Below are 133,558 nucleotides of genomic sequence, written 5' to 3'. Positions count from 1 at the left end.
TTCCTATGACATCCATAAAGACCAAATCCAGGAAGACTTGATGCTGAAAAATCAAATTAACATAACATTGTAATGTTTGAAATGTTCCAACGTCCTTCTCTACAATTAGACAAAGTGCTGGAGTAACTCAGTGGGTCGGAAAGTCCTGGGTGAGAAGATTCTAGTCCTCAAGCTAAAAACACTTGGACATGTGGACAATGCCTGGAGATGTATCTCCAACCAGGACCATTGTGTCTCTGCAGTCAGGACTCCTACAGGTTGGACCAATATTAATGTAGTCGAATATATTTAGACTAAAATTCTTAAAGGTCTGAAGAGTCCCAACCCAGAATTGCCAATCCATATTCTCCAGCGATGTTGCTGCACCCATCGAGTTGCTCCAGCACTGACTTGCAATTTACAAGCACAGCAACACCCCAGTTACATCAAATACACATTAAATTTCACAAGTGTTCTCCCAACCTTGTTACCCGATGCCTTACTCTGCACGTGGACATTGAAAGTTCTATATAAACAAACATTCAGTGGTGCCCAGGTGGTTAAAAATACCTTGAAAACCCCAACCTCCCCCCAGATCTTCAGTCAAAAATTGCAGAGTCAGGGTGGAAAGTCCAAGAGCAGAGCTAAGGAGCAGCAAGGACAAGAGTAGAACCGAGATTACTGAAGAAATAGATTGTAACAATGTAGATGCAGCCAAATGTATGGTGAGACAACGAGCTGGAGTAACTCAGCAGGTCAGGCAGCATCTCTGGTGTGAAGGAACAGGTGACGTTTCAGGACGAGACCATCATTCAGACCCCGTAACGTTCAACGCATTTGCTAATCAAGAATCCATCTCCACCTTCTAAATATCCATCGGCAGCCTCCACAGCCATCTGTAGCAGTGAATTCTACAGATTCACCACCCTCCGACTAAAGAAATTCCCCACTGTGCAGTATGCGGTGCAATGCACTAAGTGTGTGGACAAAAAGATCTGTCTACGTTCTACAGAGATGCTGCCTGACCAGAGTCTAACTAGAACTTTGTCCACATGTCAGATGGACCTGCAGTGCGGCGGAGCACCACACGGTGGGAGTGTTGACCACAACTTGGATGGACCTGCAATGCAGCGGATCACCACACGGTGGGAGTGTTGACCACAAATTAGATGGACCTGCAATGCAGCGGATCACCACACGGTGGGAGTGTTGACCACAAATTCACTGCACATTGGGAGTGCTGTTTACAAATTAGATTTAATTGTTCTACTGCAAAATGGTTCTTTGTTGCTTTGTGACCCGTTTCCTTTCCCCATAATGCACCCATTGCCCAGATGCCAACGTTTGTAAAAGCCCTGAAACCAGGGAAGATTTGGGATGAAAATCAAGGAACTGCAGATGCTGGTTTACAAAAAAAAATAAAGACAGAGTGCTGGAGTAACTCAGCGGGTCAGGCAGCATCTGTGGAGAACATTTATAGGTGACGTTTCAGAACAGGACCCTTCTTCACATTGTACTAAAATAAATACATTAAGACCAACTAAAGTGTGGAAACAGGCCCTCTGGTCCACTAAGTCAGTACAATCCAGCAATCAGCCCATACGCTAGCACTATCCTACACACTAGGGACAGTTTACTGAAACCAATTAACCTGCAAATCTGAATGTCTTTGGTGTTGGAAGCCAGAACACCTGGAGAAAACCCACATGGTCACAGGCAGAACATGCAAACTATACAGACAACACGTGTTGTCAGGATTGAACCCTGGTCTCTGGCGCTGTGAGGCAGCAACTCTACCACTGTGCTGCCCAATCTTTTCCCAAACACTGAAACCCAAGAGAGTTTTGAAAAAGGGGCCTTACCTTAAAGTAAACTCCAGAAAGACCAGATCCCGAGAACTGACAAAGATGTACAAAACAGTCAAATTAATACACCACAAATATTAAACTCTACTTTCCCTGTAACAGGAGCCAACTACAACCAGGGAACATGGCTCTGTCCAAAGACAAAGTATTGGAGGCATTCAGCAGTTCAGGCACAATCTGCCTGACCGCAAGTGGAATGGACAGATGACACCTCAGATCAGCAACCTTCCTCAGACTGATGAAAGAGAGTGAAAAGAGGCAGAGGCACGCAGGACAAAGCCAGCAAGGAAATAGGTGGTACATGTGAGGCGTGATGAGCATATGGATGGAGTAAGTGCCAAAGGCTCAAGGTGAAAGGGACAAAATGCCAAATAAGGAGAGAACGGAAATATGAAACTAGGAGAGATGGGTGGAAGGGATAGAGGGAATATGGGACTGTTTGAGAGATGAGCATACAAGGACTAGTTAATTGTTATTACTTAGTTATTCCTATTTGGTGGTATTTAGTTATGGTTATTTAGTTATGGTTATTTAGTTATGGTTATTTAGTTATGGTTATTTAGTTATGGTTATTTAGTTATGGTTATTTAGTCAATGAAGGGAAGTATGCTCATCTCTCAACTGTCCCATATTTCCCTTTTACCTTCCAACCCCACCTCACCCTGGTTTTACATTTCACAGTTCTTGTCCTTATCCAACATGTTTGATCGCTTTCACCTTCAGCCTTTGGCACTTACTCCATCCATTTGCCCATCACCCACTCACCTGTAATCCACCCATCACTTGTCAGGCAGTGCCCAACCCCCACCTCATTTCCAGCTCTCCCCCGTGTTTCAGACTGAGAGCTCCCGACCCGATTAGTCATCTGTCCAATCCTTCAGAGGTTGTCAAACCCACCAAGTTCCTCCAGCACTGTATTTACTCACAATTCAATCATGGGGTGGCTAGTGTTGCAAAAAAAGTATGTTTGCAACACGAGGAATTTCATTTACCAGACACTCATACCAATAAAAAGCAACAGAACACAAAGTTCAAACTCTTCCCTTCTTTGGTCTCCCGTGGTCTGGGGCCTCGAGCCTTCCATTGATGGGACGATCTTGACTCCCGTAGCCGGCGGTCCGGCCGTCCGTGTCGGGTGTCCTGCATCGGGGGGGGTTGAATCCCAGCTCACTCGGGGTCTAGTTGAACCTTTTGCGTTCTTTGGGGCTTCCCGACACCGGTCTCTACCAGAGACTGCGAGCTCCTCGATGTTGAAGAAACAAATTTTGAAAAGCCATCAATAATTGAACACATTTATCCCATTAAACTGAAGAGGGTTAGAAATACGTACCTTATCTCCTATGACATCCATAAAGACCAAATCCAGGTAGACCTGATGCTGAAAAATCAATTTAACATAACATTTTAATGTTTGAACTGTTCCAACGTCCTTCTCTACAATTAGACAAAGTGCTGGAGTAACTCAGTGGGTCGGACAGTCCCGGGTGAGAAGATTCTAGTCCTTAAGGTAAAAACACTGGGACATGTGGACAATGCCTGGAGATGCATCTCCAACCAGGACCATTGTGTCTCTGCAGTCAGGACTCCCACAGGTTGGACCAATATTAAGGTAGTCGAATACATTTAGACTACCTTAAGAGATTAAGGTCTGAAGAGTCCCAACCCAGAATTACCAATCCATGTTCTCCAGCGATGTTGCTGCACCCATCGAGTTGCTCCAGCACTGACACAATCTACAAGCACAGTAACACCACAGTTACATCAAACACCCATTATATTTCACATGTGTTCTCCCAACCATGTTGCCCGATGTCTTACTCTCCACGTGGACATTTAAACGTTAGATATAAACAAACATTCAGTGGTGTCCAGATGGTTACAAAATACTTGGAAAAACCCAACCCCCCAGAGCTTCAGTCAAAAATATTAAACTCTACGTTCCCTGTAACAGGAGCCAACTACAACCGGGGAACATGGCTCTGTCCAAAGACAAAGTGCTGGAGGCATTCAGCAGTTCAGGCACAATCTGCCTGACTGCAAGTGGAATGGACAGATGACATCTCAGGTCAGCAACCTTCCTCAGACTAATGAAAGCGAGTGAAAAGAGTCAGAGGCACGCAGGACAAAGCCAGCAAGGAAATGGGTGGTACACGTGAGGAGTGATGAGCATATGGATGGAGTGAGTGCCAAAGGCTCAAGGTGAAAGGGACAAAATGCCAAATAAGGAGAGAACGGAAATATGAAACTAGGAGAGATAAGAGTGGAAGGGATAGAGGGAATATGGAACTGTTTGAGAAAAGAGCGTACAAGGACTAGTTAGATGTCATTACTATTTAGTTGTATATAGTTATTATTTAGTTATTACTATTTAGTTATGGTTATTTAGTTATGGTTATTTAGTTATGGTTATTTAGTTATTACTCAGTTAATGAAGGGAAGTATGCTCATCTCTCAACTGTCCCATATTTCCCTTTTACCTTCCAACCCCACCTCACCCTGGTTTTACATTTCACAGTTCTTGTCCTTATCCAACATGTTTGATCACTTTCACCTTCAGCCTTTGGCACTTACTCCATCCATTTGCCCATCACCCACTCACCTGTAATCCACCCATCACTTGTCAGGCAGTGCCCAACCCCCACCTCATTTCCAGCTCTCCCCCGTATTTCAGACTGAGAGCTCCCGACCCGATTAGTCATCTGTCCAATCCTTCAGAGGTTGTCAAACCCACCAAGTTCCTCCAGCACTGTGTATTTACTCACAATTCAATCATGGGGTGGCTAGTGTTGCAAAAAAAGTATGTTTGCAACACGAGGAATTTCATTTACCAGACACTCATACCAATAAAAAGCAACAGAACACAAAGTTCAAACTCTTCCCTTCTTTGGTCTCCCGTGGTCTGGGGCCTCGAGCCTTCCATTGATGGGACGATCTTGACTCCCGTAGCCGGCGGTCGGGCCGTCCGTGTCGGGTGTCCTGCATCGGGGGGGTTGAATCCCAGCTCACTCGGGGTCTAGTTGAACCTTTTGCGTTCTTTGGGGCTTCCCGACACCGGTCTCTACCAGAGACTGCGAGCTCCTCGATGTTGAAGAAACAAATTTAGAAAAGCCATCAATAATTGAACACATTTATCCCATTAAACTGAAGAGGGTTAGAAATACGTACCTTATCTCCTATGACATCCATAAAGACCAAATCCAGGTAGACCTGATGCTGAAAAATCAATTTAACATAACATTTTAATGTTTGAACTGTTCCAACGTCCTTCTCTACAATTAGACAAAGTGCTGGAGTAACTCAGTGGGTCGGACAGTCCCGGGTGAGAAGATTCTAGTCCTTAAGGTAAAAACACTGGGACATGTGGACAATGCCTGGAGATGCATCTCCAACCAGGACCATTGTGTCTCTGCAGTCAGGACTCCCACAGGTTGGACCAATATTAAGGTAGTCTAATACATTTAGACTACCTTAAGAGATTAAGGTCTGAAGAGTCCCAACCCAGAATTACCAATCCATGTTCTCCAGCGATGTTGCTGCACCCATCGAGTTGCTCCAGCACTGACACAATCTACAAGCACAGCAACACCACAGTTACATCAAACACCCATTATATTTCACATGTGTTCTCCCAACCTTGTTGCCCGATGTCATACTCTCCACGTGGACATTTAAACGTTAGATATAAACAAACATTCAGTGGTGTCCAGATGGTTAAAAAATACCTGGAAAACCCCAACCCCCCAGAGCTTCCGTCAAAAATATTAAACTCTACGTTCCCTGTAACAGGAGCCAACTACAACCGGGGATCATGGCTCTGTTCAAAGACAAAGTGCTGGAGGCATTGAGCAGTTCAGGCACAATCTGCCTGACTGCAAGTGGAATGGACAGATGACATCTCAGGTCAGCAACCTTCCTCAGACTGATGAAAGAGAGTGAAAAGAGGCAGAGGCACGCAGGACAAAGCCAGCAAGGAAATCGGTGGTACACGTGAGGAGTGATGAGCATATGGATGGAGTGAGTGCCAAAGGCTCACGGTGAAAGGGACAAAATGCCAAATAAGGAGAGAACGGAAATATGAAACTAGGAGAGATGGGTGGGAGGGATAGAGGGAATATGGGACTGTTTGAGAAAAGAGCGTACAAGGACTAGTTAGATGTCATTACTATTTAGTTGTATATAGTTATTATTTAGTTATTACTATTAGTTATGGTTATTTAGTTAGTTATTTAGTTATGGTTATTTAGTTATTACTCAGTTAATGAAGGGAAGTATGCTCATCTCTCAACTGTCCCATATTTCCCTTTTACCTTCCAACCCCACCTCACCCTGGTTTTACATTTCACAGTTCTTGTCCTTATCCAACATGTTTGATCACTTTCACCTTCAGCCTTTGGCACTTACTCCATCCATTTGCCCATCACCCACTCACCTGTAATCCACCCATCACTTGTCAGGCAGTGCCCAACCCCCACCTCATTTCCAGCTCTCCCCCGTATTTCAGACTGAGAGCTCCCGACCCGATTAGTCATCTGGCCAATCCTTCAGGGGTTGTCAAACCCACCAAGTTCCTCCAGCACTGTATATTTACTCACGATTCAAACATGGGGTGGCTCGTGTTGCAAAAAAAGTATGCTTTGCAACACGAGGAATTTCATTTACCAGACACTCATACCAATAAAAAGCAACAGAACACAAAGTTCAAACTCTTCCCTTCTTTGGTCTCCCGTGGTCTGGGGCCTCGAGCCTTCCAGTTGATGGGACGATCTTGACTCCCGTAGCCGGCGGTCGGGCCGTCCGTGTCGGGTGTCCTGCATCGGGGGGGGTGAATCCCAGCTCACTCGGGGTCTAGTTGAACCTTTTGCGTTCTTTGGGGCTTCCCGACACCGGTCTCTACCAGAGACTGCGAGCTCCTCGATGTTGAAGAAACAAATTTTGAAAAGCCATCAATAATTGAACACATTTATCCCATTAAACTGAAGAGGGTTAGAAATACGTACCTTATCTCCTATGACATCCATAAAGACCAAATCCAGGTAGACGTGATGCTGAAAAATCAATTTAACATAACATTTTAATGTTTGAACTGTTCCAACGTCCTTCTCTACAATTAGACAAAGTGCTGGAGTAACTCAGTGGGTCGGACAGTCCCGGGTGAGAAGATTCTAGTCCTCAAGGTAAAAACACTTGGACATGTGGACAATGCCTGGAGATGCATCTCCAACCAGGACCATTGTGTCTCTGCAGTCAGGACTCCCACAGGTTGGACCAATATTAAGGTAGTCTAATACATTTAGACTACCTTAAGAGATTAAGGTCTGAAGAGACCCAACCCAGAATTACCAATCCATGTTCTCCAGCGATGTTGCTGCACCCATCGAGTTGCTCCAGCACTGACACAATCTACAAGCACAGCAACACCACAGTTACATCAAACACCCATTATATTTCACATGTGTTCTCCCAACCTTGTTGCCCGATGTCTTACTCTCCACGTGGACATTTAAACGTTAGATATAAACAAACATTCAGTGGTGTCCAGATGGTTAAAAAACACCAGGAAAAACCCAACCCCCCAGAGCTTCTGTCAAAAATATTAAACTCTACTTTCCCTGTAACAGGAGCCAACTACAACTGGGGAACATGGCTCTGTCCAAAGACAAAGTGCTGGAGGCATTCAGTAGTTCAGGCACAATCTGCCTGACTGCAAGTGGAATGGACAGATGACACCTCAGGTCAGCAACCTTCCTCAGACTGATGAAAGAGAGTGAAAAGAGACAGAGGCACGCAGGACAAAGCCAGCAAGGAAATAGGTGGTACATGTGAGGCGTGATGAGCATATGGATGGAGTAAGTGCCAAAGACTCAAGTTGAAAGGGACAAAATGCCAAATAAGGAGAGAACGGAAATATGAAACTAGGAGAGATGGGTGGAAGGGATAGAGGGAATATGGGAACTGTTTGAGAGAAGAGCGTACAAGGACTAGTTAGATGTCATTACTATTTAGTTGTATATAGTTATTATTTAGTTATTACTATTTAGTTATGGTTATTTAGTTATGGTTATTTAGTTATGGTTATTTAGTTATTACTCAGTTAATGAAGGGAAGTATGCTCATCTCTCAACTGTCCCATATTTCCCTTTTACCTTCCAACCCCACCTCACCCTGGTTTTACATTTCACAGTTCTTGTCCTTATCCAACATGTTTGATCGCTTTCACCTTCAGCCTTTGGCACTTACTCCATCCATTTGCCCATCACCCACTCACCTGTAATCCACCCATCACTTGTCAGGCAGTGCCCAACCCCCACCTCATTTCCAGCTCTCCCCCGTATTTCAGACTGAGAGCTCCCGACCCGATTAGTCATCTGTCCAATCCTTCAGAGGTTGTCAAACCCACCAAGTTCCTCCAGCACTGTGTATTTACTCACAATTCAATCATGGGGTGGCTAGTGTTGCAAAAAAAGTATGTTTGCAACACGAGGAATTTCATTTACCAGACACTCATACCAATAAAAAGCAACAGAACACAAAGTTCAAACTCTTCCCTTCTTTGGTCTCCCGTGGTCTGGGGCCTCGAGCCTTCCATTGATGGGACGATCTTGACTCCCGTAGCCGGCGGTCGGGCCGTCCGTGTCGGGTGTCCTGCATCGGGGGGGGTTGAATCCCAGCTCACTCGGGGTCTAGTTGAACCTTTTGCGTTCTTTGGGGCTTCCCGACACCGGTCTCTACCAGAGACTGCGAGCTCCTCGATGTTGAAGAAACAAATTTTGAAAAGCCATCAATAATTGAACACATTTATCCCATTAAACTGAAGAGGGTTAGAAATACGTACCTTATCTCCTATGACATCCATAAAGACCAAATCCAGGTAGACGTGATGCTGAAAAATCAATTTAACATAACATTTTAATATTTGAACTGTTCCAACGTCCTTCTCTACAATTAGACAAAGTGCTGGAGTAACTCAGTGGGTCGGACAGTCCCGGGTGAGAAGATTCTAGTCCTCAAGGTAAAAACACTTGGACATGTGGACAATGCCTGGAGATGCATCTCCAACCAGGACCATTGTGTCTCTGCAGTCAGGACTCCTACAGGTTGGACCAATATTAAGGTAGTCTAATACATTTAGACTACCTTAAGAGTTTAAGGTCTGAAGAGTCCCAACCCAGAATTACCAATCCATGTTCTCCAGCGATGTTGCTGCACCCATCGAGTTGCTCCAGCACTGACACAATCTACAAGCACAGTAACACCACAGTTACATCAAACACCCATTATATTTCACATGTGTTCTCCCAACCATGTTGCCCGATGTCTTACTCTCCACGTGGACATTTAAACGTTAGATATAAACAAACATTCAGTGGTGTCCAGATGGTTACAAAATACTTGGAAAAACCCAACCCCCCAGAGCTTCAGTCAAAAATATTAAACTCTACGTTCCCTGTAACAGGAGCCAACTACAACCGGGGAACATGGCTCTGTCCAAAGACAAAGTGCTGGAGGCATTCAGCAGTTCAGGCACAATCTGCCTGACTGCAAGTGGAATGGACAGATGACATCTCAGGTCAGCAACCTTCCTCAGACTAATGAAAGCGAGTGAAAAGAGTCAGAGGCACGCAGGACAAAGCCAGCAAGGAAATGGGTGGTACACGTGAGGAGTGATGAGCATATGGATGGAGTGAGTGCCAAAGGCTCAAGGTGAAAGGGACAAAATGCCAAATAAGGAGAGAACGGAAATATGAAACTAGGAGAGATAAGAGTGGAAGGGAATATGGGACTGTTTGAGAGATGAGCGTACAAGGACTAGTTAGATGTTATTACTATTTAGTTGTATATAGTTATTATTTAGTTATTACCATTTAGTTATTACTATTTAGTTATAGTTATTTAGTTATGGTTATTTAGTTATTACTCAGTTAATGAAGGGAAGTATGCTCATCTCTCAACTGTCCCATATTTCCCTTTTACCTTCCAACCCCACCTCACCCTGGTTTGACATTTCACAGTTCTTGTCCTTATCCAACATGTTTGATCACCTTCACCTTCAGCCTTTGGCACTTACTCCATCCATTTGCCCATCACCCACTCACCTGTAATCCACCCATCACTTGTCAGGCAGTGCCCAACCCCCACCTCATTTCCAGCTCTCCCCCGTATTTCAGACTGAGAGCTCCCGACCCGATTAGTCATCTGTCCAATCCTTCAGAGGTTGTCAAACCCACCAAGTTCCTCCAGCACTGTGTATTTACTCACGATTCAATCATGGGGTGGCTAGTGTTGCAAAAAAAGTATGTTTGCAACACGAGGAATTTCATTTACCAGACACTCATACCAATAAAAAGCAACAGAACACAAAGTTCAAACTCTTCCCTTCTTTGGTCTCCCGTGGTCTGGGGCCTCGAGCCTTCCATTGATGGGACGATCTTGACTCCCGTAGCCGGCGGTCGGGCCGTCCGTGTCGGGGGTCCTGCATCGGGGGGGGTTGAATCCCAGCTCACTCGGGGTCTAGTAGAACCTTTTGCGTTCTTTGGGGCTTCCCGACACCGGTCTCTACCAGAGACTGCGAGCTCCTCGATGTTGAAGAAACAAATTTTGAAAAGCCATCAATAATTGAACACATTTATCCCATTGAACTGAAGAGGGTTAGAAATACGTACCTTATCTCCTATGACATCCATAAAGACCAAATCCAGGTAGACTTGATGCTGAAAAATCAATTTAACATAACATTTTAATGTTTGAAATGTTCCAACATCCTTCTCTACAATTAGACAAAGTGCGGGAGTAACTCAGTGGGTCGGACAGTCCCGGGTGAGAAGATTCTAGTCCTCAAGGTAAAAACACTTGGATATGTGGACAATGCCTGGAGATGTATCTCCAACCAGGACCATCGTGTTTCTGCAGTCAGGACTCCTACAGGTTGGACCAATATTAAGGTAGTCTAATACATTTAGACTACCTTAAGAGATTAAGGTCTAAAGTGTCCCAACCCGGAATTACCAATCCATGTTCTCCAGCGATGTTGCTGCACCCATCGAGTTGCTCTAGCACTGACACAATCTACAAGCACAGCAACACCACAGTTACATCAAACACCCATTATATTTCACATGTGTTCTCCCAACCTTGTTGCCCGATGTCTTACTCTCCACGTGGACATTTAAACGTTAGATATAAACAAACATTCAGTGGTGTCCAGATGGTTAAAAAATACCTGGAAAACCCCAACCCCCCAGAGCTTCCGTTAAAAATATTAAACTCTACGTTCCCTGTAACAGGAGCCAACTACAACCGGGGAACATGGCTCTGTCCAAAGACAAAGTGCTGGAGGCATTCAGCAGTTCAGGCACAATCTGCCTGACTGCAAGTGGAATGGACAGATGACACCTCAGGTCAGCAACCTTCCTCAGACTAATGAAAGCGAGTGAAAAGAGTCAGAGGCACGCAGGACAAAGCCAGCAAGGAAATGGGTGGTACACGTGAGGAGTGATGAGCATATGGATGGAGTGAGTGCCAAAGGCTCAAGGTGAAAGGGACAAAATGCCAAATAAGGAGAGAACGGAAATATGAAACTAGGAGAGATAAGAGTGGAAGGGATAGAGGGAATATGGAACTGTTTGAGAAAAGAGCGTACAAGGACTAGTTAGATGTCATTACTATTTAGTTGTATATAGTTATTATTTAGTTATTACTATTTAGTTATGGTTATTTAGTTATGGTTATTTAGTTATGGTTATTTAGTTATTACTCAGTTAATGAAGGGAAGTATGCTCATCTCTCAACTGTCCCATATTTCCCTTTTACCTTCCAACCCCACCTCACCCTGGTTTTACATTTCACAGTTCTTGTCCTTATCCAACACGTTTGATCGCTTTCACCTTCAGCCTTTGGCACTTACTCCATCCATTTGCCCATCACCCACTCACCTGTAATCCACCCATCACTTGTCAGGCAGTGCCCAACCCCCACCTCATTTCCAGCTGTCCCCCGTATTTCAGACTGAGAGCTCCCGACCCGATTAGTCATCTGTCCAATCCTTCAGGGGTTGTCAAACCCACCAAGTTCCTCCAGCACTGTATATATACACACTCACGAGTCAAACATGGGGTGGCTCGTGTTGCAAAAAAAAGTATTCTTTGCAACACGAGGAATTTCATTTACCAGACACTCATACCAATAAAAAGCAACAGAACACAAAGTTCAAACTCTTCCCTTCTTTGGTCGCCCGCGGTCTGGGACATTGAGTCTTCCGTTGATGGGACGATCTTGACTCCCGTAGCCGGTGGTCGGGCCGTCCGTGTCGGGGGTCCTGCATTGGAGGTTGAATCCCAGCTCACTCGGGGTCTAGTTGAACCTTTTGCGTTCTTTCGGGCTTCCCGACATCGGTCTCTACCAGAGACTGCGAGCTCCTCGATGTTGAAGAAACAAATTTTGAAAAGCCATCAATAATTGAACACATTTATCCCATTAAACTGAAGAGGGTTAGAAATACGTACCTTATCTTCCTATGACATCCATAAAGACCAAATCCAGGTAGACTTGATGCTGAAAAATCAAATTAACATAACATTTTAATGTTTGAAATGTTCCAACGTCCTTCTCTACAATTAGACAAAGTGCTGGAGTAACTCAGTGGGTCGGACAGTCCCGGGTGAGAAGATTCTAGTCCTTAAGGTAAAAACACTGGGACATGTGGACAATGCCTGGAGATGCATCTCCAACCAGGACCATTGTGTCTCTGCAGTCAGGACTCCCACAGGTTGGACCAATATTAAGGTAGTCTAATACATTTAGACTACCTTAAGAGATTAAGGTCTGAAGAGTCCCAACCCAGAATTACCAATCCATGTTCTCCAGCGATGTTGCTGCACCCATCGAGTTGCTCCAGCACTGACACAATCTACAAGCACAGTAACACCACAGTTACATCAAACACCCATTATATTTCACATGTGTTCTCCCAACCATGTTGCCCGATGTCTTACTCTCCACGTGGACATTTAAACGTTAGATATAAACAAACATTCAGTGGTGTCCAGATGGTTACAAAATACTTGGAAAAACCCAACCCCCCAGAGCTTCAGTCAAAAATATTAAACTCTACGTTCCCTGTAACAGGAGCCAACTACAACCGGGGAACATGGCTCTGTCCAAAGACAAAGTGCTGGAGGCATTCAGCAGTTCAGGCACAATCTGCCTGACTGCAAGTGGAATGGACAGATGACATCTCAGGTCAGCAACCTTCCTCAGACTGATGAAAGAGAGTGAAAAGAGGCAGAGGCACGCAGGACAAAGCCAGCAAGGAAATGGGTGGTACACGTGAGGAGTGATGAGCATATGGATGGAGTGAGTGCCAAAGGCTCAAGGTGAAAGGGACAAAATGCCAAATAAGGAGAGAACGGAAATATGAAACTAGGAGAGATAAGAGTGGAAGGGATAGAGGGAATATGGAACTGTTTGAGAAAAGAGCGTACAAGGACTAGTTAGATGTTATTACTATTTAGTTGTATATAGTTATTATTTAGTTATTACTATTTAGTTATGATTATTTAGTTATGGTTATTTAGTTATGGTTATTTAGTTATTACTCAGTTAATGAAGGGAAGTATGCTCATCTCTCAACTGTCCCATATTTCCCTTTTACCTTCCAACCCCACCTCACCCTGGTTTTACATTTCACAGTTCTTGTCCTTATCCAACATGTTTGATCACTTTCACCTTCAGCCTTTGGCACTTACTCCATCCATTTGCCCATCACCCACTCACCTGTAATCCACCCATCACTTGTCAGGCAGTGCCCAACCCCCACCTCATTTCCAGCTCTCCCCCGTATTTCAGACTGAGAGCTCCCGACCCGATTAGTCATCTGTCCAATCCTTCAGAGGTTGTCAAACCCACCAAGTTCCTCCAGCACTGTGTATTTACTCACAATTCAATCACGGGGTGCCTCGTGTTGCAAAAAAAGTATGCTTTGCAACACGAGGAATTTCATTTACCAGACACTCATACCAATAAAAAGCAACAGAACACAAAGTTCAAACTCTTCCCTTCTTTGGTCTCCCGTGGTCTGGGCCTCGAGCCTTCCGTTGATGGGACGATCTTGACTCCCGTAGCCGGCGGTCGGGCCGTCCGTGTCGGGGGTCCTTCATCGGGGGGTTGAATCCCAGCTCACTCGGGGTCTATTCGAACCTTTTGCGTTCTTTGGAGCTTCCCGACATCGGTCTCTACCAGAGACTGCGAGCTCCTCGATGTTGAAGAAACAAATTTGGAAAAGCCATCAATAATTGAACACATTTATCCCATTAAACTGAAGAGGGTTAGAAATACGTACCTTATCTCCTATGACATCCATAAAGACCAAATCCAGGTAGACTTGATGCTGAAAAATCAATTTAACATAACATTTTAATGTTTGAAATGTTCCAACATCCTTCTCTACAATTAGACAAAGTGCTGGAGTAACTCAGTGGGTCGGACAGTCCCGGGTGAGAAGATTCTAGTCCTTAAGGTAAAAACATGTACACATGTGGACAATGCCTGGAGATGTATCTCCAACCAGCACCATTGTGTCTCTGCAGTCAGGACTCCCACAGGTTGGACCAATATTAAGGTAGTCGAATACATTTAGACTACCTTAAGAGATTAAGGTCTGTAGAGTCCCAACCCGGAATTACCAATCCATGTTCTCCAGCGATGTTGCTGCACCCATCGAGTTGCTCCAGCACTGACACAATCTACAAGCACAGCAAGACCCCAGTTACATCAAATACCCATTATATTTCACAAGTGTTCTCCCAACCTTGTTGCCCAATGTCTTACTCTCCACGTGGACATTTAAACGTTAGATATAAACAAACATTCAGTGGTGTCCAGATGGTTAAAAAATACCTGGAAAAATCCAACCCCCCCAGAGCTTCAGTCAAAAATATTAAACTCTACGTTCCCTGTAACAGGAGCCAACTACAACCGGGGAACATGGCTCTGTCCAAAGACAAAGTGCTGGAGGCATTCAGCAGTTCAGGCACAATCTGCCCGGCTGCATGTGGAATGGACAGATGACATCTCAGGTCAGAAACCTTCCTCAGACTGATGAAAGAGAGTGAAAAGGGGCAGAGGCACGCAGGACAAAGCCAGCAAGTAAATAGGTGGTACACGTGAGGCGTGATTAGCATATGGATGGAGTGAATGCCAAAAGCTCAAGGTGAAAGGTACAAAATGCCAAATAAGGAGAGAACTGAAATATGAAACTAGGAGATATGGGTGGAAGGGAAAGAGGGAATATGGGACTGTGAGAGATGAGCGCACAACAAAGGACTAGTTAGTTATTATGTAGCTGTTGTTATTTAGTTATTATTTAGTTTATTTAATTATTATTTAGTTGTTATTACTACTTGGTTATTACTATTTATTTATTATTATTTAGTTATTACTTAGTTAATGAAGGGAAGTATGCTCATCTCTCAACTTGTCCATATTTCCCTTTTATCTTCCAACCCCATCTCACTGGTTTTACATTTCACAGTTCTTGTCCTTATCCAACATAGTTTATCACTTTCACCTTCAGCCTTTGGCACTTACTCCATCCATTTGCCCATCACCCACTCACCTGTAATCCACCTGTCAGGCAGTGCCCAACCCCGAACTCTTTCCCGTATTTCAGAATGAAAACTCCCGACCCGATTAGTCATCTGTCCATTTCTTCAGAGGTTGTCAAATCCACCAAGTTCCGCCAGCACTGTGTATTTACTCACGATTCAAGCATGCGGTGGCTCGTGTTGCAAAAAAAGTATGCTTTGCAACACGAGGAATTTCATTTACCATACACTCATACCAATAAAGAGCAACATAACAAAGTTCAAACTCTTCCCTTCTTTGGCCTCCCGCGGTCTGGGGCCTCGAGCCTTCCGTTGACGGCACGATCTCGACTCCCGTAGCCGGCGGTCGGGCCGTCGTGTCGGCGGTCCTGCATCGGTGGTGTAGAATCCCAGCTCACTCGGGGTCTAGTCGAACCTTTTGCGTTCTTTGGAGCTTCCCGACATCGGTCGCTAACAGAGACTGCGAGCTCCTCGATGTTGAAGAAACAAATTTGGAAAAGCCATCTACAATTGAACACAGTTATCCTATTAAACTGAAGAGGGTTAGGAATATGTACCTTATCTCCTATGACATCCGTAAAGACCAAATCCAGGAAGACTTGATGATGAAAAATCTAATTAACATAACATTTTAATTTTTGAAATGTTCCAACATCCTTCTCTACAATTAGACAAAGTGCTGGAGTAACTCAGTGGATCGGACAGTCCTGGATGAGAAGATTCTAATCCTCAAGGTAAAAACACTTGGACATGTGGACAATGCCTGAAAATGTATCTCTAACCAGGACCACTGTGTCTCTCAGTCAGGACTCCTACAGGTTGGACCAATATCAAGGTAGTCGAATATATTTACATTAGTTTAAGAGTTTAAGGTCTGAAGAGTCCCAACCCAGAATTACCGATCCATGTTCTCCAGCGATGCAGCCTAACTCCTGCTGAGTTACTCCAGCACTCTGTGAAACATTACCTAGCCATGTTCTCCAGAGATGCTGACTTCGACCCGCTGAGTTACTCCAGCACTCTACAACAGTCTGTCCAGTACAAAGACCAACGAATGACCACTCCATACAGATTCCTTTCACCTGAAAGTCCTTCATAAGAATTCATATTAAACAAGCTTTGATTACGGTAGTTAACATTAACCATTTCACACAAGTGGTTAACAATTAGTTCACATTAACTTTCCTCAACCAAGTACAATGTAGATACACTTTCAATTCCTTGCTGTCTTCTTAATCATAACAATTAGTCAACTGAAAACCAGCCTTCATAAAGTGAATGCCCCAATTAAAACACAATTGGACAGCTATCCAGGAGACGAATTAATTATTGCAACTGCCTTCATGAGGTAAATGGAACCTCAACAACAATTATTGGCAATATCCTCATAAATCTTGACTGCACCCTTTCCAAGGGTCTCCAAACATTGGAGACCGATCAGATCGGGGAATTTTATACATCCTTACTCCAATCCACAGTAGACCAATTGTTCCAAGTCACTGGGCTCACAGTAAGAATGCCCCTCAGTCCTCTTCAGCCCAATATTCTACATTATCCCTGCATTTGCTCCACATTGTGCATCAATCAATAAAAGTTATAACCATATAACCATATAACAATTACAGCACGGAAACAGGCCATCTCGACCCTTCTAGTCCGTGCCGAACACATAATCTCCCCTAGTCCCATATACCTGCGCTCAGACCATAACCCTCCATTCCTTTCCCATCCATATAACTATCCAATTTATTTTTAAATGATAAAAACGAACCTGCCTCCACCACCTTCACTGGAAGCTCATTCCACACAGCTACCTCTCTCTGAGTAAAGAAGTTCCCCCTCATGTTACCCCTAAACTTCAGTCCTTAATTCTCAAGTCATGTCCCCTTGTTTGAATCTTCCCTACTCTCAGTGGGAAAAGCTTTTCCACGTCAACTCTGTCTATCCCTCTCATCATTTTAAAAACCTCTATCAAGTCCCCCCTTAACCTTCTGCGCTCCAAAGAATAAAGCCCTAACTTGTTCAACCTTTCTCTGTAACTTAGTTGCTGAAACCCAGGCAACATTATCACTGATCAACATAGAACATAAAAATGTAGAAATATTGAACTGCAGATGCTAGTTATATATATATTATTCCAGCGCACGCCATACGCAAGAAGAAGAAGAAGAAGAAGCATTGAGTATTTTCATAATCAAACTGGCACAGCAACATGCCAGCTATATCAAAGACAACAGTTCACACAAACAGTGAACTCCCTGACCGAGTTGCCCAATGCTGTGACTTACTATGGGCATCAAACTCTGCACACAAACAGTGAACTCCCTCAGAGTTGCCCACCAAACCTGTACTCTTTACTATGGACATCCTGCCTGACCCGCTGAGTTACTCCAGCACTTTATGACTTTTTGTTTGTAAACCAGCATCTACAGTTCCTTGATTTTCATCCCAAACCTTCTCTGGTTTCAAGGCTTTTACAAACTTTGGCATCTGTACAATGGGTGCATTACAGGGAACGGAAACAGGTCACAGACCAATAAGGAACTATTTTGCAGTAAAGAGAACAATTATATTTAATTTGTGACAGCGCTCCCAATGTGCAGTAAATTCATATAACAGGTCACTCCAATTTGTGGTCAACACTCCCATCGTCTGGTGATCCGCCGCACTGCACGTTCGTCCAGTTTGCGGTCAACACTCCCACCGTGTGGTGATCCGCTGCACTGCAGGCCCATCTGATAGGTGGACAAAGTACTGGTTTGACTTGACGGCAACAACAATTCTTGGCAATATCCTCCTAAATCTCGTCTTCACACCTTCAAAGGGTCTCCAAACATTGGAGACAGATTGGATCAGCTATTTAGGGAATTTTACACATCCTTACTCCAATCCACAGTCACTGGGTTCACAGTAAGAATGCCCCTCGGGTCCCTTCAACCCAATATTCTATATTATCTCTGCATCTGTTCTAGCTCCTTGTTTCACATTGTGCTTCAATCATTAACAATGATCACTGATCAACATTGTATTGCAAATAGACAAAGTGCTTGAGTAACTCAGCGGGTCAGGCAACATCGCTGGAGGCAAAGGATGTGATATTTTGGGAAGAACCCTTTGTTCCATCCCAAAGTCTCTTGTTTCTCCAGAGAGTGCTGCCTGGCCCACTGAGTTACTCCAGCAATATGTCTATGTTTGGTATAAACCAGCATCTGCAGTTCCTTGTTTCTACATCACCCAGATTTAATTCCAGTTGTGATAAGGTTAGGGCATCATCACTTTAGTAAAGATACATCCTTTTATTCTGACACTGTGCCCTCTGGTCCAAGACTCTCCCACTAGTGGAAACATCTATTTAGTTCTGAGGTACAGCACAGAAACATCACAATTCCAATTTCACCAGAAAAAAATAATAATTAAAAACCCTGCACACAAAGACAGATTCACGGTCTCAACGCTGAGCACGACTCCCATCCACAGCCCAGGACCACTGCTCCCATCCACAGCTCAGGACCACTGCTCCCATCCACAGCTCAGGACCACTGCTCCCATCCACAGCTCAGGACCACAGCTCCCATCCACAGCTCAGGACCACTGCTCCTATCCACAGCTCAGGACCACTGCTCCCATCCACAGCTCAGGACCACTGCTCCCATCCACAGCTCAGGACCACTGCTCCCATCCACAGCTCAGGACCACTGCACTCAGACACTCCCACAACTCTGCCTTTTATACACAGCAGCTGACAATTTTCTAACCAGCTCCAATCAAGCCAATTACCACATTAACCCTTCGCCCACCAGTGGCCAATCAATGTTTGTTGCGCACATCATGATATCCACCTGGGGGCAGTAGTTGTCTGCGGGACAATAATTGCCCTCCGACTTGTTGCTCTTTGCATAAAGTGGCTGCTTGCATTTCCTTAAGTCAGAGACGACTATAACACACAGTTATGGACACAGACCATAACACACATCAGAATTAGGCCATTCGGCCCATCGAATCTACACCACCATTCAATCATGGCTGATCTATCTCTCCCTCCTAATCCCATTCTCCTGCCCATTACCCCTGACACCCCCACTAATCAACAATTTATCTATCTCTGCCTCTCACCCCATAACCTCCACGAACTCATTTAAGTTTTTAGGCACCTATATCTCCAATAATCTAAAATGGTACATCAATGCAGACCACGTCATCAAGAAAGGTCAACAATGCCTATATTTCCTCAGACAGCTCAAAAAGTTCAGAGTCGATAAACACCTCCTGGTCCGTTTCTATCAATCAATCATTGAAAGCATCATCACCTCCTCAATCACAGTCTGGTACGGTAACACCGATAGTCACTCACTACACAGAATACAACGCATTGTCTCCAAGGCCTCCAGGATCATCAACTTCCCCCTCCCCTCAATCCATTCCAGTTATCTCCAACGTACCTCAAAACGGGCAAAAAAGATCATCTCGGACCACTCCCATCCAGCAAATCACCTTTTTCAGTCTCTCCCTTCGGGGAGGCGCCTCAGGTCACTTGCTACTAAAACCACCCGCTTTAAAAACAGTTTCTTCCCCTCAGCAATAAGAACTCTCAATTCCGTCCAATAATCAGACAATAATATGACTTTTGATGTATACAGTGTCTTGTCTATGGTCTTTGTTTGTTCTTTTGCACTATGTATTGTTGGTGAGATTTGTGATTTGTGATGTGGTATGGATGCACTTTATTACGGTGATCTGTGTTATTAGTGGTATGTAACAAAAGCAGTGTACCATCATGTACCGAACCCAAATACCACCAACCCTGGTTGCGTGGCAATTAAAGATTCTATTCTATTCTATTCTATTCTAAATACTGACATGTGGCCTCCACCGATCTCACAGATTCACCACCCTCTGGTGAAAGAAATTCCTCCTCATCTCCTTCCTAAATGAATGTCCTTTAATTCTGAGGCTGTGCCCTCTGGTCCTAGACTCTCCCACTAGTGGAAACATATTTTTAGTGTAGTTTAGAGATACAGCACGGAAACAGGCCCTTCAGCCCACAGAGTCTGTACCGACCAGTGATCACCCTGTACACTCGCACTATCCCACACACTAGGGACAGTTTTACATTTACCGAATTACCAAAGGCAATTAACCGACAAACCTGCACGTCTTTGGAGTGCGGGATGAAACCGGAGCGCCCGGAGAAAACCCACGCAGGTCATGGAGAGAATGTGCAAACTCTGTACAGACAGCACCCGTAGTCAGGATGGAACCCGGGTCTGGCGCTGTGAGGCAGCAACACCACCGTGCCGACCCATTTTTTGTTATTTTTCTATCCATGATTCCATTTTTTATTCCACACCAGCTCGTTGGTTCACAAATTGTTCACATTGAGAATGTCAAGCTGAGGGGAAACTTTTCCACATAGGTGGGTGTGCAGAACGAACTCCCAGAAGGGAGGAAGTTGAGGCTGAGACTCTCACACATGGACAGGTACATGGATAGGGCAGGTTTGGAGGGATGTGGGCCAAACACAGGCAGGTGGGACTAGTGTAAATGGGGCATGTTGGCCGGTGTGGGCAAGTTGGGCTGAAGGGTCTATTTCCATGACTGGGACTAGTGTAGATGGGGCATGTTGGTCGGTGTGGGTAAGGTGGGCTGAAGGGCCTGATTCTGTGCTGGGTGACTCTGTGACTATTGTAGATGGGACATGTTGGCCGGTGTGGGCAAGTTGAGCCGAAGAGCCTGTTTCCGTAACTCTGTAATTAGTGTATATGGGACATGTTGGTGGGCATGGGGCAAGTTGGGCTGAAGGGCCTGTTTCCGTGACTCTGTGACTAGTGTAGATGGGACATGTTGGTGGGCATGGGGCAAGTTGGGCTGAAGGGCCTGTTTCCGTGCTGGGTTACAACCATTCTGAACTACCAAGAGTAACACTCCCCTTTCTCTGCATCACTTATTGTTAATTAAGAAAGTTTACATTTGCTGTTTAGAAACATAGAAGAATAAAGGTGCAGGAGTAGGCCAATTATTCACACACCATTCATCACGTACTTGCTTTGGATTGGCTCTATAAACTTTAACAATGCCTTTAGAGTCGTTCAATAAAGAGACACAAAAGTGTATTTGTTCATTAAAACATCTGCCAGCAGCATGTGACTCTAACCATGCTTAAAGCTTCTAATATATATATAAATATAATATCATTGGCTATGTTTAAGAGGGAGTTAGATGTGGCCCTTGTGGCTAAAGGGATCAGGGGGTATGGAGAGAAGGCATTACAGGATACTGAGTTGGGTGATCAGCCATGATCATATTGAATGGCGGTGCAGGCTCGAAGGGCCGAATGGCCTACTCCTGCACCTATTTTCTATGTTTCTATAAAACACCAGTCAGCCTACCAAAGCTCCAACAAAATCATCCTCTCCATTCTATGGCCGTCTAAATCCTCGAAAGATGTAGCAACAAAATGTGGACTCTTATACATCGGCGAGACCAAACGTAGACTGGCCGATCGTTTCACGGAACACCTTCATTCAGCCCGCCTGAACCTGCCTGATCTCCCAGTTGTTGGACACAATTCATTCTCCTTCCCATTCCCACACAGACCTTTCTGTCCTCGGTCTCCTCCACTGTCAGAGTGAGGCCCAGCACAAATTGGAGGAACAACATCTCGTATTTCGCTTGGGCAGCTTACAGCCCAGTGGTAAGAATCTTGATTTCTCTAACATCAAGTAACCCCGGCATTCCCTCTCTCACCATCTCTCCCTCACCCGTCACACCCAACAAACAGCTAACAATGGCCTGTTCCCTTAATTTTCATTTGTTCTTTATCTCTCTACATCCATTGTCTACATCTCTCTTTTCTCTTTCCCGTGACTTTCAGTCTGAAGAAGGGTCTCGAACTGAAACGTCACCATTCTTTCTCTCCAGAGATGCTGCCTGTCCCGCTGAGTTACTCCAGCACTCTGTGAAACATCACCTATCCATGTTCTCCACAGATGCTGCCTGACCCGCTGAGTTACTCCAGCACTGAGTGTTTGTCTTTTATGAAAACATTATGTTCTCTTGCTCTGTAAATGCACCTTAACCCCCCTCCTGTTTAAATTGACGAGTTCTCCAAATCCACCCTTTCCAGGCCTTTCATTATTCTGTAGGTTTCAGTGAGATCCACCTAAATTTTTCTAAACTCCATGAGTACAGGCCCAGAGCCTTCGAATGCTCCTCATACATTAGCCCAATCACCCCGGGAATCACTCGTAAACCTTTACTGGACCCTGCACTAGTCAGAGTGATACAGCACGGAAACAGGCCCTTCCTTCAGCCCAACTTGCCCTACACCGCCCAACATGCCCCATCTACACTAGTCACAGAGTGATACATTGTGGAAATAGGCCCTTCAGCCCAACTTGCCCACACCCACCAACATGTCTCATCTACACTAGTCACAGAGTGCTACATTGTGGAAACAGGCCTTTCAGCCCAACTTGCCCATATCACCCAACATGCCCCAGCTACACTGGTCCCACCTGCCTGCATTTGGCCCATATCTCTCCAAACCTCTCCTATACATGTACCTGTCTGTTTATTAAATGTTGGGATAGTCCCAGCCTCAACTACCTCCCCCGGCAGCTCGTTCCATACACCCACCACCCTCTGTGTGGAAATGTTACCACTCAGATTCCTATTAAATCTTTTCCTCACCTTGATGAATGAAACTTTAAATCTCCTTGGATCCTCTCCACTTTCCCACCATGTCCTCGGATATATCCGATCAGGCTTCAGATTTGTCCACCTTCATACACGATAGTACCTGCAGTACTTCTTCGATGGTAACATTGTCAGCTCTCATGACACTTCCATTGACTGCCCCAAGTTCCTCTGTCCATGGTAAAACCTTGCCCATCTCCTGTGGCTCCACACAGAGGTGAGAGGTCCCAGTCTCGAGGGGATCTATCTATCGCAGTCACTGCCTCAAAAAGTCTGCCAGCATCATCAAGGACCCACACGATCCTGGCCACTCATTTATCTCTCCGCTGCCTTCAGGTAGAAGGTACAGGAGCCTGAAATCTGCAACATCCAGGTTCAGGAAAAGCCACTTCCCCACAGCCAATAGACAATAGACAATAGGGGCAGGAGTAGAGGCCATTCGGCCCTTCGAGCCAGCACCGCCATTCAATGCGATCATGGCTGGTCATCCCCAATCAGTACCCCATTCCTGCCTTCTCCCCATATCTCCTGACTCCGCTATCTTTAAGACCCCTATCTAGCTCTCTTGAAAGTATCCAGAGAACCAGCTTCCACCGCATTCTGAGGTAGAGAATTCCACAGACTCACACCGCTCTGGGTGAACAAGGAAGTAAGTAAGTAAGTTTTATTTATATAGCACTGTGGGGAAAAGCACCAGAAAGTCAAGTCCTCTTCCTTTGTGAAACACCCGAGGTCGGGGCCCATTTGTGGCCTTGCAGCCAGTCCAATAATTTGCAGGGCCCTCTTGCCGTGAAGATGGAACTCCGGCGTTGGGTGAAGTGTTTCCTCGTCTCCGTTCTAAATGGCCGACCCCTTATTCTTAAACTGTGGCCCCTGGTTCTGGACTCCCCCAATATCGGGAACATGCTTTCTGCCTCTAGCGTGTCCAAACCCTTAACAATCTTCTATGATTCAATAAGATCCCCTCTAATTTCATTGTCCTATTTTTGACACATGACAATAAACTCTCTTGACTTAACTTGACTCTCTCTGGCTACCCTTTATACAATCTCTTGAGATTGCCCTTTGTACATCTGCCAAAGCTATAGAGCTATATGTGATCTCCTTATTTCCTTTTTTAGCTAGCACATTAGTTCCCAAAACTCCTCCAGGGATGCACCTGATCCCGGCTGTCCGAACTCTTACTCTTGGCCAAAGCCTCAATTTCCCTCGCCAGCCAAGCTTGCTTTACCCCTCACTCTAACAAGGACATGTATGTCCTGAACTCTTGTCAGCACTTTTAAAAACATCCCACTTCCCTGACGTTCCTTTTCCTTCCAACAACCTGCTCCAGTCAACGAGTGAGTTTCTGTCTCATCCCCTCAAAGTTGGCCTTGGGGGTGGGAGGTTGCAACCTTCACGTGGTCCGCCCTGTTTCAACGAATGCAATCAACCTGCCGTGCACAATCGAATAGAACAAGTGTCCTACAACTTTAAGCTGTGCACGCCATACACAAGAAAGTTGGCCTTGTCCCAATTTAGAATTTGAACACATGGGCCTTGTCCAGAACTATCTTAAACCTAATCAAACAGTGGTTATTGCTCCATGAACACTTCATCCGCTTGCCCTTCCCAATGTCCCATCAAGTTTTAGTTTTAGAGTTTTAGTTTAGAGATATAGCTGGGAAACAGGCCCTTCGGCCCACTGTGTCCGCGCTGACCAGCGATCCCCACACATTAACACTATCCTACACACACTAGGGACAATTTTTACATTTACACCAAGCCAATTAACCTACAAACCTGTACGTTTCATGGGGAGAACGTACAAACTCCACCGTAGACAGCACCCGTAGTCAGGATCGAGGCAGCAACTCTACCGCTGTGCCACCCTGACCAGCCACTCACATGTCAGGCTCTGACTGCTGAACACATTTGACAATTTCCACCCCATCTAAACCATTCACACTATGACTATCAGTCAATATTAGGAACGTCGACATCCCCATCTACAACAACTTTTCACCTGCAAATCTGCTCTAATTCCCATTGACTATACGGGGGTCTGTAGTACACCCCCAACAAGGTAATCATCCCTTTCTTGTTCCTCAGCTCCACACATAGAGCCTCTCTAGACAAACCGTCTGTAATGTCACCTCTGAACACAGCTGTGACATCCCCCTTAACCAACAATGCAACCCCCACCGTTTCCCTCACTCTGGTCTCTCCTGAAGCTCCTGTAGCCCAGAACATTGAGGTGCCAGACCTGCTCCTCCCTGAACCAGGTACAATGTACCTATCCATGCCCCAAGCTGCCAGCCTCCACTCCCTGAACCAGGTACAATGTACCTATCCATGCCCCAAGCTGCCAGTCTCAACTCACTGAACCAGGTACAATGTACCTATCCATGCCCCAAGCTCATCTGCTTTACCCGTCATTAAAGTACGTCCAAGTTAAACCAACGTTCCTTCTTCAGAAGGGTCTCGGCCCAAAACATCACCTGGTCGTTTACTCCAGAAATGCTGCCAGACCCACTAAGTTACTCCAGCTTTTTGTGTCTGTCTCCAGTTTAAGCAGCACCTGCAGTTCTGCCTTCCTCACTGCCTGTTCTGTCCCCGATACTTTCCCTCATCACCCTCCATTCTTGAGTCTCACAGCACCGTCTCATTCTCTACCTCGAGGAACCACCTTCTCTCTTGCTGGGCATCCACGTGACAACCTCTCTCTACGTCCTGTCCAAGAGGTTCTGTCTCCAGGATGGTCCTGAGGTCAACCAGCTGCACCTCGTTCCCTAACGTGGGCTTTAACGAGCTGCTGATGGTCACACGGGTACCTTCAGTCTCCCCCCCCCCCCCCCCACCCACTGCCCCTCCACTCCCCCCTCTAACCCCCACAGACCTGTGGTGGGGTCCACACACAGCAGAGAACATCAACACCAGGCTCGAGTATGTTTAATAATTTATTAAAAACTAATAATTTTTTATTAGTTTTAATTAACAAAATGGTCTTTGCCTTCATTCCTGCGACCAGCATGCACGACTCCACACTTTGCTGCACGATGTTCCACCTGCCACTTCTTTGGGGCGGAGAGAGGAAGGGAGGGGGGAAGGGAGGGAGTGTGTGAGGGGACAGGGCAGAGGGGGGGAGGAATGTGTGAGGGGGAGGGGGGGGGGAGTGGGGGGTCACTGGACGTGTCCATGAGGCTGTGACTGGAATATCGATCCGATGGTCAAGTCTGCACAGACCTTCACCTCACTGTCGTACAGCACAGAAATCTGGCCCTTTGGCCACTGCAGGCATCGCACTGGTCACTGATCACTGGATCCAGGCTATTTCTGCAGAGGCGAGGATTTGAATCCCACCACTGCCCACTGTGTGTGGGTCAACCATAGAAAATAGGTGCAGGAGGAAGCCATTCAGCCCTTCGAGCCAGCACCGCCATTCATTGTGATCATGGCTGATCGTCCCCAATCAATAACCCGTGCCTGCCTTCTCCCCATATCCCTTGACTCCACTATCCCCTAGAGCTCTATCAAACTCTCTCTTAAATCCATCCAGTGATTTGGCCTCCACTGCCCTCTGTGGCAGGGAATTCCACAAATTCATAACTCTCTGGGTGAAAAAGTTTTTTCTCACCTCAGTCTTAAATGGCCTCCCTTTTATTCTAAAGCCTGGTTCTGGATTCGCCCAACATTGGGAACATTTTGCCTGCATCTAGCTTGTCCTGTCCTTTTATAATTTTATATGTTTCTATAAGATACCCCCTCATCCTTCTATGGAAAGGAACGAAGATTAAAAACAGTAAAATTCATGAATGGAGGATTGAATTATCTGCATATAATTATTCAATCCTCCATTCATGAATTTTGTGAGGAAAATAAAACTTTTACACTACTCGTAATTTACTTAAACTTTATTTAAGCTTTAAGCAACTCATTTGTGTAGTAAATAACTTCAAAGCGTCTGGAAAATATAGCTGATTCTGCAGGCCTCGCCGGCACCAGACCCCACACATACGCACACTCTGGAAAAGCCCCACATACGCACACTTCATCTTTGCATTAACATTTTTAACCATATTTCGGTGGAAATACATGCCTTTTTATGCCTATCAACACAAGGCTTGTATTTGTTTAATAATTTATTAAAAACCGAGAGGGAGAGTTGGCGGACAGATAGACGGGAGAGAGAGAGGGCGGGGAGAGAGGGGGAAATGTGAGAGGGGATGCAAGAGATGGGGGAAGAAAGAGGGGGAGAGAGGAAAGAGGGGCAGAGAGATGGGCAATGGAGAAGGGGAGAGAGAGGGAGGAGGCAGAGGGTGGAGAGAGAAAGGAGAGGGAGGAGTGTGAGGGAGGTGGGGAGGGGGTGGTGAGGGGAGGGGGGAGTGGGAAGGAAGAGGGGGGAGTGTTGTGTTTGATAAATCACTGGATTCAGATAACAATGATTCCCTCAGTAATTTATAAGACACATACACTCATGTATCGCCGAATATCCCCAAACAACTCACAAACTCCAAGTACACAGCAGAGCACGCCCCAGGGTGTTTCTACATACACTAACATAAACCTGTACGCACTGGCAAACTCATCACAGCACGCCGCAGGATATCTCTTTCAAGATCACCTGGCACCATTCCCGACACGGTCTGAGGTTGCGGTTCTCACCAAAAAGGTGACCAGAATCATCCTTTATGGCATTTTTTTTATCAGAGCAGACCACGCCACTGTTCCCTCCCCGAGCCAAACATAAGTCCCCCCCGTTTTACACTTTATTGATATCATGGAACCCACATTAGCACTCAGTTGCCTTCCTACAGGTTTTTTGAAGTGCTTTCCTTGCTACACCTTCACACGGATTCCCCAGTGGTTGCAGCTTGTGCAGCAGACTGGGCCATGCTCATGATCGCCGATCTCGAAGGGTTGGAGCATGAGGGGGCCTAACTGCAGACTGTAGTAATTGTGCGGTCTGTCGGGCCTGGAAGTCAGGGCATGGCAAAGAGCCAGCTATTCTGTTGTTACGAGAAGCAGCAGCATATGTCTCTCCCAATGCAGCAGAACCACAGGTCTGGGAGTCAACATTCCCACTCACATGTGGGAAGGCAGACTGTAGGAGTACTGTTACATGATTAAAACCTCTATCAATACATCCCCCCAACCTCTCTAAGCCAGAGGAAATAGTGCAAGCCAAAGCCTGAATGGCATCAGTCTGAGCCTCAATCAATGTTGTTATTGCAGGGCCCACAGACTCTTGAACATGAGGCTTCACTGCAGCATCTAATGTGTTGGCCACATTGTCCATGGTAGCTTGCAGAGTAGCAAAGCCTTGTGGCAGAACACCACACAGTATAGAAGCAGACTCCTCTACACTCTCTGACAGGGTCAGACAGCTCCTGGACAGACTGTCCAAAGCTTCGAGTAACTGATGATGAACATGGAATATTTTTCTTTTAAATGCTGGACCACTCAAATTCAGATCTCTGTGTTCCTCCGAGTAGCTCGATTCAGAGCTTGCCCTTCGGCCATCTGTCTCCTGCACTGTCCTTTCCATTATGGTCAGGTCTTGCTCACTATTACCAAATAATTCGCCCCGAACTGATCCATCTGTCCCATCTCTCCCACTGGAAACATTGAGTTCAGTGGTGTATTGGAAGGATGCAGCCACTGACAATGTATCTTCAGTCAAGTGATCCACCACCATCTCCTGCCCAGAAAGGCCCAAATAATGGGATACATCTGGGGAAGAAAAGGCAACAGTCAGCGAGTATTGAGAAGAGCAGACAACACTGGTAAATATGAATCCACAGCAATCACAACATCTAAATCCTTTGGGTGCTGGAAATCCAACATAAAAATAGAAAATGTTAGAAATAATCAGACAGTCAGATGGCATCTGTGGATGGAGAAAAAGAATGCTTGAAATCAATGATCTTTCATCAAAATGGCAAAGCTGATATGTTTTAAGATAATAAGGCAAGAGGAGCAAATAACAAGTTAGGCTAGTTAGCAGAGTGATTAACAAAAGATGACAGCATAAGGCAGTAATGGGATAAATTAAAAAAATCTTTCTACAGGAGACTCAAATGCCAAATAGTGACATTATCCGAAATTATAAAACTGAAAGTGCTCGACATCTGAAATAAAAATCAGAGAATGCTGGAAATGTTCATTCTTTGAAATTGTAGGTTTCAAAGAGAAGAGAAAACTGGTTCGAAATTGGATTTCCCCCTGTACAATGCACTGAAATACAACATGCACAATTCCCAATGTCACAGCTGCAGCTTCATTCAGAAGCCTGCCTCTGGTGCAAGTCCTCAGAGAGAAAGGCATGATCTTCAACTAGCAGTTCGGCAATCAAGCAGGCATAGCAGGAGTGATGAAGCACAGCGACACACCCTTCAGTCCATCAAATCTACACAAATCATTTTCGTCTATCCTACATTTTCTTTCATTCTCACCATTCGCATCAACCCCCCCCCCCCCCCCCCCCCCCCCCCCCCACACACAGATTAAATCACTATTCCAAGCATTAGGGACTATTTACAGTAACAAATTAGCCCACAACCCACATATTTTGGGGATGTATGGGGGAAACCAATGTGGTTACAGAGAGAACATGCAAACTCCACACTGAAAGCATCAATGATGAGAAAGCGAATGGTATGTTAGCATTCATAGCAAAAGGATTTGAGTATAGGAGCAGGGAGGTTCTACTGCAGTTGTACAGGGTCTTGGTGAGACCACACCTGGAGTATTGCATACAGTTTTGGTCTCCTAATCTGAGGAAAGACATTTTTGCCATAGAGGGAGTACATATGAAGAAAGACTGGATAGACTCGGCTTGTACTCGCTAGAATTTAGAAGATTGAGGGGGGATCTTACAGAAACTTACAAAATTCTTAAGGGGTTGGACAGGCTAGATGCAGGAAGATTGTTCCCGATTTTAGGGAAGTTCAGAACAAGGGGTCACAGTTTAAGGATAAGGGGGAAATCTTTTAGGACCGAGATGAGAAAAACATTTTTCACACAGAGAGTGGTGAATCTCTGGAATTCTCTGCCACAGAAGGTAGTTGAGGCCAGTTCATTGGCTATATTTAAGAGGGAGTTAGATGTGGCCCTTGTGGCTAAAGGGATCAGGGGGTATGGAGAGAAGGCAGGTACAGGATACTGAGTTGGATGATCAGCCATGATCATATTGAATGGCGGTGCAGGCTCGAAGGGCCGAATGGCCTACTCCTGCACCTATTTTCTATGTTTCCATGATTAGGATTGAACCCATGCATCTAGCGCAGTGATACAGAATGTCTAGTTGCTGCACCAGCGTACTGCCCACAGAGCAATATATCAGCTACTGAACAGAGGTACACTTGAACTCAAGTCTGACTGGCATGTAGTCTGGCTTTCATTCCTTATAAATTGTAAGCTGCACATCTGAGCTCCACTTTCACATAGTCATAGAGTGATAGTGTTGAAACAGGCCCTTTGGCCCAACTTGCCGACCAAAATGTCCCAGCTACACTAGTCCCACCTGCCAGCATTTGGTCCATATCCCTCCAAACCTGTCCTTTCCATGTACCTGTCTAACTGCTTCTTAAATGTTGGGATAGTCCCAGCCTCAACTACCTCTTCTGGCAGCTTGTTCCATAAACCCACCACCCTTTGTGTGAGAAGGTTACCCCTCAGATTCCTATTAAATCTTTTTCCTCTTCACCTTAAACCTATGTCCTCTGGTCCTCGATTTACCTACTCTGGGCAAGAGACTCTGCATCTAATGAATGTTCATTGTTTATATTACTAGAGTGCTTACATTGAATTTGAGAGGGGGAATATTTAAATGAGATCCAAGGGGCAAGAGGTTCCACACGGTAGATGGTGGACAAAGTGAACAAGCTCCCATTATTGGTGGGAGCAGAAGGTACAATCACAGCATTCAAAAACCACGTGGATAGGAAAGGAATGGAGGGACATGAGCCAAATGTGATTAACATAAATAGATAGTCAGTTTGCATGGAAGAGTAAGGTTCAAGAGCCTATTTCTGATATGGAACAAGTTGCCAGAGGAACATGTAATGACAACATTTAAAATGCAGTTGGTTGCTGATGCGTGGATAGACAAGCAGCAGATGGAACTAGCTTATTACAGGCAAATGGGATTGGTATGGAAGGGCAACACAGCAGCATGGACAGGTTGGGTCAAAGGACCCATTACTGTGCAGAGACAACAACCTGGCTGCTCAACACCCAGCTTGAGATCTAACTATTCCTTTTTCCACTCTCAAATCCCCTCAGTAATTCGATGGCAAGCTGCTCACTTTTATTAAATCACTCAGTAATAAATGCTGATTTTATTAGCAAAACTAATACCCCATAAAGGAATATAAAACTAGAAAGAAGTAATGGGCTTAGGAACAGCATAATATTGGGTTTTTTGTCCAGTTCCAATCAAAGATGACTATACTGAAACGTCAACCAATTTCTATCTCTCTCTCACTTCACTAGGATGCTGTCTGCCATCTGAATGTTTCCAGCATGTTCTGGTTTTATTCCAGGGTGATCACACTGCCTGAGTAATGCTCAAGAACAGAGTAGATGAGGGAAATAGGCAGACACCCTGTGGTCCTTGGCCTCCAGCCTCGCCATTCTCAATGCTTCTGCTGCTGTATATCTCAACGATGTCCAGAGCTTCCTGCTCCATCTGTGTGGTGGCTTGAATGGAGGGTGGCCGTTCCCCAGTACAAGTCAGATTCCTTGCTTTGTGTGCCAACTTGTCCTGTGGAAACAGTGGCAATGAGTTAGCATCTGGTTACTGTAATAATTATGGTGGTGTGAGGCAGCTTCACGTCATATGTATGGAAGGAGTTGCACAAGGTAGCCAAGGTGTTTGCTTGCAGACAGGTGAAAACATTTAACTAATGAATGGGAATTGTAGTTACCAGGTCGAAGCTGAATTATACCTGTGGTGAAAATGTTTGGTGAGCTTACAATTAGACTGAGCAGAAGGTAAATCTGTGATTGTAAAAAAGACGTGGATGTAGGGAGAAAAGCGCAGGAGCATGTCTATTCAATTAAATCATCACTGATCTGAATCTTAACTCCATCTTGCACTCACATTCAAAAGGCTAAGAATTTCAGTTTTTAAATTATTAATTCAAAGAGGGATGTGCACTTAAAGCACCTTTCATGAGATCAGGTCTTACCAAGGCACATGACAATCAATTACATTTCTTTTGAAGTGGAGTCACTGCCCTAACATTAGAAATAATACACCTTAAATGCACACAATTCCCCAAAACAGCAAACATTAGCAGATCACCTATTGAGAAGTAGATATTGAGCCAAATAGAAATGCCTGTTGCCTAGACTCACTGTCAATGAACCTGGCTAACATCTGTAACTGATCCAGGGGGCCAAAGAAGCTTAATGTCAACCACTGAGTTGGGCAGTAGAGGATATTAAAGAGCCCACAGTGATAAAGCCTCACTCAGCCAGTATATTGCTGGACCCCTTCCATCAGAACTCCTGGCACTGACTGGAGAGGAGCACCTTACCTCCTGTTAGAGCTGGAATGTATTTTTAAACTGTTTTAAATGGCATCTGATACATTTTCTAAAAGTGCGGTGGGTAAAACTAAATTAAAAAAAACACCGTAACATTTAAACAATGAAAACCTATAAAAAAGTACAACATAACAAATATTTTGTTCGCCTAATCTCTAGGGGCGAACTACCAACAAATGAATAAGGTATGTGAAGAAAGGAACTGCAGATGCTGGTTTACACTGAAGATCACCACAAAGTGCTGGAGTAACTCAGCAGGTCAGGCAGCATCTTTGGAGAAAAAAGATTGGTGACGTTTTCATTTGGGATCCTTCCTCAGACTCAGGGGAGGGAACTGGTCGTAAGTAAAGGTCAGAACAAAGCAGGGTCGGCAACAGACGACCAAGGAAGGTTGGAGCCCATAATGGCCCATTTTTGGCTGAGGAAGAGGTCATAACACAGGGGTACAAGGATGTGAACAATGGAACTAGGAGGACGGGAAGGAGAGGGAATGCAGGGGTTACTTGAAATTAGAGCAATTCTCTAAGTGAGCTTTGAGAAAATAGAGAAGTTCACAAAGGCATATTCCTCAGTTCATTGGGCAAGTTCAAGAAGTCTCGCACATTTTTTTTCATCTCTGACCTGTATCCAACCATCTGCCTCCCCTAGCCAATTCATTTATTACCTGCCTCAATTTGTCCTGCCCCTCCTCTCTTTCTGCTTTCTCCTCTTCCCCCCCACCTCTCTAAGATCAATCTGAAGAAGGGTCCCGACCTGAAACATCACCTATCCATGTTCTCCAGGGATGCTGCCTGACCCGCTGAGTTACTCCAGCACTTTGCGTCTTTTTTTCCCCAGGATGTAATTACTTGCAATATGCAGACTGCCAGAGGCCCCCTTCAGACATGTCAGCAATTTAGCTCAATAATTTTTTGATGTATTACTTTATGTGATGCCATTTGCTAACGTGTGTGACATTTTGGTTCACTTTCCAAAGAATGGCCCAGATGCTGCCTGACCTGCTGAGTGTTAAGCAAAAAAGAAGTTGCTACCACTGACAGGCACTTCTGTATCAATTCAGATGATTAAACAGAAATCTCTGAACCCACAATCTCAAGTCACAAATTACTGCTGAATTTTCAGGATGATTAAAGGCCTAGCTCTCATTACATGGATGCACCTGCTTGTTGTGTGCTTTCCCATTAAAAAAGGTTTTCCAAGTGAAAATCAAATCTTTTTCAATATCTCAATTAGATAATGCCTCAATTTTTGTACACAATAATTTATTTAAGCAATCCATCATTTTACTTTTGTTGTATTTATCAAGTTTGCGAAACTGTAGTACACTCTCTCCAAGGACAGAGTACTTGAATGCTTGCAGTCGCTTGGTTTCTCCCCAAGCCTGGGCTGCTCCATTTAGAAAGCATTCTGTTTTCTCATTGAGGTCCATGCGACTATCTAATTTGGAACTACACCCTTTATCTTAGCCCATTTATTTACTCTGCTAACCTCCCTTTGTAGAGCAGAGGGATCTAGGAGTGTAGGTACATAGTTCGTTGAAAGTAGCGGCACAGAGAGATAGGGTGTTGACGGTGGCTTTTGGCACATTGGCCTTCATCAGTCAAAGCATTGAGTATAGAAGTTGGAATGTTATGTACAAGTAGTTCGTGAGGCCACATTTAGAGTTCAGCTATTTATAGGAAGGATGTTGTTAAGCTGGAAATAGTGCAGAGAAGATTTATGAGGATGTTGCCAGGACTTGAAACCTGAACTATATGGAGAGGTAGAGCAAGCTAGGTCTTTATTCTTTAGATGAGGAGTGATCTTAGAGGTTTACAAGATCATGAATACAAGATGTGTAAGAAAGAACTGCAGATGCTGGTTTAAACCGAAGATAGACACAAAAAGCTGGAGTAACTCAATGGGACAGGCAGCATCTTCAGACTGAAGAAGGGTCTCGGCCCGAAACGTCACCCATTACTTCTCTCCAGAGAAGCTGTCTGTCCCGCTGAGTTACTCCAGCTTTTTGTGTCTATCTTTGGGTGAATGTACAGTCTTTTACCCAGTCTAGGGGAAATCACAAACTAGGGAACACAAGTTTAAGGTGAAAGGGGAAAGATTCAACAGGAACCCAAGGGGCAACTTTTTCCTCACAGAGGGTGGTGGGTATATGGAACGAGCTGCCAGAGGTGGTGGATATTCTAACAACATTTAAAAGAAATTTGGAACGGTACATGGATAGGAAAGGCTTGGAACATTATGGGCCAATGCAGGCAGGTGGGACTATTGTAGATGGAGCATCTCATTTGGCATGGCCAAGTTGGGTCGAAAGGCCAAGGGGGAAAATAAGAAATATTATGGCTAGGTTTAAGATGAGATAGGGAAGTTTAAAAAGAGATTTGCAAGGTTTATTTTAATTAAAGAGTGGTAGGTGCTTGGAGTGCCTGCCAGGGGAGGTGGTACATGTGGACACTACATCAACATTTATGAGACATTTAGACCAACAAATGAACAGAAAAGGACAGAGGGATACATATCATGTGCAATCAGATAGGATTAGTTAGATTGGCATCATGGCTAGTACAAACATCGTGGGCAAAACGGCCCGTTCCTGTGTTACGTTCTACCTCCCACACAAAGCAATGCTTGGCACTCTGCAATAACAATTTATTTGTCCATTTTGTAGCCACAAAGTCATGAAATATTAAGATAGATTGTGCAAACAAATCAAGCCATCCTTCCAAACACCAGTAACACATTTATTGGAGTGTTTGAATGTGTACTGTGTTTGGATTGATGGTTTTGAAATAGCAAATGAAACACTTTGGCCTCAATGTTGTATGGTTTGGTTAGATTTATTTTTCTGCAGGCAGTAAATAATTGTATTTGGTTCAGAATGTTTTGTAATCTGTTCCTGTCCACAGAACTTGATTAAGTCCTCAGCAAACATGAATACATATTTCTATTGATTTACTCAAAATATTTCTAGATGATTCGAAAGGCCGAAACAAAGTGCACACCTGTGTTGTGGTGAGGCTGTAGTTGGAAAGGGGTGGATCATTAGAAGTCTCTAACTCCAATTCATACTTACTTTCTGCTGCTTTTGAACTCATTTATTAATGCAAACACTAAAATATACAGTACAGAAAAAGGCCATTTGACTCACTGTGCCTATATTGGCCAAACGTAGTGTCTAATTATTCAAATTCTACATGTCTCTTTTGGTGTCAATGTTTCTTGTGACTAAATTTCATTAAATCCTTCTGGAGGGCCATGAAAGTAAAACTAACATATCCAACATATTAAGCTAACACTGTTAGTTCAGTAAAATAATATTATAAAGTAAAGAAGAGCAGAGCAAACGCATTGAACATGGTTTGCCAACATTTGCTCATCATATTATGCAAAGGACATATGGTCACTGGAGGTGCTCAAATCAATTACAAGTACCAGAACAACGTTATATTCAACAAAATAGAATGAATTAATGTTCATCTGTGTATTATTTCACGTGTGAGGAAGAGCAACATCAATACAAAGTAGACAAGAAAAAGTCAGCATGGGATTTAAGGAAAAGTTATTTTATCCGAAGTTTGGGAGAATACCAGGAGAATCTGATGAAAGTTCATCAACTTCATACACCAACTCCACAGATGCTGCTCGACCTGCGAAGTGACCATTTCCAACATGTTCTGTCCTCAAGAGCATATTTTGGCAATGCTCAAACACATGGGTGGGACAATTGACAGATTAGTTATAATGAGCGTTGGCGTTGCTGGAGAATGCAGACCAGCACGATGTGTATGGGCCAGATGGCCGGCGTTTGTATTGGCGATGTGAGCGAGTACTCACCCTGGCCGTGCGGGTCAGGTCGTTGAACTTCTTGCGGCACTGAAGCCATGATCGTGGGGTTCCGCTCTGTAAGTTGACGCCGATCGCCACCTCCCTCCACGCCTGGCGCAGCGTCTGTCGCGGCATCTTCCTGCCGTCTGCGGGGAACAGCAGCTCCTTGTGGGCCCGCACCTGCTCCACCAACACCCGCAACGCAGCGTCACTGAAGCGAGGGGCCCGCGGCTCCGCCATCCCGCCGGGACAGACAGACAGGGCGGCTAGACAGGACCCGGGGCGGCTAGACAGGCTGGGCCCGAGACTCCGCCATCCCGCCGGGACAGACAGACAGACAGACAGACAGGGGCGGCTAGACAGGACCCGGACCGGGGCGGCTAGACTAGACAGGACAGGACAGGACAAACCCGGACAGGACCGGACCAGGCGGCTAGACTGGACTAGACTAGACTGGACTAGACGGGACGGGACCGGGCGGCTAGACTAGACGGGACCGGGCGGCTAGACTAGACTGGACTAGACGGGACGGGACCGGGCGGCTAGACTAGACGGGACCGGGCGGCTAGACTAGACGGGACTAGACGGGACCGGGCGGCTAGACTAGACTAGACGGGACTAGACGGGACCGGGCGGGACCGGGCGGCTAGACTAGACGGGACCGGGCGGCTAGACTAGACGGGACTAGACGGGACCGGGCGGCTAGACTAGACGGGACCGGGCGGCTAGACTAGACTAGACGGGACTAGACGGGACCGGGCGGGAACGGACAAAATGGGCGCCAGATTTTCCTTCAAACTGGCGTTCGCTGCGCCGGAAGTCTCGGCTGGGCGGTGGGGCTTGCACCGGAAGTCCTGCACTCCAACGCCGCGGACCAATGAGAGCCCGGCCTCCAGTGCGCCGGGCCAATCAGGGCCGCGTTCCCGGGTCCCGCCCCCGAACCCTTGACCCTCAGTCTGGTCCAAATGTGGTATTTGGTCCAAATATGGTCCATTGTGTGTCCACCCAGTCCTGCTCCACAGATGCTGCCTGGCCCACTGTTACTCCAGCCTTGATCACATTGAATGGCGGTTCAGTAAGTTCAAAAGTTTAGTATATATACTGAACTTTTGAACTTACTGAACCGCCATTCAATGTGATCAAGGCTGGAGTAACAGTGGGCCATATATATACTGAACTTTTGTTTATTATATTGTTCACCGAGTGCTTTGTTTATACATTCTGTCGTGCTGCTGCAAGTAAGAATTTAATTGTTCTATCAGGGACATACGAATATAAAATACTCTTGACTCTTGAGTGTCTTTAACTGTGTCTGGGGCTCAATAGACAATAGGTGCAAGACCATTTGGCCCTTCGAGCCAGCACCGCCATTCAATGTGATCATGGCTGATCATCCCCAATCAGTACCCCGTTCCTGCCTTCTCCCCATATGCCCTGACTCTGCTATTTTTAAGAGCCCTATCTAGCTCTCTCTTGAAAGCATCCAGAAAACCTTCCTCCACCGCCCCCAGACTCACCACCTGTGAGAAAAAGTGTTTCCTCGTCTACATTCTAAATGGCTTACTCCTTATTCTTAAACTGTGGCCCCTGGTTCTGGACTCCCCCAACATCGGGAACATGTTTCCTGCCTCTAGTGTGTCCTAACCCTTAACAATCTTATATGTCTCAATGAGGTTCCCTGTCATCCTTCTAAACTCCAGAGTGTACAAGCCCAGCTGCTGCATTATCGCAGCATATGACAGTCCAGCCATCCCGGGAATTAACCTTGTAAACCTATGCTGCACTCCCTCAATAGCAAGAATGTCCTTCCTCAAATTAGGGGACCAAAACTGCACATATTACTCCAGGTGTGGTCTCACTAGGGCTCTGTACACTGCAGAAGGACCTCTTTGCTCCTATATTCGATTCCTCTTGTTATAAAGGCCAACATGCCATTCGCTCTCTTCTGGTGAACAGATATTCCTCAGCCAATAGATAATCAAATCTTTTAGGTCATTGTTCTTTCTGGCATCTACACAATTTTATACTGTGATTCTTTTGATTAAAACAGTTTCCATTTCAAAAGCACCTGATCAGTAATGAAACACTTCATCAATTTTTCTGAAAGGTGCCAGATAAATACAGCTGGTTCTTTAATGAAATGAAGAACCAAAGAACATTAAACCTCAGTTTGTCAATCTGCCTTCAGTATCTATAAAATCAGATTTAAGTAAATACATTTCTGAAGCATTGTGGTCTACTACATAATGAAATATAAGAGACAGACATTTTTTTATGGGAAATATATTTAATTTGCATCTAAACATTCATTCAGAAATGAAGAAGCACCCAATCTAACAGTAATAGCAGCCTTAGAAACAACCCAGGCCCTATATAAAATAACAGCCTTGCTCTATTGCATTAGCAATCAAAATAAATAAATGTTAATATATTACAGTGCTGCCTAAAGACATTTCATAATTTGCGATGCGTGGCTCAAATCTATTGCACAATTTGCAGCTAGTTTGTGTTGTTACTCCATGCCCAGTTTGAGAATATTCTCCTTGTCTGGGATGTAATAATGTATTGCTTTTAAAGAGGTGATGCAGTTGCTGTGGTTTAAATATAGCATTTTATTTTAGGAAGGAAATGTTATTTTGTGGAATAATTTACCATTGGTAGTGAAATATTACAAATACATTGATTTAAAAAACATCATTCTGTTTTATTACATCTATTCACATGAGGTTGATTTATAAAACACAAAATAATTAGCTTATTAAAGTAGTTATTTGTACAGAAATTCTCAGTAGTTTGAGTTACACCCAGATTTCAGGAAATAAGCTTAATGTTTACAACACCCTATCCAAAACCAGCATATTTTAGGAAAGCAAGGCATAGCGAACACAGAAAATCTTAAATCAAAATAAAAAGTTGGATAAACTCAGTCGGTCAGTCGGGCTCTGTAGAGAGAAACAGAGCTCACATTTCAAGTGGATGACTTTTGTATGCAACTTGATCAGCAGGTTACTACCAATATCCCAAAAGCAAATTACTGCAGATGCTGAAATTCTGGAAGAAAATCAGTGAATACTGGAAACCCTCAGTTGGTTAGGCAGCACCTGTTCAGAAAGAAAAGTCATTAACTTGAAGCATCACTCGTTCTCTCTCCAGTTTTTGTCTGACCTGCTGAGTACTCCCGGCATTATACTCAGTCAACGGGGATGTGGGAAGAAGAGGGGGAAAGCAAAAACGTGATGGACAGAAGATGGGTGACAGCTGAGGACTAGGTATCTCCATCTACAGTCACAGTGCTTCAATGCATGCTTACAGTATAGCATCATCTCAGGCCATTATATCATTACTGATACTAGAAATCAGCACCTTAATAGCATCCACTGTCTGGGAGAAAGGGAGCAGTCTGAGTTGAGAAGACACCACCCATTTTAAAACTGAGTTGTCTACAGCTGAGATTAGATGGTCACATCAGGACTGTATTTCTAATAGATACATCATTAATCCACAGAAATCATTGCAATTCATCGAATATAAAATGCTTTAATTACCATCTTGTTTCTTAAGTTTATGTCAAAACAGGACATTCAATACAACTTTTGGAGGAGGATTGTTAGTTTAAAGATGATTCATTCGGTGATGAATTATGGATAGATTTGACACGACACAATATAGCACTGCTCAGCAACTCCACAAATTATTGTTGAACTGTTGGTCAGATTGCGTGGATAGTAACAAATTACCCACAGAGCTGAAGAGGCCCAAACTAGAGGACATAGGTTTAGGGTGGGGACGAGGGTTTGGAGGGAATCTGAGGAGGAATGTTCTCTCCCAAGGGATGGTTGGGATGTGGAATATAATGCCTGCATGTGTGAGGGAGGCAGAGACTTAATGTGTTCAAAAGTAAACCAAACAAGCACTTGAAACACCAAGGCATTACAAGTCTATGGACCAGATTCTAGTAATTAGGATTAGTATAGATGGTTGCCAGATAGTCAGCATGTACATGATGAACCAAGGGAATATCATGTCTCTGTTTCCATGATCAGTCATTTTTTAATTTAATCATATTCTTTAAACCACTGTGGATTATATCTTTTTGTTGCTCTGAATGTTGTACTGAGAAATGGAATTGTCTCACTTTACACCCATTCACTTCTTTATTGAGACCAATCACATGTTAGAAGCAGGAGTGAATTTCATATTAAAAAATAACAACACCTTTCAGCCATTTCCATTTCTAATGCTGGTTGTACAAATCACAACTGCCATAGCTAATTAGTTCCTGAGAGGCCATTTATAAAATAATTCCATGCCCCAACATCTCAGAATAAGGAGCCAGAAGAAATGCCAAAACAGTGTAAGCAACAATTTTAATTTCAATGTTATTAAATTTAATGTCAGGAAATAATTTCACCAGATTTAATGCACTGAAAATACTGTTTTTTACAAATATGGGCATTGCTGGCAAGGTCAGCATTTATTGTCCACTCCTGATTGCCCTCAAGGAGGTGTTGAGCTATCTACAATTGAGTAATTTAGAGTCAAACAAATTGGATGAATTTGAAATCACATATAGGCCAGACCAGGTAAGGATTGCTGATTTTATAAACTATATAGGACTTTACAATGTATCAATTGTTTTTAATTGCCTAACCCTAAACACCTAATTGGCCAACAATAAGTGGTTGCAATTTTCAGTTTCATCCAGCATTGCTTAGAAAATAATTTTTCCGAGTTAAAATATTACTTTCAACATGCGATCTAAAGTTAAATATAATTGTTTTTCTACACTTCAAATGAACACCAACACAATTCATTGGCTCTTGTCTGTAAATTTCTGACCACCATTTGAAGTAGTTGTTAGCGTTTGGTGTTGATAAGAGGTCTATATATGGGACTGTTATAAGAAAAACAAACCCCAGATGCATTTTATAAAGTAATACAAAACAAAGAAGATATGTTCCTTCACCAGCGATATCACAGTAATGTTTTGATCGCATATGTGAACTGTGAAGAGGATGTTAGGAGGTTGCAGAGTGACCTGGACAGGTTGAGTGAGTGGGCAGATGCGTGGCAGATGCAGTATAATATAGATAAATGTGAGGTTATCCACTTTGGCGGCAAAAACAAGGGCGCAGATTATTATCTCAATGGGGTTAGGTTAGGTATGGGGGAGGTGTAGCGAAACCTGGGCGTCCTTGTACACCAGTCACTGAAAGTTGGCGTTCAGGTACAGCAGTAAAGAAAGCTAATAAAATATAGGCCTTCATAACAAGAGGATTTCAGTACAGGAGTAAAGAGGTTCTTCTGCAGTTATATAGGACTCTGGTGAGACCACACCTGGAGTATTGTGTACAGTTTTGGTCTCCTAATTTGAGGAAGGACATCCTTGTGATTGAGGCAGTGCAGCATAGGTTCACAAGATTGATCCCTGGGATGGTGGGACTGTAATATGAGGAAAGATTGAAAAGACTAGGCTTGCATTCACTGGAGTTTAGAAGGATTAGGGGGAATCTTATAGAAACATATAAAATTATAAAAGGACTGGACAAGCTAGATGCAGGAAAAATGTTCCCAATGTTGGGCGAGTCCAGAACCAGGGGCCACAGTCTTAGAATAAAGGGGAAGCCATTTAAGACTGAGGTGAGAAAAACTTTTTCACCCAGAGAGTTGTGAATTTGTGGAGTTCCCTGCCACAGAGGGCAGTGGAGGCCAAGTCACTGGATGGATTTAAGAGAGAGTTAGATAGAGCTCTATGAGCTAGTGGAATCTAGGGATATGGGGAGAAGGCAGGCACAGGTTATTGATTGGGGACGACCAGCTATGATCACAATGAATGGCTGTACTGGCTCGAAGGGCCGAATGACCTCCTCCTCCTGCACCTATTTTCTATGTTTCTATAATGGCTCAATGACTTCAAGTAAAAAAAATTCTTAGGTAGACAAAAATGCTGGAGAAACTCAGCAGGTGCAGCAGCATCTATGGAGCGAAGGAAATAGGCAACGTATCGGGCCGAAACAAGGGTTTCAAAGTAACATTAGCAAATTTGCAGATGACACAAAGCTGCGTGGCAGTGTGAACTGTGAGGAGGATGCTATGTGAAAACAGGGTGACTTGGACAGGTTGGGTGAGTGGGCAGATGCAGTTTAATGTGGATAAATGTGGTTATCCACTTTCGTAGCAAAAACAGGAAGGCAGATTACTATCTAAATGGTGTCAAGTTGGGAAAAGGGGAAGTACAACGAGATCTGGGGGTCCTTGTTCATCAGTCAATGAAAGTAAGAATGCAGGTACAGCAGGCTGTGAAGAAAGCGAATGGCATGTTGGCCTTCATAACAAGAGTTGAGCAAAGAGGTCCTTCTGTAGTTGTACATGGCTCTAGTGAGACCACCTCTGGAGTATTGTGTGCAGTTTTGGTACCCTTATTTGAGGAAGGACATTCTTGCTATTGAGGGAGTGCAGCATAGGATTACAAGGTTAATTCCCAGGATGGCGGGACTGCCATATGCTGAGAGAATGGATCGGCTGGGCTTGTTTATTCTGAAATGTAGAAGGATGAGAGGGAATCTCATTGAAGCATATAAGTTTATTTAGGGTTTGGACATGCTTGAGGCAGGAAACATGTTCCTGATGTTGGGGGAGTCCAGAACCAGGGGCCACGGTTTAAGAATAAGGGGTAAGCCATTTAGAACGGATATGAAGAAACACTTTTCACACAGAGAGTTTTGAGTCTGTGGTATTCTCTGCCTCAGAGGGCGGTGGAGGCCGGTTCTCATGATACTTTCAAGAGAGAATTAGATAGGACTATTAAAGATAGCCGAGTCAGAGGATATGGGGAGAAGGCAGGAACGAGGTACTGATTGTGGATGATCAGCCATGATCACATTGAATGGCAGTGCTGGCTCAAAGGGCCGAATGGCCTACTCCTGCACCTATTGTCTACTAGGAATCAATTTGATGAGCTCCCTTTACGTCAGAATATTTCTGTTTGGGTAACCAACCCATGCATAGTATTCCAGATGCAATTTCACCCATGCCCAACATACTTGGAACCAGACAACTCTGCCCTGGCAATCAAATACTCTTGCAAAAACGAGCAAGAAACTGTTTTAATCTGTAATTACTTGTTACTACTACAATCCCCCCCCCCCCTCTTTTCTCACTGAATAATGTATTACTAAATTTGACAATTTTGGCATCCACTGGTTTCAAGATCTTTTTTATTTCTGCATTAATTATGTGCCCCTGCATTCGACATTATTCTAACGGTGGTTAGAGATGCAATCAAAACAACACTACTGCCAATGCATTCAAAAGATATATCATGGCACTGAAAACCTCCCTCCCCACTCCCACTGTCATATTCCTGTGACACGATACCAGCACAGATTCTAAAGAGATGATTTTTTATCCTTCTTTAGAATCCAACAGATATAACCAGAGAATGTGGCAGTTTTATCTCAATCAAAAAATAACAAAATAAAAGATTCCAAGTTATCCACAAAGCAACCATTGGAAATCAATGAAAAGATTCTTGGAACAAAATAATACAAAAAAGTTGAAACCACCTGAAGATGAACTTAAGGGGGTGTCATTGTACAAATGTACATGCATTTTCTTTGATACGGTTCACTTGTCGACTGTATATCGTGTTGTTACTTGTGAGCAAAGCACCAAGGCAAATTCCTTGTATGCATACCTACTTGGCAAATAAAATTTATTCAATTTAATTCAATTCATTCTTTCAAACAATCTCTGTTTTGAAGAATTTGAAATAGTGGTACTTTCTTTGGGCATAGATTGCTGACCAGCAGCAGGTCAGAAAGAAAAGCAAAGTGGCTGTGGGTGGAAGGAACGTTTCATCTCCAATAACATTTTCTGTACAATCGAGTTAATGTTTAGAATTCACTGACAACATCTGAATGGGCACTCTTTATACAGATGGGAATATGTACCTTGGCATCACCTTCTGCACACAAGCACAATCTGCAACCCTCGGCTACAATTGCATTGTAATTTAATGTAGTTGTGTAGATCCATTTATACAGAGAAGCTTAAGAGAATTTTGACAATGATAGGTTCCTTGATTGCTACTGACAGATTCTTGTCCATATTGTATTGTAGAAATATCCTTTATATGGTAAATAAATATACCAGGGTTTTCAAACTGACAAGGATTGAATCATTATCTGTTCAACTTGCCTCAGTTGCCTGCACTTGTTTTACATCCACAGCCAGCACCAGACAAAATACAACATCTATTTTGGAATTATTAACACGTTTTTAAATGGACTAATGGATTGCCTCTTTCCCATGTGGGTAGTATTATTTGTGCCAAGTTGCCACATAGAAACAGGATTTACTTAAACAACAATGTACAAACTTTACATGAGTTTTCAGCGATTGCTGGCTACAGTGGTAATATTTCGATAACATACCTCATACAGGTTCATGAAGGAATTAACAATGATTTTTGCATTGGTACAAAAATACATGTATTCGTTTTTCTCCCTTTTGTAAATCGTCCTTGAAATTCAAAACTGCCTTCAATACATCAACAAAAATCAAAAACTGGTTGATCATAATGTGTAGCTGAGACATCCTTTGGATTTAGATACAATGCACTAGAATTGTAAATGTGCAATGCTCAAACTCAAGTGAGTCAGTAATAACTCACTGCATACACAAGCGCAATTGAAGTTCCATTGCATCAGTTACAATCACATGAAAATATACTGTGGGTATAAGAGAAAGTTGTGCCTAGCTGAGGATGATTCCACACATTTGTTCTGCACTTATTGAACATATAATAAGCAATACTTTTAAAGATATTAACATCTGAATCGCCTTTCTTTGCAGATTTTCACCAAATTTGTCAAATATCCCAGCAGTAAATGGCAAGGTGACACAGAAAAGTAGTTTGTCCCCACAATTTCTTATGTGGGTGGCATATTCAAAGATTTGTGAATCAATCATTTTATAAACATAGATGGCCTTTGAGATGACTCTGTGTGCTATTAAATCACTCCACTGTCAACAATATAAACTCCCTCATTTGCCAGTGTGAAGTAAAAGCCTCAAAGTTGCCCCATACACAACCAGCTGATATAATCTGACCTTGGCTTCCAATCTTGACACCAACGCTGTAATGATCTTTGGAACTAACCTATTCAAGACAATAGGTTGTTAATGTAAACAAGTAAGAATGGGAGATTAATTAACATTCGACTTCGATTAGCCATCAATGTTTGACGCAACATCGTGGAAGATAGAATTTAATTTGAGAGTCTATCCAAGAAAGTCCCTCATCTTCTGAACCTGCCGATTACACTATTTATGTTCAGAACCAATGTGCATCATCAGGAACTAAAATACAATTTCATACCTTACAAACAAATTATTTTCAAAAAGATTACCTTAAACTCCTGAGTTGCCTTATGCAGAACATGGTCTTATGAGCACACTTCCCACTATCACTGTTCCCTCACCCACCACTTTCCCATTCATAACAAGTGTAGATCTGAAATATTTATAACTTATTACCCTAAACCAGTTCTGTTTAGCTAAAAGTAGTGACTGCAAAGTCCCAATCATGTTTAGCTCGTCACCACAAAGAGAAGGGCAAGATGGAATTGGTATTGACTTGATGAAGGAGGCTGAGATCTGGGTGGAGAGGGAGAGCAGTTTCTAGTCAGCATCCCTCATTGGCCAAGTGTTGACGCATTAGAGAATGACAGCAGCAATCGTAATTCCATTCTGACATACAGTACAAACTGCACACCTCAACTGCGCTCAGTAATATTTTTAAGAGACATGGTTTGGAAAAAAGGAGGGGATGTTCCTAGTGCAGATGGAGCAGAAACATCTAGTTTACGTTTAGTGTTGGCCGGCCTCCCGGAGGCGACAGGCAACAGCAGTGATTAGAGCTGCTCCCTTGCCACTGCCATCTTCTGACTGCACGAACAACACCTTACACTTAGGGGACATGCGTTGGACTGTCTCTTGCATTATTGTAGAGAAGCTGCAAACAAGGAAGAGAAAAATACATTAGTTAAACAAGAATCTGCAAGATGAATGTTAAAACTAAATGGGCTCAGGTATTTCAAGCCTATATCCCTTTTATGGATGAATTAAATGGATGTTCAATTTGTTCCCAACCTACAGCATGCAACCCACAGAAACAGCTACTATTGTAATCTGTTTTGTATACTAAGAAATAACATAACAATTTAAGTTACATTCTTATCTCAAATGTTTTCTTTTAGGGAAATGAATAAGTGAGAACAGCTGTGATTTTGAACATCAATTAAATCATTAAGCCAGGATGTGGGTGATATTAGTTTAAGATCAAGTATTAGTGTCACAAATTGATTTGAAACATACCACATGGAAACAGGACTTTCAGTCCATTGAGTCCATGCCGACGATCAACCACCCGTTCATACTAGCTCAATGTTATCCCACTTTTGCATCTATTCCCTACACAATTAACCTACAAACCCACATGTCTTTCAGGTGTGGCAGGAAACCTGAGCCCCTATACAATCACAGGGAGAATGTGCAAACTTCAAGTAAACAGCACTCAAGTTCAGGATCGTAAATGGGTGTCTGGTGCTGTCAGACAATCGCAGATTGACCTATCAATGAACCTTGTAATTAGCAATCTCAGATTGACCGATCAAGGAATCTGCACACAGAACCCCTTTTCCAGTATGACTTACTGCGGATGCAGTTTGTACAACGTTCCATCAATTCCGACAGTGACCTTGAGGTTGTCCAAGTTACGGTTTACTCTGATCTTGTCGACGATTGCCGCCAATCCAATACCACAGAGTTGAGCCGCTCTACGTGAGACTACCCCACACACCTCCTTGACGATGATGCTGTCGTCACAGGTGCTCTCAAGTCCCAACTGTTGCAGAATGGCTCGGACCTGAAGCAATGCCAGTCGATCGCTGGAAAAGCAGGAAGGCAGAGTGAAGGCGTTACTATACAAAAATACAAATACTATCATGTCCAGTCTAGGTAATATAAAGAACAATGAATCCAGAACAAGAGCATGACCAGAATAAAGCAACAAAGGAAGCCAGACAGCACCAAAAGTGACTGTAGCTTCAGAAGAGAGAGAAACTAAATTGGACATGGAAGGTATAGACTTGGGAATACTAGCTTGGAGGCACTGAGAAAAGAAAACAAAGTTTTATAATGGGCCTTAATTATTTGTAGGTTAATATATAGTCCAGCAAATGTTCTAAGGACACAATGTCATTGTTGAGGGAAGGCTTGATGATGAGATCCTTGATTACAATGCTTACATGATCAATAGATAAAACCATACAAACAGAATTAGGGAACACAAATGTAAGCAATCACATTGTTATATTATTGCTATACCACTGGTTCCCTGACCATCAACCAGTTTTGACGAGCAAATATGCAACTAGGTTTCCAAGAAAGTTGGGGATTTGAACCACAACTCATTTCTGCACACCCCACTTTAAATACTTTTAATGATCCAACTCCCACCACCCACCAAGGCAGAGAATTCCAGAGATTTGCCACACTCTCTACGAGAAGAGAAGACCTTTCATTCAGCCCTTCGAGCCTGATGTGTCGTTCAATAAAATCATAGCTGATCCAAATTTGTTCAAGTCCACTTTTCTGCATTATCTCCAACCCTCAATATGCCTACTGAATAAAATTTTACCCTGAATACATTCAAGGATTCAGTCTCCACAGCTTGGTGGCACAAATAAATATAAAAAGAGAAGAAATGTTTCCTTATCTCAGTGCCAAATAGGCACCCCATTATTCTGTGATTATTCCCTTTAGTTTTATACTCCTCCACAAAAGGAAATATACCCAGCATTTATTTTGTCCAAGGTACACAAAAATGCTGGAGAAACTCAGCGGGTGCAGCAGCATCTATGGAGCGAAGGAGATAGGTAACGTTTCGGGCCGAAACCCTTCTTCATACTGAATACATTCATTTATTTTGTCCAGTTTGTTCAGAATGTTCTAAATATAAATAAGAGCTTTTGCTATTTTGTGAGAAAATATACGTAAAACAAGATAACACATTTGGGAAGAGTAAACAAGGAACAATAAATGGTCAAGCTTGCAAGATCTGCAGAGGGGCCTTGGAGCACATGTCCACACATTGTTTGAAGTGGCAGGTCTGACAGAAAAGGATCAAGTGTAAAACAAGCAGGAGTTGTGCACGTTCTGTATAAAGCACTAGTTAGGCCACAGCTAAAGCAGTGGATATATTCTGGTCAAGCTTCAGGAAGGAGTTATTAGAGATACAAAAAGTACAAGGGAATCTTACACAGGTGTACCAGGGTAGGACAATTACAGTTATGACGAGAGATAAGCTTATTCTAGGTGTAAACACCAGTCTCAGACTGGGAGTGGGGTGTAGGGGGACAGGGTGTAAGGATTGATATCGGGATTTGGGAAGAGTCGGGTGGCTAACTGTTAAAAGTCCAACCGGGTTACCATCCACTTGTCCATTCTGCTGCCCCTCATCTAGTTACTTCAACGCACCATCTGCTATGCATAGACAGTGTCTTCATGATTGGGTTCTAGGAATTGAACAACTCATGGTGAATTGGCAACGGTACATTTATTGACAATGATACAACTGTTCACATATAACATACCTCTCAATCTGAGACAAGAATTTAGTTTCAAAAATGCCTTGTGTCTTGAGCCTTTCTGAGATCTTCCCTCGAAACAGCAGACCTTGCTTTGTGAATTTGATTAGGATGTTACGGACAATCTCTCCCAAATACATCCCACTGATCATCTTTTCAAATCTGGAGAACAATCAAAATCAGATATCTCCATGAAAGAGAATTTACACAAATACCATTGAAAAAGTGCAGTACATTGCCTATAACAAGAATCTTCTAACCCCTGCCTGTCGACTAACATCCAACTTCTGTAAACCAAGGGTCAACTTGCCAAACAACACCAGCATCACCCTTGTCAGCAAGTCAGCTTCATCAGCATTGCTCTGTCTGAAGAAGGGTCACGACCCGAAACGTCATCCATTCCTTCACTCCAGAGATGCTGCCTATCCCACTGAGTTGCTCAAACATTTTGTGTCTACCTAGGTCTGATGACAGTCCTTAGTGTGAGGATTGCCTCAAGTTTAGAGCAGGGGACAGAAATGGAGTGAATAACGACAATGAAGATTGAGATAGACAATGTCACACAGTAAGTAAGAAGAGAATAGATCTGGAGAGCATGGGGCCAGAGGAGAAGAATGTGAAGACAGGAGCAATAATCCATAGTCAGGAGTGAGGATAGCAATGGAAGAAATGCTCACCCTCATCTCAAATTGAGAAGTTAAGCCCAGTTATACTGCAATCTGTGAATTCACAAATGACTTTCAAACATAAGTGTAACCAAACTGAACTAGAATGGACAGAGGTCATATTCGACTCAAAAACCCAATGTTGTACTTTACATTAATTCACCTCTCTAGAGGACAACAATTGCATATTGGTTTCAATATCTATGAGGCAGCTCTCAGTTTGCCATTTTTTAATATTTTCCCATTTTCCTTTCTTCCAGTGATCTTGCAACACTACACCACAAGTAACAATTCTTCATGGAGTAGCACCATGTGTACAGGACGGGACGACAGATGGCACAATGGGCTAAGTGTTCAGCTGGCGACCGGAAGGTGGCCGGTTCGAATCCCGCTTGGAGTGCATACTGTCGTTGTGTCCTTGGGCAAGACACTTCACCCACCTTTGCCTGTGTGTGAATGTGTGTGAATGTGTGTGAGTGATTGGTGGTGGTCGGAGGGGCCGTAGGCGCAGAATGGCAGCCACGCTTCCGTCAGTCTGCCCCAGGGCAGCTGTGGCTACAGAAGTAGCTTACCACCACCGAGTGTGACTGAGGAGTGAATGAATAATGCGATGTAAAGCGCCTTGAGTATTAGAAAGGCGCTATATAAATCCCATCCATTATTATTATTATTATTACACAGGTAACTGAACCCAGCTATGTGTATACACATAGTCCATGCTTTTCAACAGCAATTGGATGCAAATAAGAATCCTGAACTCATGTATCTGAACTCCCTGGCAACTGGTGTCCCTGGTCTCATAGTGCTACAGTTTATCTGATGTCCCACCACCAACAGTCAGTTACAGAGGTTTGAGTGCCTGGAAAATACCTCTGCTTCCCAGCGTAGAGTGAATTTTCATCCACTTCCAGATCAAATTCAGTTCTGATGTCATCCAAGCAGCCATTGTCACCAAATGCTCCCCACTCCATGTTAACACACATCCTTCCTTCATCTCCATCAACCATTTCCACATTCTTCATTTCCTCCATGTAGCAGGCATTACTCCCAGTTCCTGCAGGAAAGAATAATCACATGAGGTGAACCAAGCTAAGATGGAAGGCAGCATGCGGGCGATGGAGTTTGGAATGACCTGAAGTTTATAGATGAGGAAATTATCAATTCTGGCATTTTTATAATGGAGACTATAGATCACAAATGCTCAGATGATAACAAAGCCAAAGATGACAGCTTTCCCGAGCTAAAATATGAGCTGGGATTTTTACCACATGTTGGTAGTTTCATAGCCACCATTATTGCTGCAAACTTTAATGCTCTGTGTATATATTTCCCTGGGTTGTGATTGCCCACTCTCCAAGTGCAGTTTAAAATCCTGCCTTTGTCGCATCGATCAGAGCATTTGGAATCAAGGTCCAGCTTTAGAGTTACAGTAAAACTGATCACAATTCCTGATTTAAAGTACAAAATGTTGTTGATCAGTGAATCCTAATCTTCCATTTATTGAATCTTTTCCTTGGATTCAGTCACCTCCTTGATATACAGAGCAGATGGGCTGCAAATTACTCCCATAAACTATTCATCATTTAAAATCATAGAGACATAGTGATACTGGGTGGAAACAGGACCTTCGGCCCACGTGTCCATACTGACCAACATGTCCCAGCTATACTAGTCCCATCTGCCCACATTTGGTCCATATCCCACCAAGCCTGTCCTATCCATGTACCTGTCTACCTATTCCTTAAATGTTGGGATAGTTCCTGCCTCAACTACCTCCTTTGACAACTTACTCCGTACACCCGCCACCCTTTGAGTGAAAAGGTTATCCCTCAAATTCCTGTTAAATCTTTTCCCCTTCACCTTAAAGCTATGTCACCTGGTCCTCGATTCACCTACTCTGGGCAAGATACTCTGTGCATCTACCCGATCTATTCCTCTCACGTTTTGATATACCTCTATAAGATCACCCCTCATCCTGTTGTGCTCCAAGGAATAGAGACCCAGTCTACAAAAACCTCTCCCAAAGATCAGACCCTCTAGTCCTGGCAACATCCTCGTAAATCTTCTCTGTACTCTTTCCAGCTTGACAACATCTTTCCTATAACATGTTGCCCAGAACTGAACACCATACTCTAAATGCGGACTCACCAACATCTTATACAACTGCCACACGACCTCCCAACTTTTAGACTCAATACTCTGACTGATGATGACCAATGTGCCTAAAGCCTTTTGACCACTCTATCTACCTGCGACTCCACCTTCAGAACCATGCACCTGCACCCCTAGATCCCTCTGCGCTACAAAAATCCCAGACCCTACCATTCATTGTGTAGGTCGTTCCCTCGTTAGACTTCCCAAATGCAACACCTCACATTTCTGTGTATTAAATTCCATCAACCATTCCTCAGCCCACCCGACCAATCAATTAAGGTCCTGCTGCAATTTTTCACAACCATCTTCACCATCTGCAAAACCACCCACCTTTGTATTATCTGCAAACTTGCTAATCTTGCCGTTTATGTTCTCATCCAAATCATTGATATACAATGCCCTCCATAATGTTTGCAATAAAGACCCTTGACACCCTAGAACAATGTATAAACACTGCTGTAATTTCTACATGGTGAAACCAAAATGTATAAAAATGGCCTTTATTAACATCTGACAATGTGCACACATGTTTAACCACATGTGATTTTTTTTCTATTACATATCTCAAATTGTGGAGTACAGAGGCAAATAAATAAATGATGGGTCATTGTCCCAAACATTTTGGAGGGCACTGTAAATGACAAACAACAATGGGCCTCGCACCGAACCCTGAGGCACACCACTTGTCACAGGCCTCCAGTCCGAGAAGCAACCTTCACTCTCTGCTTCCTTCCATCAGCCAATTTTCTATCCATACAACTATCTCACCTTGGATCTCCCCCATGCGATCTAACCTTCCAGAGCAGCCTAACATGTGAAACCTTATTGAACGCTTTGCTGAAGTCTATATATACATCTACAGCTCTGTCCTCATCAACCTTTTGGTCACGTCTTCAAAAACTCAGATTTGTGAGGCACGACCTCACACATACAAAACCATGCCAACTATCACTAATCAGCGTTTGTCTGTCTAAATGCCTGTATATCTATCCATCAGAATACCCTCTAGTAACCTTCCAACTACAGATGTTAAGATCACTGGCCTATAGTTCCCAGCATTTCCCCTGCAGCCCATCTTAAATAGAGGCACAACATTTCCCAGACATTTATTAACAGAACACTGGACAGATAATTGGTGAAAGCACAAGATACAAACTAACTTCTTTAAATAGCTCAGCGTTCGCTAGTCCTTGCTGGCTCGAAGGACCGAATGGCCTACTCCTACACCTATTGTCTATTGTCTATTGGCTGACGTTTCTTCAACGGCGGCAACTGGAAGCTTTGTTCCTGTCCAGTACTCACCTACAATGAGGCCAACTTCACAGAGGGGATCATCATAGCCACAGGACATCATTGTTCCCACTGTGTCATTAACGATGGCCACAACATCCAAATCAAACTCCTGGATGGGATCATGAAACAAACTTATTTACACTTCAACTTGCAGCCATTAGGTGAATGTGTAAAAACACAGAAAGAAACAGAAAATCAGTGAGGAGATTGGGATTCCTTTTCAACCTTTTATATATTTATTAAGTTAAAAATTACACAGATCTTTGCCAATCATCCATCCAGCCAATGAAACAAGAATTAAAACTGTTACTTGGATCTTTTAGTTAAATTGTGAATTTTAACAATGACTGAGTGATTGAAAGACACAACGTGGAAATATGCTCTTTGCCCAAACGAGTCCATGCTGATTGTACTTGACTGGTTATCAGGGGATAAGGAGAGAAGGCAGGAGAATGCGATTGAGAGGGAAACATACATCAGCCGCGATTGAATGGCGGAGTAGACGATGGAACGAATGACCTAATTCTGCTGCTACAACTTATCAACTTATGATTAACCTTGAGCTGAACAAATGGCAAAACTCAGCTTCTAAGGAGTGAAATGTCTTCCCCTCCCCCTATTTATGGCAATGTATTTAAATTAATTTATTTCTTGGGTCTTCAGACTATGACAATCAAAGGAGCAGCCAAAAACAACAGGTTCTAACTTCTTCCTTACCTCTCTTCTCTTGATGGCTTCTCGAAGGAGGTTTACGACATCTTTACCTTCACAGCCAGTAGCTTTAAATCCTTTTGTCCAATTTAAAAGAATTCCCTGCAAAATGTAAACATACGAACATTAGTGCAGATAGCCATTAATTCTAGAGGACTAGAGACGGAAATTAGCTACTGATTGGCTACAATCTCGCATATTTACATGCAAATGTTCATTAATATGCACTGTCCCTATAAACAAATTATTATTATTATTATTATTATTATTCACAGAATACACTGCTACGCACAAACATGTTTTTCATCTGGATAAATCCATGCCCTCCCCCATCTTCCCTCATCTCCTATAATTCTGCAGATTAGAAACAAAGTTATTGCCTTCAAATAATTTTGAATTAAATCATCAGCTCTAAGTGTATTCTGACATTGGCCATAATTCAAAACGAGTTAATAGTGGTATTATCTGGCCATCACATTCATATCAACTTTGGATCAGAAGCAGAGAAAAACTCTAGCCTCTCTCAAGCAGAAACACAAATTTTCATCAAAATATAGAGGGGAGAAAGTTTAATTTTGTTTTCAATGAGATTTTGTGTTTTTGTTTGAGGGACATTTTAATCTGCAAAACAATATTATCAGAGTACCACAGTTAGTGATCTCACTCAAAATGGAGAACTGAAGCAGTCACTAACTGCACAACATTGATAATATTTTTTACAGACTACTTTTAACTAGGCTGCGATTTCTCAGATTAATTTCACTTAGGATCTTTATGCCAATAGGACATTTTCATTTATAAGTTTGAATTTAAACCAAAATGTATAGATTAATAAAGTCAGGAAAGTATTTGGTGCACAGGACTCTTGTGCTATCTGGTTCGTTTGCAGCTGATAGGACCAAAGGCAGTTGTTTTGCCCATTTGGTCTTGGTCTACAATATTCTGCTGTACAGTCATGTCTGGCTGCACCGCCCACAGTACTGACCTGATCCAAGGTTCTTTGCTCGCACGGGAAAGAGAAGGTGAAGCCAAGTGGAAGCCTGGAGCCCTGAATCCCCATATACTTCAGGAAATCAGCAATACACTGAACAATGTGATCAAAGAGCTATTAAACAAAACAATAGCCAAAAGTATTACAATTTGTATGCACTTATGATCAATTCCCTAATAAACATTCTACATTTATATACTTACTAGACCAAGCCCGTTCCCCCAACGCAATATTCCACCTCTCACCCATAGCCCCCAACTCTGCAGGGGCGACTGACAGGTTCCCATTGTGACACCAGAGATCTCCGTTGCCACGGCAACCCTCACCTAACAACGCAGCTGCAGCCGGCAAGTGGGAGCGCGACTGGGATGTTTTTAAAGTTTAAAATGGCAATAGTTTGAAAAATATGAGATCAATGTGAATGCATCTCACTCTACCTCTTCAGTCCCTTATTCCCCTCCACCACCCTCCACCAACACTGCTCTGCTTCCTCCCCACACTTCTCCCTCCCCTTTTCCACTCCCTCCCTCTCCTTTCCCCTACCATCAGTCACTCCCTCCCTCCCTCCTTAACCCCTCTCCCCTCCCTACCTCCCTGCTCCCACATTCACCACCCCCCTATCCCACCCCCAACTCTCCCTCTATCCCCCTCATTCCCCCCATTCTCCCTCCTCACCTCCTCACCTCCCCAACTTTCCCCTCCCTCTCCCTCCCTCTATCCCCCTACTCCCCCACTCCTAACCTCCCCCATCCCACCCCTCCCTCTATCCCTCCCCACTCTCCCTCCCTACCCCCTTCCCTTCCCTCTATCCCTCCCCCCCACTCTCCCTCCCTACCCCCTTCCCCTCCCTCTATCCCTCCCCCCTCCTCCCCACTCTCCCTCCCTACCCCCTTCCCCTCCCTCTATCCCTCCCCCCCCTCCCCACTCTCCCTCCCTACCCCCTTCCCTTCCCTCTATCCCTCCCCCCCACTCTCCCTCCCTACCCCCTTCCCCTCCCTCTATCCCTCCACCCTCCTCCCCACTCTCCCACCCTACCCCCTTCCCCTCCCTCTATCCCTCCTCCAGGATTTCGATGTAAACCACCACCGTTTGCTCCACCACGTCGGCTGGAGTTGATGCAGGGGCTGTCAGGGGGGGGCGGGCCGAATGGCCTGGAGCCACGGAAGGGGGAGGGAGAGGCTGAGGCTGCGGCCTAGTCGTTGCCCCAGATCCCGCTCCTCTCCCGCCAGGGCCCAGAGCCACGTTCAGGGCCCAGTCCGGGTCTGTGTTTGCCCCTCAGCGCCCAAAGCCCGGACCCGGCTACAGCCCCGGAGCTCGGCCCATGCCTGGCCTCTTCACCTTCTTTGCCCTCTTCCTCCCCCCTCCCCCACTCCCTCCCTCTCCTTTCCCCCACCCTCAGTCACTCTCTCCCTCCCTCCATAACCCCTATCCCTCCCTACCCCCTCCTCTCCCTTTATCCTCCTGCTCCTCCACTTGCCCCAATCCCATCATTCATTAAGATCATGGGAGATCCCCCACTCAGCACCATTTTCCAGCATTATCTCAATGGGATTGTTCTGCAGGAAGCTGGCATGGACTCAATGGGCTAAATCAGGGGTGGGGAACCTGCGGCCTTAAGGCATTAAGTGCGGCCTTTTGAATGAATCCAAATTTTGTAGAACAAATTCTTTTATTTTAATTAATATGTTTTAGTTTGTCTTTTATTATTTTTATTTTAATCTTAAAATGAACGTATTTAAAATACCAAAGTAAAAGAAGATTCAACAAAATAATCCTCCCCGACTGACGGCCACAATTAAAACATTAGTAAGTGATGAAGGCTATTTTATTGCCACAAAGAGTTACTTGCTTTGGGCACTCTTACAGGTAGAACACGAGGAATAGATTTCTTCAACAACTTTCAAGATAAATGTCGTGAAGTATATCTAATTGAAGTTTCTTGGATACGGCCTTATTAGATTACAGCTAACTTAATGTGGCATTCCAACATGAAAAGGTTCCCCACCCCTGGTATCCATGTTAATCTCTGTGTTGTAATACATATGTTATAACCCTTAATATCCTTGGTATCCAGAAATACATCAATCTCTGTTTTGAATGAACACACTGAACCTCCAATCTCTCTGGAGTTAGAGATACTAAAGTTTTACAATCTGGAACGGACATTTCTTCTTATTTCAGTCGTAAATGGATGATCTCTGATTCAGAAACTGCGCCCCTTTTCCTAGATTCCTCAATCACTCTCCATGTTCAGCCTGTCAAACCCACAAGAATTGCATACTGTAAGAGAATATAGTCTGTCCACTCAATCTCCCCTCACACAGCAAATCCACCATCCACATAGTACCTTTTACACACAGTGGCCTTTTGATTTGCTCACCTCCTCCCCTGTTCCTTCTATTGCATGCTTAGGAATAGTGTAGATCTTGTTGTGCAATTCCACAGCTCGACGGTTCCCATCACGAATCTTCACAAGCAGCACACGGAAATTTGTACCCCCAAGGTCCAGTGCCAAGTAGTCACCCTTTTCTGGAAAGAGAGGAAAGAGATGAGAAGGAATTTATTTGATCAGAGAGGGGTGAATATGTGAATTCATAGCCACAGATGGTGGTGGAGGACATCATCAGGTATTTTTAAAGGAGAGATTGATGGGTTCTTGATTAGTAAGAGAGTCAAAGCTTATGGGGAAAAGGCAGGAGGGAAAAATGGATGCCATGATTGAATGGCAGAGCAGACTCGAAGGGTTGAATGGCCTAATTCTGATCACATGTTTTATAGCAGGGGACAAGAAACTTTCTCCTAAGCATGTATGCAAAATCAGAGGGCGTAGGTTTAACGTGAGGAGTAAAAGGTTTAGAAAGGATCTGAATTTGTTTTTTTCACCCAGAGGATGGTTGGAATATACTGCCTGACAAGTGGTGGAATCAACTACTCTCACAATGTTTCATGAGTTTCTAGACATTGGTTGCAATCTTCCAAAAATCCTTAGAGATTTTGGAGAAGAGAATTGGAACACTGCCAATGTAACAACTGTTCTTCTAGTTTAGTTTATTTACTTTTAGAGATACAGTGCAGAAACAGGCCCTTCGGCCCATTGAATCCGCCCCGGCCAGCGATCTCCACACACTTACACTATCCTACGCACACCAAGCCATTTAACCTACAAACCTTGCGGAACAAGTAAACTGAAGTGATTCCAATTATGACAATTACAGTCCACAGAAAGATGGGAAAATATTGGACTTTGGTTAAATCCTGAAGACAGTACACTTGACCATTATAGAATTCAGGCTTTTCAAACTGTGTACCTGTTCCATCCGGTGTTGCCCGCACATAAGTTGCCAACATTTTTACAGTTGCAATAGAGTGTGTTGCTTTCTTCAGGCCCCGTTCCATTTCCAACCTCATCCTACTCTTCACCTCCAGTAGTTGCTTCTCACTCAGTTTGAATGTGGACAGACACTCGTCCCTCATCTTTTGTTGCTTATCAAGCCTGTGGGCCACTGCCGTTACCATGGCAGCACCCTTTCCACTGCCATCTTCAGAGAGCAAGAAACGAACTTCACAGGAGGGGACCAATCTTTTCACTGTCTTGTTTAACCGTCTGGCAAACCTGTTGAAAAGGGATGAAAATTACGATCAGCCCTGTACCCTCACTGCATAATCGAGCATCATGCTCATGATGTTGTAAGAGCTGAAATTCGATCCATTCCTTTCAACCATTTTTAACGTTTGTAGTGTTGCATAAAGTAAGCACAAACTATTCTCACTGGGGGTGCATCTTGTACACAGACCCATCCACACCAATCGTGGTCTGCATTCTCTGGAGTCCTTTGTTTTCTTGGATGCGCCTCAGCACAGCGGCAAGTGCGGCAGCACAGAGGTCGGACGACCTGGTCGATACTATGCTACAAATCCGGCGTAATGATATACAGTCATCTGATGTTGGCTCCAGACCCAGTTTGGTTAGAACACCATGTGCCCTCTGCAGTCCATCAGAGTCCCTGAAATGAGAGGCAGAGAGGAAGTTGGTAAATATTAATAACTCCCAAGATTTTACTTTTTAATTCCATAAATTCAACTTCCACTTAAGAATTTTTGAGAATGGTGCATTTGTTTCTTGAGCAAAAGCAAAGTGCTTGAAGAACTGAGCAGATCAAACAACATCTGTGGAGGGAATGGACTTTTCAAGTTGGAACCCCATCAGTCTGAACAAGAGCGACAATCCAAAACGCTGTCTGTCCATTCCCTCCCCAGATTCTGCCGAATCCACTGTTCCTCCAGCACATTGTTTCTCACTGCATTTGCAGTGTCTTGTGTCTTCCCTTATCATTAGAATTTGATGTGGCAATATATTAGTCTGTGATTCAGATTTAAATCTTAATTGATAACATGTCCGGAAGTGATAACTTGTCCGGAAGTGGCAACGCTGGGAACGGCTGCGGCTCGCCTGCAGTCCGTTTGTTTTTACTTTTTTGTGCTGTTTTTTTTCGTTTTGTCTAGTTGTGTTTTTGGTTTTTAGGTTGTGTTTATGTGGGTGGGGGGTTGAAACGGGGTTTGCTGTCTGTCCCTTGGGGGGAATACGACTTTTTCATCGTATCCCCCCTCTCTGCCTCCGTCTGCGCTGAGGCCTAATGGCGGAGCTGGCGACCTCGAGACTCCGGAGGCAGCCTGTCAGGACTTGCCCTGGGTTCGCTCCCATGAGGGCGGCCCAGCTCGGGGCTGGAACTGCGCTCCCGTGAGGACGGCCTGGCGAGGGGTCGAGACTCTCCCGTGAGGGGTTGTGGCACTCCCGTCGGAGTGGCCCAGCCCGAGGGAGGAACGGCACTCCCATCGGAGTGGCCCAGCCCGAGGTGGAACGGCACTCACGTGAGGGCGATCCGGCTCGGGGCTGGAACGGTGCTCTGGCGGCGGTGACCTGAGTCCTGGGTTCAGCTGCGGGCCAGTGGCTGCGTCCGCTGGACTGGAGGGCGGCAGCTTCGACCACCCCCGGGCCGCGGTGTTTGAGCCGGCCCGTTGTGGGGTTCGGTGAGCCGCGGGACTGATTTACCATCGCCCGTTGGGGTATCGCTTCAGCGCAGAGGGAGAAGAGGAGGGGAGCGACTGCAGCCCTAAGAATTTTGCCTCCACCACAGTGAGGTGCTTGGAGGACTCACTGTGGTGGTGTTAATTTGTGTTTATTGTTGTTATTATTGTATGATTGTATGTATGACTGCAGGCACGAAATTTCGTTCAGACCATAAGGTCTGAATGCCAATAAAGGCATTCAATTCAATTCAATTCAATCAGATGGATAACATTGAAATAAGAATGTGAACTCGATATTTTGAATTTGCATAACTCACTTGGTTCACGATAACTTTTGAAAGAAATAAGCCTGTCACCTCTACCTGGTCTGGCATATGTCCCAACATGGTTGACTACCATGTTCTGTGAAGTGCCAATAGGAGCTAGCAATGGGCAATAAATGCTGGACCTCCCAGTGACACACACAACTGCCAGAGTTTCTTCAAATGTGTCTAGCTGCAAGATATTTCTTATTCTATGGTTTTCTGTGATGACTTTTCTACAAATTAGTTTGACATGGATTAACAAATATTCTCCCGTTGTTCTCTTTAAATTCCCAATAATGTTGTTTTTGAGATACAAGAGACTGCAGTTGCTGGAATCTCGAACACAAAACAAACTGCTGGAAAAACCATTTTGTTTTGTTTCTTGATCAGTCTTGTTTGATGTGCTTAGTTATTTGATCCGCTTCCATTGGTAAAAAAATGTTTGTTAATTTTGTTAATTCCTTCCTCAATTCCCCAAATCAATATATAAAAATAATCTGTGAATCATCTGGCAGGTAGTTCCTCACCCTCACAAACTGACAGCTGTTTACAAGAAAGGTTTTGCTTACTTCTCTATTGCTGAGACATATTGGGTTTCAAAGTTGTCTTTGACGAGCAGTTGTGGTGTGAGCTTTCCCCTAAACAGCAGACCATCCTTTGTCATCTTCACTAAGATAAGTCGAACAAGTTCGCCCATATACATTCCACTAATCATCTTCTCAAACCTGCAGAAATAAGACAGTTTGAAAGCACATGTTTGTTCTGGCCATACAGTATTGGATTCTTTGTTTAAGCTAGAGCCACATTTTTATACTTGCAATTAATATCAGCAGAAAAATGGCAGGTAGGAAAAGACTAGGTGTCCCAATAAGCCCGTCCATTCTCATCAATACTTACATAGTGATAATAGCAACATCCTTCCTATGCCACAACCTCACTTTACCTGCTGCCTCATGAGACAGGAAATAAATCCTAAACCAACATGGAAAATGGCCAGGGTGATTTAGCATTTGAGTTCTGAGCTTTATGCACTTTCTTTCAAATATTCCATTATGAATCAGAACATTAAAACAAGTGCTTCATCCTTTGTGCAACCATTTGGCAAGAATCAGTTCTGAGTTTAAACTTACAGTTTATTTAACTTCTGCAGACTCAGCCTTGTTGTCCCGGGTGCTGAGGTAAATTTTGAAATGCACCAGCATCACTAATACGTATCACTTCAGCTAACGTTCATGCACTAATCTAAACATTGGATGTTAATAGATTGTACCATTATAGAGGTTGGGCAATAAAGCCACCGACCTATCGACATGTCCCTGATGGCATGACACCTTCAGAGATACACAGAGGATAACCATATCACCATGACTGATATTATGACCTCACAGATTTCATTCAGTTTCTTATGAATTCTTGTGGTGATCAAGATAATGGAATGGAGAGAGCCGCTCAATAGAACTACAGACATTATTGCTGGTACCAAGGCTGGCTTCTAAGTCACACCAATCAGAGTTGGATCACATTCCCCATGATTGTCCCGGTGTCAAAATGCTATTCCCCAATTAGCACCAAAAGTGAGATCCATGTTCATCGCATGGACTTCACTGACATGAAGCAAAACACAGATGCAATGGGTAACAAATGTTTCCTTCCCTGCATCTTAAGAGGAACTATGTTTATGACTTACAGCTGTTTTCCTGGATTGATGGACCCACTGTCAATCTCTGTGTCAAATTCTGTTCTAACATCAGCCAGTTCTCCCTGATCACCAAATGCGCCCCACTCCATATTGATGCACATCCTCCCTTCGTCTCCTTCTACCAAGTCAATGTGCCGCATCTCTTCCATGTAACAAGCATTTGTGCCAGTACCTGTAGAAATACAAGCAAAATGTTACACAGAAAATACCACAATGCACATTATAAACACAACACAGTAACATAAGATCCTGAGCTACAGTGATTAAATTACCAGGATAGTATCCTAGAACCCTGGACTATCAATTCAGATAAATGATTTTAAATCCCAAGTCTATTCGCAGAATTTGAATTGTCAAAAATCTGGGATTCAAAAAATTAAATTTTTTTTTTTTTAATGGAGGCGCAAAGTTCAAGACCTTAAACATTATAATAAGGATAAGCCATTAACCCTTGAGCCTGTTGCACCATTCCACAGGGTCAATGTAGATATAGCTGACCATAATTTCCCTGCATTGTCTCCATAAAAGTCATTCTTGCAATTCATATAATCAGGAGAATGCTGGGGAGGAAACATAGAAACATAGAAATTAGGTGCAGGAGTAGGCCATTCGGCCCTTCGAGCCTGCACCGCCATTCAATATGATCATGGCTGATCATCCAACTCAGTATCCCGTACCTGCCTTCTCTCCATACCCTCTGATCCCCTTAGCCACAAGGGCCACATCTAACTCCCTCTTAAATATAGCCAATGAACTGGCCTCGACTACCCTCTGTGGCAGAGAGTTCCAGAGATTCACCACTCTCTGTGTGAAAAAAGTTCTTCTCATCTCGGTTTTAAAGGATTTCCCCCTTATCCTTAAGCTGTGACCCCTTGTCCTGGACTTCCCCAACATCGGGAACAATCTTCCTGCATCTAGCCTGTCCAACCCCTTAAGAATTTTGTAAGTTTCTATAAGATCCCCTCTCAATCTCCTAAATTCTAGAGAGTATAAACCAAGTCTATCCAGTCTTTCTTCATAAGACAGTCCTGACATCCCAGGAATCAGTCTGGTGAACCTTCTCTGCACTCCCTCTATGGCAATAATGTCCTTCCTCAGATTTGGAGACCAAAACTGTACGCAATACTCCAGGTATGGTCTCACCAAGACCCTGTACAACTGCAGTGGAACCTCCCTGCTCCTATACTCAAATCCTTTTGCTATGAAAGCTAACATACCATTCGCTTTCTTCACTGCCTGCTGCACCTGCATGCCTACTTTCAATGACTGGTGTACCAAGACACCCAGGTCTCGCTGCATCTCCCCTTTTCCTAATCGACCACCATTTAGATAATAGTCTGCTTTCCTGTTTTTGCCACCAAAATGGATAACCTCACATTTATCCACATTATACTGCATCTGCCAAACATTTGCCCACTCACCCAGCCTATCCAAGTCACCTTGCAGTCTCCTAGCATCCTCCTCACAGCTAACACTGCCCCCCAGCTTAGTGTCATCCGCAAACTTGGAGATATTGCCTTCAATTCCCTCATCCAGATCATTAATATATATTGTAAATAGCTGGGGTCCCTGCACTGAGCCTTGCGGTACCCCACTAGTCACTGCCTGCCATTGTGAAAAGGACCCCTTTACTCCTACTCTTTGCTTCCTGTTTGCCAGCCAGTTCTCTATCCACATCAATACTGAACCCCCAATGCCGTGTGCTTTAAGTTTGTATACTAATCTCTTATGTGGGACCTTGTCAAAAGCCTTCTGGAAGTCCAGATACACCACATCCACTGGTTCTCCCCTATCCACGCTACTAGTTACATCCTCGAAAAATTCTATAAGGTTCGTCAGACATGATTTAACTTTCGTAAATCCATGCTGACTTTGTCCAATGATTTCACCACTTTCCAAATGTGCTGCTATCCCATCTTTAATAACTGACTCTAGCAGTTTCCCCACTACCGATGTTAGACTAACTGGTCTGTAATTCCCCGTTTTCTCTCTCCCTCCCTTCTTAAAAAGTGGGGTTACGTTTGCTACCCGCCAATCCTCAGGAACTACTCCAGAATCTAAAGAGTTTTGAAAGATTATTACTAATGCATCCACTATTTCTGGAGCTACTTCCTTAAGTACTCTGGGATGCAGCCTATCTGGCCCTGGGGATTTATCGGCCTTTAATCCATTCAATTTACCCAACACCACTTCCCGACTAACCTGGATTTCACTCAATTCCTCCAACTCCCCTGCTATTTCCGGCAGATTATTTATGTCTTCCTTAGTGAAGACGGAACCAAAGTAGTTATTCAATTGGTCCGCCATATCCTTGTTCCCCATGATCAACTCACCTGTTTCTGACTGCAAGGGACCTACATTTGTTTTAACTAATCTCTTTCTTTTCACATATCTATAAAAACTTTTGCAGTCAGTTTTTATGTTCCCTGCCAGTTTTCTTTCATAATCTATTTTTCCTTTCCTAATTAAGCCCTTTGTCCTCCTCTGCTGGTCTCTGAATTTCTCCCAGTCCTCTGGTATGCTGCTTTTTCTGGCTAATTTGTACGCATCATCCTTCGCTTTGATACTATCCCTGATTTCCCTTGTTATCCACGGATGCACTACCTTCCCTGATTTATTCTTTTGCCAAACTGGGATGAACAATTTTTGTAGTTCATCCATGCAGTCTTTAAATGTCTTCCATTGCATATCCACCGTCAACCCTTATAGAATTAATTGCCAGTCAATCTTGGCCAATTCACGTCTCATACCCTCAAAGTTACCTTTCTTTAAGTTCAGAACCATTGTTTCTGAATTAACAATGTCACTCTCCATCCTAATGAAGAACTCAACCATATTATGGTCACTCTTGCCCAAGGAGGCACGTACAACAAGACTGCTAACTAACCCTTCCTCATTACTCAATACCCAGTCTAAAATAGCCTGCTCTCTCGTTGGTTCCTCTACATGTTGACTTAGATAACTATCCCGCATACATTCCAAGAAATCCTCTTCCTCAGCACCCCTGCCAATTTGATTCACCCAATCTATATGTAGATTGAAGTCACCCATTATAACTGTTTTGCCTTTGTCGCACGCATTTCTAATTTCCTGTTTGATACCATCTCCAACTTCACTACTACTGTTAGGTGGCCTGTACACAACACCCACCGGCGTTTTCTGCCCCTTAGTGTTTCGCAGCTCTACCCATACCGATTCCACATCCTCCAAACTAATGTCCTTCCTTTCCATTGCGTTAATCTCCTCTCTAATCAGCAACGCTACCCCACCTCCTTTTCCTTTCTCTCTATCCCTCCTGAATATTGAATATCCCTGGATGTTCAGCTCCCAGCCTTGGTCACCCTGGAGCCATGTCTCCGTGATCCCAACTATATCATAATCATTAATGGCTATCTGCACGTTCAACTCATCCACCTTATTACGAATACTCCTTGCATTGAGACACAAAGCCTTCAGGCTTGTTTTTACAACTCTCTTACCCCTTATACAATTATGTTGAAAAGTGGCCCTTTTTTATTTTTGCCCTGGTTTTGTCTGACCAGCTCTTCCCAAAGAGTCAAGATGTGGAAACTGTCATATTCATGAACATATATATCATGGTTATCACTGTACCACTTTAAACTGCTTCCCCATGTCTTCTACTGAAACCCAGAGGCAATAAGTTCTATAATATCCAGAAATGTATTGGTCTGTTTTAAACACTGAGACAGAGTTCCACAGCCCTTGGCATTGTTGTAAATATCAAGCTCACATGCCCTTCTTCAGAGGAAGATAGTACGGCCGATACATGACTCTGGATTACAGGACTTTTGGGAAGGGAATTCCAGTGTTTTGGTTTAGCAATGACAAAGGCTCGGTAAGGCAAGGTGGAGTGTGAGGTGGAGCAGACCTAGCAGGAAGTGGTGTCTAATTTGAGACAATTACCTCAACAGCTTGATACAGCTGTGCTCATAGAGTTATACCTTTACTCAATGTGCCAGCTCATCACAAGACTGCATACAGATGGGAGTGAGCAGTGTTGATGCTAGATCCATGAAATCTCATGTCACCTGGTCAAATGTGAGTATGGACAGCTTAATCTGATTACCACCTCCTATGTTCACTCAAATGATGAATTAGTGCTCCTCTATGTTGTGAGAACACACTGTCAGTAATAAATCTATAATGCTATGGCCCAGCACACCCCTAACTCTACTATAGGTAGTAACCTTGTGAATTAATGTAAGGAAATGCAGATGTTGGAATCTGTAGCAAAAAATGGAAGAGCAGCTGGAGGAATTCAGTGGGTCAGGCAGCATCTGTGGAGGGAAGTGAACAGTTGCTGTTTCAAATCGCAATCCTTCATCTCGACAAGGATTGCAGGGGAAGTTACCAGAATGAAGTGGGGGGAGGTTGGCTGGTGGGTAACAATCATGGGGGGAAAGGAAAGGTGGAGATAGCAAGAGGTTAGGAGCTGATGTGGAGCTTGTGGGTTAAGGCTGGAGCATTGAGCTCAGAGGATATGACAGGAGCAACATCAGCTGTACCTAAAATAAACAAGCAGAGACTGTAATGGACAAAATAAAGCCATCTCCCAACCAACACATCAGATCAGATCCAGATTTATGGATAGGACAGGTTTGGAGGGATCTTCTTCTTCTTGCGTATGGGGTGCACAGCCTAAAGTTGTAGGACAACTTGTTCTATTTGATCTTACATGATTGTGCATGCCAGGTTGATTGCATTCATCGAAACAGGGCGGACCACGTGAAGGTTGCAGTCTCCCACCCCGTTTGGAGGGATATGGATCAAGCACAGGCAGGTGGGATTAGTTTAGCTGCGACATGTTGGCCAGTGTGGGCAAGTTAGGCCGAAGGCCCTGTTTCCACGTTGTATCTCTCTATGACTCTGACTCTATCAAAGATCTGCAGTCTTGCCACATCTACTCAATTAGCTCATGGGAGGAGGAAGCTATAAGAACATGATAGTTTGGTTGAGGTACTGAAGATTTGCTGAGGTATAAAACAAAATGTCTCTAAAATTAAACAAGAATTCCATTTGGTGTACAAGTCCAAGGTTGTGTGAAAGTGGCAGTACAGGTAGTAAGGAACGTGATCTTTGCCTTCATTAGACAGGGCATAAAATATGATAGCATGGAGACCATGATAAACTTTATAAAATGTCTGGTAGGCCAGAGATGGAGTACTGTGTACAGTTCTGGTCACCACATAATGGGAATGATGTGATAACAATGGGGAGAATAGTGCCTGGGTGGAGAGACTGGATAGATGGTGTTTCCTTGGAGCCGAGCAGGCTGAGCAGCAACATTATATAGGTTATAGGAAGAACTATTTCACCCAGAGAACATTTAGAATCTGGAACACACTGCTTGAATGGATGTAACTGGACAAGCACTGGAATGGTCAAGGCAATGATCAAATATTGATAAATGGCATGGTATGGATAGGTACTTGATGGTCAGCATGATTATGATGGGCCGAAGGGCTTGTATCTGCATGACCCGATCACAACCTAACAGTCAAGTGAGAAACAGGTTAATACTGGAGAAACTCAGCGGGTGAGGCAGCATCTATGGAGCAAAAGAAATAGGCGACGTTCGCTCCATAGATGCTGCCTCACCCGCTGAGTTTCTCCAGCATTTTTGTCTACCTTTGATTTTCCAGCATCTGCAGTTCCTTCTTAAAAAGGTTAATACTGACACTTCCTATGTGACGTTTCGGTCTGATGAAGGGTCTCGACCCGAAACATTGCCTATTCCTTTTCTTTAGAGATGCTGACCCACTGAGTTACTCTGGCATTTTGTGTCTATCTTCAGTGTGAATCAGCATCCTTCGTACACATTTCCTGTGCACCAACTCACTAGCATGAAGAACATTTGTGGAGGAATGATAAAAGATCAAAGCAAGCTGAGGAGAGTTGGGAAGCAATTAGGCAATTGGCATTAATGATCATGAAGGCTGCCAATACATTTAAAAAAATGAAATCAATAAATCTGTGAAGGAGATAAACTTGCAAGTTCTATATTGCAGAGGAATGTGGCAAATAAAACAGCCCTTGCAGTGAGCTATAAACGCATGGTCTCCTCCAGCCTTCCCATTCAAGATGAAGGACAAATTGACTGAACTGTGTCCTGCCAGACTGCAAGTGCAAAGCCACATTCAACCACAAACAACAAGAAACATGTCCACCTACCAACAATGAGTCCAATCTCACAGTTGTGGTCTTCATAGCCACAAGACATCATGGTGCCCACTGTGTCATTCACCACAGCAACAATATCGATATCAAAATCCTGTCCAAAAAACAAAAAGACAACAAACAGTTCAACGCTTTCCCTGGAAGAACGGCTCACTGATATGTACATTTCTCCATGTTTCAGGAAAACCGCTTGGTCAAGTCGTCAAGTCACTTTTAGATTAGATTATTCCTTTAATAATCCTTTTCAGGAAATTACAGTGCCACGACAGCTTCAAGACAAACATAACACCACGCTTTCATACATAACAAGTTAAAATACGTTAAAATACAAGTTAAAATACAATTAATTTTAAAAAAGTGCAGTTATTTATGCTCATTAAAAAGTCTTATAGCAGCTGGTAAACAGGACTTCCTGTATCTCTCCGTTTTGCACATTGGTGCAATCAGCCTCTGGCTGAAGATGCTGCTCTTGATCACCTTCAGGGCATGGAGTGGGTGAGTGGGGTTTGTCATTATGGAACCTAGTTTATTTAGAGTTCTGGCCTCTGCCACCTGCTGGACCGTTCGTTGCTCAGCCCCGACCACTGAGCCGGCCTTCCTGATTAGTTTGTCCAATCTGTTTTTATCCGCTATACGGGCGCCATCTCCCCAACAGGCCACAGCAAAGAACAGAGCACTGGCCACCACTGAATGGTAGACACTGCACAGTAGGGGTTGGCAGATATTAAAAGACCTCAGCCTCCTTAAAAAATACAGTCGGCTTTGTCCCCTCCTGTACACCGCCTCCATATGACACTTCCAGTTCAGCTCACTGTCAAGCTGCACCCCAAGGTACCTGTGATTAGCAACCACCTCCACCTCAGTGCCCTTAATGGTGATCGGCGTTGCTTGAGTCCTCCTCCTCCCCCTCCTAAAGTCCACCACTATCTCCTTTGTTTTTTTGGTGTTGAGATGGAGATTATTGTGTGCGCTCCACTCCACAAAGTTACTTATAATGTCTCTGTATTCCTCCTCATTGCCCCCTTTAATGAGGCCGACAACAGCTGTATCATCCGAATACTTCTGCAAAAAGCAGCTGTTGGTGTTCCATTGGAGATCCGCTGTGTAGATGGTAAACAGGAACGGAGCCAGCACAGTTCCTTGTGGAGCCCCTGTGCTGCTCAAGATGGTGCCCGAGACACTGTTCTGTAGGCGCACGTACTGTGGTCTGAGGGAAAGGTAATCCAAACACCACAGTACCAGTGATGGATCCACTTTCATCTTCTCCATCTTCTCCCCTAGCAGTCGGGGCTGAATAGTGTTGAAGGCGCTTGAAAAGTCAAAAAAAGTAATCCTTACAGATGCATCAGCAGTGTCCAAATGTGTGTACACCCTCTGCAGCATGTAAATGAGGGCATCATCGACACTGATGTTAGGCTGATATGCAAACTGCAAAGGATCCATGTGATTTGACACACTAGTCCTGATGTAGGAAAGGACAAGTCTCTCAAATGTCTTCATTATGTGAGAAGTGAGCGCTACTGGTCTGTAGTCATTGTAGAGAGTGGGATGGGTCTTCTTTGGGACAGGTACCAGGCAAGATGTTTTCCACAGCCTTGGAACCCTCTGTAGACGTAAGCTCAGGTTGAACAGGTGTGTTAAAATACCACACAGCTCTGAAGAGCAAGTCTTCAGTAGCCTTGGGCTGGTGTCATCAGGCCCCACTGCCTTCCCTGGCTTCAGTCTGTCCAGCATCACCTTGACGTGAGCAGTATAAAGAGTCATGGGTGGGGCTGCCGGTGGAGTGGGAGGTGGAAAGAGGGGACTCCGTACAGGTGACATCTCAGGAGTGATGGAGAGAGGGATGGGAGGTGGAGAGGAAGCAGCAATGGTCAGCAGACCAGGTGGGGGAGGCTGGGGTGGTGTGGAGCCGTCGAATCTGTTGAAGAATCTATTCAGATCATCAGCCAGACCCTGTTCACCATCAGGCAGTGTACCACCGTTCTGCTTCATGCCCGTGATCTTTCGCATTCCAGCCCATACCTGCTTCACACCATCTTGCTGCAGCTGTCGTTCTAATTTGAACCTATAGGCTTCTTTCCCCTCCTTAATCCTCACCTTCAGTTCCTTTTGAAGTTCTTTGATTTTATTCCTGTCGCCCTCCCTGAAAGCCTTTTTCTTCTCATTTAGTAAGGCCTTCAGGCTGCTGGTAATCCAGGGTTTGTTATTGGGGTAGCAACGAATTACCCTGGGTGGCATGATGTCATCATAACAGAAATTGATGTAATGGGTAATGCATTCTGTTAGGCCGTCAATGTCTTCCCCATACTCCTCACAGAACGCATCCCAATCTGTTGTCTCAAAACAATACCTCAGGGCTTCATCTGCCTCAGGATACCAGTCTCTTGATGTTCTGATGGTGACAGGCAACCTCTTGGCAGCTGGTGTGTAGGAGGGAGAGAGATGTAGCATGTCGTGGTCTGATCGACCAAGAGGGGGCAGTGCAGTACATTTGTATGCATTTTTGACATTTGCATACAAGAGATCCAGCGTTTTATCACCTCTGGTTGTACAGTCAATATACTGTTTAAAGGTGGGCAAAGTCTTAGAGAGACAGACATGGTTATAATCTCCCGATACAACAATGAACGCCTCTGGGTACTTGGACTGGAGTCCCGCTATAGTGGTGTGCAGCACGTCACACGCGACTTCCGCCTTGGCAGATGGAGGAATATAAACAACAATGGCTACCACCACAGTGAACTCCCTGGGTAGGTAATAAGGTCTTAAACTAACCGCTAAGAGTTCAATGTCCTTGTTGCATATCCGTTCTTTGATAGTAGCGTGATTAGGGTTACACCACTTGTTATTGACGAGCAGTAAAAGCCCCCCACCTTTCTGCTTACCGCTCGCTCCGGTGTCCCTGTCCGCACGTATCGACCTGAAGCCGGTGAAACTGATCAAAGAATCGGGCGTGTGTTCCGTCAGCCACGTCTCTGTCAGGCTAACAATGCTGCTCTCCCGGTACACTTTCTGGTACCTGACCAGGGTTTCTAATTCGTCTAGTTTGTTCGTTAGACAGCGAACATTTCCCATGGTGATAGATGGAAGGGCTGGTTTAAAAGTCTCTCTCCATGTTCTCGTCAACCTCCTCTTGTTTCTCTTCACTCCCGCACGCGTTCCCCGATGTCTCCTCCGTAAGAGTTCCCTCGATATGTCATGTCGAGTCCCGAATATTGAGCCATGTACCAGGCTTAGCAGTTCCTGACGGGTATATATCACGGCAGTTTGCTCCGCCCGTCTGGCCGATATCAGGCACATATTTCCACTCCACTCCCGTTCCTCCAGAAAGTATGGTTAAGTCTTGATTACGAACTCAACAACACGCAATAGTTGTAGCTATAACACTTATATGTAGTCTACTAAAATACTAACTAAGCATACACACTAATAATCCTATATAATACTAAATAAATAAACACTACACACAGCTGCTCGCGACAGGCTGCCGTCTCACCGGCGCCATTTTCCTCATTTATCCTCATTTATATAGCACATTTAAAAAGCATCTCTCGTTTGCCAAAATGCTTTACATTGGTGGAGGTACTAACGTTATACAACAGTGGTTCATAGATTAGATACAAACATCACTACATACATCTAGTCCTCGCTCAGAGGATGTCAAGAAAGGCTTGGGAGTAGAGGTGAGTTTTAAGTCTCGACTTAAAGGAGTCGATGGAGGGGGCAGTTCTGATGGGAAGAGGGATGCTGTTCCACAGTCTAGGAGCTGCAACCGCAAAGGAGCGGTCGCCCCTGAGCTTATGCCTAGACCGCGGGATGTTCAGTAACCCCAAGTCGGCCGATCTGAGGGACCTGGTTGTGGTGTGGTGGGTGAGAAGACTTTTGATGTAGGTGGGGGCAAGCCCATTAAGGGCTTTGTAGATATAAAGGAGGATCTTGAAATTTATTCGGAACCGCACAGGGAGCCGGTGCAGAGAGGCCAGGATCGGGGTGATGTGGTCCCTTTTTCGGGTGCCCGTCAGGAGTCTTGCTGCGGCGTTTTGGACCAGTTGCAGGCGGGACAGGGAAGATTGACTGATGCCAGTGTAGAGGGAGTTGCAGTAATCTAGGCAGGAGGAGATAAATGTGTGGATGATCTTTTCGAGGTCATCAAAGTGGAGGAATTGTTTTATTTTAGCTATCGTCCGAAGCTGGAAGAAGCTAGCTTTTACCACAGCATTGACTTGTTTGTCAAATTTAAATGCTGAGTCAAATATCACGCCAAGGTTTTTGACGTGATGTTTGAGTAGTGGGGTAAGGCTTCCAAGGCTGCCTGCTATCATTTTGATTGAGTCCGAGGGGCCGAGAAGGATGACCTCAGACTTACTCTCGTTTAGTTGGAGGAAGTTCTGGGCCATCCAACACTTTATATCCTCGAGGCAGCGGATAAGGTTAAGCTTGGTGGTTGTCTCAATACTGATACATACCCCTCGCCTATCGATAGCTTTATGCAATAGGCCGACTACGTCTTGTCCTTCAACACCGCTTGCCTTAAATCCTTTGGTCCAAGTAAGCAAAATACTCTGCAGCAGAAAATAAGAAAAGAAAATTGGATAATATAAAACATACCAGACCAATGGACCAAGATTTAAATAATAAAGTTAGATCCAAAACAAAACCTCCACCAACAGAATGATGCTACATATTCAAAGTCTTTATTTTTTTGTTCATATATTTTACTCTTCTGTTCCTTCACTGAAAAAAAAGCAGGGAAATTGTTCCAATTGCTCCATCTATATTCAGATGAACTATGATGCAAACATCTCTGTTGATTTAATGACTGATGCTGCTTCAACAAACCACCACCAACTTGTATTTAATGAATACGTTATAAATACAGGTAGATATGGGATGTGGGTCAAAAAATGAAACGAAAAAGCACCTCGGCCCACAGTCTATTGTCCCTCCAGCTAGGAGATAAACGGGATGGGAAATAGGGATGAACAGGAATCCTGGCTCTATGTGAGTGTGTGTAAAACTGGGAATAATACTATTTGTAGATTTCTATGCTTTACTTGCAAGATACATAACAATCAGTATAACTGGACTATTCCAAATTCAAGGTGCAGTAGAGGACCGATTACAGAATTGTACCAGTAATATAAAGGCCTCAATATAGATGAAGGAATTCAAGAGAACTTAATTACATTAACAGCATCAAAAGGCTAAAACTGGTAACCATAAACATTCTTCTATTTACTGATGTTGCTTAGGAAATGATATTTGCTGACATATATATAATTGCATACACACAACTATGTGATTGTGTCAACTACCCTCTGAGGTGGTCTGACCCATTCACTTCAAAGGTAGTGAGGATGAGTAGTAGCTTCTGGTCTTGCCCATCCATGATGCCTGCAACCATGCAGGAAAATTAGCAAAAGGACCCAAAGTGCTGGAGTAACTCAGCAGGTCATGCAGCATCGCTGGAGAATATGGATTAGTGGCATTTCAGGTTGAGAGCCTTCTTCAGACGGATTGTAGGTGGGAGACGAATACCAGAAGAGGGGACATAGCGTGGCAAGTAATAGGTGGACACAGGCAAGGGGTTTTCTTTGATCGGCAGATGGTTTGAACAAAGGCCAGAGATAAAAGCAGAATGTGTGAGAGTGTTGAAGAGTTGTGAATTGCAAAGCTAGATGGAGGAAAGTAACATAAGGAGGGGGGGGGGGGGAGAAAGAGGGCAGAAATAGGTGGGGCACAGGAGAGGGAGAGAGAACAGGGGAGGTTGTGGGGGAAAAAGGGGGCTTGTGTGGTGTTTAGTAGGAGGTTACCTAAAATTGGAGAATTCAATGTTCAACGTGAGCTGCTGACCACTTGGAGACTCTCAGTCTCAGTGGAAGCCTGTTGTCAAATGGTGAAATGAGACCTTCATGCAAATGCTAAAATTGTGAGCTCACCTCATCAAGCTTGGACTGTTGGCAGGGAAAGGAAAATGTGAAGCCCAGAGGAAGCTTTGTATCCTTGATGTCCAGTTCTCGCATGACATCCGCTAGGCACTTTGCAATGTGATCAAACAGCTAAACAGAAAATAATTGTTAATAACATTGCATCATGTGGCAAGCAATAGAAATGATACAATGTTTGGCCACTGCAAATGCTAATAACAAAATGCCAGAACACCTAGCTGGTCAAGCAGCATCTATGGAAAGAGAAACCGTTAACACTCAGCAGTTAACAGGTCTGGTTCATGGACCTGAAATGTTCTTTTTTTCCCACAAATTCTGCCTGCCATTAGGAAACTGGGGTTCCCCTCTGCCATTATACATGAGGCCCTCATCAGGGTCTCCTTGATATCACGCAGTTCCGCTCTCACTCCCCCTCCCCTCGTACCAAGGACAAAGTCCCCCTTGTCCTCACCTTCCACCCCATCAGGCTGAAAACTCTGTCGCATACAGCATATAATCCTCCAACATTTTCACCACCTCCAATGGGATCCCACTACAGGCCACATCTTCCCATCTCCACCCCTTTCTGCTTTCCACATAGACTGTTCCCTCCAAAACTCCCTGGTCAACCATTCCAACCTAAACCACCCCCTCCACAGGTACTTTCGCCTGCAACCGCAGGAGATGCAACACCTGTCCTTTTAACACCCCCCCCCCCCCGCAACTCCATCCAAGGACCCAAAAAGTATTTCCAGGTGAGGCAGAGGTTCACCTGCACTTCCTCCAACCTCATCTACTGTATCCGTTGTTCCAGGTGTCAAGTTCTCTACATCGGCGAGACCAAGCGCAGGCTCGGCGATTGTTTCACTGAACACCTCTGTTCAGTCCCTTAACCTACCTGATCTCCCGGTGGCCCAGCACTTCAACTCCCCCTCCCATTCCCAATCTGATCTTTCTGTCGTGGGCCTCCTCCATTGTCAGAGTGAGGCCCAGCGCAAATTGGAGGAACAGCGCCTCATATTTCGCTTGGGTAGTTTACACCCCAGCGGTATGAATATTGACTTCTCTAACTTCAGGTAGCCCTTGCTTTCCCTCTCCATCCCCTTCCCCTTCCCAGTTCTCCCACTAGTCTTACTGTCTCCGCCTACATTCTATCTTTGTCCTGCCCCCTCCCCTGACATCAGTCTGGACCCGAAACGTTGCCCATTCCTTCTCTCCAGAGATGCTGCCTCACCGGCTGAGTTACTCCAGCATTTTGTGTCTACCTTTGATTTAAACCAGCATCTGCAGTTCTTTCTTACATGTACCTGTCTAACCGTTTTTAAACGATGGAATAATCCCAGCCTCAACTACCTACTCTGGCAGCTTGTTCCATACACCCACCACCCTTTGTCTGAAAAAGTTACCCCTCAGATTCTTATTAAATCTTTTCCCCTTCACCTTGAACCTATGTCCTCTGGTCCTCAATTTCCCTACTCTGGGCAAGACACCCTGTGCATCTACCCGATCTATTCCTCTCATGATTTTGTACACCTCTATAAGATCACCCCTCATCCTCCTGCACTCCATGGAACAGAAACCCAGTCTACTCAACCTCTCCCTATAGCTCACACCCTCTAGTTCCTGGCAACATCCTCATAAATATTTCCTGAACCCTTTCAAGCTTGACAATATCTTCCTATAACATGGTGACCAGAAGTGAACACAATAGTCTAAACGCGGACTCACCAACGTCATATACAACTGCAACATGACCTCCCAACCTCTATACTCAATCCTCTGACTGATGAAGGCCAAAGTGTCAAAAGCCTTTTTGACCACCTTATTCACCTGCGACTTGACCTTCAAGGAACCATGCACCTGTATCCCTAAATCCTCAGCTCTCCAACACTACCCAGAGACCTACCATTCACTGTATAGGTCTTGCCCTTGTTCGACATCCCAAAATGCAACACCTCACACTTCTCTGTATTAAATTCCATCAACCATTCCTCCCACCTGGCCAATCGATCCAGGTCCTGCTGCAATCTTTCACAACTATCTTCACTATCTGCAAAACCACTCACTTTTGTATCATCAACAAACTTGCTAATCTTGCCCTGTGTGTTCTCATCCAAATCATTGATGTAGATGACAAACAGCTGTGGAGTAATTATATCTGTGTAAATAGTTGACGTGACAGCAGGTGTAATGACATCATCATGTGATTAACATCTTGTCGCTGTTAGACCAGAATAAAATACATATTTCTCATATTAGAATATATTAATCTTGTTGTGAAGTTCTCAGTATTTCACCATGCTGACCAATAAAATGTGATGCCCGAGTGTGAACATAATTAGTAGCCAGATCCTGCATTTTAATTGAGGCAAAGAGGCAAAACCACACTCTAATAAATTGAGATAGACAAGACTGTAAATGCTGGAAACTAGAACAAAAGATAATATTCTGGAGGAAATCAACAGGTCAGGCAGTGTCTGTGGAGGAAAATGGACGATCAATGTTTTGGGTCGAGCCGTTCCTCTGAATGAGTGGAGGAGAGATAAAATATTTATTGAGGGGGCAGGCACTAGCACTGGGTAGATTGGTGGATGGAGTTAGGGGAGAGAGGAGCCAGAGTAACGGGTGCAGAAGTCATCGATGTAGCAGATAAAAGTGATCTGCAGCAGTTATTACATAAATCAATCCTGCAATTTTTAGGTGCAGAGAGACAGCAGGCATCAGATTTTAAATATAATATACTTTTTGGAGTTTGAAGTACAAAAAATAGATAGAATAATAGGTAATAAGTTATTCCAGGGCCTGATAGGATGCGAGGAGAGGTGGCTTCCTCTGACTGGAGAATGAGGACCCAGGGACCATTATATTGGGATTGGGATTGGATGTATAGGAGTGGCAATTGACCACTCATGCTGTTGTCAATCTTTGGAGTTTTCCATGGCAGAATCATGTGTATATTCAGTAATTGAGTTTATTCTTCAGCACTAAGCGATTCAAGAGACTTGAGATGGAGAACAAATTGTTGTTGAGGTCCTTCAGTCATTCAGCCTTTACTGTCAGGACACCAAATTCCCTACTCCTGATTCAATTTCTAAGATTCCCCTTATTGATCACCTTCCAAACTAGGAAAATGAATCTAGTTTTCTTAAATTAACTCACTTTCTATGGCAACCCCTTTCAAAGTCAGTTTTGTCTTACACTTCAAATCATCAACCTTTTCCTACCCTTCTCAACTTTAAAAAAAACTTTTAGTAATGATGTGTTATTCATAGAAGAGTGGCATTGGGGATGATCAGCCATGATCACATTGAATGGCGGTTCTGGCTCGAAGGGCCGAATGGCTTACTCCTGCACCTATTTACATATAGCATCCCCATCATACTTAAGAGTTCCCAATGGCAAAATATTGACAGCTGAACCTTATGGTGACTCTTTCTGCACAAAACAATAGTGTATGTCAAAGATAGACACAAACAGCTGGAGTAATTCAGAGGGACAGGCAGCATCTCTGGAGTGAAGGAATGGGTGATGTTTTGGTTCGAGACCCTTCTTATGTCACTCACTGTAGGTTATCAATGCTAATGAGAGTTGCAGAAAACGTGTAGAAGAGAAATTACATTGAATATATTTTTACTACAGAATTCTGTCTCTCTCTGTTCCTGAATATCCTCAGTGTTGAGAGTGGATGCGGACAATATGAGATTTGCAGGCGCTGCCAGCAGGGGGCAGGCAGTGTATGTGTTTCCATGTGCTTTGGTCCTAAACATTTGGACAGCTACATGGACGGAACGATTATAGGGGCAAAGGCCAAATGTGGGCAGGTGCAACTTATGTAGATGGCGCATTTAGGTCAGCAAGATGGGCCAAAGGGCCTGCTTATGTGCTGAATAACTATAACTCTGCGACTCGCTATGACTTTATGATAATACTATGAACAAAGACGAGATTAGTCGCAACTTCCCATATCCTCCTATGTAGCACCATTAAAGCCCATAAATGCTTTCAATATAGTGCTGTTGGAGTGCATAGGATTCTGAAGATGATCGGAACATCATAAACATGTGTTGGATTCATATTAAGTGTCTTGAAGCAATTAGATAATTTGTTCTCTTTTAATTGATAACAATAATTGATATGCCAGGTTTGTCAATTTAAAGTGTCTTTTATTTAGGTGTTTCTTATATGTATAATCTAATGAAAATGAACATAAAAACAGATGAAATTAAGAGGTGATCAAAACCTTGGTCAATGACAAAAGGCTTCACAGGCGAATGCAAATGAGTGGGTGTGATTTAGGGGTTGACAAAGGAGAACTGTTCTGAGAAAGAATGCAGACTCAATGGGTGAGCGAGGTAGGAGGGGTATAAAACTGATGATTAAAGTTAGAGGCTATGTTTGGTTGACACAAAATGCAGGAGTAACTCAGTGGGCCAGGCAGCATCTGGAGAAGAATGGGTGATGTTTGGGGTCGAGACCCTTCAGACCTAGAGACTTTGTTGGGTTGGCTCAGGGTCAGAGGTACATGCCAGAGATGTGGTGCCAAAGATTGTCAGTATCGCAAAGGGACTTAAATAAAGGCCTAACAATTTAACATCAATGTTGTAGGGACACCAGAGATTTATATTGCTAAGGATGTTAGAGTGATGAATAAATAGGACTTGGTGCAAAGCTGGGAATCACTCAAATAAGCTGAATTTATGGAAGATGGGAAACTTGCCAGGACTTTAAACGAGCAGCATCGAGAGCTCCCACCTGTGTGCCCGTGCCGTGCATGACTTCCTCTGGAATGGAACAAATCCGATTCTCAATCACCACCTTTTGCTTGCCATTATCCGAAACTTTCACTCTCAGCACACGGAAGTTAGTGCCACCCAGGTCTAGTGCTAGGAAATCTCCACTCTCTGCCAAGATTAATGAACATGGTGTCAGTCAAACAGCTTAGACCATTTTGAGTGTGTGTGTAAATGTGTGTGTGTGTAAAAATATGTGTGTGTGTGTGTATAAATGTGTATACATGTGCGTGAGTGTGTGTGTGTGTATACGTGTGTGTGTGTGTGTACGTGTGTGTGTGTGTGTATACGCGTGTGTGCGTGTGTGTGTGTGTGTGCGTGTGTATGTGTGTGTGTGTACGTGTGTGTGTGTGTGTGTGTGTGTGTGTACGTGTGTGTGTGTGTGTGTGTGTGTATACGTGTGTGTGTGTGTGTGTATACGTGTGTGTGTGTGTGTGTATAAATGTGTATACATGTGCGTGAGTGTGTGTGTGTATACGTGTGTGTGTGTATGTGTGTATACGTGTGTGTGTGTATACGTGTGTGTGTGTATACGTGTGTGTGTGTGTGTGTGTGTGTATACGTGTGTGTGTGTATACGTGTGTGTGTGTGTGTGTGTGTGTGTGTGTGTGTGTGTGTGTGTGTGTGTGTGTGTGTGTGTGTGTGTATACGTGTGTGTGTATACGTGTGTGTGTATACGTGTGTGCGTGTGTATGTACACAAATCACACATTTTATTGATTATATTCCTAAGTGATTAATCCAAAAGACATGGAGAAGAAACATTTGATTTTAATCTTGAACCAGCATTGCCAAAATTTGAGCACCCAGAATAACTGGTCGTCTCTGTAATACAGTCCCTGGCCCCCATTGTCGATTGGACTAATGCAGCAGATAGTAGTAAAGGTGATTCTAGGTTTGAAACATGTATCAATGTATCCACGTCCCTTATCTGTGAAATAGCTCAGTGTTTTATTCAGGGACATATAAAGATGTGAGGGCAATGAACTTACTCAGTTTAATCTTATATTTAATGACATCATTCTGAATTGCTTCTACTAACCTCAGCATTTCTGCCTAAAATATTTTAAGCTCTTAATTGACACAAAGACCTAAAAAAAATTACAGTCAGACTTCAACAAATCGTATTTAACTCAGCAGAACATCCGAACGCACTTTAGAGTGGCAAAGCTACATCAGGGGATTTTGTTTCTAACAGCTCATTCTAGATGGACATTCATCAGTGGATACATGCTGAGATTCTTTGATTGTTCTTCCAGGAAACCGTGAGGACTGAACCTACTTATAGAAGAAAAGAAAAGTATGGTAACTTCTGAAAATCTGAAAATGTGATTGGGTAATGCTGTGAAATATCTACAGGTATTAATTGTGAGAGAAAGAGTTTACATTTCAGCCCAATGGCCTTTCATCAGAAGTACAAGCTGTTCGAGGTCAATGTGGCATTGAAGGTGGAAGACAAGGAAGGATAGAGCAAAGTCTGCAGGATTGAAGTGAGAGTGATAATGATCAAAACCTATCACCCTTCTTGAATTCAGGGCCAAAGTGTTTCATTCAGCAGGTGACCACAACCTGCAATGAGAAAAGGGATCAAATAACTTGGCTCAACGCATTCACTGAGGGATGATCGTCCGCTAGCTGAAGAACTGTTCTGGTCCATCTCATATTGTAGCAAGGGGTCCTTTCCTCCATCTGACACCTCACTCCAGCCCAGCCCAGCCCAGCCCAGACCAGATAGTGTGCTGCAGTGAAAGAGATGACAGAGCTTAATCACCTGCTGCTGTGGAAAGTAAAAGAGGAAAAATGAAGCCTAAATTTGAGGCTCGTTAAGTCTAAATGGTCAATTGAAAGGCAATCAACCATTGGTCTATTATTAAACGCGGAGACAAGTTAAACGCTGCCATCTCCAATTATGTTATTGTACCTGGGACAGTGTTGCATGTTTTAAGTTAATTTTATTCGCATTTTAAAAATTAAGAGAGTTTTGATTATAATTGACACATCTGTTTGTTGACAGCACGATAGCCAGCGAGTGCAAGTGCATGTGAGCTATACACGACTGTTACTGTTACTGAAGAAGGGTCACGGCTTGAAACGTCACTCATTCCTGCTCTCCAGAGATGCTGCCAGTCCCACTGAGTTACTCCAGCATTTTGTGTCTACCTACTGTTACTTCCCTTAGGTTACACTTTCACATGATTAGATAGCAAGAACACTCCGGGTGATGTGGTAGAACAGGAGTGGTAGATCTGAAGTTTGCAAAAAGCACTCATGCACAGTCATTCTCTACCAGTTAATGTTGTGTCCATTGTGATAATGGAAGCAGCAGAAATCTCCTCATATAAACCAATCTTTATTGTCTTTCTGCCGACGGGTCAGCCCGTAACAAAAGCTTTTCACTGTACCATGGAACATGTGACAATAAACAGAACTGAACTGAAGCTAAACGAGAAGTACGGATTCAGGAACTGAGTCTAACCCTGGTCTTAGATTGGGTGATTTCACAAAAGCAAGAAGCTAACTTAAGCTTTATTTATGAAGTTACCATTTTATCCTTTATTTGTGAAGTTTGAATCCTGTATGTTTTACAGTCATTTTGCCATAAAATTAATTAAAATAAATCAATGTTGATCCAATACCCTTAGCTCACCATACTGGACATAGGTAATTTGTTGTGAATTTATTAATTGATCTTAAACAAACATGGATTAAACAAGTATCAAGGGACAGGGATAGTCTCCTGGGCCCTCGTTCGCCAGTGTTAACCCGTATCTTAGTTTGCATGATAAAAGTAATCTGAGTATCAAAATATCAATCTATTGAATCTCAAACATATTAATTGATACGATACGATATGACATGATAGAACTTTATTTATCCCAGGAGGGAAATTGATCTGCCAACAGTCATAAATGCACAAGATATCTGAAACATGAAATTAAAGTGACGAGTGGAAAAGATTAGGGGATGTGCAAAGATTGGGGAAGGGGTTGGGGGGAGTCTCAGTCTCAGTCTATCCCACGACAGAAGGGGGAGGAGTTGTACAGTTTGACAGCCACAGGGAAGAATGATCTCCTGTGGCGTTCTGTACTGCATCTTGGTGAAACCAGTCTGTTGCTGAAGGTGCTCCTCAGGTTGACCAGTGGAGGGGGTGAGCTGTATTGTCCAAGATGCTGTGCAGTTTGAGGAGCATTCTCCCCTCCAAGACCATCTCCAGTGAATCCAACAATGTCTCCAGGATGGTGCCAGACTTCCTGATGAGTTTGTTAATTCTGGTGGCCCTACTACCCTAGGACACAGCAGCAAAGGAGATGGCACTGGCTACCACCGATTGGTAGAACATCTGCAGCATCTTGTTGCATCTAAAATTGTAATCTTATTGCAATGTGATCTTACAATGATCTAAGATTGTAAGATCCCTCAGCCTGCCAAACGTAAAGACATGACGGACACATCATCCGTCCTTGTATTTCAACTTTTCAAACTCTGGTGTTGTACTGTTGCAACTATATTACACATTCTCAATAACACAGCGAGGACAAGGAGCCTATTCTCACAAAAACAAAATAAAAATACGTTCAAATTAGTTTAATTTTGTTTAGAGATACAGCATAGAAACGGGTCCTTCAGCCCACTGAGTCCACACCAACCATTGAGTCCAGAGTGATTTATTTATTGTTTTATGTCCCAAGATGGAACAATTACATTCTTGCAGCAGCACAAACGATATGTAAAAATTGTACTCTGAACACACCATAGTAAACAAAAATATCGATGACAAATTCACACTAATTCTATGTAATTCCACTTTCTCCCTTTTCATTCGATTTACAGATCCGCACTCCTTTAGGAAACAAACGCGGTTACAGGGAGAACGTGCGCATTCCACACAAACTCTGCCAATGTTTGTGTCATCTGCAAATGTTCTACAATATCACAGACCGCCAGTCAGAGATACACCCATCTACATCTTCCATGGCCAAGCCAAGTTCAAAGACATTTTGTTTTATTATTTCTTGGTGAAGTACTATGGACTTTACAGCCTCCACACAGGCTGTCTTTTTGTGTCTCGCTCACCAGACATACAAATCCATTTGCTCCTCCTACTGTCTCCTCAAAACTCACATATTCATTTAGTCTATGTCGCTGAGTAACATTTTGCCACTAACCCGTGCTTCCTAACATTGGAGTAGACCAGAGAATCCATTTGTATTTCTTGGAAAGCAGCCAGCATAGCAGAGAATTGATTGTTGTTGCTAACTTCCAGCAAAGAGGCTTTTGCCTCCTTGTCAGAATAATGACTATTTGAGCAGCAGATAGTTGTCCAGTGTCAACACTGACCTTGATTATGCCTTAGGCTGTGAAAGGATTTGACATTTAATTCACAGCACTGGCTATTGTAACAAAACTCAATGAGCAATACTTCATGATTCATATTTAACCTGCCATAAAGTTTCCCAATCCCTGATCTATGCCAAGTTAGCAAATGTTATTCAGATTGGCACCATGGACATGAAGATTGATGTCAATGTCTGATTGTAAAGATGCACCTTGAGCACCCTGCAATGTCACCTGACAGAAACTGCATTTGTTACATTATTGAAAATGGCCAAACTAGTCTGTGATTCACCCAAAGTCGGGCAGTCAGCCAACATTCCCTCGCCAGATTCACACACCTCACAGAGGTATACACACCTTACAGAGGTATACACACCTTACAGAGGTACACACACCTTACAGAGGTATACACACCTTACAGAGGTACGGGTATGCAGACAGCATTCTCTAGTATCATCAAACAAATGAGTCAGTATTTTCAGAAAAAAACACTTCATTCTAATAGGCCCAACAGATTTTTGCAAACTAATCCAGTGTTCTTTTCAAAGCATTAATTTGAGCATGACTAATATTTATCTTCCAACACAATTATGTTAGAGGTAGTGATGGGAAATCACCTTTTGGAGCCACTCTTTTACTTAGAAAATCCCCTGGTATCAGGATGACGTGCTTCCACTCCTGGTTGTGCATTCTGACATGAGGCCATTGTGGAATGCACAAACTCTTCAACATCTGGGCATGAGATGTTTGATGGGATTTGGGAGAAGTTGCATTCCATCATCCATTCATTCTGGCTCATTATACGATCAAGGGGTTAATTTGGTTAATGCTGCTGGCAACATGCAATGTTATTGGGATGTCAATGTAACATGCTTCATTTTCTTGGAGATTGTGATTATGTGGCTTTTGTGTACCGCAAACATCACTTGCCACCTATTAGCTCACGTGTGCTTGTTGGCCAGGTCAAGCAGCCTGAGCGCAGGAACTGCTTCATCATTTGAAACGTTGTGAATGGAGTTGTACAGTGGACTATATTCAGCAAACCCCATCGTTGATATTATGGAGGGAGGATCAGTGATGCAGCAGTTCAAGAGAGTCGTGAGTGAACCATTCTTGCCATTATATCTTAGGGCACCAATAACTCTTCGCTGTTGGCCTACAAGCATTGTCCATTCGATTCCAGATCAGAGGCAGGAAGGATATTCCCGATGACTGGGTCCACAGCCAAGGGTTGCAGTATAAGGACAAGGAAGACACCATTTAAAAATGAGATAAGGAGAACTTTCTTCCCCAGGGAGTGGAAAACCTGAAACATTCTATAATAATAATAATAATAATAATAATAATAATAATAATAATAATAATAATAATAATAATAATAATAATAATAATAATAATAATAATAATAATAATAATACCTTTATTGTCATTGTACTTAGAAATACAATGAAATTAGGAGAGCTCCTCCTGATCAGTGCAACCAAAACATGTCCAAACAAGACAAAAACACATCCAATACATTGCTTAACTGCTTAAAATAGTAAATAAATTATAATGATCACACCTAGGTAGAACATTGCACTGGGAGAATATTACACTTTAACATTTAATAAGTACGTTAAAATAATTTAAAAAAAGAAATATTAGGTGTGGTCTGTTTTATAGTGGAATGGATGACAGCATCTCTCATGTCGTGTGGATATTTGAGGAATTTAGAGTTCTGATAGCCCAGGGAAAGAAACTGTTCTTGAGTCTGTTTGTCCGGCTTTTGTCGCGCCTGTAGCACCTACCAGAGGGCAGGAAGTTGAACAGGAACTGTCCAGGATGGGGGGGGGGGGGGGGTTTGATTATTTTCCTGGCTCAACAGAGGCACCGAGATTTGGAGATGGACAGAGGGCAGCCGATGATTTTCTGGGCAGTTTTGATCACTCTCTGCAGAGCTCTCCTGTCTGCTGGTGAGCAGCCGGCATACCACACCGTGATACAATAGGCCAGCACACTCTCGATGGTGGAGCGGTAGAAGGGAACAACACCGTGATACAATAGGCCAGCACACTCTCGGTGGTGGAGCGGTAGAAGGGAACAACACTGTGATACAATACGCCAGCACACTCTCGATGGTGGAGTGGTAGAAGGTCACGAGCAGCTTCTCCTCTAGACTGTTCTTCCTTAGCACTCTCATGAAGTGCAATCGCTGCTGGGTCTCTTTAACTACCGCTGAAATGTTGGCAGACCAGGAGAGGTTCTCCGCGATGTGCGTTCCCAGGAATTTGAAGGTGTAAACCCTCTCGACACAGTCCCCGTTGATGTAGAGCGGAGGAGGGTCCACTCTGTGCCTCCTGTAGTCGATGACCATTTCCCTTGTTTTGCTGATGTTGAGTGCCAGGTTGTTTGCAGAACACCACTCTGACAGCTTCAGGACCTCATCTCTGTATGCTGCCTCGTCTCCTCCTGATATGAGTCCGACCACCGTGATGTCATCCGCGAATGTAATATTGGAGTTTGTGGAGTGGATGGGAGTGCATTCATAAGTGTACAGAGCGTAGAGGAGTGGACTCAGCACACAGCCCTGTGGAGAACTAGAGGAGTAGACTCAGCACACAGCCCTGTGGAGAACAAGTGCTGAGTGTGTGGGTGGAGGAGCAGTGGGGGCCCATTTTGACTGTTTGTGGGCGGTTAGTGAGAAAGTCCTTTATCCAGGTGCAGGTGAGAGGGGGGGAAGTCTAAGTCAGACAACTTGTTGACTAATATGTCAGGGATGATTGTATTAAAAGCTGAGCTATAGTCAATACATATTGTCCTTGCATAGCTCCCCGGTGTTCCAGATAGCTCAGTGCAGTGTGGAGGGCAGTGGCGATAGCATCCTCCGTCAATCTGTTTGCTCTATAAACAAACTGATGAGGGTCAAGGTTTGGAGGGAGGCTGGCTTTGATGTGCTGTGAAATTAATCTTTCAAAGCATTTCATGACTACTGATGTTAATGCCATTGGTCTGTAGACACTGAGACTGTTTATGACTGGCTTCTTTGGGACAGGGATGATGGTAGCCAACCAGACAAGGTGGCATGCTGGCTTGTGTCAGGGAAAGATTGAAGATCTTGGTAAAGACCCCTGATAGCTGGTGTGCACAAGCTTTAAATACTTTGCCGAGTACACCATCAGGTCCAACGGCTTTCCTTGTGTTCACCGACTTGAGCGCACGCCTCACTTGGTGTTCCTGGAGAGTGAGTGAATGGGAGCTGGAGGTCGGTGGGAGTAGCGTGACTGCATGGGGCCTCTTTGCCTCAAAGCGAGCAAAGGAATGGTTTAGTTCCTCGGCCAGCGAGGCGTTAGCACTGTCAGTCACAGGTGTGTTTCCTTTGCAGTTGGTGATTCTCTCCCATAGAAAGCAGTTGAAGAGAAATCACTAAACATAACTAAGGAGTGCGGAATTATTCTTAGGGCAAAAAGAATCAGAGATATGGGAAGAAAACTTGATCAGGTTAATAAATTTGGATGATCAACTGGGAGCATATTGAATGTTGGCAAGCTGGAATGGTAGAATGGCCCATGCCTATTCTGTACATTCTCCAAGCAGTGGAGAATTTTGTCCTTGATTCCCATTGATTTCATTATTGCACAGGTTTGGTGAAATAGTCATAATGCTTGGAGTTGTACAGCATAGACATGAGTCCTTCCACCCACCGCCATGGGAATCTTTATTGCCCATCTACATTCATCCCCTTTGCCCACATTTAATCAGCACCTTTCTATGCCTTGTGTATTGAAGTGCCAGACTAAATGCTCAAAAATAGTATCTGACTCCACCACAAATCTCTTTTAAGCATATGCGCTCTTGTTTTTGATAATCCTGCCTTAAAACAGCTGACCATATACCCCATCTACAGTTCTTACCATTTTATATACCTCCATCAGATCACCTTTCAGCTTCCTTCACTCAAGGGAAAACAAATCCAGCCTCTCCTAGCCTATCCAATCTCTCCCCATAACTAAAGTCTGCCACTTAGGCTACAGCCATGATCACATTGAATGTCAAAGGGCCGAATGGCCTCTCCTGCACCTATTATCTATTATCCTGGTGAATCTCCCATGCACTTTCTCCAGAACAATCACATCCTTCCTACACTATGGTGACCTGAACTGCACACTATACTCCAAGTGCTGTCTCAGCAGCATTTTGCAACATAACATCATAACCAACTGTTATTCTATGCCCTAACCTGTCAAGCAAGCAAGCCATCAGCCTTCTTCACCACCTACCTGCCAGAGTCTCACTGTTCAACAACATTCTTGTGAGGATGACCATTCACTGTATAAATCCTACAACTGACTTCAAAAGGAACAAGATTCAGGAAGGAAAATGTGAATGGCGTCGAGCTGTATTGAGACTTTCAGTGCACTGGCCTAAGCTCGATTACATCTGCTTTTTGATTACAGTCATTCCATTGTGTGGCAATGCTCACAGGGCAGGATGTGATTGTCACAAATCTATCTAACACAGCACATTTCACGTATTTAATGTCCACTGTGCTGAAGGAGCATTTCTGCAGTGGGCAGCAACGGCTGCTGTAGGACATATGGGACAACAGGATAAATATCCAAACAGCACAACAGCATGGCAGTGCTAGAGATCAGAAACATTTCCAATGCAGGAGCATGCTGCATAGTCATTAAAATGAAATATAGAACAGTACAGCCAGCGACAGGCCCTTCGACCCACAATGTAGTCTGTGTCGAATATGATGCGAAGATAAACTAGTCTGGTCTGCTTGCACAATGATCATATCCTTCCATTGGGATGTATACTGAACATTAAGACTTGCAAAGAAAGGATCCAGATTTAGAGACATGAACAATACATAATTGTGTGAGAGGTGAGGTGAAGGAGAAGTGGGGAGTAAAGCGAAAATGAAATGAATAAATTGTATTTAAGGAAAAGGATGAAAACTACGAGACTGCACTGCAAAACTCCAGAAATGTACCTACCAGATTGAAGAAAAAGTCCGTCACCAAGTCTCAGTAAAAAGGTGATAGTTGAGAATAATGGTTGACGTTAAAGTATTTATAAGAGAGGTTTATTAATGCTTGCATGTTGCAAGTCATCTGAAGGAAGTGGGAGTGGGGGAGGGGGTCACAAAATTGCTTGTCATGGTCTTTCTGTTCCTCTTGGGCATCAGGGAAGTGCCAGAGGACAGGAACATCTGATACGTAAAATTGTTTCAAAATGAGGTGTAAGTTGATGGCCTGCAAATATAGGTCAGTCAGTCCAACCTCAAAACTTTCAGAAGTAATAATTAGGGGAACATTAACAGACACACAGAGAAATGTTAGTCAATAAGGGGGAGCCCATAGTGATTTTTTAAAGGAAAGATGTTTGTCTGAAGAAGGGTGTCGATCCAAAACATCACCCATTCCTTCTCTCCGGAGATGCTACCTCTGACCCAATGAGTTACTCCAGCATGTTGTGTCTACCTTCGACACGTTTGACTAGCCTCTATGGGTTTTTGAGGAGATCAGAGTGTTCATGAAGGCAGGGAATGAAGTAAACGCTACATTTTGCAGAAAACATTTCAGCAATAATTGGGTTAACCTGTGATGAGGCTTTGATGTTTCTGGGCCTGTACTCGCTGGAGTTTCAAGGATGATTCAGGAGAGGACAGGACATTTATTTACCACAGAAGGCCATCAATGGATATTTTAAAGGCAGAAATAGATAGATTTGTGATTAGTATGGGTGAGAGGGGTTATGGGGAGAAGGCTGGAGAATGGGTTTAGGAAGGAGAGATAGATTAGCCATGATTAAATGGGAGGGTAGACTTGAGGGGGTGAATGGCCTAATTCTGCTCCTATCACTTATAACCATATGACATTGGTGGGTTTTATGTTGAGGAACTCTATCTGGGAGCAGACAGACTCTTCTCACCTGGAGCAGGTGTATCTGTGATATTCTCCATACTTGCCGAGGACATTGTATACTGTTGTCCTTTTAACTTTTGCCACGAGGAACTTAGAAATAGTCTTTGTCGTTCACTACTGGATTGTTCATCTGCATGAAAACAACCTGCCTGCAAGTTGTCTGCTTCAATGGGAGGAATTAAAAGACCAGGGAACAGACGTTAATCTTTCAGAACTTTTATGCAAAGGTGTCTGTGCCCAAGGGAAACCAATCAAAAGTGAAGATGAAAAAACAGATCTAAATGTCGCACACAAGTTCTGCACCAGAGGATTCTGAGAATATTAACCCACTGAAAGAGGCTGATGGCCATCATTTGTTGACAATTGTGGGACTTAGGCAGCCCCTCTGAAAGTCAAAAAAAAAGTTCACCACCTGACATGATGCTCAGGTCAGTAGATGAATAAGATGTTCAGTGTTCAAAGTATCTTATAGTCAGGCAATCTGGACTTTTGCAAACATTTCTGTGGCTGCAGTAGTGACAATAACAGAGTGGACATGACTCAACACCAATAAGACACCATGTTAGTACAGGACTTCCACACCAGTCAAGAGGGGGGGATGTCTTGCTGGAGGTGTTTGTACACATGCCTGTACGTGTGGGTATGCATGTTGTTGTTGGGCACTAAACCCTTCCACCATTGTGTCTTCTGTGTAAAATGATCTTGGTAAATAGAATACTGCATAAAGAGATCAGAGTGGAGAACTTGTAGCCCAGTATTGATCATGTAGTTTATTGTAACAGCTATGGGCAATGTGATCCTCACCATGCAGCTGTGAATAGAGAGGATGGCAAGCAGCAACAATTACACAGATGTCCTGCACACCAAGCTTGGACAATTGTCCCTTTGAATCCCCCTGGGTGAATATGCCCTCTTGCTGAAACTTCTCTCATTCCTCGTCTCTGGATGCACTGCGGTATTCTCTGCACATTTATCCTGCACACTGCACACCATGTGAAACTCCAACTGCCTTGGTCACATTTGGGATCAATTATTTTGTGCAAAATATTGAAGTCAAGCTTGCTACCAGGCACGGTTCCTCTTGTGGAATTTTGCAGATGTAGAGAAATGTGTACCTTGCATCACGAAATTAACCAGTCTCAAACGTACGTGCAGATAATGCCAATGTGTCATTTACAAACTATTAACTGGGACTGGTATCAAATGGCCGATGGATTGTGATCTTCCAACTGCGTTTTTTTGTGGACATTAGCCAATCGTGGGCTAACACCCTCACCAATTTGCAACTATGTGTACTATTTACTAAATTCATTTTATGTAGAAGTCAATCTAAAAGAATGGATTTAGGCTATTAGTTTAAAGGGATACCAACACCAAGGAAGGGGGCTTGAGTGCTCATGCAATATGCCTTCCAAACTTGACCTTACCTGTCCCATCAGGAGTTGACCTGACAAAGCTAGGCAGCATCTTGACCGATGACGTCGGATTGGTATCTTTGCCAAGTCCTCGCTTCATCTCTTTTAGAAAGCGTTCAGATATATCATGCAGAACTTCATCCGACAACCGCATGTGGTAGAGGAATTTGTCTGTCTGGAATCAAAGAAGAGTCATTTTTTTCTGATGGATCTGGTATTTTAACAGAGAGAATATAGATCCATGTTGCTCACTAAAACACATGATTCTCCAGGTGAATGGTATTACCAACATCATTCCCAACATCTCCGGGAGGGAATAACCTGATGTATATTTATTCCTGCTTTGGCTGGTGAATATCCATCCACTAAAAAACAATTAGAAGCACTCAACTTACTACGAGCCAAGACAAATGCCAGCATGTGTAATAAATAACCTTGACTAAAATTGGAGACATCTCAAAGCTTCCTACAGTCCATAAAATATCTCATTATTGGGTAGCCAATCTGAGAAACACTTAACCCCACAAAAACAACATTCAGCAGAATCATTGTTTAATTTGTTCTCGAGGGTGGAAACCAAATGTAAGTGATCAGACCATAGGAATTATACCTTGCTCTATATCAAAGTAAAATGTATTTTATATGCATTTAAAATTCATTTATTTTGATATAGAGCAGGGTATAAATAAGCTCTGTGGTCTGACCACCTTTTGGAGGTTAAAAATACTTTTTTTAACTTCCAAAAAATAGGCACTCCCTAAAAATCTGACAGAGGCATCAGTCTACATTACGCTGATGTCTCTTGAATGGAGCGAGCACTCGCGAACTCCTGATAGCGTTGAAATCCTCCTTATAGACGCAGACTGACTGAGAAGCTTTTCCAAGAGAGGGCCGTTAACCTTATAACAGCCCCACAGCAGAAGTGTCCATGTCACGGGGCTGGAAACTGGAAGTATCCTGAACTAATTCTGTTACCACCATCGTCTATTGCAACAAGTGATGGCTCCCACTGATTGTCGCCGGAAGCTTGCATCCTTTACAGGACGGATGATGACAGCGACGTCATCATTTGAAACATGGAAGATGGACACGAAAGAAGACCTTACATCACTGCCACTGATGTTGAGGGTCTTAAATATAAATGAATGGATCAAATTGCACTTTTTTGGGGATGTGATGATATTTTTATACTTCCTCCCATCTTGTAACTAGGTGACAAAGAAGCTTGGCTGACATCTAAATGCACAGATAAATGAGATGAGAGATGAAAAAAGATGAATGAATTTCTTCAAAGTTATAACTAAAACTGCATGCAACAGTAAGTGAAGGTGAGCTTGTATTCTTTCGTGAAAAGGTCCAAGATGTTGGCTATTGTTCAGTGGTATCAGTTACCAGACCGAGTGCAACAGGCTGTGTACATAGTGTAGCCTGTGCCCCTCAGTGTGTATCTGAGGAAGTATTGCGTGTTCATTCATTAGGATTAGGGTTATCTTTCAGGTTTGACTTCCTGGTTCTCTGGCCAATGGATAAATACCTGAGGGAACAAGGAATAACATATATATAAATATATAGAGAACGTAAAGCCCAGCAACAGACCCACTATCGCATCTGTATCCACCATTACGCCTCGCAGCAAGCATGTTCCAGGAACTTACCACCCTATGTATTACAAAACTCACTACATATCTCCTTTAAACTTTGCTCCTCTCACCTTAAAACTATGCCTTCTCGTGTTTGGTATTCCCATCCTGGGAAATATGTTCTGAGTGTCCACACTATCTATGCCTCTCATGAATTTATATACTTCCACCGGGTCTCCCAGCAACCTCTGACATTCCAGACAAAACAATCCAAGTCTGTTCAACCTCCCCCTGTAGCTAATGCCCCCTAATCCAGCTATCATTCTAGTAAACCTCCTCTTCACACTTTCCAAACATACACCTACCTATAATGAGGCGACCAGAACTGCTGCAATAAACTACTGAGAGTAAAGATTAAAAGATGTGGAATGGAGACCACAAGGCAGCATAAACCTGCTGACAAATGACATTGTAAATTTTATATAATTCAAAGCAAACTATAAAAATCATCACATCTGTTCTTAGTGAAAATCAAACAAGAAATACTGTAGCTAAGATAATGGGCACAAGAAATATTCAACCATTCAGGCTGCACCTTCAGAAACAGAGTTAATGTTTCGTCAGTTCCCCTCTTTAGGACCGAATTTGCTGAAGTCCTTTAGTTCTCTTCTTCTCAGGTAGAAATTTGGGAACAAAGCTTGCTTGAAATCCAGCCTTGCGGGTTCTAAGGTGGCTGATGAGGCTAAAGTAGGAATTGAAGACTCCACAATGGAGCAAGTGGTAGCTAACAAGGGGTTCGTTTGTGAAATGGTGTTTAACTAATCCCTACAATGTGGCATGCCCAGTGTATTTGGAGAATCTTGCAGACACAGCCCCATGAGTAGCTTGCTCTAGGTAGTCCAGCTCTTTGAACATATAGGTAGTGATCACTGCTGCCCGGTAGACCATAGAATTTGCAATCAGATCCAAGGTCCAAATATCTTCAAACACCCTTTTCCTCATTCGTCTGAAGCTGTGATTACTGCATTGCAAATGGTAATAAATCTCAACATCATAAGATCATAAAATCATAATTGATAGGAGCAGAATTAGGCCATTCGGCCCATCAAGTCTACTCCGCCATTCAATCATGGCTGATCTATCTCTCCCTCGCAACCCCATTCTCCTGCCCTCCCCATAACCTCTGACACCTGTACTAATCAAGAATCTATCTATCTCTGCCTTAAATACTGTATATCCACTGACTTTGCCTCCACAGCCTTCTGTGGCAAAGAATTCCACAGATTCACCATCCTCTGACTAAAGAAATGTCTCCTTATCTCCCTCCTAAAAGAATGTCCTTTAATTTGGAGGCTATGACCAACAGTCCTAGACTCTCCCACTAGTGGAAACATCCTCTCCACATCCACTCTATCCAGGTCTTTCACTTTTCTGTATGTTTCAATGAGGTCCCCCTCGTTCTTCTAAACTCCAGCGAGTACAGGCCCAGTGCTCTCAAATGCTCATCATATATAAACCTGCTCATTCCTGGGATCATTCGTGTAAACCTCCTCTGGACCCTTTCCAGAGCCAGCACATAGTTCCTTAGATACGGTGCCCAAAACTGCTCACAATATTCCAAATGCGGCCTGACCAGCGCCTTAAAGAGCCTCAGCACTACATCCCTGTTTTTGTGTACAAGCCCTCATGAAATAAATGCTGCCATTGAGTTTGCTTTCTTTTCAACATTTTTACCTCAACATTAACATTTTTACCAAGAGGTGTCTCACCAATTCAATTCAACTTTAATGTCATTGCACAGATACAAGTATGGGTACAACGAAATGCAGTTTAGCATCAGTCCGTAGTAATAGTGCAATATAGAAATAAAAATACAGAATAAGCAAACAATGTGGACGGAGAGACTGGAGAAATCTATCGGCGGGACTCTGAGTTCAGCAATGTGATAGTGTTGTTGTAGAAGCTGTTCCTCATCCTACTAGTACGTGACCTGAGGCTCCTGTACCGCCTCCCTGATGGGAGGAGGGCAAACAGTCCATGGTTGGGGTGGGAGGGGTCATTGATGATCTTCCCGGCCCGTCTCAGACACCGTTTTCGGTGGAGGGCATTCATGGCAGGGAGCGGGGCACCGATGATGTACTGAGCGGTTTTCACCACCCGTTGTAGTGCCTTCCTGTCTGCTACGGTGCAACTGCTGTACCATACCGTGAAGCAGGTGGTCAGGATGCTTTTGATGGTACAGCGGTAAAAGTTGGTCAGGATCTGGGGGGACAGGTGAGGTTTCTTGAGCCTCCTCAGGAAGTAAAGGTGCTGCTGCGCCTTTTTGATCAGCTTGGAGGTGTTGAGGGACCAGGACAGATCCTCCGAGATGTGTACCCCGAGGAATTTGTAGTTGGAGACGCGCTCCACCTCAGTCCCGTTTATATGGATGGGGTATGTCTGCCCCCTCTGTTCTTCCTGAAGTCAACAATAATTTCCTTCATCTTCTTGGAGTTGAGGACGAGGTTATTGTTGGCAAGCCAGGTTGTCAGGTGCTGGACCTCCTCCCTGTAGGCTGACTCGTCGTTGTCACTGATCAGTCCTACCACCGTGGTGTTGTCGGCAAATTTAATGATGGCGTTGGAGCCATTCTTAGGGATGCAGTCATGGGTGAAGAGGGAGTAGAGGAGAGGGCTGAGCACACAGCTCTGTGGCATGCCGGTGTTCAGTGTTATAGTGGAGGAGGTGAGGTTGTTGACCCTAACAGACTGTGGTCTGTTGGTGAGGAAATCCAGTGTCCAATTGCAGAGGGAGGTGGAGATGCCAAGTCCGCTGAGTTTGGTGATCAAGCTGGCGGGGATGACAGTGTTAAAGGCAGAGCTGAAATCAATGAACAGCAACCTGATGTAGGTGTTATTGCTGTCCAGGTGGGTCAGGGCAGAGTGTAGGGCTGCCGATATGGCGTCCTCTGTAGACCTGTTGGTCCGGTAGGCAAACTGATGGGGGTCCAGTGTGGGGGGGAGGCTGGCTTTGAGGTGAGCCAAGATCAGCCGCTCAAAGCACTTTGCAATGACTGGGGTGAGTGCCACTGGGCGGAAGTCGTTGAGACTCCCTGTAGCTGATTGTTTGGGCACTGGCACAATGGTTGATGTCTTGAGGCAAGTGGGGACAACACCCTGGGCCAGTGACAGATTAAAAATGTCAGTGAAGACCAGGGATAGTTGTCCAGCACATGCCCTGAGCACCCGCCCGGGGATGCCATCGGGGCCGGCAGCTTTGTGCTCATTCACCTTGCTCAGTGCATCTTGTACAGCAGAGGTGGAGAGACTGAGGGGTTGTTCATTCGGGGGTGGAGCAACTTTGATGGCTGGAGTTTTGTTGTCCCGGTCAAAGCGAGCATAGAAATAGTTTAGCTCGTCAGGAAGGGAGGCGTTGGCTGGGGGGGGGGGGTGTTAACTTTATGGTAATCGGCAATGGATTTGATTCCTTGCCACATGCGCCTGGGGTCGGAGTTGTTTTGGAAATGCTCCTCAATCCGCCGTTTGTGATTGAGTTTAGCATTCCTAATTCCCTTTTTCAGATTGGCCCTGGATGAGCTGTATCCCTCAGCGTTGCCAGATCTGAAAGCGGTGTCGCGAGCCTTCAGCAGGAGTCTGACCTCCCTGCTCATCCACGGCTTCTGGTTAGGGAAGGTCTTAATCTCTTTGTGGGTAGTGACGTTGTCAGTGCAGAATTTTATATAGTCCAAAACGGTTGAGGTGTATGAGTTGATGTCCACTTGGGAGTTAAAGGTGGCCTGGGTGGCAAACAGACTCCAGTCTGTTTGCTGAAACTGTTCCTGTAAAACAGAGACAGCCCCCTCAGGCCAAACCTTCACTGTCCTCATGGTAGATAGACCAAGATGGCGTCGCGTGCACAACGCGAGGCTCTGCGTCTCCGTAGTCTTTGCAATTTAGTTTTTTTTCTGTTAATAATTACCTTAGTTTTCGCCCGGAGCACTGGAGCGAAGACTCTGTACGGCCGTCAGGAGCTACTAGAGCTCGGCCGTCTCTGCACAACAAGCCACAGAAGCGACTTCCAACTGCCGCCGGAGATCGCCAGGACACCGTGGTCTAGCGGGCCAGCTCCTCCGACAGGAAGTGCCCGGAGGCGGCGCAGGGACCGCAAACAAAGACGTGGGAAGCGGGGAGGCTATCGAGTTAGGCTGAAATCAAACCCGCACCAGCCAGCTCTGCCCAGCATTTTCCTCGCGAATGTCCGGTCCCTGGTGAGTAAAATCGACGAACTACGGCTGCGGATCACCACACACAGACGGATCGCCGACTGCAACGCCATGGTCTTCACCGAAACATGGCTCAACGACTACATCCCGGACAACGCCATCGAGCTGGAGGGGCGCACTGTCTTCAGGGCCGACAGAACAGCGGAGGACTCCGGTAAGACCAAGGGCGGCGGACTGTGCATTTATGTGAACAACACATGGTGTACGGACGTTGTTAGGATCGGTAGTCACTGCTCTGCTGACCTGGAATACCTGATGATAAAGTGCAGGCCCTTCTATTTGCCCAGAGAATTCACATCGACTGTTATCACTGCAGTCTATGTACCCCCGGAAGCTAATGCCAGGCTAGCAATGGAAGAGCTGCAAGCTGCTATCAGCAAACAACTAACTGCACACCCAGAGGGGGCATTTATTGTTGCGGGTGATTTCAACCACTCCAACCTTAAAACTGTACTCCTCAAGTTCCATCAGCATATTTCCTGCCCAACCAGAGGAAACAATATTCTGGACTTAGTATATACTAATATTACTGAAGCCTACAAAGCCCTCCCCCACCTTGGACAATCTGACCACCTCTCTCTGTTCCTGCTCCCCAAATACACACCTCTGATCAGACGTGTGAAACCTACCGTGAGGACACCAGGGTCTCACCGTAAACTTTGGTATTGGGCGGCAGCAATAGAGTTGGTGCAACAGAGATGTGTTTGTCCTGAGTGAAAAGGCCTCTCTTATGTTTTAGTAACTCGCAACAAAAAACCAGGACCTCAGCCTCTGGGCAGCAAAGCATTAACTGCATACCACAACCTAATTGTTGAGCTGTATATAACTTTGATGATTTAGTGGCCACAGGCTGAACAGCTTCCCATTTATAATTGAGATGAGGTCTGTGGAGAAATGTATTGGATGGTGAATCAACCTGTTTGGCAACAATCTTTACCAAGAATGGTTCTTTCATAACTCAATTGGCTACTAGCATGAGTCTGAAGAAGGGTTTCGGCCCGAAACGTCGCCTATTTCCTTCGCTCCATAGATGCTGCTGCACCCGCTGAGTTTCCCCAGCAATTTTGTGTACCTTGGCTACTAGCATGGCTGGTGGAGCAAACATGACTTGCAGATAAACTTCTGTGGGTAGTCGCATTAGAGGAGATTAGTTTATTTAGATGAGTTTATGATTGTCACGTGTACAATGATAATCTTTTTAGTTGCGTGCTATCCATTCAATGGAAAGACTATACATGATTACAATCATCGTCCACAATGATAACATGTATACCATGTAGGGCAAGATAAAGTCCAATAAAGTCTGATTAAAGATAGTTCAAAGGTCTCCTGTGAGGTGGATGGGATGAGTGGACCACACTCTCGCTGGTGTGTGGACAGTTCAGTTGCCTGATTACAGCTAGTATAGGGACAAACTGTCCCTGAATCGGGATGTGTGCATTTTCAAAGGCTGATGCTGTTTGTCCCTCCATTTTTACTGGAGGTGTCACATGATAAAGATCATGTTCACTCTGCCTTCAGATGGTCAATGTCCAGACTGTGGACAACAGCTCTTCAGCCACTGGGAAATCACTGCCAGTGACTTGCTCGGAAGCAGTGGCGGACTGGCCAGGGTGTCAGATTGCCCAATGGCAAGTGGGCCCCTGATGAAGTGGCCCCCTATATCAAGTGGGCCCCCTTTGTCTCCTGGCAACCAATATTTTTAGACCCAGTCAGCCACTACTCGGAAGCACGCAGGAGAGAGTCTGATCAGAAGTCAATCCTGCTGGGCTGACACCTTGATTGCAAAACAAGCATAACGTTCCTGACTATTTATATTGAGATCATAGTGATTCAGTAACTAAGAAAGGCATTTCACTGCATACGTGTATAATTCTTACAAATCCACATGACTTCCCACAAAGCAATCCTGATACTGATGCAATGTCCATTTATTGTTTGAGTCATACATTCCTCATCAAAACCAGTTTGACTTCCCACATTTACATCAGCATTATATCAGCAGCGTTAGTCGAGGCCAACGACTGGAAGAGGAGCACGTACATGATACACTTCATGATCAGCCTTCAATAAATAATGTATTTCATAAATGAATCAGAAACTGTTGGAAAGACCCACAGTGACAGATGAACACCAGCTCACCAATTCAACAACTGCATTCATCCCCCACATAGTCATAAAGTAAACCAGGAAAGCAAACAGCATCTCATTTGTCTGAAGAAAGGTTTCAGCCCGAAACGTTTACTATTTCCTTCGCTCCATAGATGCTACCTCACCTGCTGAGTTTCTCCAGCATTTTTGTCTACCCTCTCATTGTTTATTGTTAGGATGTTAAATAGGATGTTAAATTTGTAAGGAGGTTTTGCTCCAGTTAAACAGACATAGAAACAAGCCATTCAATAATCCAATAAGTTAATGAAGTGGTGAAGAGGCAATTTTAGTATTAATCACCAAAACTACCAGATTGATCATCAGAACTACCAGATTGATCACCAAAACTACCAGATTGATCACCAAAACTACCAGATTGATCACCAGAACTACCATTGATCACCAAAACTACCATTTAGACCTCTTTTAGAAATGTTGCTTACTTTAAAGAGGAAATATTGGTCTTGGAGGAAGTGCAGCTGAAGCAGCTGTAACTTATAATGAGGGCTGCCTTCGGTGAAGCCTGGAGGTGCTAAGAGATAATCTCTTCATTGGTTCCTCGGACAATAGTTCTGTAATGTGTGGAGAGATTAAGTTGGATAACCATCTATTCTCTTAAATTTAGAAGAATTCATACACAATTATTAGAGGATAAAGAATAAACCATTCACGAGGAGAAACTTCTTCACATTGATGAATTTTTGGAATCTACAACAGATTCATTCTAAGTCACCAAGTTCATTCAAAACAGAAATTGATCAACTTTAAGATTTCAAATATGATGGTTTGTCCTTTGTTTCAGACGTGATTATCTTACAGCATTGGCGCTGCAGGAAAGTCGCTTGAAACACAGATGGCCCATCATCTTTTGATGAATGGTGGAGCAGGCTCAATGGACCAAATGACATCTTCCTTTTCCTATTTCTTATGTTCTTATGTTTCCAGTAATATCTGGAGACACAAGAATCTGGAGCAAAAACCAAAGTACTAGAAGAACTCATGAGGTCAGGCAGCATCTGTGGAGGGAATGGATAGGCGACGTTTGGGGTTGGGGCCCTTCTTCAGACTGATTGTGGTGGGAGAAAGCAGAAAAGAGATGGGGTGGAACAAAGCCTGGCAAGTGATGGATGGATACTTCACTGGGTTTTGATTGGAAGATGGGTGGACAAAGGCTAGGGATGAACAGGACTCGAAAGGGTGTCAGATAAATAACAACGGAGCAGTGAGAAGAATGATGGGAAAATCAATCTCATCAATAGAAACCAGCAGCTTGCACACATGGCTCATTAGTTGCAGTGAGAGAGAGAGTCAAGGATGAGGTGCAAAGAGGATTCGGTCAGCTCAGCTAAAACCACCAAACCCTTCCATTATAGTTTAGATTCTGTCACATTGAAATATAAACATTGTGAGGTAATAGTCTTCTCAGCGTTGTTTTCTAGAGAGTTACAGTAGATTTAGCTCTTGAAGGCCCTGTCCCACGATGCGAGTTTACCCAAGAGCTCTCCTGAGTTTAAAAAAATCAAACTCATGGAAATCTACGAACTCCTACGACCTTCCACGAGTATGTTCACGAGCTCCTACGAGTAAAAAGTAACAATTTTTTTCATCGCAAGTATTTTTTTGCTCGTGAAGCTTTTTCAACTGTGAAAAATGGCCACGAGTAAAAAAATACTCGTGATGAAAAAATTGTTACTTTTTACTCGTAGGAGCTCGTGAACATAATCGTGGAAGGTCGTAGGAGTTCGTAGAATACCACGAGTTTGAGCTCTTGGGTAAACCCGCATCGTGGGACAGGGGCTTAAGGCTAAGGGAATCAATGGATAATGGGAAAGGCCGGAACGGGTACTGATTTTGGATGATCAGCCAAGATCATATTGAATGGCGGAGCTGGCTTGAAGGGCCGAATGGCCTCCTCCTGCACCCATTTTCTATGTTTTTATGTAACTGGGCAATATAATTCGTAATAGAAATCCTGAGAGCATTCAGTCAGACGGTTAAATTGAGAGCAGTATGTGTGGGAAGTTTCCTGAGAGAGGGCAGGTCAGGAGAGCAGACTGCTGTGTAGAATGGGCTGCTGTGGTACGTGTGGCGAGACATGAACCAATTGCCGTGGGGGTGGTGGTGAAAGAAGGAATCCAGTGTTAATCTGCCCAAGTTGTTATGTTTGAATAGAAGCTGGATGATTATAACGAGAATTTGAAAGCAGTACATTGTCAAACTGAGCTCAAGTATGAAATGGTAATGTTCATTTAATCAGAATGCATCAATTAGAAGCTTAATTCAGCATAAATGACTGGCAGCTGCAGGCTGTCCTTCGCAGGAATCACCCTGGTAGTGATCGTGCCAAATGGACATGAATAAAAATACCTCCTTTGCTGTCACCAAGTGTAACAAAGTTTTCAGTCCATGACAATTATACAACTCTGTTGGCAATGGGCATGTTACCATATGCTACTACATTTATTGCATATTGTGAACAATAATGGAATAGATTGGGTAGCTGCAAAGTCTCTTGCCCAGAATAGGGGAATCAAGGATCAAATTCAGGTTTAAGATGAAGGGGGAAAGATTTAATAGGAATCTGAGAGGTAACTTTTTCACACAAAGGGTGATGGGTGTATGGAACAAGCTGCCAGAGGAGGTAGTTGAGGCAGGGACTATCCCAACATTTAAGAAACAGTTAGACAGGTACATGGATAGGGCAGGTTTGGAGGAATATGGACCAAAAGCTGGCAGGTGGGACCAGTGTAGCTGGACATGTTGGCCGGTGTGGGCAAGTTGGGCCGAAGGGCCTGTTTCAACACTGTATCACTCTATGACTATTAGACTGGAAGAAGCACGTCAATTTTGGCCCGGGAGCCGTGACAGAGGGAGGAGCGACCTTCGTGTGGTGAGATAAAAACCCATCGCGGGGCTTGTCTCAACAGAGGCCCGGGAGCCGTGACAGAGGGAGGAGCGACCTTCGTGTGGTGAGATAAAAACCCATCGCGGGGCTTGTCTCAACAGAGCCCCGGGAGCCGTGACAGAGGGAGGAGCGACCTTCGTGTGGTGAGATAAAAACCCATCGCGGGGCTTGTCTCAACAGAGGCCCGGGAGCCGTGACAGACGGAGGAGCGACCTTCGTGTGGTGAGATAAAAACCCATCGCGGGGCTTGTCTCAACAGAGCCCCAGGAGCCGTGACAGAGGGAGGAGCGACCAAAATCTGCAACGTTCCATTCGCAGATCTCACTTCCAGAGAAGGAGTCTGGTGGAAGCCTCTGATTGGTCAAACGGACTAGAGGAAGCAGCTGATTGGCTTGTATCACGGGTAAGGCTTTATTGTATTGGGATAAGGGGGAGAATGAGGGCCAGGGCAGTTTACTGTTCTGGATGTCAGATGTGGGAGGTCATGGAGTCTGAGTGCCCTCCAGACGTCCACATCTGCGCCAGGTGCGTCGAGATGGGGATCCTAAGGGACCGTGTTAGGAACCTGGAACAGCAACTTCATGACCTCTGTCTGCTCAGGGAGAGTGAGGAGGTCATAGATAGGAGTTACAGGGAGGTGGTCACTCCAAGACCACGGGAGACAGAAAACTGGGTCACAGTTAGGAAGGGCAACGGGCAGAGGCAGGGACTGGTGAGTACCCCGGTGGCTGTACACCTTGTTTGAGTACTCATGTTTGAGTAAAGGTGGGGGAGACAGCCTAACTGGGGGCAGCGACAGCGGCCGGGCCTCTGGCATAAAGACCGGTCTTGTTGCTCAGAAGGGTAAGGAAAAGAAGAGGAGGGCAATTGTAATAGGGGACTCTATAGTCAGGGGGTCGGATAGGCGATTCGGTGGACGCAGACAGGAGACCCGGATGGTAGTTTGCCTCCCTGGTGCCAGGGTCAGGGATGTGTCTGAACGTGTCCAAGAAATCCTGAAATGGGAGGGAGAGGAGACTGAGGTTGTGGTACATATAGGTACCAACGACATAGGTAAAAAAAGAGAAGAGGTCCTGAAAGAAGAATTTAGGGAGTTAGGAAGAGAGTTAAGGAGAAGGACTGCAAAGGTAACAATCTCAGGATTACTGCCTGTGCCACGCGACAGTGAGAGTAGGAATGGAGCGAGGTGGAGGATAAATGAGTGGATGAGGGACTGGTGCAGTGGGTATGGATTCAAGTTTCTGGATCATTGGGACCTCTTTTGGGGAAGGTGCGACCTGTACAGAAAGGACGGGTTGCACTTGAACTCGAGGGGGACCAATATCCTGGCGGGGAGATTTGCAAAGGCTACTGGGGAGACTTTAAACTAGTATGGTTGGGGGGAGGGACTCAAATTGGTAAAGCTAGCAGTCAGTGTGTGAGGCAGGAGGCAGAGAATGGTAGCACTCTGACCCAAAATGTAGGGGAGAGAGAAGAAAAAGACAATAAACAGAGAATAAGAGAGGGTGGGTTTCTTAAATGTGTATATTTTAATGCTAGAAGCATTGTAAGAAAGGTGGATGAACTCAGAGCCTGGATTGACACCTGGGAGTATGATGTTGTGGCGATCAGTGAAACATGGTTGCAGGAGGGCTGTGATTGGAAACTAAATATTCCAGGATTTCGTTGCTTCAGGTGTGATAGAATTGGAGGGGCAAGAGGTGGAGGTGTTGCATTGCTTATCACGGAAGATATCACAGCAGTGCTTTGGCAGGATAGATTAGAGGGCTCGTCTAGGGAGGCTATTTGGGTGGAACTGAGAAATGGGAAAGGGGTAGCAACACTTATAGGGGTGTATTATAGACCGCCAAATAGGGAGCGAGAATTGGAAGAGCAAATATGTAAGGAGATTGCAGATATTAGTAGTAAGCACAAGGTAGTGATTGTGGGAGATTTCAATTTTCCACACATAGACTGGGAAACACATTCTGTAAATGGGCTGGATGGGTTGGAGTTTGTAAAATGTGTGCAGTATAGTTTTTTTGCAGCAATACATAGAAGTACCTACTAGAGAAGGGGGGTGCTGGACCTCCTGTTAGGAAATGAGATGGGTCAGGTGGCAGAGGTATGCGTTGGGGAACAGTTCGGGACCAGTGATCACAATACCATTAGTTTCAATATAATTATGGAGAGGGTCAGAACCGGACCTAGGGTTGTGATTTTTGATTGGAGAAAGGCTAACTTTGAGGAGATGCGAAAGGATTTAAAAGGAGTAAATTGGGACATTTTGTTTTATGGGAAAGATGTGGAAGAGAAATGGAGTACATTTAAAGGGGAAATTTTTAGAGTACAGAATCTTTATGTCCCTGTTCGGTTGAAAGGAAATAGTAAAAATTGGAAAGAGCCATGGTTTTCAAGGGAAATTGGACACTTGGTTCGGAAAAAGAGGGAGATCTACAATAATTATAGGCAGCATGGAGTAAATGAAGTGCTTGAGGAGTATAAAGAATGTAAAAAGAACCTTAAGAAAGAAATTAGAAAAGCTAAAAGAAGATATGAGGTTGCTTTGGCAAGTAAGGTGAAAGTAAATCCAAAGGGTTTCTACAGCTATATTAATAGCAAAAGGATAACGAGGGATAAAATTGGTCCATTAGAGTCAAAGTGGACAGCTATCTGCAGAGCCAAAAGAGATGGGGGAGATATTGAACAATTTATTTTCTTCGGTATTCACCAAGGAGAAGGATATTGAATTATGTGAGGTAAGGGAAACAAATAGAGTAGCTATGGAAACTATGAGATTCAAAGAAGAGGAAGTACTGACACTTTTGAGAAATATAAAAGTGGATAAGTCTCCAGGTCCGGACAGGATATTCCCTAGGACATTGAGGGAAGTTAGTGTAGAAATAGCAGGGGCTATGACAGAAATATTTCAAATGTCATTAGAAACGGGAATAGTACCGGAGGATTGGCGTACTGCGCATGTTGTTCCATTGTTTAAAAAGGGGTCTAAGAGTAAACCTAGCAATTATAGACCTGTTAGTTTGACGTCAGTGGTGGGAAAATTAATGGAAAGGATACTTAGAGATAATATATATAAACATCTGGATAAACAGGGTCTGATTAGGAACAGTCAACATGGATTTGTGCCTGGAAGGTCATGTTTGACTAATCTTCTTGAATTTTTTGAAGAGGTTACTCGGGAAATTGATGAGGGTAAAGCAGTGGATGTTGTATATATGGACTTCAGTAAGGCCTTTGACAAGGTTCCTCATGGAAGGTTGGTTAAGAAGGTTCAATGGTTGGGTATTAATGGTGGAGTAGCAAGATGGATTCAACAGTGGCTGAATGGGAGATGCCAGAGAGTAATGGTGGATGGTTGTTTGTCAGGTTGGACGCCAGTGACTAGTGGGGTGCCACAGGGATCTGTGTTGGGTCCACTGTTGTTTGTCATGTACATCAATGATCTGGATGATGGTGTGGTAAATTGGATTAGTAAGTATGCAGATGATACTAAGATAGGTGGGGTTGTGGATAATGAAGTAGATTTTCAAAGTCTACAGAGAGATTTATGCCAGTTGGAAGAGTGGACTGAAAGATGGCAGATGGAGTTTAATGCTGATAAGTGTGAGGTGCTACATCTTGGCAGGACAAATCAAAATAGGACGTACATGGTAAATGGTAGGGAATTGAAGAATGCAGGTGAACAGAGGGATCTGGGAATAACTGTGCACAGTTCCCTGAAAGTGGAATCTCATGTAGATAGGGTGGTAAAGAAAGCTTTTGGTGTGCTGGCCTTTATAAATCAGAGCATTGAGTATAGAAGTTGGGATGTAATGTTAAAATTGTACAAGGCATTGGTGAGGCCAATTCTGGAGTATGGGGTACAATTTTGGTCGCCTAATTATAGGAAGGATGTCAACAAAATAGAGAGAGTACAGAGGAGATTTACTAGAATGTTGCCTGGGTTTCAGCAACTAAGTTACAGAGAAAGGTTGAACAAGTTAGGGCTTTATTCTTTGGAGCGCAGAAGGTTAAGGGGGGGCTTGATAGAGGTCTTTAAAATGATGAGAGGGATAGACAGAGTTGACGTGGATAAGCTTTTCCCTCTGAGAGTAGGGAAGATTCAAACAAGGGGACATGACTTGAGAATTAAGGGACAGAAGTTTAGGGGTAAAATGAGGGGGAACTTCTTTACTCAGAGAGTGGTGGCTGTGTGGAATGAGCTTCCAGGGAAGGTGGTGGAGGCAGGTTCGTTTTTATCATTTAAAAATAAATTGGATAGTTATATGGACGGGAAAGGAATGGAGGGTTATGGTCTGAGTGCAGGTATATGGGACTAGGGGAGAATACGTGTTCGGCACGGACTAGAAGGGTCGAGATGGCCTGTTTCCGTGCTGTGATTGTTATATGGTTATATGGTAATTGCTGCTTTATCTTGCATGGTTCTTAGGTCCCAGAATGGCGGAAATGGAATGGAATATGGCTAGGCATTGCAGCTGATACAATCACATGGGAAAGTGATTGAAACGGAGAGCGGTGTGGAAGAAGGAAGAGGGAAACAGGGCGTTAGAGAGAACGTTTTCTGCAGAATCTTGAACGGTGCAGGTGGGGAAGATGTGCCCTGTGTATCTGCATTCTGAAGCCGGTAGAAATGACAGGCGATGATTCATTGATTGTTAAGGCTGATGGGGTGTGGAATGCGAGGACCAAAGGTACCCCTGTTTCCGCTCTGGGTGGGAATAGGGCTGAGAGCAGAAGTGCAGGAAATTCGAGAGATAAAGTTGAGTTCCAAGGTGAAGTTGGAGAAGTGTGGAAAGGAAAGGGAAGACACGGATAAGGGACATGTGGAAATGGTCAGTGGGGATGAACCACTAGTTCTGTAAGAGAGCAAGAAGTAACCTGGACCCACTGCAGTTCGCTTACCGCCACAACAGATCAACGGTGGATGCGATCTCGCTGGCCCTCCACTCCGCACTGGACCACTTGGACAACAAAAACTCATATGTCAGGCTGTTATTCATTGATTACAGCTCGGCATTTAACACAATCATCCCCTCAAAACTGGTTACCAAACTCGCAGAACTGGGTCTCTGCGCATCCCTCTGCAACTGGATCCTCGACTTCCTCGTCCACAGATCACAGTCTGTTCGTATTGGTGGAAATGTGTCAGCCTCGATAACAATCAGCACGGGAGCACCTCAAGGCTGCGTGCTCAGCCCCCTGCTGTACTCACTCTATACCCATGACTGCGTAGCGAACTACAGTGCGAACTCCATCATCAAGTTCGCTGATGACACCACTATCGTGGGGCGTATCACTGATGGGGATGAGTCAGAGTACAGAAGAGAGATCGAGCAACTGTCCATATGGTGTCAGCGCAATAACCTGGCCCTCAACACCAGCAAAACCAAGGAACTGATTGTGGACTTTGGAAGGAGTAGGAGGGGGACCCACAGCCCCATTTATATCAACGGGTCGATGGTTGAAAGGGTCAAGAACTTCAAATTCCTGGGGGTGCACATCTCTGAAGATCTTTCCTGGTCCGAGAACACTAACGCAATTATCAAAAAAGCTCATCAGCGCCTCTACTTCCTGAGAAGATTACGGAGAGTCGGATTGTCAAGGAAGACTCTCTCTAACTTCTACAGGTGCACAGTCGAGAGCATGCTGACCGGTTGCATCGTGGCTTGGTTCGGAAATTTGAGCGCCCTGGAGAGGAAAAGACTACAAAAAGTAGTAAACACTGCCCAGTCCATCATCGGCTCTGACCTTCCTTCCATCGAGGGGATTTATCGCAGTCTCTGCCTCAAAAAGGCTGGCAGTATCATCAAAGACCCACACCATCCTGGCCACACACTCATCTCCCTGCTACCTTCAGGTAGAAGGTACAGGAGCCTGAAGACTGCAACAACCAGGTTCAGGAACAGCTACTTCCCCTCAGCCATCAGGCTATTAAACCTGGCTCGGACAAAACTCTGATTATTAGCAACCACTTTCTGTTATTTGCACTACCAGTTTATTTATTCATGTGTGTATATATTTATATCATGGTATATGGACACATTTATCTGTTTTGTAGTAAATGCCTACTATTTTCTGTGTGCTTAAGCAAAGCAAGAATTTAATTGTCCTATACAGGGACACATGACAATAAACTCACTTGAACTTGACATCAATCCTCAATATGGGGCGAGAGGTCATGTCTAATGTGATAGAGTAACAGTCAACAACAGCCTGGGCTTGGAGTTCTTGGAGATGGGGATTGAGGGGAATGATGCTAGCCTCTGACAAGGACTAGAGAGGGAAGATCTGCAAGCTTTGTTACCCAAAAGGTAAGAGGTATATCATTGAAGCAGAAAGGGGATGAAGTGGAAATGTGAGCCTGGGCAGGTGTGAGGTGGAGTGAATTAACATTATTGAACAGAGAGGTCAAAAGCTTGTGTTGGAAGAAACTGCAGATGCTGATTTAAACTGAAGATAGACACAAAATGGTGGAGTAACTCAACGGGACAGGCAGTATCTCTGGAGAGAAGGAATAGGTGACGTTTCGGGTCGAGACCCTTCTATTGGGCATTACACATGCCAGTAAAACAGTGACTCAAGAAACTTTGAACATCTGTACTCATGGGTGGATGTGAAATGTGAAGGATAGAATCTCAGCAGGCGAGTGGCAGAGGCAAAAGTGTACTACCTCAGAGCATTGACACATTTACATTGTCATTTCCTTCAAAGATGCCATTAGACCTGCTGCCTGTTTCCAACATTCTGATTTAATTATAGATTTTAGATATCTGTAGTTTCCGCTTTAAAAATAATGCCTCAATATCTTGTCAGGGACAAGAGATTGGATCAAATAAAGAGGACCAGTTTTTTTCCAAACAAGGAATTAAACTGCCAGTTCCGACCTTTCAACATGACTCAAAAGATTCACGGTGATTGAAATAAATCCCAGCTCTTTCCACCAATCAAACCTCAGTTTTCCATTTAAATCCCAGGATAGGATTTGAACTAATTTTCTCTAGATATTGAGTCTATTTTAGTTTAAGCTAGTGAATGTCATAATCATTTTACTACCATGAAAGTTGCTGAGCAAATGGAACACAGTTTGTCAGTCTGAGCGAGAGTTTCGACCTGATTTGTCACCTCCTCCACAGATGCTGCCTGATCCACTGAATTACTCCAGCACTGTGTTTTTCTCAAGATTTTTGCATTTGCAGTTTCTTGTATCTCTAGAGGTGATTGGTTTGTTGCGGCAGGTTGGAAATTGATTGTCGGAATTTTCAATGATTCCAAGTGATGGAAGAATTACGATGTTTTATGTTTCTGATTGGGAGATATTTAAGTGACAATATTTTATTTCAGTTAATTAAATGCTGGCTGAGCAAGAATTTTGACTCCTATTCTGGAAGTACTCCTGGCCTGATTTTAAAATAATATTGAAATTGTAAAGTTGCTAAAAACGAGTAGTTCTGAAGCAATGTGCTGCTGATGCAAAACATCTGAAACTGAAGACAGCATTCACCAGTTCAGAAATCACCAAAATGGTTTATTTGATAAGTGGCAGCATATTGGACCTGGACTTCCACTGAATCATGGCAGGTGCATCATTCCAATCAAACGGATCTCAAAGGTAGACAAAAATGCTGGAGAAACTCAGCGGGAGAGGCAGCATCTATGGAGCGAAAGGAATAAACGGAGCACAATTTCTGTTGTAAACGACATTCCATACAGGTAAGGCTTCCCAGTAGCTTCCTTTGTATAAGGACCACATCAACTGCCAGAAGACTGCCTTCCGCCAGCATGTTTGAAAGTAAGCAAAGCATTTTGAATGGATCACAGATAATCTACACCAGTGACATCCACTGACAAAATACCTCTCTGAGGTAACCTAAATCTGGGACAGCACCTGTTATTGTTTCCCAAATCAATCACCCCATTGTTAACAGATCCTCTGTGCCACACTTGTTTCCTTGTGCACCAATACATTTTGTTTTAATCATCTCCCAGTTAGTTTGCAATTGAGTAATAATCTGATATGAGTGAAGTATCTGGTGTGGGAAATAAAATGAACTGGTGATCGAACGAGGTAAAGTAGAAAAATCCTCAGCATCATTAGGGTCAGGGACAAAGAGATGTATGTGACCTCTCGACTTGGGTGCTGAGTGGCAGGAGAATAAACATGCAATTTACAAATCTTTTCTGAGGCAAATGGCTATTCTTTCAACCTGTGTTTATATAGCATCTTTAATGAAGTGATACCTCCTGAAGCATTTCACACCTCTTCTCAAAGAAAATGTGACTTTAAGCTACATAAGGAAATGCTTAGAGCTCCCAGTTAACAGGGACATTTCAGGTTTTAAGGGGGAAAGCAGAGAGGGGGAGGGAGGGAAACGATGAAGAAGGATAGAAGCCGGAGAGGGAGAGAGAGGGAGAGGAAACAGAGAAATGGGAGACAGAGAAAGAGGTATTTTTCAATACCTGTGGCTCAGCCACCTGAAGGCACATAAAACATAGAAAATAAGTGCAGGCCATTCGGCCCTTCGCGCCAGCACCGCCATTCAATATGATCATAGTTGCTCAACTAAAATTTGTACCCCGTTCCTGCTTTCTCCCCACATACATTGATTCCGTTGTCAATATTCATTAATTTATTGAATAGTTTGGGTTGGTCTCTGAAAAACATGGTGAACACGTGGGCATGATGGGCCGAAAGGCCTGTTCTGTACTGCATGACTCTGCAACCAAAAGCAAAGAACGTTTGCGTGTAATGACAACAAGCCTGCGACAAAACTGACGCAACGAGTATTCTTCTGAAGAGATTTGCACCAATTTAGTGTTTAAGAAACAGAATTGCTTCTGCACTACATTCTGAAGCTTATATAGTTAAGGAAGCAGAGTGCAGCAACTAGTACAATCGATACCTCACAGCGCCAGAGACCCGGGTTTAATCCTGACATGTGTGCAGTTTGTACGCATGGGTTTTCACCAAGCGTTCCTATCTGTTGCCATGTCCTAAAGACACGCAGGTTGGTAGGTTAATCAATCAGTATAAATTGTACCTAGTGAGATAGGTGAGTGGTAGAATCTGGGAGGAACTGATGGGACTACAGAGAATAAAATGGGATTAATGTCGGCCTGATGGTCAGCTACGGACTCAGTGACCCGAACAGTGTTTCTATACGGTATCTCTCTATGGTATGTCTTCTACCCTGCTTGTTGCTAAAAGCAACACATTAGCTTTTGAATGTACATATTTCCAGCACACACTGTGCTGCTTCACTTGATACCACAACTCAGCAGTTTAAATTAGGATTGCTGATGCTGATTGTATTTCTTCCTGGAGATTTTATGACATTACATCCCGCCTCCAAACTCACGGCTCCACTTGTCTGTCTTTTTCTCTCCTTCATCTCAAAATGTTCAAAGAAAATTGATGTAATGGTATTTCAATGACATTTTCTACAACATTTTTAATGTTCATAGAAATACCGCATTGCAAAGAACTGAAAAGTTCAGCTTCAAACAGATCAGTTGAAGTGGTTTTGTAGTACAATCCTTGAAAAGTACACATACCAACCTAATGAAAGAATTAGTTCATGACAAAGTTTTAAATACGTTGATCATTTAGGTTATGTCGTGTTCTTGCATATTGTTGCAAGTGCTTCACCAATATTGAATTGTGTCTGCTTGCCTGACACAATGGCTTAAATCAACATCAAACACAACATGAACATTTAAATGGTCTAAAAACAAATAAGTACTTGGGGAGAGAAGGGATTTTTGTTGTGCACCTGGTATGTTGAAATTGTAACACTTTATTCTGAGCAGGAAGTAAATTTGCAGGATTACTGATGACAAGGACAGGGGAGACTTCAGAAAGGCTTCAGGCAAGGTAGGCTGGTTTAGGTGATACCAACGCTGAGATTCCATTTCACGCCAAGATTCAAGAAGCATGGTTTGTTATATTTAGAACTAAGGTTTTCAAAATAGGACAATAGTTGTTTCTGGGAATATCTTCAAACATCAGCAAAGTGATAATGAAGTGAATAAGATAGTGGCTTTATAATTGGCAAAAGATGATGTGCTGGCGGAACTCAGCGGGTCAGGGAATGGACAGGTGATGTTTCAGGTTGGGATCCTTCCTCAGACTATTATTGGCAAGATTGGCAGTATTATATTTGTTTTAATGTTGGAACTTTACATTAAAGTGTTACAGTTAAACGTAGTTGAAGGACGTGAAACAGGCCGGGATAGAGAAGAGATTCACAAAAATCATTAGAGGATTGCAAAGTTGCAATAACATGGACAGAGTGAGGAAACAATGGTTTTGCCCTTGGGCTAAGGCAGGGGTCGGCAACCTTGGGCTAGGGCAGGGGTCAGAAACCTTGGGCTAGGGCAGGGGTCGGCAACCTTGGGCTAGGGCAGGGGTCAGAAACCTTGGGCTAGGGCAGGGGTCGGCAACCTTGGGCTAGGGCAGGGGTCGGCAACCTTGGGCTAGGGCAGCGGTCAGAAACCTTGGGCTAGGGCAGGGGTCAGAAACCTTGGGCTAGGGCAGGGGTCAGAAACCTTGGGCTAGGGCAGGGGCCGGCAACCTTGGGCTAGGGCAGGGGTCGGCAACCTTGGGCTAGGGCAGGGGTCGGAAACGTTGGGCTAGGGCAGGGGTCGGCAACCTTGTTCTGCATACGCGCCAGGACACATGATCCCTGGGCTGGGGGAACCTTTAGGAGGAGATATGTCCCATCTGCCCCGTCATTCATCAAGATAATGGGTAACCCTGAATGAATGAATGAATGAATGAATGAATGATACATTATTGTCACTTGTGGCATGTCACAGTGAGATATTTGGTTTCGCACAAGTATGCAAAGAGTCGCAACATATAGGGTGCCGACAACGTTACAAAGTATTCCATCTAAGCCCCAATGGTCCCCCTTTATTCTCAGCGCGATAGGGGGACATGACTAGTACACAAAGTAAAGACAGAATACAATTCAAAACACAATATGAGGCAATTAATGCACAGATGAAAAGAGAGGGGGACGTGGGGCTAAGGATAGGCAGAAGTGAAGAGATGGGTCTTGAGGCGGGACTGGAAGATGGTGAGGGACACGGAATTGTGGATCAGTTGGGGGAGGGAGTTCCAGAGCCTGGGAGCTGCCCTGGAGAAGGCTCTGTCCCCAAAACTGCGGAGGTTGGACTTGTGAATGGAGAGGAGACCGTCTGATGTGGATCTGAGGGACCGTGAGGGTTGGTAGGGGGAGAGGAGGTCAGTGAGATATGTGGGGGCCAGATGGTGGAGGGCTTTGTAGGTGAGGATCAGGATTTTGTAGGTGATCCGGTGGGAGATGGGAAGCCAGTGAAGTTGTTTGAGGACTGGAGTGATGTGATGCCAGGATTTGGTGTGGGCGATGAGTCGGGTGGCTGCGTTCTGGACTAGTTGGAGTCGGTTGATGTAGATGGAGCTGATGCCAAGGAGAAGTGAGTTGCAATAGTCCAGTCGGGAGGAGATGAAGGCATGGATGAGTCTTTCAGCAGCGGGAGGTGTGAGAGAGGGTCTGAGTTTGGCGATGTTGCGGAGATGAAAGAAGGAGGTTTTAATGACATGGCGGATGTGAGGCTCAAGGGAGAGGGTGGAATCAAAGATCACGCCAAGGTTGCGGGCCTTGGGAGATGGGGAGACAGTGGTGCCGTCGATGGTGAGAGTGGGGTTATTGATTTTGCTGAGTATGGCTTTGGAGCCTATGAGGAGGAATTCTGTCTTATCGCTGTTGAGTTTGAGGAAGTTATGTTGCATCCAGGTTTTTATAGCTGACAAACAGGAGTTGATATGGGAGAGGGGGGGGGGTTGTGGGGGGATTTGGTGCCGAGGTAGATCTGGGTGTCATCGGCGTGACAGTGGAAGTCCAGGTTGAAGTGGCGGAGTATCTGACCAAGGGGGAGGATGTAGATGATGAAGAGGAGGGGGCCGAATACGGCACCTTGGGGAACGCCTTGAGCGACTGTGGCTGTAGCAGAGGTGTGGTTGTGGAGAGAGATAGTGGGATCTGTTGGAAAGGTAGGAACGGAGCCAGCTGAGTGCAGAGCCTTCAATGCCGAGGTCCTTGAGTCTGGTGAGCAGGATGTTATGGTTCACTGTATCGAAGGCTGCGCTCAGGTCGAGGAGGATGAGGATGTTGAGGGAACCAGTGTCAGCAGAGGTGAGGAGGTCGTTGAGAACTTTGAGGAGAGCAGTTTCTGTGCTATGGAGGGAGCGAGCCAGATTGGAGGGGTTCAAGTAGGTTATACGCAAAGAGGTGGGAATGAAGTTGCGACGCAACGATACGCTCCAGGGTTTTTGAAAGAAAGGGGAGGTTAGACATTCAGTCCATCATCACTGCATGAGCTCTATACATTGGGAACTTTCTGCACCATCTTATTCCTTCTTCAAAACCACAATGGGACCTGCCTGCTGCCTCCACCATTTATTTCCAGATTCCAACTACAAAGATTTTCCTCACATCACTTTTAATTATCTCAAGTACATAGTTTGCTGAAAGTGCCAAATACAGGTAGACAAAGTGATGAAGGCGGCATATGCATATTTACCTCCATCAGCGTTGTAACGTCATGTTGGAGCTTTGTGATGGCACAACTGGAATATCGGGTGCAGTTCTGCTTGTCATAGTCTTCCTCCCAGAGGAGCCCACAACCCGATGGCACATGTTTACGGTGAGAGGGGAACTATTCAAATGCAACTGTTGACCGGTGTGGGCAAGTTGGGCCGATGGCCCTGTTTCTACACAGTATCACTCTATGACTAGTGTAGCTGGGACATGTTGGCCGGTGGCCGGAGAGGAGAGACACCGACTGGGGGGGTTAGGGGTGGAGGTGCAGCGGGGACCTGGCCTTTGAGGAGGAGCGAGTGAGCGAGTGAGCAATATGCCTTGTGAAATATGCCAGACTATTTCACCCGCATTCGCAGAGCCCGGGAGTGGAGCAGTCGCTGCCTCCGTTCCTCCAATGAGCGCACACACCTCGGTAACTCCAGGCCGAGCGGGTACACTTTAGTTTAGAGATACAGCATGGAAACAGGCCCTTCGGCCCACCGAGCACGCTGACCACCGATCACCCGTTCACACTAGTTCTATGTATCTCACTTTCTCATCCACTCCCTACAAACGAGGGGCCAATTCACCCACAAACCCGCGCGTCCTTGGCATGCGACCCACGCGGCCACAAAGAGAACATAGAAACATAGAAACATAGAAATTAGGTGCAGGAGTAGGCCATTCGGCCCTTCGAGCCTGCACCGCCATTCAAAATGATCATGGCTGATCATCCAACTCAGTATCCCGTACCTGCCTTCTCTCCATACCCTCTGATCCCCTTAGCCACAAGGGCCACATCTAACTCCCTCTTAAATATAGCCAATGAACTGGCCTCGACTACCCTCTGTGGCAGAGAGTTCCAGAGATTCACCACCACTATCCTTAAGCTGTGACCCCTTGTCCTGGACTTCCCCAACTGGAGTAAAGCACACGGCATTGGGGGTTCAGTATTGATGTGGATAGAGAACTGGCTGGCAAACAGGAAGCAAAGAGTAGGAGTAAACGGGTCCTTTTCACAATGGCAGGCAGTGACTAGTGGGGTACCGCAAGGCTCAGTGCTGGGACCCCAGCTATTTACAATATATATTAATGATCTGGATGAGGGAATTGAAGGCAATATCTCCAAGTTTGCGGATGACACTAAGCTGGGGGGCAGTGTTAGCTGTGAGGAGGATGCTAGGAGACTGCAAGGTGACTTGGATAGGCTGGGTGAGTGGGCAAATGTTTGGCAGATGCAATTTAATGTGGATAAATGTGAGGTTATCCATTTTGGTGGCAAAAACAGGAAAGCAGACTATTATCTAAATGGTGGCCAACTAGGAAAAGGGGAGATGCAGCGAGACCTGGGTGTCATGGTACACCAGTCATTGAAAGTGGGCATGCAGATGCAGCAGGCAGTGAAGAAAGCGAATGGTATGTTAGCTTTCATAGCAAAAGGATTTGAGTATAGGAGCAGGGAGGTTCTACTGCAGTTGTACAGGGTCTTGGTGAGACCACACCTGGAGTATTGCGTACAGTTTTGGTCTCCAAATCAGAGGAAGGACATTATTGCCATGGAGGGAGTGCAGAGAAGGTTCACCAGACTGATTGACATGAATTTTAGAAACTTACAAAATTCTTAAGGGGTTCGACAGGCTAGATGCAGGAAGATTGCTCCCGATGTTGGGGAAGTCCAGGACAAGGGGTCACAGCTTAAGGATAAGGGGGAAATCCTTTAAAACCGAGATGAGAAGAACTTTTTTCACACAGAGAGTGGTGAATCTCTGGAACTCTCTGCCACAGAGGGTAGTCGAGGCCAGTTCATTGGCTATATTTAAGAGGGAGTTAGATGTGGCCCTTGTGGCTAAGGGGATTAGAGCGTATGGAGAGAAGGCAGGTACGAGATACTGAGTTGGATGATCAGCCATGATCATATTGAATGTCGGTGCAGGCTCGAAGGGCCGAATGGCCTACTCCTGCACCTAATTTCTATGTTTCTATGTTTCTATCGGGAGCAATCTTCCTGCATCTAGCCTGTCCAACCCCTTAAGAATTTTGTAAGTTTCTATAAGATCCCCTCTCAATCTCCTAAATTCTAGAGAGTATAAACCAAGTCTATCCAGTCTTTCTTCATAAGACAGTCCTGACATCCCAGGAATCAGTCTGGTGAACCTTCTCTGCACTCCCTCTATGGCAATAATGTCCTTCCTCAGATTTGGAGAACGTGCAAACTCCACACAGACAGCACCGAGGTCATGATCGTACCCGATCTCTGGCGTTGTGAGGTACCAATCCCTCACGCTGGGCTTCGCTGGCCGCCACCTGGAACAGTTTTAAAGGTGAAAGAGAACAATGCAGATGGTTCCACTGCCCGGAGTTACAGACAGAGATTTGGGAAGATGACATGATTTCCACCCTTTCTGTTGCTATCGAGGATCACTGCTGGGACGGGGCTCGTGTTGAAACAAGTAGCTGCAGATGCTGGTTTACAAAATAATCATTCCTGTATGTCTCTCACTTGTCTTGGCTGTCAGGGAACAGTTTGGTCCAAGGTCCAAGTTCACTCCGACGCCTTCGGGAGATGCCAATTAGGCAACATCTTGAGTCCGCGCAAGAAAAACAACCACCCTTTCCCTGTTATCATTAATCGGATGACTATTCCTGGGTGTAATACGGAGGAAGGAATTGCAGATGCTGGTTTAAACCGAAGATAGACACAAAAAGCTAGAGTAACTCAGCGGGACAGGCAGTATCTCTGGAGAGAAGGAATGGGTGACGTTTCGGATCGAGTAATTATGGGAAGGGTCTCGGCCTGAAACGTTACCATTCCTTCTCTCCAGAGATACTGCCTGGCCCGCTGAGTTACACCAGCATTTTTATTATTCCTGGAGATGTGGAGATAGGGTTAGTCCAATCTGAATCTGAGATAGACCTTGTGTCTCGTTGGATGAACATTGGTTCTGAAGACTTGCACGTCCTGACCAACCGCTCCTCAAAACACGGCGGCTAAAGATAAACTCCGAACAGATCAGTCAACACAGAAGAGAAAACCGAGAAGCAATCGTTCTTCAGAAGCCCCGGGGATTGGCAGTATTTGTTTCACAAAGACAACTCGCCAAATGGACTGTTGGCGACTGAACGACACGAAACGTTCTCGTTCATTCCGTCTCCTCGCAACTCACAGGAATGAATTACGCGCGGAGTTCCGCATTCTCACAACCTGATGAAACCACAGATCTGACACTTTAGTCAAATCGGTCAAAGTTGTATTTACCGAAAAGTCTTTAAAAGGCAGACCCCCCCCCCCCAATCACTTCCACCCATGCCCTCTGTCAGAGAGTAGGCACCAACTCACACGCGCCATGGAAACCCCGAAACAACTTTCCCATTCGCTACAAACCCCACAACACACTGACACCGCAAACTGTTCAAATGAATTATTTTAAAGGAAATACTGAGCCTGTTCTGACGTCAGGAGGTTCTTAGATCTTTACCAAACCATACAAGCATGAGGGAATTCACACCTTCTGCAGTTGGTCATGTTTCAGTTGCGTGAAGCAATACGCGATGAGATGAGAAGCGATCATCTTGGTTTTGTTCCAAGGCACGAACTCTTGGCGATGAGGCGAGGCTTCACTACTGAGGCGAGATGCCGGCTTCCTATTTTAGTGATGTTGCTCATTCCATCTCTGGCTCAGCCCAGCCTCCACCTCACGTCACACCATCCTGTTGCCATTGCCCCGGCTATTGGCCGCCCGCTGTGGGTGTGCCGCCATCCCCGCCTCCCGTCTCTCCGCCCCTCTCTACCCACTCCTCCCTCTCTCGCCTTTCCCCACCCCTCTCCTCACATCTCCACCCTCTCACTCTCTACCTGCGCCCTCCCCCCTGGGGAAGGGCCGCTCTCCGCGCACACGCTGCTGTCCCTCACCGTCCGTCCAAGTTGAGTGAGAATTAGTAAAATCCCAGCTGTCCAATTAAATGACAGCTGGTGCGTGTTCAAGACCTGTTTTACAAGTGATATGTAATGGGCCTGTCCCACTTCGCGACCTTTACAGGCGACTGCCGGCACACGTCATGTTGAAAAAGTTGGCGACCTATCACGGGTGTCAGCAGTCGCCTGTAAAGGTCGCGTAAGTGGGACAGGCCCTTAACGCGGAGAGGGCGGGCAAACAGACAAAATAATATGGAGGAAATATTATCAATGGATGATGTCATCAATCACCATCTGACGATGCTGTTCTACATAACGTATATACATCTGAACGGTTCACAACGTATAGACATCTGTGCTGTGTAGGAAAGAACTGCAGATGCTGGTTTAAATCGAAAGTAGACACAAATTGCTCGAGTAACTCAGTGGGACAGGCAGCATGTCTGGAAAGAAGGAATGGGTGATGTTTCGGGTCGAGACCCTTCTTCAGACATCTGTGCTGTTCTATACTATGTAAAACTGTTCTATAGAGCGTACAACACAATTACGGGCCATTCGGCCCACAATGTCTCTTCCTGCCCTGCTGTGTTCTATTGAAACAGAGGGACATTGATGTAGTCCCTGGATGTATTCAACAAGTAGGCAGCTGGGATCAAGTGCATTCATAAGGTCATAAGTGATAAAAGTAGAATTAGGCCATTCGGCCCATCAAGTTAGTCCACTATGCCATTCAGTCAGGCTGATCTAAATCTCCCTCCTAACCCCATTCTCCTCCCTTCTCCCCATAACCTCTGACACTTGTACTAATCAAGAATCTATCTATCTCTGCCTTAAACATATCAGGACTCGGCCTCCAAAGCCTCTGCCCAACATGTCCCATCTACATTAGTCCCAGCTGCCCATGTTTGGTCGATATCCCTCCAAACCTGTCCTATCTATGTACCTGTACATCTTAAACGTTGGGATAGTCCTTGCCTCAACTACCTCCTCTGGCAGCTTGTTCCATACACCCACCACACTTTGTGTAAAAAAATTACCCCTCAAGATTTCTATTAAATCTTTTCCCCTTCACCTTAAACCTATGTCCTTTGGTCCTCGATTCACCCACTCTGGGCAAGAGAATCTGTGCATCTACCCAATCTATTCCTCTCATGATTTTATACACTATCACCCCCTCATCCTCCTGCGCTCCAAGGAATAGATTCCCAGCCTACTCAATACCTCTCCGTATAGCTCACACACTCTCGTCCTGGCAACATCCTCATAAATCTTCTCTGTACCCTTTCCAGCTCGACAACATCTTTCCTATAACATGGTGCCCAGAACTGAACATAATACTCTAAATGCGGCCTCACCAACGTTTTATACAACTGCAACATGACATCTCTGCAACTGGATCCTCCCTTTCCTGACCAACAGACCCCAATCCATGAGGATAGGGGACAAATCCTCCTCCACAATAATCCTCCCACTAGTGCTCCACAAGGATGTGTTCTCAGCCCCGTTCCTTACTCCTTGTACACCCACCACTCTGCAGCCAAGTACAAATCTAATTCCATTTTCAAATTCGCAGACGACACCACCATTGTGGGCCGGATATCAAATAATGATGAGATGGAGTACAGGAATGAGATTGAGAACCTCGTGTCTTGGTGTTGAGACAACAACCTTTCTCTCAATGACACAGAGATAAAGGAGATAGTGATTGACTTCAGGAAACAAAGCGGTTCACATTCCCCAGTTTGCATTGACGGTGCTAAAGTAGAGATGGTAGAAAACTTCAAATTCCTAGGAGTCAATATCACCAACAACTTTTCCTGGACCACCAATATTGAAGCAACGACCAAGAAAGCACACCAACGCCTCTAGTTCCTTAGAAGGTTTAGGAAGTTTGGCATGTCCCCTATAACTCTCACCAACTTCTACAGATGCACCACAGAAAGCATTTTATCAGGATGCATCACAACTTGGTTTGGAAACAGCTCCATCCAAGATCGCAAGAAATTGCAGCGAATTGGAGACACAGCCCAGACTGTCACACAAACCAACCTCCCTTCTATTGACTCAGTTTACACCTCACACTGCCTCAGCAATGCCAGCAGCATCATCAAGGATGAGTCGCACCCTGATCACTCCCTCTTCTCCCCTCTCCCATCAGGCAAAAGGTATAAAAGTGTGAAAACGCACACCTCCAGATTCAGGGACAATTTCTTCCCAGCTGGTATCAGGCAACTGAATCATCCTACCACAACCAGAGAGCAGTGCTCAACTGCCATCTACCTCTTTGGTGATCCTTGGACTATCCTTGATCGGACTTTGCTGGCTTAACCTTGCACGAAACGTTATTCCCTTATCATGCATCTATACACTGTAATGGCTCATTGGAAGCATGTATTGTCTTTGTACGGGCTGGTTAGCATGCAACAAAAGCAACTAAACTGAACTGAACTGAACAAGGGCCCTTGGAGCCCATGCCAACCATCGATCACCCGTACACTAGTTCTAGTCCTACACACTAGGAACAGTTTACAGAAGCCAATTAACCAACAAACCCATACATCCCTGGAATGTGGGAGGAAACCAGAGCACCCGGGGAAAACCCACGCAATCACATGGAGAATATATAAATTCTGTATAGGCAGCAGCCGTAGTTAGGATCTAACCTGGGCCTTTGGCGCTGACAGACAGCAACTCCACTGTTCTACCATTATGCTGTCCAATACTGTCCGAATCTGCAATCCATTGCTTCTGGAGATGGTGGAGAGAGATACTGTAACGACATTCAAGAGGAATCTAGATGAGTATTTCAAGATTACAGGTCAAACATCAGTAAATGGAGATGGGTACTCATTGGCTGGCATGGACAGGATGGGCTGAATGGCTTGTTCTGTGCCACATGCCTCAATGATTCTATGATACTATGAGATGGATCAACATTGACCAAATATCTGCCACCATGTCACAAGGAAATATGCAAATATTTCATCTCAGATGAGCTAGCTTCTATTTCAAAAGGCTTGATTAAGATATGTATTATTCTTTCAAAACTTTATGGTCAATGAATTGCCAGTGCTCAATGTCATCTTTATTATACATTTACGAGAAAGTCATTTCAGTTACAGGTACAGCCTCTGTTATCATGACACTGGTGCCATATAATGCAGATAGTGACAAACAGGTACAGTTACAGGTAACATCCTCGACTGTCATTACAGCAGTCCTTATAACACCAGACATGGTTGACAAATTACATGTCCTATGTTCTAAGTGTGCAATTCAATAATTTCTTCTCATTGTTCACAGGGATAATCTTTCATAGCATAAAAGTTGCATTAATATAACACCATCACTGCGGTTCCCTGAAATTCTTCACAGCTAATTAAACATAGTCATCTCGGCAAGAGCTATCAAATTGGGTGTGTCTTGCAAGTAGGATTCTAAAAATATATATATTTTTTTTAATTATTTTTATTAGAAGTACGGTAAATTACAATAATACACAACACATATTTCTTAATACATTTTTTGTACCGCTTCATTTTTTTTAAGCTTTAAGAAAAAGATAGAAGTAAGGAAGGTAAAGAAAGTGCGCAAGAGTCGTGAAGTGCAAGAGAGTGTTGGGAAAAGAAAGCCTCTTAGAAAAGAAGTTAGAGAAGGAAGTGAAGTAAGAAAGTAGACCCTAGAAAAGAAAGAAAAAGAAAGTAAGGACAATCGCTCTATTATAACATTGAACTCCGCAGAAAGACTACCAACCAAGTCTGTTTTTGTTGTTTTACCTCCCATTGCCAGGTCCTGATACCATTTATTTATTTATTTATTTTTAAAATTACTATTGCACCTCATGCTTGTAATAGGTCCATAAACGTAGACCACGTCTTTTGGAATTGGTTTGCTTTACCTGCTAAGAGGAATCTCATCTCTTCCAGATGTAATGTTTCAAACATATTTGATGTCCACATTTTTATTGTTGGTGTGGGCGCATTTTTCCAGAATTTAAGTATGAGCTTTTTTCCCATTATTAGCCCGTAATTGAGTAAATTCTTCTGATACACGTTTAATTCAGGGATACCTTCCGATATCCCAAAAATGATCCATTCTGGTTTTGGTACCAGTTTTATTTTAATTAATTTTGAAAAAATATCAAATATTCCATGCCAGAATTTTTGGATTTTTGTACAAAAAACAAAAGAATGCGCTATGGTAGCTTCTTGACACAGACATTTATCACAGATTGGTGAAACATTAGGAAAGATTTTATTTAATTTAGTTTTTGAATAATATAGTCTATGTAATGTTTTGAATTGGATAAGCGTATGTCGTACATTGATCGAGCATTTATGCACCTGTAGTAAATGATTATCCCAGCTCTCTTTTGAAATTTTTATAGCTAATTCTTGTTCCCAGTCTCTTCTAATTCCATCTGTTGTGGGTATTTCTATGTTTAAAATGATATTATATAAGTACGATATTAGATTAGCTGATTCCGCCTTTGTCTTCATTGCTTCATCCAGTAAGTCGGAAGGCATATTATGATAGTCTTTTGTGTATTTTTTCAGATAATCACGAATTTGAAGATATTTAAAATATTGGTTATTTTTCAAATTATATTTCAGTTGTAGTTGTTGAAATTATAGTAATTTTCCCCAATTCATACAGATCTCCGAGCGTTTTGATTCCCATTCTTTCCCATTGTATAAATGATTTGTCTATGATTGATGGTTTAAACGATGGGTTATTGACTATTGGTATTGAGATTCTAAAAATATGATCAGATATTCTTCTATTGTTTGAAGGTGAATTGGACAAAAGTAGCAAAAGTAATGCTTTTCTTCAACAAAAAGCTGGAAACTGCAAGTGTATAACCTGTCGGAGGGCAAGTGTCACCAGTGTTATTAAAAGGTAATCAATGAAGGTCAGTGTGGTTTTGTGAAGGGAAGTCATGTTTGACCAATTTACTGGAGTTTTCTTAATGATTAACATGAGCAAAAATTTGAGGTCTTAGTTAGCACTAATTGACATGGCCTCACTTGTTGGATCTTCAGTTAGAGAGCTTCTGGATAAATGGGATCAATCAATGTAGTACACTTAGTTTTCCAGAAAATATTTGTTAAGATGTTGCATCAAAGATCATTGCAGAGAAGAAAAACTCCTGGTGTAGCGTGGAATAGTGGGATGTGTTGGTGGAGTCCTGCACCAATCAGAATCAATGGCACCAAAGTGGAAATGGTTGAGAGCTTCAGGTTCTTCAGCATAAATATTCCCAACCATCAATCCTTGTTTAACCCCACTGAAACTACAGCCAAAGATAAGCAGACCAACAGCTCTACTTCATCAGTTGACTGAGAAATCTCAGCATGTCTCCAATGACTCAGAACTGCTGTAGTTTTGGGAGCAACAGCAGCAGGAGTTTAGCAAGAGATACGACTGATTGGCTCTAGCCCGAGTGGGAGGAGAGAAGTGAGTCAGAGGGGTGAAAACAGTTGAAAAGTAGAAGCCAAGCACAGGCAGACTTTATTCAGAACTGCTGTAGTTTTGGGAACAACAGCAGCAGGAGTTTAGTAAGACATACGACTGATTGGCTCTAGCCCGAGTGGGAGGAGAGAAGTGAGTCAGTGCCGGGAAACCAGTTGAAAACTGAGGAATTTGTAAACTGAGGTTTGTAAATTGGTAAATCAGGCAATTTATCAGTCAATTTAAGCAAGACGGCTCTTAGCGAGCGGCAGTGAGTGAGCGAAGTGCCCTGTGAGAAAAGTGTGAGTCTTTGGCGAGGAGGCTGAGGAGAGGAGACCACGCAATACGCTTGAGAGGTAGAGACGAAAGAAGGAGATGTCAGGCAAGCTGATTCAGTGCGATGCTTGCAGTATGTGGGAGGTCAAGGACACCGCTGGTGCCTCTGGCTGCTACAAATGCGAGAAGTGCATCCAGGTAGAGCTCCTGAAGGGCCGTGTTGGGGAACTGGAGAAGCAAGTGGATGACCTCCGGTTCGTCCGAGAAACTGAGTCGTTCCTTGACAAGTCCTACAGTACGATTGTTACACCTAAGGTACTGGAAGAGAGAAGGTGGGAGACAGTGAGAAAGGGAGGGAAGCATGGAATGCCAATGACCCGGGTGTTGTACCTCTTGTGAACAGGTTCACCTACTTAGAAGCTGTCGGGACAGAAGACGTGTTTACACTGAGCGACGGACTGGCTTGCGATGCGAATAGGGCTGTTGAGCCAGAACCAAAAAGGCCTAAGGCAGGCAACGCCATTGTAGTGGGAGACTCCATTGTGAGAGGTACGGACAGGGGTTTCTGCGGCAACAGACGGGATGCGAGGATGGTGTGCTGCCTTCCTGGTGCCAGGATCCAGGATGTCACGGACAGAGTGCAGAAAATCCTCAAGGGCGAAGGTGAACATCCGGAAGTGGTAGTGCATGTCGGCACAAACGATGTCGGAAAGAAGGGGATGAATATTCTGCAGCGTGACTTTAGAGAGCTCGGAAAAATGCTGAAAAGCAGGACCTCCAGGGTTGTTATCTCTGGTTTGCTTCCAGTTCCTCGTACTGGCGAGAGCAGGAACAGGGAGATACGGGACCTGAACGTGTGGCTGAGGAACTGGTGCACGGGGCAGGGATTTAGATTCTTAGATCACTGGGATCTGTTTTGGGGTAAGGGGGAACTGTACAAAAGGGACGGATTGCATCTTAACAGGTGTGGGACCAGCATTCTGGCAGGCAGGTTTGCCACTGCTACACGGGTGGTTTTAAACTGAATAAGGGGGGTGGGGTTTCGAATGGGATAGTGGAGGATGGAGTTAAAGGGAAAGGGTTTCATTAATGTGTGAGCGTAGAGACAGAGGGGTGTAAAATGAGGGTAGAAGCAATAGGTAGCAAGGTGAAAAGTAAAAGTGGCAGGCCGGCAAATCCAGGGCAAAAATCAAAAAGGGCCACTTTTCAGCATAATAGTATAAGGGGTAAGAGTGTTGTAAAACAAGCCTGAAGGCTTTGTGTCTCAATGCAAGGAGCATTTGAAATAAGGTGGACGAGTTGAATGTGCAGATAGCTATGAATGACTATGATATAGTTGGGATCACGGAGACATGGCTCCAGGGTGACCAAGGCTGGGAGCTCAACATCCAGGGATCTTCAATATTCAGGAGGGATAGACAGAAAGGGAAAGGAGGTGGGGTAGCGTTGCTGGTTAGAGAGCAGATTAACGCAATAGAAAGGAAGGACATTAGCTTTGAGGATGTGGAATCGATATGGGTAGAGCTGCGAAACACTAAGGGGCAGAAAACGCTAGTGGGAGTTGTGTACAGGCCACCTAACAGTAGTAGTGGAGTTGGGGATGGCATCAAACAGGAAATTAGAAATGCGTGCAACAAAGGTAAAACAGTTATAATGGGTGACTTCAATCTACATATAGATTGGGTGAATCAAATTGGCAAGGGTGCTGAGGAAGAGGATTTCTTGGAATGTATGTGGGATAGTTTTCTAAACCAACATGTAGAGGAACCAACGAGAGAGCAGGCTATTCTAGACTGGGTATTGAGTAATGAGGAAGGGTTAGTTAGCAGTCTTGTTGTGCGTGGCCCCTTGGGCAAGAGTGACCATAATATGGTTGAGTTCTTCATTAGGATGGAGAGTGACATCGTTAATTCAGAAACAAGGGTCCTGAACTTAAAGAAAGGTAACTTTGAGGGTATGAGACGTGAATTGGCCAAGATAGACTGGCGATTGATTCTTAATGGGTTGACGGTGGATATGCAATGGAAGGCATTTAAAGACTGCATGGATGAACTACAATAAATGTTCATCCCAGTTTGGCAAAAAAATAAATCCGGGAAGGTAGTGCATCCGTGGATAACAAGGGAAATCAGGGATAGTATCAAAACAAAAGATGAAGCGTACAAATTAGCCAGAAAAAGCAGCCTACCAGAGGACTGGGAGAAATTCAGACACCAGCAGAGGAGGACAAAGGGCTTAATTAGGAAAGGGAAAATAGATTATGAAAGAAAACTGGCAGGGAACATAAAAACTGACTGCAAAAGCTTTTATAGATATGTGAAGAGAAAAAGATTAGTTAAAACAAATGTAGGTCCCTTGCAGTCAGAAACGGGTGAATTGATCATGGGGAACAAGGACATGGCAGACCAATTGAATAACTACTTTGGTTCTGTCTTCACTAAGGAAGACATAAATAATCTGCCGGAAATAGCAGGGGACCGGGGGTCAAATGAAATGGAGGAACTGAGTGAAATCCAGGTTAGCCGGGAAGTGGTGTTAGGTAAATTGAATGGATTAAAGGCCGATAAATCCCCAGGGCCAGATAGGCTGCATCCCAGAGTACTTAAGGAAGTAGCCCCAGAAATAGTGGATGCATTAGTGATAATTTTTCAAAACTCTTTAGATTCTGGAGTAGTTCCTGAGGATTGGAGGGTAGCTAATGTAACACCACTTTTTAAAAAGGGAGGGGAGAGAAAACAGGGGATTACAGACCAGTTAGTCTAACGTCGGTAGTGGGAAAACTGCTAGAATCAGTTATTAAAGATGGGATAACAGCACATTTGGAAAGTGGTGAAATCATTGGACAAAGTCAGCATGGATTTATGAAGGGTAAATCATGTCTGACGAATCTTATAGAATTTTTCGAGGATGTAACTAGTAGAGTGGATAAGGGAGAACCAGTGGATGTGTTATATCTGGACTTTCAGAAGGCTTTCGACAAGGTCCCACATAAGAGATGAGTATACAAACTTAAAGCACACGGTATTGGGGGTTCAGTATTGATGTGGATAGAGAACTGGCTGGCAAACAGGAAGCAAAGAGTAGGAGTAAACGGGTCCTTTTCACAATGGCAGGCAGTGACTAGTGGGGTACCGCAAGGCTCAGTGCTGGGACCCCAGCTATTTACAATATATATTAATGATTTGGACGAGGGAATTGAATGCAACATCTCCAAGTTTGCGGATGACACGTAGCTGGGGGGCAGTGTTAGCTGTGAGGAGGATGCTAGGAGGCTGCAAGGTGACTTGGATAGGCTGGGTAAGTGGGCAAATGCATGGCAGATGCAGTATAATGTGCATAAATGTGAGGTTATCCACTTTGGTGGCAAAAACAGGAAAGTAGATTATTACCTGAATGGTGGCCGATTAGGAAAGGGGGAGATGCAACGAGACCTGGGTGTCATGGTACACCAGTCATTAAAAGTAGGCATGCAGGTGCAGCAGGCAGTGAAGAAGGCGAATGGTATGTTAGCATTCATAGCAAAAGGATTTGAGTATAGGAGCAGGGAGGTTCTACTGCAGTTGTACAGGGTCTTGGTGAGACCACACCTGGAGTATTGCATACAGTTTTGGTCTCCTAATCTGAGGAAAGACATTCTTGCCATAGAGGGAGTACAGAGAAGGTTCACCAGACTGATTCCTGGGATGTCAGGACTTTCATATGAAGAAAGACTGGATAGACTCGGTTTGTACTCGCTAGAATTTAGAAGATTGAGGGGGGATCTTATAGAAACGTACAACATTCTTAAGGGGTTGGACAGGCTAGATGCAGGAAGATTGTTCCCGATGTTGGGGAAGTCCAGAACAAGGGGTCACAGTTTAAGGATAAAGGGGAAATCTTTTAGGACCGAGATGAGGAAACCTTTTTTCACACAGAGAGTGGTGAATCTGTGGAATTCTCTCCCGCAGAAGGTAGTTGAGGCCAGTTCATTGGCTATATTTAAGAGGGAGTTAGATGTGGCCCTTGTGGCTAAAGGGATCAGGGGGTATGGAGAGAAGGCAGGTACAGGATACTGAGTTGGATGATCAGCCATGATCATATTGAATGGCGGTGCAGGCTCGAAGGGCCGAATGGCCTACTCCTGCACCTATTTTCTATGTTTCTATGTTTCTATGACTCTTACAAACCCTAACGCATACAGTACCAGTGGGTTGCATCACAGGTTGGTTTGGGAACATCTCTGCTCAAGACAATAAGAAATAATCTGTTGTGGCGCTTACCGGTGGATGCGATCTCGCTGGCCCTCCACTCCGCTCTGGACCACTTGGACAACAAAAACTCATATGTCAGGCTGTTATTCATTGATTACAGCTCGGCATTTAATACGATCATCCCCTCCAAGCTGGATACCAAACTAGCAGAATTGGGTCTCTGCGCATCCCTCTGCAAGTGGATCCTCGACTTCCTCATTCACAGACCACAGACTGTTCGTATTGGTGCAAATGTGTCAGCCTCGATAACGTTAGTACCTCCACCAATGTAAAGCACTTTGGCCAATCGGAGAGTTGTTTTTTAAATGTGCTATATAAATAAAAGTGACTTGACTTGAACAATCAGCACGGGAGCACCTCAAGGCTGCGTGCTCAGCCCCCTGCTGTACTCACTCTATACTCATGACTGCGTAGCCGGTCATAGTGCGAACTCCATCATCAAGTTCACTGATGACACCACTGTTGTGTGACGTATCACTGATGGGGACTAATCAGAGTAAAGGAGAGAGATCGACCAACTGACCAAATGGTGCCAGCACAATAACCTGGCCCTCACACCAGCAAAACCAAGGAACTGATTGTGGACTTTGGAAGAGGTAGGATGGGGACCCACAGTCCCGTTTATATCAACGGGTCGATGGTGGAAAAGGTCAAGAGCTTCAAATTCCTGGGCGTGCACATCTCTGAAGATCTCTACTGGTCCAAGAACACTGATGCAATTATAAAGAAAGCACATCAGCGCCTCTACTTCCTGAGAAGATTACGGAGAGTCGGTATGTCAAGGAGGACTCTCTCTAACTTCTACAGGTGCACAGTAGAGAGCATGCTGACTGGTTGCATCGTGGCTTGGTTCCGCAAATTGAGCGCACAGGAGCAGAAAAGACTACAAGTAGTAAACACTGCCCAGTCCATCATCAGCTCTGACCTTCCTTCCATCGAGGGGATCTATCGCAATCGCTGCCTCAAAAAAGCTGGCAGCATCATCAAGGACCCACACCATCCTGGCCACACACTCATCTCCCCGCTACCTTCAGGTAGAAGGTGGTACAGGAGCCTGAAGACTGCAACGTCCAGGTTCAGGAATAGCTACTTCCCCACAGCCATCAGGCTATTAAACTCAACTCAAACGAAACTGTGAACATTAATAGACCATTATCTGTTTATTTGCACTTTATCTGTTTATTTATTTATGTGTGTATATATTTACATAATGGTATATGGACACACTGATCTGTTCTGTATTCATGCCTTCTATATTCTGTTGTGCTGAAGCAAAGCAAGAATTTCATTGTCTTATCTGGGACACATGACAATAAACTCTCTTGAATCACTTGAATCTTGAAATGGCAGAGAATTGTAGATGTAGCCCATTCCAACACCCATTGACACCATCTACACATCACACTGCTTCAGGAAAGCAGCCGACATAATCAAGGATGTTTTTCACCCAAGTCATTCCCTCATGTCCCGTCTCCGTCAAGCAGAAGATATAAAAGATTGAAAGCATGCGCCACCCAATTCAAGAACAGCTTCTTCCTCTCTATAATCAGACGTGAACGTTCCAACCATAAGCTATGAACTAGCCTTGATCTTCCACCTACTTCAATGCAGACATGACCTTAATATTGATTTGATTATTTTAACAACTGATGTGAGACCAACTGGATGGCAGTTCCTTTATTTTCCCCTCTCTTTCCCTTCTTCAATGACAGCTTCAGCAGCCATGACCACCTCTGGAAATGTAATTACAAGGGAAGGCACACCAGTATGAAATAAATGTTGAAAATGTTAAAATGATGGTTCAGTGCTGGGGTTGTTTGTGCTGCTACTCCTCAGCTTAGTGACCTGGGTTTGATTCTGACCTCAAATGCTATCTGTGTGGAGTCCGCATTTTCTTCCAGTGACCGCATGAGTTTCCACTGTGTGCTCCAATTTTCTATAACATCCCAAAAATGTGCAGTTTTCTAGTTTATGTGTGGATGCAAGTTAGAATTTGGGGGGAGTTGATGGAAGTACTGGGAGAATAAACTAATATTAGTGTAAATGGTTGCGTGATGGATGGGGGCCGTGAGTGGTGCTGTATTTCTCTGTGACTTTGAGAGCATCAATTGATTTCTCACAACTTACTGAGATTGGTCCAGAATATGACAAACTTTGGAAGGTCATCAATAACTCATCACTTTTCTTTTAAAACCTGTAATTTATTTTAAGTTCCTCACTGACAATAATCCCCCTGTACCCAATTATTTATGCTACATTTATAATGCTTTCTACATAAAAAAATATGGAAAATATTAATTCAGCACCTCCATCATTTCCTCCACTATGATCTTGCCTGTCATTATCTCAACAGATTTACCGTTAACTTTACCATTCTTTTCTCCTTTACAAAGTTGTGGAGTTCTTACAATTATTTTATTTATCTTATTAATTGGTTTTCCTATATTATTTTCATACTATCAACTGTTTGTCGTATGTTGATAGTATGAACATACTGCTTTCTAAATCTTCCCAAAATCTTACATTTACAACTTTTTTGGCCACATTATAAGCCTCATCTTTTCATCTGATATCATTGTTCATACATTTTCTGTGAACTATCAACTTGTTTATTTAAAGAGTGGGTGTGAAATAACACAACAGATCATAACATATTGTTTGTGTTTTGTCAAAGATATCTGAAACTTGAACGAGGTTAGCAAAGCGCGCATTTAAGCTCAAGGCTCCTGAGGTGGGGGTGGGGGTGGAGGGGGGGGGGGGACTGAGGAAGAAATAATAGCAAGGATTAATGGTGCAGCAGATCAACAAACAAACCATTTGTCTGCCTCTTTGCCCAGATCAATGTGAAGAAAAGGCAATGGGTCAGGATACAGCTCAGTATCTGACTCCTATGTAAATGAGTGTATACACTCAGAAGAGAACAATATACTATAATGCAAGCTGCAGCATGCTACAAGGCATTTTTGTAATCATAAAAGTAAATCAACCTTCAGAATAAGGGTACATTGTGTTCTTGAGGAAGATCAGTATTGAATGTTCTGTTCCTTATGGTGAACTGTGCAAATTTATTCAGGTGCCTGGCATCTTAGCCATAAGCAAAGGAGAAGACCTTGCACCTACATTGATTCTCTCAACAGTCTGAAAGCTTCACAACTATTCACTTCTCTAGGGAACTAATATATACCCCCCACCACCCCAATTCTAAACTTCTAACTGTATTATAATGAACGCTTTTACAAGTTAGAACTCATGAATAAATGTTTGCACAGTAATTTTCCTTTAGCTATGGCAGTGAGTGAGTCAAACGCACACAGCAACTTCTATAAAACACTTTTTTTGTTGCTGGAACCACCCTGCTGGTCAGGCAGTATCTGTGGGAACTGAACCAACATTGATTGTCATGGTTTATGCTGATATCTGTACAAGGTCCCAGTGTCTGCAGTAAGTTCCATCAAATGATTTGCACGAGCAGTTCCACATCGATGGTCAAGAATGTGGATTACAAAAAGGATAACATCTTCAGAGAAGTTCAAGTACATCCCATTATTCTTCAGAGAAAGGAAAGAGCCACACTTCCCTTTACATTGCTTTTACAGTTTTCTGCCCTCCATCATTCTGAAATAGGGTCCTGACCCAAAACATCATTTCTCCACTTCTCTCCAAAAATGCTGCCTGATGTGCTGAATTTCTCCTTTGTTTTTTTTGCTTAAGATTCCATCATCTGCTATATCTAGTAATGATGATCTGATCTATGTTACCTGTGACATCCTTGGCTTTGCATTGACCAGAGATCCAACTGTGGCAGGCAGGCGTGATGATGTTACTTCTGATAAAGCTGCTCAGAATCAGTGGTGGACACCCCAGTTCCGGCCATCCCACCACCATCACTAATAAATTATCTTCAAACTAAAACACTAATATTGTTCCTCTTTCTGTAAATGCTGCCTAACCAGCTGAGGTTTTTCATCTTGTACCAATTTTATATCAAATCTAAATCAATGGGAAATAGCAGCTGGCTCTTTTGCTAGCAGAAGCAGCTGAGGAAGTCATTTCCTAATCTTCTTGGGTAACCCTGAACAGTATGTAAATATAGGCAGAATATGAGTATGTTACTTGCCACACATCAGAACAGATACTTGGAAAATAGTTATTGCCTCACTTATGAAACGTTGCAAAAATTGTGTTGTAACATCTGATTAAAGTGGAGCAATAACATTTCTGGAAATATTCTTTGTTAATGCTTTGTTGTGATTCAGCTCTCAAAATTAAAGTTAATTTCTTTATCTATTATCGTTGTGTTGTTAAAATGATCTTCACAAATTTCATATAAAACTGGCCTTTAAACGGCACAAAAGTCACATCATGGGACACAACAAAATGCAGATGCCAGAACCTTGAGTCAAAAACAAAGTGCCAGAGGAACTCAGCAGGTCATGCAACCTGTAAAGAAAATGGACAGATGGCTTTTCAGTTCGGGACCCTTCTTCGAAATCATAGAGTCACACAGCACGGAAACAGGTTGTTCAGCCAAATCATCCTTGCCGACCAAGATGCCCCATCTATACTAGTCCAATCTGCTCACTTTTGGCCCAAACCTTCCAAATGTCTCCTATCCATATACCTGTCCAAGTGTATTTTAAAGGTTATTATAGTACCTCCCTCAATCATGTCGACTTTCTCTAGCAGCTTATCACATACACCCACCATCCTCTCAGTGAAAATGTTGCCCCTCAGGTTCCTATTAAATCTTTTCACTTTCACCTTAAACCAATGCCCTCTGGTTCATGGTTTGCCTCATCAGCTCCTTTCCTTCTCAAGGGTGATCACTTTTGACATTCCCACCAGCACCTCATTCCCTAGACATAAGTAAGTTACAAAGAAAACCATTCGTGACATAGAATAGCTTGAAGGGATATTAGGTCTGACTGAAAGCTTGATTAAAGAGGTTGATATTTATAGTACTTTTAAAGGATGATAAAAGTTCAAGAAACAGAGAAATTTGGTGAAGACATTTCAGAACATAGGGCATAGACAGAACAAGACTCGGAATAAAAGGACATCCCTTTAGAAAGGAGAATGGGAGAATTTCTTTAGCCAGAGGGTGGCGAATCTGTGGAATTCATTGTCACGGACAGTGATGGAAGTCATTGGGTATTTTTGAAGTGAAGATTAATAGGTTCTTGATTAGTACGGGTGTCAAAAGTTACAGGAAAAAGGCAGGAGAATGGGGTTAAGAGGGAAAGATAGATCAGCCATGATTAAATGGTAGACTCGATGGGCAGAATGAACTAATCTTGCTCCTATGATTTATAAACGTCTGAAGACAATAGATCCCAGCCTTCTCCCTGCAGCCCTTCTGACATGACATTTGCTACCCTACAATCTTCCAGCAACTCACCCATATTTAATGATGACTTGTAACTCTTGGCCAGGTCACCTGCAACTTCCTCCCTATCCTCCCAGTGTCCTAGGATATATCTGATCAGGCCAAGGAGATTTGTCTCCTTTCATACAAGTCAGGACCTTCAGCACCTCCCCGCCCATAACATTGACGGCTCCAAGTTCCCTGGTTCTCTTGGCTTTCTCCTCGGTAAAAACAGAGGAGAAATATTCAGTGAGGGCCTTGCCCATCTCCCGT

At 44.1% G+C, this 133,558-nt stretch overlaps 2 protein-coding genes across 2 annotated transcripts; both read right to left on the bottom strand.

The window, feature by feature from the left end:
• Nucleotides 1-27,460: 27,460 nt before the first annotated feature.
• Nucleotides 27,461-36,978, bottom strand: LOC116967479. Its single transcript, XM_033014082.1, has 3 exons — nucleotides 36,502-36,978; nucleotides 31,724-31,883; nucleotides 27,461-28,849 (listed from the first exon to the last, which is right to left on the bottom strand). The coding sequence occupies exons 1-3, from the start codon at nucleotides 36,730-36,732 to the stop codon at nucleotides 28,014-28,016; spliced, it is 1,227 nt and encodes a 408-aa protein (XP_032869973.1). The 5' UTR covers nucleotides 36,733-36,978; the 3' UTR covers nucleotides 27,461-28,013.
• An 8,100-nt stretch (nucleotides 36,979-45,078) lies between these two features.
• Nucleotides 45,079-117,720, bottom strand: LOC116967501 (hexokinase-2-like). The gene is made up of 18 exons (XM_033014132.1): nucleotides 117,537-117,720; nucleotides 90,583-90,745; nucleotides 78,869-79,017; nucleotides 74,129-74,248; nucleotides 72,656-72,751; nucleotides 68,184-68,283; nucleotides 61,980-62,163; nucleotides 60,862-61,017; nucleotides 58,730-58,963; nucleotides 58,268-58,572; nucleotides 57,340-57,488; nucleotides 54,954-55,073; nucleotides 53,975-54,070; nucleotides 53,267-53,366; nucleotides 50,681-50,864; nucleotides 49,152-49,307; nucleotides 47,211-47,444; nucleotides 45,079-46,510 (listed from the first exon to the last, which is right to left on the bottom strand). Exons 1-18 carry the CDS (start codon nucleotides 117,597-117,599, stop codon nucleotides 46,366-46,368), a joined length of 2,754 nt encoding a protein of 917 aa, XP_032870023.1. The 5' UTR covers nucleotides 117,600-117,720; the 3' UTR covers nucleotides 45,079-46,365.
• Nucleotides 117,721-133,558: the final 15,838 nt, after the last annotated feature.

The sequence above is a fragment of the Amblyraja radiata genome, chromosome 39 (genome assembly GCF_010909765.2).
Source record: "Amblyraja radiata isolate CabotCenter1 chromosome 39, sAmbRad1.1.pri, whole genome shotgun sequence".
Lineage (NCBI taxonomy): Eukaryota > Metazoa > Chordata > Chondrichthyes > Rajiformes > Rajidae > Amblyraja > Amblyraja radiata.
Note: the sequence above shows the minus strand (reverse complement) of the source record. Positions and strands in the feature narration are given on the sequence as shown.

Excerpts from the sequence above, each read along its gene's own strand:
- LOC116967479 (XM_033014082.1), bottom strand. The coding sequence starts at position 36,732 with ATGGCGGAGCCGCGGGCCCCTCGCTTCAGTGACGCTGCGTTGCGGGTG. Across the intron at positions 31,884-36,501 it reads ACCTGACCCGCACGGCCAGG|GACAAGTTGGCACACAAAGC; the intron begins GTGAGTACTCGC and ends CTGTTTCCACAG. Across the intron at positions 28,850-31,723 it reads TGGAGGCCAAGGACCACAGG|ATGTATCCCATTATTTGGGC; the intron begins GTGTCTGCCTAT and ends TTTCTTCCCCAG.
- LOC116967501 (XM_033014132.1), bottom strand. The coding sequence starts at position 117,599 with ATGATCGCTTCTCATCTCATCGCGTATTGCTTCACGCAACTGAAACAT. Across the intron at positions 74,249-78,868 it reads TGCACGGCACGGGCACACAG|CTGTTTGATCACATTGCAAA; the intron begins GTGGGAGCTCTC and ends TTTTCTGTTTAG. Across the intron at positions 54,071-54,953 it reads AGCAAAGAACCTTGGATCAG|GGAATTCTTTTAAATTGGAC; the intron begins GTCAGTACTGTG and ends TACATTTTGCAG.